Source organism: Ranitomeya imitator, chromosome 1 (assembly GCF_032444005.1).
Source record: "Ranitomeya imitator isolate aRanImi1 chromosome 1, aRanImi1.pri, whole genome shotgun sequence".
NCBI lineage: Eukaryota > Metazoa > Chordata > Amphibia > Anura > Dendrobatidae > Ranitomeya > Ranitomeya imitator.
In genome coordinates this window covers 803,781,647-803,925,825 of record NC_091282.1, presented here as the reverse complement: position 1 = coordinate 803,925,825, position 144,179 = coordinate 803,781,647, and the positions used below count along the sequence as shown (strand labels likewise).

At 46.3% G+C, this 144,179-nt stretch overlaps 2 protein-coding genes across 4 annotated transcripts; one reads left to right on the top strand and one right to left on the bottom strand.

The window, feature by feature from the left end:
• Positions 1–55,878: 55,878 nt before the first annotated feature.
• On the bottom strand, positions 55,879–130,332 carry TXNDC16 (thioredoxin domain containing 16). Of its 3 annotated transcripts, XR_011315193.1 has the most exons (21): positions 129,755–130,097; positions 123,819–124,003; positions 123,517–123,599; positions 123,149–123,210; positions 111,499–111,573; positions 110,909–111,030; positions 104,413–104,503; positions 103,708–103,864; positions 103,392–103,558; positions 103,192–103,252; positions 102,786–102,888; positions 101,338–101,478; positions 100,686–100,745; positions 78,145–78,313; positions 75,450–75,586; positions 74,961–75,045; positions 72,064–72,202; positions 59,172–59,277; positions 58,483–58,643; positions 57,350–57,540; positions 55,879–56,609 (listed from the first exon to the last, which is right to left on the bottom strand). XR_011315193.1 is itself a non-coding variant. In XM_069738758.1 (20 exons), the coding sequence occupies exons 2-20, from the start codon at positions 123,973–123,975 to the stop codon at positions 56,362–56,364; spliced, it is 2,409 nt and encodes an 802-aa protein (XP_069594859.1). In that variant the 5' UTR covers positions 123,976–124,003; positions 129,755–130,332; the 3' UTR covers positions 55,879–56,361. The 3 variants fall into 3 exon arrangements, 2 of the variants coding, with proteins under 2 accessions (XP_069594859.1, XP_069594868.1); XM_069738758.1 differs by lacking the exon at positions 59,172–59,277 and having other exon boundaries at positions 129,755–130,332; XM_069738767.1 differs by lacking the exons at positions 59,172–59,277; positions 111,499–111,573 and having other exon boundaries at positions 129,755–130,058.
• A 76-nt stretch (positions 130,333–130,408) lies between these two features.
• On the top strand, positions 130,409–140,236 carry GPR137C (G protein-coupled receptor 137C). The gene is made up of 7 exons (XM_069738781.1): positions 130,409–130,726; positions 132,533–132,576; positions 133,172–133,394; positions 135,556–135,705; positions 136,284–136,409; positions 136,788–136,912; positions 136,993–140,236. The coding sequence occupies exons 1-7, from the start codon at positions 130,409–130,411 to the stop codon at positions 137,129–137,131; spliced, it is 1,125 nt and encodes a 374-aa protein (XP_069594882.1). The 3' UTR covers positions 137,132–140,236.
• The last annotated feature ends 3,943 nt before the right edge of the window (positions 140,237–144,179 follow it).

Here is a 144,179-nt window from a genome sequence, read left to right as displayed (position 1 = left end):
TGTTTGTTTTTTTTACGTTTACGCTGGTAACCAGGGTAAACATCGGGTTACTAAGCGCGGCCCTGCGCTTAGTAACCCGATGTTTACCCTGGTGACCAGTGAAGACATCGCTGAATCGGCGTCACACACGCCGATTCAGCGATGTCAGCGGGAGATCCAGCGACGAAATAAAGTTTCACACGATCTGCTACGACGTCCGATTCTCAGCGGGGTCCCTGATCGCTGCTGCGTGTCAGACACAGCGAGATCGTAACGATATCGCTGGAATGTCACGGATCGTGCCGTCCTAGCGATCAAAGTGCCACTGTGTGACGGTACCCTAAGGAAATCCTGAAAACATGACTGGAGTCATGAGGACTGGAGTTGAGAAACACTGCTCTAAATCATTCAGCTGCCGCGATGAAAACTAAATCTCCGAGCACTTACAAATACTCGGAGACCACCCGAGTGTGCACGGGAAAACCTGAGCCACGAGTACACTCGCTCATCACTACTCCACTGTCTGGTATTGCAGGTCATTTCAGTTTACTTGAATAGAGGTAAGCTGTCATGCCAGACCTGGCTTGTAAGCAAGAGCGACGCTGTAACAGCACTTAAAGGGTTTGTCCCACAAATAAAGTACATTTAAATTTTTAGCTCTTGGAATAATAATAAGTTCCATAATTATATGTATTAAAAAAAAGTTCCTGTGCTGAGATAATCTTATAAATGTGCCCCTGCTGTGAGTTGTGTAATGGCTGTGTCCTGCCATGCAGAGCTGCTCTAGTTTATGCTCAGTACATACCACAGCTCCTGGCCAGGGAAGGAAGCATAAACAGCAGGGTCTTGTGGCTGCTGCTTTCTGAGGTAACACATTTCCCTGTCAGTTTTATCACAGGAGCGAGTGTTTCTGCTGTGTGTCACCATTCCTGTGACCTCATCATAAATCAAGTCAGTGACGTAGAAGTTCAAGCCCCCGCTGAGCTTGTATTTCACTGACTTGACTTATGAGCAGCTCAGAGGGATGGAAACATGGCAGAAACACTTGCTCCTGTGATAAAACAGGCAGGGAAATGTTTTGCCTCACAGAGCAGCCTCTGTTTTGTCTGTATACTCACTTATAATAAGTGAGTTATGCTTCCTTCCCTGCCCAGGAGATGTGGTATGATCAGACCGTGTCCCAGTACGGTCACACACAGCCATTACACAGTACACAGCAGGGACACATTGATAAGATTATCTCATCACAGGAACATTTTTTTTTAACACATCCAATTGTGGAAGTTATTATTATTCCAAGATCTATTCACAAAAATTTACTTTGATAACCCCTTTAAGCCGCATTGCACTTTGTAGCTTTTGGTGTCAGCAGGATTATTATTGCCCAATAATGTATGGAACCCCTTTATGGGCTATATAGTATTTTATACCGTAGGGCTCTTATACTTTGTCAAGGTTTGGTATGTTTATTTGTATCCTGTGTTACAACACATCTAATCAGGGGAGACCCACTGGACATTCTGGTCACTGAGATAAGGCAACGCAGGGCTGACCCAGGAGGGCTCCATGCTAGTCGGTGACTAATGGCAGTGCTTCATGCTTTCCAAAATATTATGGCTACAACATCCTGCATCCAGTTCCAAAACTAACTCCTGATTGCACAGAAGAGATGACACGTAATCTTTCCTTGGGATTCTAGTCTTTTTTGGACACCGATGTAAAGAACAATGCATCCATACATATTGAAACCTGAGCATTGATGCTCAACATTCTCAGTCTTACGGCACATGCACCATCATTCTCCTCGTACTGGGCACAATGACAGTCATCATAGAAAATTTTGGTTCAAGGAAAACATTTGCCAAGTGAATCCACCGTGGGATCTGGAAGTAGACGTCTATGTCTTGTGCTGTGGGGGGGGTTGCAGTTGCTTTTCCATATTTCGGAAGAAGATATTCTTCATCCCATACATGCTGGAGGGGATGCATGCTCCCACGGGAGTCTTAGGATTCCCACACTTCTCAAAAAAATCTTAGTTTCTTGGAAAGTATGATATAAACAGTAAATATTTATATTCTTTGCAAAGTAAAGTTGCCCAGCAGAGGCCCCTGCATAAGACCAAACGCAAAAGAGCGATGTCTATCCAGGCATGCCATGAATTACAGCGCTATGGTCAGGAGATGCTAGGAGCTTTGCACACAAGGTTCATCATCACCACAAGGCTTTCATATTTTTTTTAGTGCAATTTTTTGCAGGCTTTGCTTTGATTTAGTTTACTTAATGACGTTTTCAGGATACTGCATTGTGAGATTATTTGAGCACTGTATAGTGGTATTATTTCAGCACTGTATAATGGTATTTGAGCACTGTATAGTGGTATTATGTGAGGACTGCATAGTGTTATTATGTCAGCACTGTTTAGTGGTATTATTTGAACACTGTATATTGGTATTATGTCAGCATTGTATAGTGGTATTATGTCAGCACTGCATTGTGGTATTACTTGAGCACTGTATAGTGGTATTATTTGAGCACTGTATAATGGTATTATTTGAGCACTTTATAGTGGTATTTGAGCACTGCATAGTGGTATTATTTCAGCACTGTATAGTGGTATGATTTTAACACGGCCTAGTGATATTTTTGGCCACTTGATAGTGGTATTATTTGAGCATTCTATAGTGGTATTATTTGTGCACTATATAATAGTATTATTTGGAGCACTTTATAGTGGTATTTCAGCACTGTAAGTGGTATTATTTGAGCACTGTATAATGGTATTATTTGAGCATTATGTGGTGGTATTATTTGAGCACTGTATAGCTGTATTATTTGTGCACTGTATAATAACATTATTTGAGCACTTTATAGTGGTATTTGGGAACTGCATAGTGGTATTATTTGAGCACTGTATAATGGTATTATTTGAGCACTGTATTATGGTATTATTTGAGCACCTTATAGAGGTATTATTTGAGCACTGTATAATGGTATTATTTGAACACTGTATAGTGGTATTATGTCAGCATTGTATAGTGGTATTATGTCAGCACTGCATTGTGGTATTACTTGAGCACTGTATAGTGGTATTATATCGGCATTGTATAGTGGTATTATGTCAGCACTATATAGTGGTATTATTTGAGCACTGTATAGTGGTATTATTTGAGCACTGTATAATGGTATTATTTGAGCACTTCATAGTGGTATTTGAGCACTGCATAGTGGTATTATTTCAGCACTGTATAGTGGTATGATTTTAACACGGCCTAGTGATATTTTTGGCCACTTGATAGTGGTATTATTTGAGCATTCTATAGTGGTATTATTTGTGCACTATATAATAGTATTATTTGGAGCACTTTATAGTGGTATTTCAGCACTGTAAGTGGTATTATTTGAGCACTGTATAATGGTATTATTTGAGCATTATGTGGTGGTATTATTTGAGCACTGTATAGTGGTATTATTTGTGCACTGTATAATAACATTATTTGAGCACTTTATAGTGGTATTTGGGCACTGCATAGTGGTATTATTTGAGCACTGTATAATGGTATTATTTGAGCACTGTATTATGGTATTATTTGAGCACCTTATAGAGGTATTATTTGAGCACTGTATAATGGTATTATTTGAGCACTGTATAGTGGTATTATTTGAGCACTGTATAGTGATATTATTCGTGCACTGTATAGTGGTATAATTTGAGCACTGTATAGTGGTATTATTTCAGCACTGTATAGTGGTATTATTTGAGCACTCTATAATGATATTATTTAGCATTGCATAATGGTATTTCAGCACTGCATAGTGGTATTATTTCAGCACTGTATAGTGACATTATTTGAGCACTGTATAGTGGTATTATGTAAGCACTCCTTAGTGATATATTGAGCATTTGATAGTGGTATTATTTGAGCACAGTATAATGGTATTATTTTAGCATTATATAATGGTATTATTTGAGCACTGTATAGTGATATTGTTTGAGCACTCACTATATAGTGGTATTATTTGTGCACTGTATAATAATATTATTTGAGCACTTTATAATGGTATTTGGGAACTGCATAGTGGTTTTACATGAGCACTGCATAGTGGTATTATTTGAGCACTGTATTATGGTATTATTTGAGCACTTTATAGTGGTATTATTTGAGCACATTATAGATGTATTATTTGAGCACTGTATAATCGTGTTATTTGAGCACTATATAGTGATATTGGAGCACTGTATAATTGTATTATTTGAGCACTGTATAGTGGTGTTACTTAAGCACTGCATAGTGGAATAATTTGAGCACTTTATAGTGATATTATTTGAACATTGTAGTGGTATTTGAGCACTGTATAATGGTATTATTTGAGCACTGTACATGAGTATTATTTGAGCACTGTATAGTGGTATTATTTCAGCACTGTATTGTCACGATATTGTATGAAATATCATATAAGTTTAGTTTCTCTTGTTAGCCCAGGCTGTGGGCTAAACCCTCCCTTCCCTTTCACTCAGGCAAGAGCTTGCCTTGTCAATGCATGTGGGGGAGTTTTATTGAAGGTATTTACGACTGGCATAGCTGCAGTGGAAAGTTGTGCTAACTAAAACCAGTCTGATTCCCTTCTGTAAATGCAAGAAGTCCTTTGTTCCATTATTGTAAGATATTGGGCCAACGATTTAGGCTAGAAAAAGGAAAAATACATATTGTTATCATTCGTCGGCGGTTCTGTCAGCCACTCTAAACATGAGCTTCTAACTCCATCAGGTAAAAAGTAGGGATTTCTCTGTAATTATACATCACAAATAGGACATATTTGATCTCATTAGAATGCCAATGTTAATATCGAGATGAATGCTGGGTTTGTTATGACTATGACATGTTCTGTAGCGGAGTTACAGGCATTAGGCAAATTTAGGTTACATTTAGTTTAACTAAATGTAACCTAAATTTGCCTAATGCCTGTAACTCTGCTACAGAAAACCAGCCTGGGAAAACCAGCCCTTTTTGTGATGTCATCAGGATGAGCTATAAGTCTGCCAGGCACCCCAGCCTGCAGTCTGTCTGCTGGAGCCTATGTGAGTCTGACTTGAAGAGCTGTTCCTAACCAGAGTCCTAATGCATTGGTACATATGGAACTAGCCTGGTTGCCTGCAATGCTCTGAACACATGTAAGTGTTATTTCTCATTTAACCCCTGCTATTTTTATAATTACCTTGTACATATTTTCAACTGTCTCATATTGCAACATCTTCATATAACTGTTTATAAACACTGCCTGAAACCTTTGATGGGGTATATTATTTAATACTAGATTCGTTCTTCCTGTTCTAAAACGTACCCTAAGTCTTCTGAAGGGAATTACGCTACTGTTTTGGGTTAGCTTCGGAACCGTTTAATCAAAGCTGGTGGCAGCATACGTTTGTACTGGGCAGTTGGGTGTCGTTGTAGCGACTGCGGCGTTGATTATTGTTCCTGCCTGAGTGGGAGTAGTTTATTGCGTCGCTGCAGCATGCCCAATAGCCAGTACATAGTAGGCAGCCTTTCTGGCGACTAATTACCCCAGGTGCAGTACCTAATCTGACCTGAGAGTAAGGGGGGCGTCAGAGAGCTGCAAGTTTCAAGTGGAACTGTAAGTGGGATATACATAAATCCCTGCAGTTTGTGGTATATTGAAGAGCAGTGGGATACCTAAAATAAGCCCCTGCTGTAAACTAAGAGGTCAATAGCCTTGTGTGTGTTTTTTCATCACATTGTGGAGTGGAGGGATAACTAAGATAAGCCCCCCTGCACATGTGATAGCCGTCTGTTGGCCTAAAGTCACCCCTATCTGTGACATGGGGGTGACGGTCACGGTGTGAATTGTGACAAATTGGTGGCAAGGCGGTGGGATATCTTAGAGCATTAGTGATTTGGTTTGAGCAATCATTCCTCTCACTAAAAACTTGCAAAGTTCTTGCAAGAACTCTGCGCAAATAAGTTTGGAGAACGAACTCAGTGTTTATTAGTCCTGAGACAATTGTTTGTACTGGTAATTATCCCTTCCCTTTCTCTTCGTTTTTCTATCCTATCTTTTATTTGGCAACCATGGCTGCGAAAGGAGAAGCCTGGTACACCCAGCAGAAGAAGGACACTCTTGCTGGGATATGCACGTACCATGGCCTGAACCCCCAGGGTAAGACCAAGGCTCAAATGGTTGCTGAACTGGTGCAATTTGAAGCCGACCAAGCCAGGCCACAGAGCCCAGAGGCCGCAGAAGCCAGCACGAGCAGAGGTGGTGCTGCAGCAGAGGTTAAACCACTGAATGCCGGCCCTACTTGCAACCAGGGAAGCGCAGACCTCCGCCTGCAGCTGGCTCTGCAACAATGCTCCGCAGATGACCTAGAGAGATGTCTGCAGCTGGTCCTGCAATTCAAAGAGGCTGAGAGAGCCGAGCGGGAGGCTGAGAGAGCCTTCTTCATCCAGAGGTTGAGAAGATCTTGACAGAGCGTCAGCTTTGATGTTTTTATTTCCAGGTCGGAAATGTAGCTCGAAGTCGAAACGTCCGAAGAAAAAGGACCATCTAGCTTGTCAAGGGTTCAGCCTTTGGGCGGACTGGACATAGGCTAGATTCTTGTGGTCCGTAAAAATAGTGAAAGGATGTACAGCCCCTTCAAGGAGGTACCGCAACTCCTCCAAGGCCAATTTAATGGCCAGTAATTCCTTGTCACCAATGGAATAATTATGCTCAGGAGGAGAAAATGCTTTAGAGAAAAACTCACAGGAGACTAATCGACCCAAGTTAGACCTCTGTAAAAGTACTGCTCCTGCTCCAATACAGGACTCATCTACTTCAAGAAGAAATGGTCTATTGTTATCCGGTCGATGGAGCACTGGTGCTAAAGTGAATTCTTGCTTCAGGGTTTGGAAGGCAGCCTCGGCCTCCAGAGGCCAAAGGTTAGGGTCGACTCCCTTGCGGACCAGAGCAGAAATTAGTTTAGTTTAGTCAAGGAGGAGAAATGAGGGATAAATTGTCTATAGTAATTCGCAAAGCCCAGAAATCGCTGAATAGCTTTTACTCCGTGGCCAATTTAGAACGGCAGCCACCTTCTTAGGATCCATCTTCAGGCCATCCTTAGAGACAATATAACCCAGGAAGTGTACTGAAGACTGTTCAAAGACACATTTCTCAATCTTCGCAAAGAGTTGATTCTCCCTTAAACGTAGTAAGACTTGGCGAACATCTCTACGATGAGTAGATAAATCTGGAGAGAAGACGAGGATGTCATCCAAGTAAACCACGACACTGGTGTAGAGGCAATCTCGAAAGATATCATTGATGGACTCTTGGAATATGGCGGGAGCATTACAAAGACCAAATGGCATCACCAAATACTCATAGTGACCATCCCGAGTGTTGAATGCGGTCTTCCACTCATCTCCCGCATGGATACGGACCAAGTTGTAGGCTCCCCGAAGATCAAGTTTGGTAAAAATTCGTGCTCCCCTCAGGCGGTCGAAGAGTTCTGAAATAAGAGGCAATGGATATCTATTCTTCACAGTAATGTTGTTTAACCCTCTGTAGTCAATACAGGGACGAAGAGTACCATCCTTTTTCACAAAAAAGAAGCCTGCCCCAGCTGGAGACGAAGATTTTTGATTGAAGCCTCTGGCGAGGTTTTCCTGAACATAGTCCGACATAGCTTGAGTCTCTGCAGGAGAGAGAGGATAGATTCTTCCTCTAGGAGGCGTGGTACCAGGAACGAGGTCTATAGGACAGTCGTAGGGTCGATGTGGCAGAAGAGTCTCCGCCTCTTTTTTGTCAAAAATATCCACGAAGGAAGAATAAACAGAGGGCAACCCGGAAGGAATGGGAGAGGGACAGGGGACATCCACAGGACGCACCGGCAGAAGACAACGAGTCCGACAGGAATCTCCCCAACGAAGAATGTTGCCCCTATGCCAATCTAAGAAGGGTTCGTGGACCCGCATCCACGGAAGACCAAGAAGAATAGTATGAGAGATGTTGGCTAAAACAAAAAACAAAATTTTCTCCCTATGGAGAGCCCCAACCTGAAGCTCTACCAACTGCGTAACGTGAGTTATAGTCTCTTGCAGAGGCTTGCCGTCTACAGAAGCGAGAAAAAGAGCATTCTCTAAAGACCTAACAGGGACTGAAAATTGAATTACCTCCTCCAACCTAATAAAATTTCCCGCTGCACCCTAGTTTACATAAGCCTCAAGGGAAAAACGTTTATCATGAATATGCAAGAAAACAGGCAGAGTGAGGGATTGAGAGGTTTCACATGCTCCTAGGGAGGCTTCTTTTACCTGACCTAAGTGGAGGAGTTTTCCGGCCGATCTGGGCAGGCTCGGAAAAGATAAGAGGAGCTTCCACAGTAAAAGCAGAGGCCCTGGGCGCGTCACTCCTTGCGACGTTGTTCGGAGAGTTTTAGACGATCCACTTGCATCGGCTCAGGAGCATAAACCAAAGCTGAGACTCTGGGACGTGGGCTGGGAGGTCTACGAGAAGACATAGAAGAACGAGGAAACTTTTTCTCCCGAGCTCGCTCCTGAAAGCAAAGGTCTATACGGGTAGCCAAGGCAATTAAATCCTCCAAATTAGTTGGAGTATCGCGGCCAGCTAGTTCATCCTTGATACGGCTAGATAGCCCCCGCCAGAAAGCCCCTACTAATGCTTCATTATTCCAACCCAAGTCGGAAGATAAGGTCCGAAACTGGATAACGTATTGCCCAACAGTTGAAGACTCCTGCTGCAAACTAAACAAAGCCTCAGTGGTTGAGGCTAGGCAACCCGGTTCATCGAATACTCGACGAAACGTCTCCAAAAATGGAGTCAACTGAAGGACCACAGGATCATCCCACTCCCAAAGAGGATTAACCCATGCTAGAGCATCACCCTCCAAATGCGAGATAATAAAGGCCACCTTGGCCCGATCCGTAGGGTATTGCAGAGGAAGGAGCTCGAAATGGAGACGGCACTGATTAAGCAATCCCCGACATAGTTTGGGATCTCCATTAAAAAGAGGTTTGGCCAATTGGGGAGATGGATGAGGAGCTAACGCTGGTGTAGGAACAGATGCGGCCGACTGTAAAGAAAGAAGTCGACTATCGACAGATGTCATATAACCCAGGATATGGGACTGGGCATCACGCTGCTGTGCCAGTTCTTGTTGCAAACTGGCCAGCTGGGAGGCATTCCCCGTATCAGATGACTGGAGGGCAGAGAGACGGGAGTAAATAGATTTCATAAAGGACATCATCCGGGTCTGATTCTCCCACAGGAAAACAAGTTCTTTCTGAGCAGCCGCAGCTCCAGCGGGATCCATGGCATTTGCATACTATAAGAACTTGAGTAGTGGACCCTCTGGGTTGCGGCTTCAGAGCCCCTGAGGACAAGCGGACCAGATAGTGCCACCCCCTGTACAGGGAGTGTTTGGGACAGGCCCAAGGAGGGTGAAGCTGCAACTGCCGGAGCCAAAGGGGCGACTGTGGGCTGGACCAGAGAAGAACAGAAGACGGAAGAAAGAGGGGACCACAGAGGTGACCAGAACAGCGGAGACACAAGACGGGCAGGGCTGAAAAGGCAAAGTACTGACCGATATGGTGAAGACACATGATTGGCGGGGAATGATAGGAACACAGGAGTGGCAGAGACGACAGGAACACAGGACTGGCAGGGACGGCAGGAACACAGGACTGGCAGGGATGGCAGGAACACAGGACTGGCAGGGACGGCAGGAACACAGGACTGGCAGGGACGGCAGGAACACAGGACTGGCAGGGACGGCAGGAACACAGGACTGGCAGAGACGGCAGGAATACAGGACTGGCAGGGACGGCAGGAACAGGACTGGCAGGGACGGCAGGAACAAAGGACTGGCAGAGACGGCAGGAACACAGGACTGGCAGGGACGGCAGGAACACAGGACTGGCAGGGACAGCAGGAACACAGGACTAGCAGGGTCGGTAGGAACACAGAACTGGCAGAGTCGGCAAACAGCAGAGAGTCAAGTCAGAGTCAAAGCGTAAAGAGCAGAGACTGGAGCCAAAGAATCTAAAGAAATGCCAGCAAGAAGCCAGCGAACACAATAGACGCAAAGGCGTTTTACCTGGACAGATGCAGGGAAGAAGTATCCGACGGGCGCCGCCATAGTGGAGGCGGAGCTACCGGGTCACGACTTCCCAGAAGCCATAGCAGTGAAAGGAGCGCGTCTGCACATGCGCGGACCAGAGAAAGGACGAGCGCCCGAGAACCCAGAGGCAGGAGAGCGAGAAGGAGGATTGGGAGCGCGCCGGCCAGACAGGTAAGTATGAGGCGGCGTAACAGTATGTTTATGTGTAAGTATAATACTGTATGACTGCTTAACATATAGTGTGGTGGCAAGCAAAAGGTAGCATACAGGGCGTCACCCAATATAAAGCCGCCCTGAAAGTTGTTGTCTTTCTACATCTCAGGATCGCCGTCTTAGACACTGATGACTTACAGGTCTTCTCCACATATGGAGCAATTTACAAAGTCTCTTGTAAAAGTGTCAGTGGCACTTATGTCTGACGTTCACTGAAGCTTTTAACTGGGCTTTATTTACACCACAAGCTAATATGAGGACACAAAACCGCCACCTACGGGAACAGAAACACTTCTTCCACCGTTATATAAACCAAGACGCATTAATCCAACTATTTGGTCACTGATGGCTATTCCACGTCTCTAAAGGAAGAATGGACGCCGGGCGTTTGTGCCTCTACTTCAATAAGGACGCATTGTATCACAATGACCCCCCTGCGCTGATGAGGACAAACAAGGCGGAAAGGCAAAATGAAAAAATAAAAAGTAATTTGTGTAGACATAAAATCCCAGAACATTTGTCAGTACCTGGAAAACGTCATCACCTTCACACATTTCCAGTTACCGCAGGTTATTGACCTTCCCAGAGTAAAGTATGTCTGGTGTCAATACTTCTACAATGCCCGAAAGGGCAATGGCCGAGCTGCATAGTATATACTAGGGGGGACAAAACCTATCAGACGGCTCCTCGCATTTCATACTTCACCTCTGGAACCTGAGCTCGGGCATGTCGTTCTATCCATCTCTAACCGAACCGTGACCCTTTATCATTTCTCTCCAGGCTTTAACTTCATTTAGAGTCAAGCGTATTATACGGTTTACTGGGGGCAGAAAAGGGCCAAAGCCCCTTTTATGTAAGCAGAGTGCCCCTATAACTGTTACATAGGCTCACAAAGACACAGAACCACCCAGTGCACCCTTCTGGAGCAGATCCTCCTTCTCTATGGAAGACGACATGCATCTATTTCCTAAATATAACCGCAGTTACATTGTAGCATTTGGCTTTTCTTTGGAGATGAGAAGAACCAACGATTCCGTCATTAGAACGTTATCACACAGATATAAATGCAGGGGCTTAAGGCTCACTAACATGTCTGTGAACGTCATCCTCTACTGCCAGCGGCCGCCGCCACCAGGCTTTCTCACGCTCTACGGTTTATCTTCACTGCATTTCATTTTTAAACATTAACATTTATCTTAGATGATATTTTAGTTTAAGCCGAACACCAATAAAGGTCCAATCCCAACGTCACTCTTAAAGGCAACCATCAGCACATCAGTCCCCCTATATAGGCTGGAGGTCACAATATATAGAGTCTGTATAAAATGCTTGATGCGACTGATGTCTGCAGGACCCCAGCACAGAGATGTCACTGACTATTTTTCAAGACGGTTTAAATGGGCAGTGGCACTCGGATAACTGGGCTCCTATATGTCCATCCCTAGAGGACTCCTCTTTATCAGGGGCACTGCAAGTGTCATTTACATTGCCAGTAAAAAGGTATTTAAGAACACTGCTGTACGGACCAGTATAAAACTGGAGTTCATGTCATGGAAGAAAAGTGCTAATCAATCCCCAGTATTGTCCCAGCTGCTGCCACATAACTGAAAGCACAATAGTACCAGCCCCATAACTGAAAGTCACAACAGTGCCAGGCCCTTAAGTGACAGCCGCAACAGTGCCAGCCCCATAACTGAAAGCCACAACAGTGCCAGCCCCATAACTGAAAGCCAAAACAGTGCCAGCCCCATAAGTGATAGCAGCAACAGTGCCAGCCCCATAACTGAAAGCACAACAGTACCAGCTCCATAACTGAAAGCCACAACAGTGCCAGTCCCATAAAAGTGACAGCCACAACAGTGCCAGCCCCAAAAGTGACAGCCACATCAGTTTCAGCCCCATAACTGACAACGACAATAGTGCCAGCTCCATAACTGACAGCTGCAACAGTGCCAGCCCCATAAATGAAAGCACAAAAGTAACAGCCCAATAACTGAAAGCTACACCAGTGCCAGCCCAATAAATGACAGCCGCAATAGTGCCAGCCCCATAAGTGACAGCAACTACAGTGCCAGCCCCAAAACTGAAAACCACAACAGTGCCAGCCCCATAAGTGAGACGAAAAAAGTGCCAGCCCCATAAGTGACAGAAACTACAGTGCCAGCCCCAGAACTGAAAGCCGCAAAAGTGCCAGCCCCATAACTGAAAGCACAACAGTAGCAGCCCCATAAATGAAAGCCACAACAGTGGCAGCCCCATAAGTGACAGCCACAGCAGTGCCAGCCCCATAACTGACTAAAACTACAGTGTCAGGCCCATGACTGAAAGCCACAACAGTGTCAGCCCCATAACTGACAGGCACAACAGTGCCAGCCCCATAAGTGACAACCACAACAGTGCCAGCCCCATAACTGACAGGCACAACAGTGCCAGCCCCATAACTGACAGCCGCAACAGTGCCAGCCCCATAAATGAAAGCACAGCAGCACCAGCCCCATAAATGACAACCACAACAGTGCCAGTCACATAACTGAAAGCCATAGCAGTGCCAGCCCCATAAGTGACAACTGGGATGCCCCAGGGTCCTGGTTGCCACAGTGGCATTGCTTTCCTCACGGGGAGAGTGATGTCATGCTTGGAAGCAATGAAGGATTCCTTTTATCAGGTAATCACCATGCACACAACATGTTCACACTCCAGGCCAGAAGGGGGAGCTCTGAACCTGGATTAAGGTTGAACTTCCCCTATATAGATTCTGGCTTACAGGGAAAGCGAGTTAGTGCCAGGAAGCAGACTGGAGCAGTCTAAGGCAAAGAGACGTGCATGGAGCCATGAAGACAGAGTCGCTGCAGCTCCAAGATTGAGATATACTGAAGGAAAGAACACTGTTAGTGGACGTGTAGGAGCGTAAAGCACAGGAGAGTGACACCAGGGAAGCAGAGCAGTGATTTGGCTACCTCCCCGGTAGCTGGAAGACCGAGGCTGTGTCAGACTCTAAGGGACATAGCGGAAAGCGGCAGGACAGCTGGACTTTAAGTAACCTGTCTGCCTTAATACCCAAGAGGCATAGTGGCATATAGAGCCTGGGTCGTGATAGAGACCATATAAAAAGCCTCGAGCCACCTGTCATACGGGTTTGTGTCCTAACCTATATGGAGGACAGAGAGGAACTGTGAGGACCTTATCAGAAGCCATAGGCAGTAGGGGACTAGAACATCATCACGCTTTTGAGGAAGTGTTTCATCTCCACCTGGTAAAGGGGACTCTGGATTCGCTTCCAAGCTGGCCGGACCCTGCCTGTACCTGTGATCTGGTGCCCTGGACTGTGGTTGCCTGAAGCTACAGTAAACCAGGTAAAGAGACTGCAAACCTGTGCCCTCCGTTTCCTACCGCACCACTCACCATCTTCTCCTATACACCGGGAGCCCTGGGGACCTACTTCACCTGTGGGAAGTTATACCATCTAGCTGCAATAACATCACCCCAGAGGACCCCTTCAAGCAGCGTTGGTCCCTACTGACTGAACACCACAGGTGGCGTAACGAACACAAACTTTATTCACTTGTCCCCTTAAAGACCTTCCCCTTTAATTGGGCACCCAGGGCCATGGACCGGGTCGCAGCCACTGTGACATCCCCTTTAAGTGCGACCAGACCCGGTACAGAGTACCCCACGGCCCTGGCGGGCGACTCATTTTTGGCATCTCGAATAGGATGTACCGACCCCGAGAATTGGGTCATGAGTGCCCAAGAGACTGTGCCTAACTGTGATTTGTTGTGGGACTGTGGACTGTAAATTGCTGCCAAAACCGCTGCCATTATAGCACCATGTGGCGTGCAGGAGGAGTGGGGTGTGTTGTCGTGGGTGGAGCTTGGAAAAATGGCACGAAAGTAATGGCCGCCCCCCATAGCTATTATTATGTCCAAGAAATCTATCCATCCCCAAGAGAAGTCCGCCTCCTGATCTGGGATAAATAGGAAAAATACACCGCACTCACGGATGGAATATTTTGCAAGTGGATCAAACAATTTAATGGTGTACATACACATTGAATACACAAATGCCAGTATATAAGCGCAGTAGAAAAGCGTGCATACAGATGACGTTTCGAACCCCAACCGGGTTCTTAATCATAAAACGCTGTGGAAAAATTGGAAAATGCAAAATACAAATTATAACAAACATGTACAATCAACCTGAATCCATATAGAGAAAAAAGAGATGGACACCTAAGGCACAGAGCCCAAAGAAATAACCCCAAGAACAAGATGGAGTTCGGACATAGGCCAGTCCTGATGAAAGAGGGATGTAAGAACACCCACTGTGCTATAAGAACTAAGGATATATACAGAAAGTAACACCGGAGTAGGACAAGGGAACAAGGATTTACCTATAGATGGTATGTAGCCAAGAGTACTAGGAATATCCCAGCCGAGATGGACTAATATACTGTACAGTAATGCTGTGGGGAATGGTGTGATAATAAGAGTGAAAATTAGGAGAGCAATGTATAGTGGATATATGCCAAATAGGTATATGGAGTAACAAACATTACCTAGAGTAGATGTAGGTTTAAAATTGTGAGCTAGCAGCCGCTAGATAGAACCTGCAGGCATAATAATGATGACTTGACATGAGACCCCATAGTGTCGGTAAGACATAAGGAAGGCTACATAGCGCTGTATTACCTGAGGGTATGGCAATGTAAAGCGGCGCTCCCGCGCCCTGCTGCGGTGTGTCTATCTCAGGTGGTAGTGGCGTATATGTAGGGAAGGGAGCGTGCAGAGCCGCCAACCGGAAGTGGCCCCGGAGGACCGGAAATGATGTCGCGCAGTGAAACAAAGTTACAGCGCCTGCGCAGGGGTAACCAGGGACGCCTGGTGTTGTAAGGAAAATACAACACAGGCGCCTAGAGAGGGGAAAGGCTGCGTGACAGAAACAGAGTCACGGCGCCAGCGCAGGCAGAGGCGCTGGTAATCGCAGTAATAGGGACGCCTACTGCTATGTTAAAAAGGACACTATTACAGGGGTGACTGATGCTATGCCAAGATACTAATGCAGGGATATATGAGGCTAAAGCTAGCGTGACAAACATAGTGGCACCAATACAGGGGTAACCACTGACCTAATAGAAGAGCTATATAAAAACCAGGATTTGACAGCAGGAATGTAGCATAATTGTATAGAAAATTGAAGAAGTGGTGGCTGCAAAGGTAGTGAGACATCTGTGCGTTATATAGTAGTCCCTAGGGCCCATAGATCTACCGGGATTAAGTGTGGAATAAAGAGGGAAGGTAATGGCTAATAAGAAGCAAAAGAAAAATGAAATAAGATGAAGAAAATGAAAAAAATGAAAAAATGAAAATCAATAGAAATGGTAATAATGCAGATAACGAAAAAAATTAAAAAGATGAAAAAAATGAATAGAATAAATGAAAAAAATGAAAAAAAAATGAAAAAAATAAATAAAAATAAAAAAACGAAAAATTAGAAGTAAATGTGAAAATAAAAATAAAAATATGAGAATAATGAAATATACGTAAAAACAAAAAAATAAAATAAATAAAATGGTAAATGAATTCTAGCCTGGACCCCATGGTAATGGTAGAAGTATAGAAGTATTGTGGAAAAATTATATAAAAAAGAAGGGAGAAGGGGGGGGGGGGGGGGAAACCAAAGTAAAATAAAACTTAGATAAAATGATGACCATTAAAGATGAAATGAAAAAATGTAAAAATAAAATAAAAAATAAAAAATAAAAAATTGGAAAACGGCAATCATCAGAGTCGAGTGGAAAACTCACCCATGGGGTATCCAGGTCAACGAGTCTAGGAAAAAGAAAACAGAACTGATTAATAAAAGGTAGACATATTTTAAGGATGCCATTCTATCTCCCTATTAAGACCCCTGGGTTCCAGGGTGTCTAGCGTATAAATCCAGTACGATTCCCTTTGCTTCAAAAGTTTGATTTGATCTCCCCCTCTTCTCGGGCGACGGACCTGTTCAATGATCTGGAAGCGTAATTGTGCCACAGTATGTCTAAGTTTCGTGAAATGGTCGGGTAATGGGAGCCAATTCTTACCGCATCTAATCGTGGACTTATGGGCCGCTATACGGTCTCGAATACGCTGCGTGGTCTCTCCTACATACAGGAGACCACAGGGGCATTTCACAACATAGAATGCCAATGTCAGTCCTAACGACTGTGTCCCTAATGTTAGTAGGTCTACGGGTACAGATAAGTGCAGGTGAACTAAATGACTCGATCTTGGGGTACGCTTTAGATAGAAGAGGCCAGTGTCTCTTGATGATTGGATACACTTTGGGCATACACGGATGGTATACCATGTCGTTAGGGCTGACATTGGCAGCTCACGTCCAGAATCTACCCAAAGGTTCCTAAGTACACCACGCCGAGGTACATTTCCCTGCTTATGCTGCGCATCTTGCTCTAATGTCACTAAGGCAGAAAACATCACTCACCCCAGAACGGGCAAAAGCTACCCCATCCAGGGTTACTTCACATGCAACTCAAATTTCGTAGTCTATGTTGTGAAATGCCCCTGTGGTCTCCTGTATGTAGGAGAGACCACGCAGCGTATTCGAGACCGTATAGCGGCCCATAAGTCCACGATTAGATGCGGTAAGAATTGGCTCCCATTACCCGACCATTTCTCGAAACTTAGACATACTGTGGCACAATTACGCTTCCAGATCATTGAACAGGTCCGTCGCCCGAGAAGAGGGGGAGATCAAATCAAACTTTTGAAGCAAAGGGAATCGTACTGGATTTATACGCTAGACACCCTGGAACCCAGGGGTCTTAATAGGGAGATAGAATGGCATCCTTAAAATAGGTCTACCTTTTATTAATCAGTTCTGTTTTCTTTTTCCTAGACTCGTTGACCTGGATACCCCATAGGTGAGTTTTCCACTCGACTCTGATGATTGCCGTTTTCCAATTTTTTATTTTTTATTTTTTATTTTATTTTTACATTTTTTCATTTCATCTTTAATGGTCATCATTTTATCTAAGTTTTATTTTACTTTGGTTTCCCCCCCCCCCCCCCCTTTTCTCCCTTCTTTTTTATATAATTTTTCCACAATACTTCTGTACTTCTACCATTACCATGGGGTCCAGGCTAGAATTCATTTACCATTTTATTTATTTTATTTTTTTGTTTTTACGTATATTTCATTATTCTCATATTTTTATTTTTATTTTCACATTTACTTCTAATTTTTCGTTTTTTTATTTTTATTTATTTATTTCATTTTTTTTTTTCATTTTTTTCATTTTTTTCATTTATTCTATTCATTTTTTTCATCTTTTTAATTTTTTTCGTTATCTGCATTATTACCATTTCTATTGATTTTCATTTTTTCATTTTTTTCATTTTATTTCATTTTTCTTTTGCTTCTTATTAGCCATTACCTTCCCTCTTTATTCCACACTTAATCCCAGTAGATCTATGGGCCCTAGGGACTACTATATAACGCACAGATGTCTCACTACCTTTGCAGCCACCACTTCTTCAATTTTCTATACAATTATGCTACATTCCTGCTGTCAAATCCTGGTTTTTATATAGCTCTTCTATTAGGTCAGTGGTTACCCCTGTATTGGTGCCACTACGTTTGTCACGCTAGCTTTAGCCTCATATATCCCTGCATTAGTATCTTGGCATAGCATCAGTCACCCCTGTAATAGTGTCCTTTTTAACATAGCAGTAGGCGTCCCTATTACTGCGATTACCAGCGCCTCTGCCTGCGCTGGCGCCGTGACTCTGTTTCTGTCACGCAGCCTTTCCCCTCTCTAGGCGCCTGTGTTGTATTTTCCTTACAACACCAGGCGTCCCTGGTTACCCCTGCGCAGGCGCTGTAACTTTGTTTCACTGCGCGACATCATTTCCGGTCCTCCGGGGCCACTTCCGGTTGGCGGCTCTGCACGCTCCCTTCCCTACATATACGCCACTACCACCTGAGATAGACACACCGCAGCAGGGCGCGGGAGCGCCGCTTTACATTGCCATACCCTCAGGTAATACAGCGCTATGTAGCCTTCCTTATGTCTTACCGACACTATGGGGTCTCATGTCAAGTCATCATTATTATGCCTGCAGGTTCTATCTAGCGGCTGCTAGCTCACAATTTTAAACCTACATCTACTCTAGGTAATGTTTGTTACTCCATATACCTATTTGGCATATATCCACTATACATTGCTCTCCTAATTTTCACTCTTATTATCACACCATTCCCCACAGCATTACTGTACAGTATATTAGTCCATCTCGGCTGGGATATTCCTAGTACTCTTGGCTACATACCATCTATAGGTAAATCCTTGTTCCCTTGTCCTACTCCAGTGTTACTTTCTGTATATATCCTTAGTTCTTATAGCACAGTGGGTGTTCTTATATCCCTCTTTCATCAGGACTGGCCTATGTCCGAACTCCATCTTGTTCTTGGGGTTATTTCTTTGGGCTCTGTGCCTTAGGTGTCCATCTCTTTTTTCTCTATATGGATTCAGGTTGATTGTACATGTTTGTTATAATTTGTATTTTGCATTTTCCAATTTTTCCACAGCGTTTTATGATTAAGAACCCGGTTGGGGTTCGAAACGTCATCTGTATGCACGCTTTTCTACTGCGCTTATATACTGGCATTTGTGTATTCAATGTGTATGTACACCATTAAATTGTTTGATCCACTTGCAAAATATTCCATCCGTGAGTGCGGTGTATTTTTCCTATTTATATTTAGGACTTAGTTGTCCATTACACCAGCACCCTCTTTGATATAGCAAGAGTGCAGACTAAATTCTCTTCTCTTATCCTGATCTGGGATGGCAAGATGAAGAGAGAAGAAACCGCCCACAGAAGGAGGCTGAGAGAGAACAGCAGGAAGACGCCGCCGAGAACCTGGTTGGCAATATGGAGAGCGGAGGTCACCCGGAGGAGGGGAAAGAAGAAAGCAGCGGCCCCAGCCAATGGGAGGAAGAAAAGGCCCCGCCGTCACCGATGAACCCGGAGGTTCTCAGCGCAGAAGTGGAGGAGCTGTGCTGTCAGCTCCGGCAGACCTGGTTCCGCGCAGCCGCAAGAGCGTGGGAGCAGCAGCGGAGTCAGCTTCTGGAATCCCAGCCTGCAATGGAGGAGCCCGACACCGGAGACGCCTCAGCGGCAGGTAAGAAAACCGACCCTGCCACGGTAGCTGAGAACACCCTGATAGAGCCCGTAGATGCCTCGCCACCCCTACCACCCAGCCGGGTGTGCAGACTGATCGAATGGAAACGGCCCTGGGAGACAGTACATACCTCTGAAGCCCCGTTACAGCCGACGAGGGAAGCCGGGGAAGTGCACGGAGAATAGGTGACCTTCCGGTGGGAGCACCCCAGTACCAACCTGATAGGGTTTCCAGGGGAGGCCCAGGCTAAGGGAGAGCATGTAGAAGTAATCAGCCAGAAAAAAATACTGTCGGCAGCAGGCACTCAAGTAGGAACAGGAGAACAGAGAGCAGGACCTCCGGTGCAGAGCCATAGTGGGTACTGACCAACTGTATGTTGTACCTGGCATACGCCTGAACTCTTATCAAGGAGACTGTAATGTGCAGGTGCTACCCTGGAAAAAGAAAAATTGAGTCTGCAAAATTTGAATATGACTGCTGAAAGTTAAATTAACACTGTTGGATTATACCTTTGTTATTCAAGTTGGAATGTTTCATTAACCCCTTAGTGACGGAGCCAAATTTTTTAAATCTGACCAATGTTACTTTATGTGTTAATAACTCTGCAACACTTCAACAAATCCCAGTGATTTTGAGATTGTTTTTTCGTGACACATTATACTTTATGATAATGGTAAACTTAGTTCAATATGTTTTGCGTTTATTTATAAAAAATATCAAAAATTTGAGAAAAATGTTAAAAAATTAGCAATTTTCAAAATCTGAATGATTATCCCTTTAATCCAGATGGTCATACCACAGCAAACCATTAATAAATAACATTTCCCACATGTCGGCTTTACATCAACCCCATTTGTAACACATTATTGTATTTTGTTAGCATTTTAGGAGGTTTAAAAATGTAACAGCAATTTTAAATTTTTTTTAAGGAAATTTACAACATTTATTTTTTTAGGGGACTATCCAGGATTGAAGTGACTTTAGGGGTCTCATATATTGGGAAACCCCCAAACTTGATACCATTTTAAAAACAGCACCCCCTGACATATTGAAAACTGCTGTCAGGTAGCTTATTAACCCTTCAGTTGCTTTTCAGGAAATAATGCAAAGTGGCATGACAGAAATGAAAAAGTGTATGTTTACCACATAAATGCCGCTAACTTCTGAACAGGTTACAACAGCCATCAGACTCTAAGGCCACTATTTGGTCGTGAATTGCCATCGTAAACATCAGGACCACACAATCATGATCTGAGGGCGCCAATTGGGATAAAGAGGAAGCCCCCACACTCTGTTAACCATTTATAATGATGTAGTCACTATTGACAGCAGCATCTAAGGGGTTAAACAGATATGGACGGTGCAAACACTGATCGTGGCTAATGCAGCAAGTTGTCAGCTATAGTGTACAGCCGACAACTGCTGGATTGTCACCTGTATGTGGAGGTTATTCTCTTATATCTCAGGTCAGTTAAAAGACGTATTGGCTGTCATTAAGGGGTTAAACCTGGCAAGGTTTCGTTTAATGGGATGATTTATTTAAAAGGACATCTGGATCATGGACAGTGAATGATTCACAAACTTTATTCTATATAGATGGCATTTCTTAAGGTGCTTTCTACTGGTTTTACATCAAACTCTTAAAAGGGATTGTGTAATGACGTTTGCCATAAAGTTCATATTTACTGAGACTTGAAGAAAAACCTGTTTGGCGCGGCAGAACCTCAGGTCAGGGCTCCCTGCGCTCTCCCACCGGAACAACGCGAAGCGATCGCGTGGTTTCGGTGTCCTAGAAGGAGTCCCCGGATCCAAGATGGCCGCGGGGCTCCTTCTGGGTCCTGAAGTGAGGTGGCCAGCTGGCGCCTGCTCTGAGCAGGCGCCGGAAAGCCTCCTGCACTGCCTGTCAGATCGCTGATCTGACATAGTGCTATGCAAAGTGTCAGATCAGCGATCTGATCTAATATAGTGATGTCCCACCCTGGGACAATGTTAGAAAGTTAAAAAAAATGTATAAAAAATAAATAAATCCCCAAATAAGGAAAAAAAATAAAATTTCCCAATAAATCCATTTATTTATGTAAATAAAAAACAAAACAGTAAAAGTACACATATTTGGTATCACCGCGTCCGTAACGACCCAATCTATAAAACTATCCTACTAGTTAACCCCTTCAGTGAACACCACGAAAAAAAAAAAACGAGGCAAAAAACAACGCTTTATTATCATACCGGCGAACAAAAAGTGGAATAACATGCGATCAAAAAGACGGATATAAACATGGTCCCACTGAAAATGTCATCTTGTCCTGCAAAAAAAAAGTTGCCATACAGCATCATCAGCAGAAAAATAAAAAAGTTATAGCTCTCAGAATAAAGCAATGCAAAAACAATTATTTTTTATATATAAAAGAAATTCAGGAATTGCTGTTTTTTGTTCATTCTGCCTCCCAAAAATCGGAGTAAAAAGTGATCAAAAAATGTCATGTGCCCGAAAATGGTACCAATAAAAATGTCAACTCGTTCCACAAAAAACAAGACCTCACATGACTCTGTGGGCCAAAATATGGATAAATTATAGCTCTCAAAATGTGGTGATGCGAAAACTATTTTTTGCAATAAAAAGCGTCTTTTAGCCAATCATAAAAATAAGCCAAAAAAAGCTATGAAAGTAAATCAAACCCCCCTTCATCAACCCCTTAGTTAGGGAAAAATAATAAAATTTAAAAAAATATATTTATTTCCATTTTCCCATTAGGTTTAGGGCTAGGGTTAGGGCTAGGGTTAGGGCTAGGGCTAGGGTTAGGGCTAGGGTTGGGGCGAGGGTTAGGGTTAGGGCTAGGGTTAGGGCTTGGGTTAGCGCTAGGGTTAGGGCTAGGGTTGGGGCTAGGGTTGGGGCTTGGGTTAGGGCTAGGGTTAGGGCTAGGGTTAGAATTGGGGGTTTCCACTGTTTAGGCACATCAGGGGCTCTCCAAAAGCAACATGGCGTCCGATCTCAATTCCAGCCAATTCTGCGTTGAAAAACTAAAACAGTGCTCCTTCCCTTCCGAGCGCTCCCGTGCACCCAAACAGGGGTTTAACCCCAACATATGGAGTATCAGCGTACTCAGGACAAATTGGACAACAAATTTTTGGGGTCCAATTTTTCCTGTTACCCTTGGGAAAATACAAAACCGGGGGCTAAAAAATAATTTTTGTGGAAAAATTTTTTTTATATTTTCACGGCTCTGCGTTATAAACTGTAGTGAAACACTTGGGCGTTCAAAGTTCTAAAAACACATCTAGATAAGTTCCTTGGGGGTCTAGTTTCCAATATGGGGTCACTTGTGGGGGGTTTCTACTGTTCAGGTACATCAGGATCTCTGCAAATGCAACGTGACGCCTGAAGACCAATCCATCTAAGTCTGAATTCCAAACGGCGCTTCTTCCCTTCCGAGCTCTGCCGTGCGTCCAAACAGTGGTTCCCCCACATAACTTTTGGGGTCCAATTTGTCCTATTACTGTCAAAACCAGCTACCTGACGGGCAATCACCGGCAACAGCGCAGGAGGCTAGCCTGGACGTCTGGTGCCAGGGACAGCCTGTGGCGCCGAGGAGCGGTGAACGAGAGCGGTAGCAGCAGTGCTGCAGAGGCTAGCCGTTCTCCAGAGCAGGCAGAAAGGACCTGCGATCATGTGACCACGTGTCAGAGGGGGTGGGCGGAGTTTAGGGCCGCTGTATGAGCCTGCAGCGTGAGGCTGCAGTGGCTCTGAGAGAAAGTGTAAGAAGGAGGAGAGAAAATCCCCAAGGATGTAAAAAGGGATGACAGGAAAAAACTTAGTCACACAAGCCAAGGTCATACACAGAGAGGTCGGCGCAGTACACAGGGGCAGTCAGAAGAATTGTCAGGACGTAACAAGAGATCAGAAAACCAGAACGGGCAATAGACAGTACAGAAACAGCAGGCAGGAATCACAACAGGGACAGGACCAGATCAGAAACCAAACAGACAGACTTTAGTACATGCACAAAGCAAAGGCACACCAGGGTCAGACACACTCAGCCAAGGATTGACCTCACAGTGAGGCTATAAAAAGCCTCCCAGGTCCCAGAAAGAGGCTATCCGAGGTAACCCTGCAACTACCTGACCCGAGAGCACAGTAAACCTTGACAGTACCCCCTACTTAATGGGGGACCTCTGGACCCCCAGGTTTCTCAGGATTCCGAGCTTGGAATGCCCGAACCAGACGATCAGTGTGTACTGATCTGGCTGGCACCCAAGACCGGTCCTCCGGCCCCTACCCCCTCCAATGCACCAGGTACTGTAAAGACCCCCGAACCCGCCGGGAATCTACAATATATTGTACCTCAAATTCCATATGCCCATCGACCAAGACTGGGGAGGGAACAGCACCTGGATCTTCCACCACGGATCCCAAGGGTTTAAGCAAGGATCTATGGAATACGTTATGAAGTTTCAATGAGGGAGGGAGGCGAAGGGGATACGCCACCAGGTTTACTACCTCAATGATCTCGTAGGGACCGATGAACTTAGGTCCCATTTTGGCGGTGGGCAAACGGAGACTTATATTCCGCGTAGAGCCATAGTGGGTACTGACCAACTGTATGTTGTACCTGGCATACGCCTGAACTCTCATCAAGGAGACTGTAATGTGCAGGTGCTACCCTGGAAAAAGAAGAATTGAGTCTGCAAAATTTGAATATGACTGCTGAAAGTTAAATTAACACTGTTGGATTATACCTTTGTTGTTCAAGTTGGAATGTTTCATTAAACCTGACAAGGTTTTGTTTAATGGGATGATTTATTTAAAAGGACATCTGGATCATGTACAGTGAATGATTCACAAACTTTATTCTATATAGATGGCACTTCTTAAGGTGCTTTCTACTGGTTTTACATCAAACTCTTAAAGGGATTGTGTAATGACGTTTGCCGTAAAGTTCATATTTACTGAGACCTGAAGAAAAACCTGTTTGGCGTGGCAGAACCTCAGGTCTGGATACATGCCTTGTAGCCCACCCAAGCCCACGTTGGGGGTTCATGATGTGTCCCCCGCATCGTTGCTGCTGTTTAAATGATTGACTTGAATATTGATTGCACTTTGTTTAACCCATTCCTGACATGCGCCCTTCCTGACATCCGCAGCAATGCCCACGATCGGCGCTAGCGCCGATAGTGGGCATTTAACCCTTCTGATGCCGCTGTCAGTAGTGACAGTGACATAGAGGGGCATCACACAGGGACGGGGGCTCCCTGCGCTCTCCCACCGGAACAACGCGAAACGATCGTGTGGCTTCGGTTTCCTGGAAGGAGTCCCCGGATCCAAGATGGCCGCGGGGCTCCTTCTGGGTCCTGAAGTGAGGTGGCCAGCTGGCGCCTGCTCTGAGCAGGCGCCGGAAAGCCTCCTGCACTGCCTGTCAGATCGCTGATCTGACATAGTGCTATGCAAAGTGTCAGATCAGCGATCTGATCTAATATAGTGATGTCCCACCCTGGGACAATGTTAGAAAGTAAAAAAAAAAATGTATAAAAAATAAATAAATCCACAAATAAGGAAAAAAAATAAAATTTCCCAATAAATCCATTTATTTATGTAAATAAAAAACAAAATAGTAAAAGTACACATGTTTGGTATCGCCGCGTCCGTAACGACCCAATCTATAAAACTATCCTACTGGTTAACCCCTTCAGTGAACACCGCAAAAAAAAAAAAAAAAAAAAAACGAGGCAAAAAACAACGCTTTATTATCATACCGGCGAACAAAAAGTGGAATAACATGCGATCAAAAAGACGGATATAAATAAACATGGTCCCACTGAAAATGTCATCTTGTCCTGCAAAAAAAAAAGTTGCCATACAGCATCATCAGCAGAAAAATAAAAAAGTTATAGCTCTCAGAATAAAGCAATGCAAAAACAATTATTTTTTATATAAACTTGTTTTTATTGTATAAGAGAGCCAAAACATAAAAAATGATATAAATGAGGTATCGCTGTAATCGTACTGACCTGAAGAATAAAGATGCTTTATCAATTTTACCACACGTGGAACAGTATAAACGCCCCCCCTAAAAGAATTTCAGGAATTGCTGTTTTTAGTTAATTCTGCCTCCCAAAAATCGGAGTAAAAAGCGATCAAAACATGTCATGTGCCCGAAAATGGTACCAATAAAAATGTCAACTCGTTTCACAAAAAACAAGACCTCATATGACTCTGTGGGCCAAAATATGGATAAATTATAGCTCTCAAAATGTGGTGATTCAAAAACTATTTTTTGCAATAAAAAGCGTCTTTTAGCCAATCAAAAAAATCCGCCAAAAAAAACGCTATGAATGTAAATCAAACCCCCTTCATCACCCCCTTAGTTAGGGAAAAATAATAAAATTTTAAAAAATATATTTATTTCCATTTTCCCATTAGGTTTAGGGCTAGGGTTAGGGTTAAGGTTAGGGCTAGGGTTAGGGCTAGGGTTATGGTTGGGGCTAGGTTTGGGGCTAGGGTTAGGGATAGAGCTAGGGATTGAGTTAGGGCTAGGGTTAGGGCTAGGGTTGGGGCTAGGGTTGGGGCTAGGGTTAGGGCTAGGGTTAGGGCTTGGGTTAGGGCTTGGGTTAGGGCTAGGGTTGGGGCTAGGGTTTGGGCTTGGGTTAGGGCTAGGGTTAGGGCCAGGGTTAGAATTGGGGGTTTCCACTGTTTAGGCACATCAGGGGCTCTCCAAAAGCGACATGGCGTCTGATCTCAATTCCAGCCAATTCTGCGTTGAAAAACTAAAACAGTGCTCCTTCCCTTCCCAACATATGGAGTATCAGCGTACTCAGGACAAATTGGACAACACATTTTTGGGGTCCAATTTCTCCTGTTACCCTTGGGAAAATACAAAACCGGGGGCTAAAAAATAATTTTTGTGGAAAGAAAAAGATTTTTTATTTTCACGGCTCTGCGTTATAAACTGTAGTGAAACACTTGGGCGTTCAAAGTTCTAAAAACACATCTAGATAAGTTCCTTGGGGGTCTAGTTTCCAATATGGGGTCACTTGTGGGGGGTTTCTACTGTTCAGGTACATCAGGATCTCTGCAAATGCAACGTGACGCCTGAAGACCAATCCATCTAAGTCGGAATTCCAAACGGCGCTTCTTCCCTTCTGAGCTCTGCCGTGTGCCCAAACAGTGGTTCCCCCACATATGGGGTATCAGCATACTCAGGACAAATTGGACAACAACTTTTGGGGTCCAATTTGTCCTATTACTGTCAAAACCAGCTACCTGACGGGCAATCACCGGCAACAGCGCAGGAGGCTAGCCTGGACGTCTGGTGCCAGGGACAGCCTGTGGCACCGAGGAGCGGTGAACGAGAGCGGTAGCAGCGGTGCTGCAGAGGCTAGCCATTCTCCAGAGCAGGCAGAAAGGACCTGCGATCATGTGACCACATGTCAGAGGGGTGGGCGGAGCTTAGCGCCAGTGTATGAGCCTGCAGCGGCTCTGGGAGAAAGCGTAAGAAGGAGAGGAAATCCCCAAGGATGTAAAAAGGGATGACAGGAAAAAAACTTAGCCACACAAGCCAAGGTCATACACAGAGATGTCGGCACAGTACACAGGGGCAGTCAGAAGAGTCAGAAGAATTGTCAGGACGTAGCAAGAGATCAGAAAACCAGAACGGGCAATAGACAGTACAGAAACAGCAGGCAGGAATCACAACAGGGACAGGACCAGATCAGAAACCAAACAGACAGACTTTAGTACATGCACAAAGCAAAGGCACAAAGTACTGCAGTGCGCAGGCGCCGGAAAGGTCAGAGAGGCCCAGCGCCTGCGCACTGCAGTACTTTGCTGTGCCCTCAACAGGGCAGACAAAGTACGCCTGCGCCGGAGCCGTGGCTGAAGATCAGAAGAGGACGTCTTGGAATGAAGATGGGAGGCGCCGCAGCGGACCAGCAGCGGGACCGCCCCTGGGTGAGAATAATCTAGCGTCTTTTTCTCCTCTTTCAGGTAACATCGGGGGCTTATCTACAGCATTACAGAATGCTGTAGATAAGCCCCTGATGCCGGTGGGCTTACCTCACCCACGATTTTCGGGGTGACAGGTTCCATTTTAATAAAGAGAAATCTAGATAGTATACCTGTAAGGGTAGTTGCCATTTTATAGTAAAGTTCTCTATTTTTGAAAGTTATTTATATAATTGTAAATATGTTATCGTAACGTTAAAACATGAATTCCTCTCATAAAGGGAAGCCACTTTTATAGCATTTAAAAATGTGTACGTCTTTTAATAACCTGTTCTTGCTGTTTTCTTTTTCCAGTCCAGGAGTGCTGAATTTAACGGGGAAGGGGGGGGGGTGTCAGTGTGATTCCCCAGGGTCCTGGTTGTCCCAGTGGCATTGCTTTCCTCACGGGGAAAGTGATGTCACGCTTGGAAGCGATGAAGGATTCCTTTTATCTGGTAATCACCATGCACACAACATGTTCACACTCCAGGCCAGAAGGGGGAGATCTGAACCCGGATTAAGGGTGAGCTTCCCCAATATAGATTCTGGTTTGGAGGGAAAGCAAGACAGTTAGTGCCAGGAGAGACGTGCATGAGGCCGTGCAGCCTGAGTCGCTGCAGCTCCAAGATTGAGATATACTGAAGGAAAGAACACTGTTAGTTGACGTGTAGGAGCGTAAAGCACAGGAGAGTGACACCAGGGGAGCAGAGCAGCCCAACAGTGCCAGCCCCATAACTGACAGGCACAACAGTTTCAGCCCCATAACTGTCTGCCACAACAGTACTAGCCCCATAACTGACATCAAATACAGTGTCAGCCCCATATCTGAAAGCCACAATGACGCCAGCCCCATAAGTGACAACCACAACAGCGCCAGCCCCATAACTGACAGCCACAACAGTTTCAGCCCCATAACTGTCTGCCACAACAGTACCAGCCCCATAACTGACAACCACAACAGTGCCAGCTCCATAAGTGACAGCCGCAACAATGCCAGCCACTTAAGTGACAGCTGCAACAGTTCCAGCCCCATATCTGACAACCACAGCAGTGCCAGCCCCATAACTGCAAGCCACAACAATGCCAGCCCCATAACTGACAGCCACAACAGTGCCAGCCCCATTAATTACTGCCACAACAGTCCAGCACCACAAGTGAAAGCCACAACAGTGCCAGCCCCACAAGTGACAGCCACAACAGTGCCAGCCCCACAAGTGACAGCCACAACAATGCCAGCCTCATATCTGACAACCACAACAGTGCCAGACCCATAACTGACAGCGGCAACAGTCCAGCCCCACAAGTGAAAGCCGCAACAGTGCCAGCCCCATAACAGACAACCACAACAGTGCCAGCCCCATTAATTACAGCCACAACAGTGCCACCCCCATTAATGACAGCCACAATAGTGCCAGCCCCACAAGTGACAGCGGCAACAGTGCCAGCCCCACAAGTGACAGCCGCAACACTGCCAGCCCTATAAGTGACAACCACAACAGTGCCAGCTCCATTAATGACAGCCGCGCCCATGCCAGCCCCATAAGTGACAACCACAACAGTCCCAGCCCCATAAGTGACAGCCTAGTTAGTGACAGCTGCACCCGTGTCAGCCTTATCAGTGACAGCCTCCTCAGATCACAGACAATAATGAGATCTCCCCTATGGTATCGATCACCAGATCAGATGCCTGACGGCATTTCCTCATTTTTGCCTAATAACATTAACCCAATATTCTGGCTTTTTGTTATTCAGTCCTTTTACGTGACCAGTGGCTGCAGTACCACATGTCCCAGCAAATCCATGACAGGAGTATATTTATATAATGTAAGAATAGGAAATACCAGGGATATTTCCATCTTCAAATAAATCTCACAGATTTACTTTTATGCATAATACAGGGAAAAAAGCAATTCTTCCTTCACGGACGTCAGATCTGATAATTGTAGGATGTAAAAGATAAATCTGCATTAGAAAAATCACAGAATTTTCCGTTATGTGCTATAAATTTAAGGAATGCTTTAATGATTTTTGATTTCAGCTCTGAAGTTTGGTCCGTTTGGTTGTGTGACGTTCATTCTGGGTGCAGCATCCAGTCTTGGGCACAAGCTGATGGGAGTTGTTCCCACAGTGTTTACTCGCTGGGAGTGGTAGTGCTACACAAAGGTGATATGAAGAGGAAAGAACTTTGTATCCTGACGTGGATCGTAAAAAGTGAATATTGTCAGATGACTGCGGCAAGATCTTACAGCAAAGACAGGGATCGGCTTCACAAGGGCCATGTCCAGGCAGAGTCGGACTGGAGCACCTTGGACCCACCAAAGAAAATCATTCTTGGGGCCCACTATGTAGCTACATAGAAATAAATACAAGACCACCAATTGTGTGGTAAAACACACTAATATGAGGGTATAATATAAGGTAGTACACATCTTAATTATGTAGCAGGGGTTGGGGTAGCCCCCTCATAGAATATAATGTAGCTCCCATATAGAATATAAAGTAGCCTCCCTCATAGAATACAGTATAATGCAGCCCCCCTCACGGAATATAATGTAGCCCCCTCACAGAATACAGTATAATGCAGCCTCTCATAGAATATACTGCAGCCCCCCTCATAGGGTATAATGCAGCACCCCACAAAATATAATGCAACCCCTCATAAGGTATAATGCCTCCCCCCCATAGAATATAATGTAGCACCCTCATAGGGTATAATGCAGCCCCTCCACGCAGAATATAATGTAGGCCCCTGAGAGGATAATGCAACCCCCTCATAAGGTATAATGCAGCCCCCCATAGAATATACTGTAGCACCCTCATAGGGCATAATGCAGCCCCCCTCATATAGTATGATGTAGCCCTCCAGAATACAATGTAGCCTCCTGAGAGAATAATGCTGCCCCCACACAGAATATAATGTAGCCCCCTCAAAGTATAACGCAGCTCCCCTCATAGGGTATAATGCAGCCCACCTCCACCTCCATCATTGTCCTCATCACCATCTACATCATTGCCTCCTCCACCACCACCATTGTCTTTTCCACCACTACCATCATTTTCCTTTCCACCACTTCCATCATTGCTTTCTTCACCACCACACCATCATTGCCCATTCCAAAACCTCCATCACTGCCTCCCCCACCACCACCACCATCATTGCCTTCTCCCCCACCACCCCATCATTGCCCATTTTACCACCTCCACTATTACTTCCTCCCCCCACCATCCCATCATCCTTTCCACGACCAACATAGCATTCTCCCCCACTATTCCCATCGCTGCTCTCTCCATCAACCACATCATTGCCAATCTCCAATACACACACAGCACCACACACACACACACCACCGCACCACATACATTCACGCAGGCAGACAGAGCCACAGCAACACTCACCTATCCGCACGTTCCCCGCAGTCGCAACCCATCGAGGAAGCAGCATCTTCGGCGCCGGCAGCTTTCTCTCTGAAACATCAGCGCTGAATGATGACGTCATCCAGCCTTGCTGTGTCAGACAGGAAGCGCCGAGCAGCAGACAGGAAGCAGGATGGCATCAGATCCCTGCAGCTCCGCTTCGCTGCCAAGCTGTAGGGATTAGCCACCCTGCAGGGGCCCACTTCCGCAGCCCCAATGCAGCCGGATTTACATTCGGGCAGTGTTAGCCTCAGCCTGTGGCTAACACTGCACGCTATGTGAAATGATTACTCACTCCTCTCGGCATGGGGATGTGGGAAAGCGTGAATATTCATCTCTTTAGCAGCAGGGACAGGCTCCTGTCTCCAGCTGCTGCTCAGCTGACATCGGGTGGGCCCCCCTGACTCAGAGGCCCTATAGCTGCTGGGTGTGCTGCTATTAGCGACACACCACTGGCTAGGGGCCCCTGGAGCAGTGGGGGGCCCTAGACAGCTGCTGGCCAGTATGCCAGCAGGTGTCAGTGCCTGGGACCACCGGAGAATCCTCCACTTCTCCGGTGAGCCAGTCCGACCCTGTGTCCAGGCTTAGAACTTGTGTAATGTCTTCAGTGTTGTCTTCCACATTATATTGGCGTTACAATGATTGCAATTTGGGTTCACGGTGTCTACCTGTTGCATCCACCTAACTTTACACTGCAGTTGTGCTTCTTCTGATTGACTTCTATGTACAGAGACACCAAGAAGTCAGTGCATGCAGAGCACATTTACATTAGAAGAGAACTATTATAAGTAGCAAGTAACAATGATGAGCGTCGGATATTGTGGTGTAAAGAGGCCACCACTGGACTCTGGAGGAGACGTGTTCTGTGCAGTGATGGATCACACTTCTCTATCTGTGTCTGATGGAGGAGTCTGGGTTTGGTGATTCCAGGAGGACGTTACTGCCCGACTACATTGTGCCCGCTGTACAGATGATGGAGAAGGATAATGCTATGGGCTGTTGTCAAGGGTTGGCCACGGACCCTCAGCTCCAGTGATTGGAAATCTTCATCTTCAGCACAAGACATTGTGAACAATTGTAGCTTCAGCTTTTTGGGAACAGTTTGGGGTTCGCCCTTCTGTTTCCCATGGCTGTGCCCAGTGCACAAGCTCCATACAGACATGGAGGGGAACACGAGCGGCCGCACAGAGCCTGGACCTCAGCGCCATCCAACACTGCAAGACTGGAGATTGTGAGCCCGGACATCAACATCAGGATCTGATCCCACAAATGCTCTTCTGGATGACCGAGCAAAAATTCTCACAGACGCCTTGAAAATTTTGTAGAGATCTCGCCCAGAAGAGCGGGAGCTGTTATTATTAAAGAGTTGCCCCTCTGCAGATATGAGTATGGATGTAGGATGGGATGTCAGAAAAGTCTAGATAAGTGGAGAGGTCCCAAAACGCTCATATAGTGAAGCTAAAAGTGTACACAATGAGAGCTTTATACTGTACACTTATATGTAGTGAGCTCCCACTATTGGTGCATATATCTGTATGTAATGCGCTCCCTCTAGTGGAGGCTGTATAAATCTGTATGTAGTGAGCTCCCCCTAGTGATGACTGTATATATCCATATGTAAAAACAGGAGTCCAATAAGCAGTTTTTACATGGGCCAAATAAGGAAAAAACCCTCTCCCAATGTAGATTCAACAGAGCATGTAGTGAAAAGTGGAATACTCCAAACAAGTATATACACAGGGAAGAACGAAGTACAGATACATCACCAATAAAAAAACCCTCATGTCCAGAGTCGCAGGGCCGCCGCGTGCGTGTTACCACGCATAGTGGAGACGGGATTTCATGAAATCCCCTCCACTATACTGTAACATCTGGACGCTGCAGATTGAACGCTGCGTCTCTATGCAGCGTCAAACACGCAGTGTTTCCTGAACGTGGAAACATACCCTTAGGGACCAGCAGGGAGACACATGGATACCACCATTCCATATGGTTAAGTGGGGTTAACCCTTTGTGATCTATATACCCAGTGGTACATGTAACATATGCCTAATTGATTGGCCATTATATATATTTTTTTATACCAGTATATACCATCTCTGGATGTTTGATATGCACTCCCACGTACCCTTGGTTATTTAGGTGTTCAATGTCTCCCTGCTATATTAGCATGTCTGCTTCCTTTCTTGCCCTTCTGTTTGTGTCATTTGTCATGATATATTTCAATATTGCTATTTAAGATATTTAAATAAAAATATTTTTTTTTATTGGTGGTGTTTCTGTACTCTGTTCTTCTCTGTATATACATCCATATGTAGTGAGCTCCCCCTAGTGGTGACTGAATAAATCTGCATGTAGTGAGCTCCATCTAGTGGTGGCTGTGTAAATCTCTATGTAGTGAGCTCCCCCTAGTGACTGTATATAAATCTGCATGTAATGTGTTCCCCCTTGTGGTGTCTGTATATGCATGTACTGAGCTCCCCCTAGTTATGGTGGTATAAATCTGTATGTAGTGAGCTCCCTCTAATCCTGGCTGTACAAATCTGCATGTAATGAGCTCCCTCTATTGGTGGCTGTATAAATCTGCATGCAGTGAGCTCCACCTAGTGGTGACAGTATAAATCTGCATGTAGTGAGCTCCCCTTAGGTCTGGCGTTATAAATCTGTATGTAGTGTGCTCCCTCTATTGGTGGCTGTATAAATCTGCATGCAGTGAGCTCCCCCTAGTGGTGACAGCATAAATCTGTATGTAGTGAGCTCCACCTAGTGGTGGCTGTATAAATCTGCATGCAGTGAGCTCCCCCTAGTGGTGACAGCATAAATCTGTATGTAGTGAGCTCCCCCTAGTGATCACTGTATAAATCTGCATGTGTGAGCTCCACCTAGTGGTGGCTGTATAAATCTGTATGTAGTGAGCTCCCCTTAACAAGATATGTCAGCAGTGAAAACCAATTAGTTCTGAGATCCCTCTCAGGTTTCTTTGGACTTAAGGGGGAGTCACACATAACGATATCGTTAATGATATCGTTGCAACGTCACGCTTTTGGTGACATAGCAAGGATCCCGCTAACGATCTCGTTATGTGTGACAGCGACCAACTATTAGGCCCCTGCTGGGAGATCGTTGGTCGTTGGGGAACGATCAGGACCATTTTTTGGTCGCTGATCACCCACTGTCATCGCTGGATCGGCGTGTGTGACGCCGATCCAGCGATGTGTTCACTTGTAACCAGGGTAAATATCAGGTTACTAAGCGCTTAGTAACCTGATATTTACCCTGGTTACCATTGTAAAAGTTAATAAAACAAACAGTACATACTCACATACCGGTGTCTTTCAGGCCCCCCGGTGTTCACTGGATTAAAATTGCTTTCGGCAGTGTCAGCGCCGGCAGTAACAGTGGTGACGTCACCGCTGTGCTCTGCTTTACGGCCGGCGCTGACACAGTCAGTGCAGGGAAGCGCTCGGCCGGAGCGCGTGCATTAGCAGCGCTCTTGCCGAAAGCAGTTTTAACCCTGTAGACGCCGGGGGACGTGACAGACATCTTAATGTGAGTATGTAGTGTTTTTTTTTTTTTACTTTAACCAGGGTAAATATCGGGTTACTAAGCGCGGCCCTGCACTTAGTAACCCGATGTTTACCCTGGTTACCCAGGTGCTGCAGGGGGACTTCGGCATCGTTGAAGACAGTTTCAACGATGCCGAAGTCGTTCCCCTGATCGTTGGTCGCTGGAGAGAGCGGTCTGTGTGACAGCTCCCCAGAGACCACACTACGACTTACCAACGATCACGGCCAGGTCATATCGCTGGTCGTGATCGTTGGGAAGTCGTTTAGTGTGACTAAAGCTTTAGACCTAACATAAATAGAAATCACACCAAGGACAAGTTAGCTACACAATGCATGAGGCAAATTACAGGTTAAAAACTAGTTATTAAATGGTGACTATATACAATATTCACAGTTGTTACATTATTGCAGCCAATCTTCCCTATTACAGCGGTCCGTGATTATTATTCACTCTTGCAGTAATAACGTATCCAAGAGGAGCATTAGCACATTGCATTTTTTACATTAGCAGGAAGCTGAACCATTAGCGGCCATATTACCGGTCAGCAATCAGCTTTATTCTTTTGTGGCTGCAGATTTGGCTGCGGGGGAGGGGAAGGCATCCAATCATCACACTTGTCTACGATCTGAAGGCCATAATATGCAGTGACAAGTGTTATGTAGATCCACTGCATCAATAATGGTAATAATGGTACATACACAGAATCATAGGGCTCAATAGTAAAAATCTAAACTACCCCATTCAGAAAACTCGAGCTCAGTCAAAAACAACGACTTCTTTATGGGATGTGGAACTTTTTTTTTATTTTTACTTAAATGCCTGTATTTTGGGCATAACATATTTTTTTGCAATTGGGTTTAATTAAAAATGTTGCACTATTTGCCTTGTATATCCTCTGGATTGCATGTTCTATCAATGGCTGCAGAATGAGTTAACTGAGAATTTGTCAGTGAGCTCATGCAGAGTTTGTAGCTGTTATCTGTATATTTCTGAGCTTCCCTCAGCTGATTTATGACCACCCTGATGTACATTTCAACTTTCATGTGGTCTTTGGTCATAAATTAACAAAGAACAACTTAGCTAAAAAAAAAAACAGTGTTACAAATTCCTGGTCAGATCTCACTGATGGATCCTTAGTTAACTCATTCTGCAGCCAGTATAGAACAGGGGGGAAAACAGTCTGAAATGGAGGAACTGGAAAACAGAACTCATCACCCCCCAGTATAAGCCCCTAATTGTGCGGGGGCAGAAATCTCCTGGATTAGCACAGATGGTCCCATCCAGTGTTTACCTTCTGAGGTAACGCCATATAAACAGTGCGTCGCCCCCGCACCAAGACCCAAATCTACACACGATCATCCATACGCCTCAATGACCAGGGAATTTTTCATTTTTGTGCTCTCGTTTTTTTCTCCACTTTTCCCCAAGAGCCAGAACTTTTTATTATTTTTTCCTCCCTTGTAGCCAGGGGGAGGGATGGATTTTTTTGCAGGACGGACTGTACTGTTCAATGACACCATTCACTTTATCATAAAATGTACAGAAAAATAGCGAAAAAATCCAAGTGCGGCAAAATAGCAAAAAGATGCAATTCCGCAATTTTATTATATATATTTTTTTATTTTGCAGCATTCATTGTGCAGTAAAGTGCCCTGGCGGCAGGACTCTCCGGGTCATTACCATTACGACGATACCAAATTTCTCCAGTTTTTTTTAATTATTTTATTGGAGAAAAAAAATTCTGCCATTTGTGTAAAAGAAAAACGATGGTCGCCATTTTCTGGGAGCCATAATATTTTTATTCTTCCATCATCAGACCTATTGGGGGCTTGGTTTTTTATTTTGTCTTTATTGACACCTTTCTATGTACCGTACGTATCACATATTCATTGCTTTATACTGATTTTTTTTTTGTTGGGGGGGGGGGGCAGCAACAGAAAAATGGCAATTCTGGTGGTTCTGATTTTTTTCCCCACATTTAAGCATATATCATGTTTTTAAATAGTTTTTGATAAATTGGGCATGGGGATGCAAAATATTTTTATGATAAAATTTTTTTTTTTTTTAACTTTGTTAGACCCTTTAGGGAATCTTCACAGGAGAGCGAACATGGCTGCCATGATTGACACTGAGAGCAGGGCCCCTGAACAGGAGCATTATATGGGCCCTCTGCAGTCCAATAGCTCCTTCACCTGCGATGTGGCCCCCTTATCTCTTGGGCCCCCAATTGTCCATGACTGGGGAGCAAGGCAGTCACTTCTTCCCCTCGTCCTTTTCTGTAGATCACATACAAGTAAACTTGGAATAAAGCACATTTTTTAATCCGTTCCCAGATCCTTATACATAACTTGAGAGCATTTCCTCTGCAGGGGCCCTGGAAACCCCAATCTCCCTATCCAACTTCTTATTTTACATGTATTTGAGCAATAAAAAGTGGTTAAGGGGTGCAAGGGGTTAAAACACAATTCTCTTGGCATCCGTGCAGACAAACGTGGCGGCTCCTTACATAGCCGCTGGCTTTCACATATGCACAGATGTGGTGGACGCCTCGGGTCACCGGGGTCATGCATTTTCCTATTGCTTGTTTAGCCCCAAACCAATTTTACTTTTATTTAAACAAAGATTAAGTGTATCCCAGCGGCGGTTCTTGGCGGCGGCGGATCTTGGCTGCCGACTCCTGGTCCGTACTGTGCGGGTGCAGGCACGTCTGAATAGGATTCCTGCCCTGCATGATGCATGTATGGACATCACCAGGATCAGAGCAGACCTCCCTACAACAGTCCCCGGGGTGGCCAATGTTCCCCTCTGGGTATATAGCCATTCTGCCTGGATACACTGCTCTAACTGTAAAGAATCCTTTCTGCAATGAAAAGGGCTGCGGTTCCAGCTGTGGCCAGGAGGGAGCGCCGTGGACTATTTTCCTGCAATCAGTGTATGAGATCCTTATTTATGACTTTTATTGATGGGTTACAGAAAATAACGACACAAAACATTATTTTTCTGTTTTTATTTGTTGTTTTTCTGCACCATTAACATATAAAAAAAAACATACAAGATTGGTATCTGCGTAATCGTACTGACCTGAAGAATTGTGTTTCCAGGTCATTTTTTGCAGTGCATTAAACGCCATAAAAAAAGAACAAAATACAGTGATCAGATTGAGGGTTGGTTTTTATTCCAATTATTTTTAACACAATTTCAAGTGGAATTTTTTTTTCTCGTTTTTCAGTACATCATACAGTAAAATGAAAACTACAACTTGTACCGCCAAAAATCAAGCAAAACCTGAGACCTGTGGCCGATCCATGCACAGATGTGTGAATCCGGCCCTAGTTTGGAGCTACACAACCTCCGTGTGCTGCCGTAAAGGCTCCATTGTCAGGTATACAGGTCCTTCTCAAAAAATTAGCATATAGTGTTAAATTTCATTATTTCCCATAATGTAATGATTACAATTAAACTTTCATATATTATAGATTCATTATCCACCAACTGAAATTTGTCAGGTCTTTTATTGTTTTAATACTGATGATTTTGGCATACAACTCCTGATAACCCCAAAAACCTGTCTCAATAAATTAGCATATCAAGAAAAGGTTCTCTAAACGACCTATTACCCTAATCTTCTGAATCAACTAATTAACTCTAAACACATGCAAAAGATACCTGAGGCTTTTATAAACTCCCTGCCTGGTTCATTACTCAAAACCCCCATCATGGGTAAAGGTACCGTCACACTAGACGATATCGCTAGCGATCCGTGACGTTGCAGCGTCCTCGCTAGCGATATCGTCCAGTGTGACAGGCAGCAGCGATCAGGCCCCTGCTGTGCTGTCGCTGGTCGGGGAAGAAAGTCCAGAACTTTATTTCGTCGCTGGACTCCCCGCAGACATCGCTGAATCGGTGTGTGTGACACCGATTCAGCGATGTCTTCACTGGTAACCAGGGTAAACATCGGGTAACTAAGCGCAGGGCCGCGCTTAGTAACCCGATGTTTACCCTGGTTACCATCGTAAAAAAACAAACAGTACATACTTACATTCAGCTGTCTGTCCCTTGCCGTCTATTTCCTGCACTGACTGCTGGCCGCAAAGTGAAAGTGAAAGCACAGCACAGCGGTGAGTCACACAGCGGTGACTCACCGCTGTGGCTGTGCTCTGCTTTCACTTTGCGGCCAGCAGTCAGTGCAGCAAACAGACGGCAAGGGACAGACAGCTGAATGTAAGTATGTACTGTTTGTTTTTTTACGATGGTAACCAGGGTAAACATCGGGTTACTAAGCGCGGCCCTGCGCTTAGTTACCCGATGTTTACCCTGGTTACCGGGGACCTCGGGATCGTTGGTCGCTGGAGAGCTGTCTGTGTGACAGCTCTCCAGCGACCAAACAGCGACGCTGCAGCGATCCGGATCGTTGTCGGTATCGCTGCAGCGTCGCTAAGTGTGACGGTACCTTAAGACTAGCGACCTGACAGATGTCAAGAAGGCCATCATTGACACCCTCAAGCAAGAGGGTAAGACCCAGAAAGAAATTTCTCAACAAATAGGCTGTTCCCAGAGTGCTGTATCAAGGCATCTCAATGGTAAGTCTGTTGGAAGGAAACAATGTGGCAGAAAACGCTGTACAACGAGAAGAGGAGACCGGACCCTGAGGAAGATTGTGGAGAAGGACCGATTCCAGACCTTGGGGAACCTGAGGAAGCAGTGGACTGAGTCTGGTGTGGAAACATCCAGAGCCACCGTGCACAGGCGTGTGCAGGAAATGGGCTACAGGTGCCGCATTCCCCAGGTAAAGCCACTTTTGAACCATAAGCAGCGGCAGAGGCGCCTGACCTGGGCTACAGAGAAGCAGCACTGGACTGTTGCTAAGTGGTCCCAAGTACTTTTTTCTGATGAAAGCAAATTTTGCATGTCATTCGGAAATCAAGGTGCCAGAGTCTGGAGGAAGACTGGGGAGAAGGAAATGCCAAAATGCCTGAAGTCCAGTGTCAAGTACCCACAGTCAGTGATGGTGTGGGGTGCCATGTCAGCTGCTGGTGTTGGTCCACTGTGTTTCATCAAGGGCAGGGTCAATGCAGCTAGCTATCAGGAGATTTTGGAGCACTTCATGCTTCCATCGGCTGAAATGCTTTATGGAGATGAAGATTTCATTTTTCAGCACGACCTGGCACCTGCTCACAGTGCCAAAACCACTGGTAAATGGTTTACTGACCATGGTATTACTGTGCTCAATTGGCCTGCCAACTCTCCTGACCTGAACCCCATAGAGAATCTGTGGGATATTGTGAAGAGAAAGTTGAGAGACGCAAGACCCAACACTCTGGATGAGCTTAAGGCCGCTATTGAAGCATCCTGGGCCTCCATAACATCTCAGCAGTGTCACAGGCTGATTGCCTCCATGCCACGCCGCATTGAAGCAGTCATTTCTGCCAAAGGATTCCCGACCAAGTATTGAGTGCATAACTGAACATTATTATTTTTTTTGTTTCAATAAGTTTTTATTATTTGAAAAATAACACAAAGTTCTCCCAACATGGGAGTTCTGGTTTTACAGTAAATACAAAAATATCAACAGCACCTTAATATTATGTGAGGGAGTTATAAATGTTGATACGTTTAAGACAAGACAAAGACAAGACAGAAACAAGGGGGATTAGGTACAGAATCATGAGTGATATAAAACTGTTCCACAATTTTACAAAATTGAAAATGAGAAAAGAGTATTTTTTTTTTTTTTCCCTGTGACAACAAATGTTGGTCCAGCCCCAGCACCGGCCCCCCTGGTGCCCCCATACCGCCACAAAGTTCGAAAAGAGGCAACTCGTCATGGAGATAAGGTGAGAGCCCTCCTCACTTGATCATCCGGGTATAGTTCCAGCCATGGTGACCAAATTTGGAAAAAGGAGTTCCAGTTATCTGTCCTTGTCGCTTGAATGCGCTCGTAAATCATGATGGTGTTCATCCTATCTTTAACCTGAGAGATCGAGAGCAAAGGAGACTTCCACTTTGACGCAATGTGTATTTTGGTCGCCATTCCCAGCATGACCACCAGTTCATATAGGTTTTTGGGCAGTCCCTTTGGTTTTAAGCCCAGCAGGAAAGTCATTGGGCTCATTGATATCTCTTTTCCATGCATCCTTTCTACCAGAAGCTTTACCTCTCCCCACAGATCGGTCGCCGCTGGGCAGGACCACCATATATGACCCATATCACCTGGTGCATCACAGCCTCTAAAACATTTATCAGAAACCTGAGGATATATGGTATGCAGTCTCGTAGGGACCAAGTATGTTCTATGTAAGACCTTGAGGGAAGTCTCAACCAGGCATACCTGGTGGGACCCTCTCGATAAAGCACCACAACAGTTTTGCCATTCTTCCAGTGAGATATTAAACCCCAGGTCCTCCTCCCATTGTTGCATAAATCTATGTTTCTTTTCCTCCTTTGTATTGGTGAAGGATGAGTATAAATAAGAAATGACCCCTCCTCCCAGTGGGTCGGTTAAGCACTTCTGCTCGAACCCAGTTACTCGGAAAGACCTCCCATTCGTTGCACTCTTTCTTGCTAAATCAAAGACTTGATTAATACGAAATGCCTCTCGGACTGGCGGTTCGTATTTTTGAATAAACTCCTGTTTAGAAAGGATTATGTTAAACGGGGAGCAGAGATGTTTTATAGTGGTTATTCCTCTCAGGATCCACCATGAGAAGGATTGAGAATTGAGACCCGGGGAAAATATTGGGTTACCAAATAGCGAGTTTAATGGCGTATTTCTAGTCTGCAGCTCAATCTTAAACCTCTCTTTCCTCCAGAGGAGCAGTGACTGGGCCGCGAAAGGTGAGATGTCAGCGACGTGTTTAGGGAGTTTAGCCTCTGTCCACAGCAGACCTATCAGGGAATAGGGTTTTAACAAAAATGACTCCAGTTGGACCCATCTAGGTTTGTCTACAGTTGTGCATATTCTAGTTAGTTGGGCAATTTGGGCCGCTTTATAATAGTTTATAAAATTAGGTAAGGAGAATCCTCCTTTTTTCCGGTGGATAAACATAGTCTGTTGTTTTATTCTAGCTTTTTTCCCTAGCCATATAAATTTGGAGACCATTGTGTGTATTTCTCGTATTACTCTCAGGGGGACCGGAATGGGAAGGGAGCGGAAAAGGTATAAAAACCTAGGGAGAGAGACCATTTTTATGGCGTTTATTCTACGTAGCCATGAAAGAGTCAGCGACGACCATTTAGTCAGATCCCGTTGGAAATTTTTTATAAGGGGGATGTAGTTCCATTTATATAGATTAGATCGGTTAGACGTAAGGTTAATCCCTAGATAAGTTAGGTAGTGCTCTTTTTTTTCAAAACCAAAATGCGACACTAGATGTGCTTGATCTCTTTCAGACGTATTCAAGAAGAGGGCCTCCGACTTGTCTATATTTATTTTAAGTCCTGATACTAACTCAAAGTCATGTAATAGCGAGAATAAATTTGGAAGAGTGGTATGTGGGTTAGAGAGGGTCAGGAGCAGGTCGTCAGCAAACAGACTTACTTTATATTGCTCCCCTAGATCGGGGGGTCCCAAGATGTCAGGGTTTGTCCTTATGGCTTCGGCTAGCGGCTCCATTGCCAAGGCAAACAGCGCTGGCGAAAGTGGGCATCCCTGTCTAGTACCTCTCTTTATGTTTATCGGGGTAGGTTGCAATGTTGGGAGTTTGAGGTATGCTGTTGGGTTATCATATAATAGTGTTAAGCAGTTGATTAATTTGTGGGGTAGTCCAAACAAGGATAGTACTTTGAAGAGATATGGCCATGACACTGAGTCGAATGCCTTCTCAATGTCTAAGGCTAAGAGCATAGTAGGTCTTTGTGAATTGTTTGCTGAGTTTATTATATCTAGATTGCGTCTTATATTGTCCGGTCCTTGTCTCCGCGGTATAAATCCCACTTGATCCCTATGTACCAGAGAGGGGAGCACTCTGTTGATTCTTTCTGTAATAATGGTTGTGAATATTTTTAAGTCTACATTAAGCAGTGAGATAGGCCGGTAATTTTTCGTTAACTGATGATCTTTTTTGGGTTTGGGAATCACTGCAACGTGGGCAATATAAAATTCGGGGGGCATTTGGTTGCCGTTTAGAAGTGCATTGCAGATTTTTGTAATGTGTGGCGTGAGAATTTCTTTAAACTTTTTATAATATGGCGCTGAAAGACCATCGGGTCCGGGGGCTTTATCAGTTTTCAGTTTTTGGATTGTTAATTGTACATCTTCGTTTGTTATTTCAGCCTGCATTATTTGGGAGGATGATTCATTAAGTTTAGGGAGCGATAGATGTTGTAAAAAGTTTTGAAGTGAATGCGAGGGGGGGGCCTTAGGTGGAGAATATAGATTTTGGTAAAAGCTATGGAATTCTTTGTAAATTTCTTCAGGGTGGGCTGTGACATGGCCGTTACTTTTTTTAATTGAGTGGATGGTGTTCAATAACTCTTTTTGGCGCAGTTGCCGTGCTAATAGTTTGCTAGGCTTGTTTGCCAGCCTGTAAAAGGAGGCCTTTGTCCATGTTAGGGCACGTTCTGTTTTATGTGTGAGGACAGTATTCAATTGGTGTTTAACGTCTCGTATCTGTTTGATTAGGTACCGTGAGGAAGATTGTTGGTTGGCTTGTTCTAAGTTAAATAGTTTATTTTCTAGTTTGGTTTGTAATTCCGATCTGTTTTTTTTCCTGGTTGATGCCAGTTTAATGATGGTTCCTGTGATAAATTTCTTATGTGCCATCCATATGTTACCCGGGGATGACTCTTCACTAACGTTCGTTTGAAAGTATAGTTTAAGGTCATTGTTAATAGTTGCCGCTATTTCTGGGTCTGTCAATAGAGAGCTATTTAACCGCCACCTGAACAGTTTAGATGCGCTTACATTAAACGTAAACTCTGAGAGTACCGCGTCGTGATCCGACCAGGAGGATGGGACATGGCGAGAGAACAGAACCCCAGGCAAGGTGTTTGCTGTTGTTATGTGCAAGTCTATCCTTGAGTAGGTTTTGTGTACCGTGGATAAAAAGGTATATCCTTTTATGGGACCATTAGTCTCTCTCCATACATCGACTAGTCCATAATCGCCCATTAACTTAATTATTTTTCGTCTGTCCCTCTTAGATATATCTGATCTCTTTGCTGCAGTGCAGTCAAGAGCGGGGTTCAAAGTAAAATTAAAGTCGCCGCACCAAATCAAATGCTGATAGGAGAGCGCCGATACTTTAGATAGTATTGATTTAAACACGAACGTCTGGGTTGCAGTGGGCATGTAGCTGTTTATTATGCAGATATTCTGTCCTTGTAAATTACCATGTATGATGATAAATCTGCCCTCCGGGTCCTCAATAGTGTTCTCTACCTGGAATGGCAAACTATTTTTGAATAGTATGGCTACGCCCCTAGTCTTGCGCTCCCATGCCGCCAAATAGAAGCGGGAATAATTGGAGTCAAAGTATTTAGGGCTAGAATTTTTAGAGAAGTGGGTTTCCTGTAAGCATATGACATCTGGTTTGTGTTTGTGATAGTCTAGAAATGCCTTTTTACGCTTCAGGGGCGAGTTAAACCCATGAACATTATGTGACAATACTTTACACATAAATGCGATATTTGTTACCGCTGACGATCCACCAATGACTACTGTCCGTTCTCATTGACCCACCAAGGAGTTGCATCATTGTGAGATATAACAGTGGAATTTGTTCACTTCTGTAGAGAAACAAAAGGGAGAAGACAACACAAGGGGAGACAAAGACATTAGACAAATAATGAATTAACGTTTGGGTAAAATACCCATTTGAGGCCTTATTCCGGGGACCCATAGCAAAGGTGTTCCCAGAAGTCAACCTAGTCAGGCAGCATGTACTTTGGCCCAACAGCCTAACCCTTGCAAATTAAAATGAAAAAAGGGATGAGTTATATTTTAAACATGAGTTACAACTTATTGAGGCAACCAACAGTAGTTTTAACTTTCAGCCACAACAGCTCAGCTCAGTTATCAACTGCCCAAGGGGGCCTATTATGGAGCTAAGGCACCGGAGCTATATCACAATTGCTCCGTTCATGTCAGAGTTCACCATGTGGTCTCAGGAGAAAATCAAGTGACCCTAGCATTCTGGCTCCTGGTTCTGGGGGTCTGTGTCCATTCTCTTTGTGGTCTCGATTTTCGTCTTGCTTGAGGAGGCAAGGCTTCCAAAATTGGTATTCCCGCTCTTTCAAGTGCTTTTATGCCTTCCTCCAAGGACCGACTAATAAACGATTCTCCTCCATGAGCAAATATTAGCGCAAACGGAAACCCCCATCGGTACTTGATATTTACTGCCTGGAGGGCTGCTGTAACTGGTTTCAGTGACCTTCTCCTCGCAAGTGTGGAGGGTGATATATCAGCAAAAAGACGCACTGGGTTTGGCAGCCCAGGTAGGGACGGCATGTCTCTTGCTGCTGACAGAATTAGGTCTCTCGACTCCTCATAGTGCATTTTAAGCACAACATCCCTAGGGAGATCTGATGTTCTCGGTCTGCCCAAGGCTCTGTGGATTCTAGTAATGTGCAGCAATGAGGGATCTACTTCTGGGAGTAGTGCTTTAAACAGCGCTGCAGCCGTATCTTTAAGAGCTATCACTGACTCTGGGAGGCCTCTGATACGTATATTTCCTCTACGGGATCTGTTCTCAAAGTCCTCACATTTTAGCTCCATTTCCAGAATACGCTCTGTGTGGACCTTGATAATCTCCTGATCCTCCTCCAGAGCCCCCACTGCCGCCTCCATCTTATCCTCCAGGTTGGAGGTGCGCTGCATGATCTCTTGGATCTGTGAGGTAACATTACTCATAGCTGATTTCAGCTCTGAGCGGAATGTCTCTTGCAGTGTTTTAATTAGTGCTGCTGTGGGAACCACTGTCTCCCCTGCTGTGCTGGGCTCCTCTCTGTCAGCGTCGCTGCTTACCGCTGTGAGGGAGGCTGGAGAAGGAGCTGCTGCGGCGGCCATCTTGCCCACGCTGCTGCTCATGAGGAGCTCTTCTATTGTGCGGCTTGCCGACTGACCTGCGCTCCCTTTCTTCGGCATAGTCGCTCCAGCGGCGCCCGGTGGTGAGTCCTCGCTGCGGCTGTAATTTTCGCCGCGGTCCCGGTGCTTAAAGGGGTTAGCTTGGCTTGTTGGGTTGCGGAGCTCAGCCGGTCATGTCCGACCCGGCCAAATCCCGCGCATGCGCCCTCGAACATTATTATTTGATGGTTTTTTTGTTTGTTATTAAAAAACACTTTTATTTGATTGGATGGGTGAAATATGCTAATTTATTGAGACAGGTTTTTGGGGTTATCAGGAGTTGTATGCCAAAATCATCAGTATTAAAACAATAAAAGACCTGACAAATTTCAGTTGGTGGATAATGAATCTATAATATATGAAAGTTTAATTGTAATCATTACATTATGGTAAATAATGAAATTTAACACTATATGCTAATTTTTTGAGAAGGACCTGTAGTCCTGTGTATTTCCTCGCAGGCCCGGTAGAGCATTGGACCATATTTTGTTGGATTCATATGATGAAAATTGGAAGCATAAAGTGATACAGGGAGAGCAATTCTATGGCATAGATGTTTTATTACGCCATGTGCACACAGGTTTTGGGGTTTTTTTTGGAGCAGATCCGAAAAAAAAATGCTTAAAAACTCTGCCTATTCGTCTCTATTGTAAATCCACTTGCTGTTCTTATGTTGGGTTTTTGGATACGTTTTTCTCACTTCAGGTCTAGAAAAAAAAAATGCCCGGTTGGAAATTAGAAAGCACATATATCACTTCTGTGAAGCGGCTCCTGATGGAGATCGCCCCAAACCAGCCTCCATCCAATCAAAAAGCCGTGAGAAAAAAACAGCTCCCATTAAAACAAACAACGTATCGTTTTTTACATTAAAAAATGTACCAATAGGTTATGCTCACAGTGCTCATTGGCATTTTTTCCCCATAAGAAAAGTGCGAGCAAGATAAAAACCGGTGTATATTACGCACTTTTTATGCAATTTTCAGGCACTTTTTTAATGTATTCATTTGAATGGGTAAAAATCGCAGGAAAGCGCCCATAGAATTGACATGCTGCAGTTCTAGAAATTCATCAGATTAACCCCTTAAGCCCCGAGGGTGGTTTGCACGTTAATGACCGGGCCAATTTTTACAATTCTGACCACTGTCCCTTTATGAGGTTATAACTCTGGAACGCTTCAACGGATCTTGGCGATTCTGACATTGTTTTCTCGTGACATATTGTACTTCATTTTAGTAGTAACATTTATTCGATATAACTTGCGTTTATTTGTGAAAAAAACAAAAATTTGGCGAAAATTTTGAAAATTTCGCAATTTTCCAACTTTAAATTTTTATGCCCTTAAATCACAGAGATATGTCACGCAAAATACTTAATAAGTAACATTTCCCACATGTCTCCTTTACATCAGCACAATTTTGGAACCAAAATTTTTTTTTGTTAGGGAGTTATAAGGGTTCAAAGTTGACCAGCAATTTCTCATTTTTACAACACCATTTTTTTTTAGGGACCACATCTCATTTGATGTCATTTTGAGGGGTCTATATGATAGAAAATACCCAAGTGTGACACCATTCTAAAAACTGCACCCCTCAAGGTGCTCAAAACCACATTCAAGAAGTTTATTAACCCTTCAGGGGTTTCACAGGAATTTTTGGAATGTTTAAATAAAAATGAATATTTAACTTTTTTTCACACAAAATTTATTTCAGCTCCAATTTGTTTTATTTTACCAAGGGTAACAGGATAAAATGGATGCCAAACATTGTTGTACAATCTGTACTGAGTACGCTGATACCCCATATGTGGGGGTAAACCACTGTTTGGGCGCATGGCAGAGCTCGGAAGGGAAGGAGCGCCATTTGACTTTTAAATGCAAAATTGACAGGAATTGAGATGGGACACCATGTTGCGTTTGGAGAGCCACTGATGTGCCTAAACATTGAAACCCCCCACATGTGACACCATTTTGGAAAGTAGACACCCTAAGGAACTTATCTAGATGTGTGGTGACCACTTTGACCCACCAATTGCTTCACAGAAGTTTATAATGCAGAGCCGTAAAAATAAAAAATCATATTTTTTCACAAAAATGATCTTTTCGCCCCCAATTTTTTATTTTCCCAAGAGTAAGAGAAGAAATTGAACCTCAAAAATTGTTGGCCAATTTGTCCTGAGTACGCTGATACCCCGTATATGGGTGTAAACCATTGTTTGGGCGTATTGCAGAGCTCGGAAGGGAAGGAGCGCCATTTTACTTTTCAATGCAAAATTGACTGGAATTGAGATGGGATGCCATGTTGCGTTTGGAGAGCCCCTGATGTGCCTAAACATTGAAATCCCCACAAGTGACACCATTTTGGAAAGTAGACCCCTTAAGGAACTTATCTAGAGGTGTGGTGAGCACTTTGACCCAACAAGTGCTTCACAGAAGTTTATAATGCAGAGCCGTAAAAATAAAAAATCATATTTTTTCACAAAAATAATCTTTTCGCCACCAATTTTTTATTTTCCCAAGGGTAAGAGAAGAAATTAGACCACAAAAGTTGTTGTGCAATTTGTCCTGAGTGCGACGATACCCCATATGTGGGGGTAAACCACTGTTTGGGCGCATGGCAGAGCTCGGAAGGAAAGGAGCGCCATTTGACTTTTCAATGCAAAATTGACTGGAATTGAGATGGGACGCCATGTTGCGTTTGGAGAGCCCCTGATGTGCCTAAACATTGGAACCCCTCACAAGTGACACCATTTTGAAAAGTAGACCCCTTAAGGAACTTATCTAGATGTGTGGTGAGCACTTTGACCCAACAAGTGCTTCACAGAAGTTTATAATGCAGAGCCGTAAAAATAAAAAATCTTATTTTTTCACAAAAATGATCTTTTCGCCACCAATTTTTTATTTTCCCAAGGGTAAGAGAAGAAATTAGACCACAAAAGTTGTTGTGCAATTTGTCCTGAGTGCGACGATACCCCATATGTGGGGGTAAACCACTTTTTGGGTGCATAGCAGAGCTCGGAAGGGAAGGAGCGCCATTTGACTTTTCAATGCAAAATTGACTGGAATTAAGATGGGACGCCATGTTGGTTTGGAGAGCCCCTGATGTGCCTAAACATTAAAAACCCCCACAAGTGACACCATTTTGGAAACTAGACCCTCTAAGGAACTTATCTAGATGTGTTTTGAGAGCTTTGAACCCCCAAGTGTTTCACTACAGTTTATAACGCAGAGCCGTTAAAATAAATTTATTTTTTTTTCGCAAAAATTTTTTAGCCCCCAGTTTTGTATTTTCACAAGGGTAACATAATAAATTGGACCCCAAAAGTTGTTGTCCAATTTGTCCTGAGTACGCTGATACCCCATATGTGGGGGGGAACCACTGTTTGGGCGCATGGCAGAGCTCGGAAGGGAAGGAGCGCCATTTGGAATGCAGACTTAGATGGATTGGTCTGCAGGAGTCACGTTGCATTTGCAGAGCCCCTGATGTACCCAAACAGTACAAACCCCCCACAAGTGACCCCATATTAGAAACTAGACCTCCCATGGAACTTATCTAGATGTGTTGTGAGAACTTTGAACCCCTAAGTGTTTCACTACAGTTTATAACGCAGACCCGTGAAAATAAAAATTCTTTTTTTTTTCACAAAAATGATTTTTTAGCCCCCAGCTTTGTATTTTTACAAGGGTAACAGAATAAATTGGACCCCAAAAGTTGTTGTTCAATTTGTCCTGAGTACGCTGATACCCCATATGTGGGGGGGAACCACTGTTTGGGCTCATGGCAGAGCTCGGAAGGGAAGGAGCGCCATTTGGAATGCAGACTTAGATGGATTGGTCTGCAGGCGTCACGTTGCATTTGCAGAGCCCCTGATGTACCCAAACAGTAGAAACCACCCACAAGTGACCCCATATTGGAAACTAGACCTCCCATGGAACTTATCTAGATGTGTTGTGAAAACTTTGAACCCCCAAGTGTTTCACTACAGTTTACAACGCAGAGCCGTGAAAATAAAAATCCTTTTTTTTCCCACAAAAATGATTTTTAGCCCCCCAAATTTTTATTTTCCCAAGGATAACAAGAGAACTTGGACCCAAAAAGTTGTTGTCCAATTTGTCTCGAGTACGCTGATACCCCATATGTTGGGGTAAACCCCTGTTTGGGCGCACGGGAGAGCTCGGAAGTGAAGGAGCACTGTTTTACTTTTTCAATGCAGAATTGGCTGGAATTGAGATCGGACGCCATGTCGCGTTTGGAGAGCCCCTGATGTGTCTAAACAGTGGAAACCCCCCAATTATAAATGAAACCCTAATCCAAACGCACCACTAACCCTAATCCCAACTGTAACCCTAACCACACACCTAACCCAGACACACCCCTAATTCTAATCCCAACCCTAATCCCAACCGTAAATGTAATCCAAACCCTAACCCTAGCCCCAACCCTAGCCCTAACCCTAACCCTAACCCTAACCGGAAAATGGAAATAAATACATTTTTTTTAATTTTATTATTTTTCCCTAAGGCTAGGTTCACATTGCGTTAGGGAAATCCGTTTAGCACTAGCGGATTGCGCTAACACAATGTCTTTTTAGGTGTCGTGTTTAGTGGTCGCGTTAACGTCCCCGCTCTGGAAGATCGGGGATCGGACCTCGGGCGCGCCGCGGACGCTGCAAGCAGCGTCTGAGGCGCGCCACAAAAGAATGGCACCTTGCTAGCGCGAGCCGAAAATGGCACGCTCTAGCGATGCGCTACACCTGAAAATCACATTGCTGTCAATGGTTGTGCTAACGGACCCGTTGCACGGCGTTAATTGTGACATTTTCGCCGTGCAACGCTGTCCGTTAGCGTTAACCCATTAACGCAATGTGAACCTAGCCTAACTAAGGGGGTGATGAAGGGGGGTTTGATTTACTTTTATAGCGAGTTTTTTAGCGGATTTTTATGATTGGCAGCCGTCACACACTAAAAGACGCTTTTTATAGCAAAAAAGTTTTTGCGTCTCCACATTTTGAGACCTATAATTTTTCCATATTTTGGTCCACAGAGTCATGTGAGGTCTTGTTTTTTGCGGGACGAGTTGACGTTTTTATTGGTAATATTTTCGGGCACGTGACAATTTTTGATCGCTTTTTATTCCGATTTTTTGTGAGGCAGAATGACCAAAAACCAGCTATTCATGAATTTCTTTTGGGGGAGGCGTTTATACCGTTCCGCGTTTGGTAAAATTGATGAAGCAGTTTTATTCTTCGGGTCAGTACGATTACAGCGACACCTCATTTATATCATTTTTTTTATGTTTTGGCGCTTTTATACGATAAAAGCTATTTTATAGAAAAAATAATTATTTTGGCATCGCTTTATTCAGAGGACTATAACTTTTTTATTTTTTTGGTTATGATGCTTTATGGCGGCTCGTTTTTTGCGGGACAAGATGACGTTTTCAGAGGTAACATGGTTATTTATATCCGTCTTTTTGATCGCGTGTTATTCCACTCTTTGTTCAGCGTTATGATAATAAAGCGTTGTTTTTTGGCTCGTTTTTTTTTTTTTTTTCTTACGGTGTTCACTGAAGGGGTTAACTAGTGGGCCAGTTTTATAGGTCGGGTCGTTACGGACGCGGCGATACTAAATATGTGTACTTTTATTGTTTTTTTGTTTTTTTTTTATGTAAAGAAATGTATTTATGGGAATAATATTTTTTTTTTTTCTGCTTTATTTAGGAATTTTTTTTTTATTTTTTTTTTTACAAGTGTGGAAATTTTTTTTTTTACTTTTTCACTTTGTCCCAGGGGGGGACATCACAGATCACCGATCTGACAGTGTGCACAGCACTCTGTTAGATCGGTGATCTAACATACAGCCGGGCAGGATTAGAGCTGCAGCTGCAGCCTGATCCTGACCCGGAAGTGCTCCCTGCAGGACCCGGATGCAGCCCGGCGGCCATTTTGGATCCGGGGACTGCAGGGAGAAGACGCTCGGTACACGGTGAGCACATCACCGTGTACCGATCGTCTCAGGGAAGCCCGCAGGGAGCCCCCTCCCTGCGCGATGCTTCCCTGCACCGCCGGCACACCGCGATCATCTTTGATCGCGGTGTGCCGGGGGTTAATGTGTCGGGAGCGGTCCGTGACCGCTCCTGGCACATAGTGCCGGATGTCAGCTGCGATAGGCAGCTGACACCCGGCCGCGATCGGCCGCGCTCCCCCCGTGAGCGCGGCCGATCGCATATGACGTACTATCCCGTCCATGGGAATTAAGTCCCAGGTCACCTGGACGGGATAGTACGTCATATGGGATTAAGGGGTTAATAAATGCAAGAAAAAACTGCACCAAATCAAAGACATTTTAGAAATCGCATTCATTTTTCTGTTACCGTAAAAGGCTGCACAAAAAAACATGAAAAAAAAAACTGCTGTTCACACAGTAAAATTCAACACTTTTTTTTCTAGCAGAAACCGTTTAGGAGACGATATTGGATACATGGTAGAGGTTCTTGTGTGTAGTTTGCATAAAATAGCAAATATATGATGGAAACCTAGCAGGGCCGTTACCAGGGCTGCCACTAGGCATTTCAGGGCTCCATACTGGCAAAATTTTTGGGGCCCCATTGAGACTCTGCCCAGGTTCCACCCCTTGAACTGTCCACAGTCCCACCGCTCTCACTTGGAAAAAACTCCACTTCTCACCAATCACACATTAACAGTTCCCATCACCAGATCACACATATAGCCAGCAGCTTTTGCTTTGGCCAAAAGATTTTTTAAGCCGTCACCTCGACAAGACTCATTTGGCCAGGTCCTACTCTACACTAATCTATTAATCATTTGTTACAATATCCAATAAAATTTAGGTATATTTTGATTTATATTTCAATTTTTAAAATGACCAATAATATCACATACAGGGGACAAATACCACCACACCATGACCAGACACCATATTACCACTACATAGTGACCTGTAATACCACATACAAGGAACAAATACCACAACACCATCTCCAGACCACATTTTACCACCACAGTTACCGAATAATATCACATATAAGGGACGAATACCACCGCACCATGTCCAGAACACATATTACCACAACATGGTGACCAATAATACCACAGACAAGGAACAAATACCACCACTCCATGACCAGACCACATATTACCACCACATAGTGACCAAATAATAGTACATACAAGGAAGAAATACCACCACACCATGGCCAGACAACATATTACACCACATAGTGACCTATGTATAATACCACATACAAGGAACAAATACCGCCACACCATGTCCAGACCACATATTACCACCACAGTGGCTGCATAATATCACATACAAGGGACAAATACCACCGCACCATGACCAGACACCATATTATGACCACATAGTGACTTATAATACCACATACAAGGAACAAATACTGGTACACCATGTCCAGACCACATATTGCCACTAGTGACCGAATAATATCACATACAAGGGACAAATACCACCGCACCATGTCCAGACCACATATTACTACCACATGGTGACTAAATACTACAATACTGACCAGTAATAAAAAAAACACAATACTAATATCACAAGTGCCATTATACACAGGAGCTCTGTATATAGTGTCAGTGTACAGGTAATACAGTGATCACTGGTGACATTGTACCCAGGACCGCTGTATATAGTATACAGTGTATAGGTAACACACTGACTCACCAGTGACATCTCTAGGTGAAGTCCTTCATCTTTGCGTTTCATTTTCATCCAGCACAGACAGCCGTTACTTCTTCCAGCCAGGGCTCGTCTCTGCAGGAAATAACACAGTTATCTAGAACACTGCTTGCAGAACACATTACTAGTGATGAGCGAATATACTCGTTACTCAAGATTTCTCGAGCATGCTCAGGGGTCCTCCGAGTATTTTTTAGTACTCAGGGATTTAGTTTTTCTTGCCGCAGCTGAATAATTTACATTTGTTAGCCAGCATAAGTACATGTGGGGATTCCCTAGCAACCAGGCAACCCCCACATGTACTTATGCTGGCTAACAGATGTAAATCATTCAGCGGCGGCAAGAAAAACTAAATCTCCGAGCACTAAAAACATACTTAGAGGACCCCCGAGTGTGCTCGAGAAATCTTGAGTAACGAGTATATTCGTTCATCACTACACATTACTTATTTTTTTCCCATATTCTAAACTACACCAGATGAAGAAAAAAAGCGACAGTGTTGCTGAGCACGGTAAAAGGACCGTCTCCCCCAATTAAAATCGTATCCTCAAAAAAATAAAATAAATACATCACTGCAGTAATAATATCCCTTAATAAGCCCCTATGGTAATAATATCCCCCATCCTGGCCCTCGTGTGTCTCATTCCTGCCTCCAGCTATATGTTCTCCCATCCTGGCCCCATATGTACTCCATCCTGCCCCATGATCCTGCCCCATCTGTCTCCATCCTGCCTCATGTCTCCATCCTGCCCCATGTCTCCATCCTGCCCCCGTATTTTCATTCTGCCTCCTGTCTCCATTCTGCCCCGTGTCTCCATTCTGCCCCTTGTCTCCATTCTGCCCCGTCTCCCATCCTGCCTCAGTGTCTCCATTCTGCCCCGTGTCTCCCATCCTGCCGTGTCTCCAGCCTGCCTTGTCTCCCAGCCTGCCCCTTGTCTCTCATCCTGCCCGTGTCTCCATTCTTCCCCATCTGTCTCCATCCTGCACCATGTCTCCATCCTGCCCCTTGTGTCCATTCTGCCCCTTGTCTCCAATCCTGCCCCGTCTCCATTCTGCCTCCGTGTCTCCAGCCTGCCCCCGTGTCTCCAATCCTGCCCTGTCTCCATCCTGCCCCATATTCCTGGCCCATCTGTCTCCATCCTGCACCGTGTCTCCATCCTGCACCATGTCTCCATCCTGCACCATGTCTCCATCCTGCACCATGTCTCCATCCTGCTTCCGTGTCTCCATTCTGCCCCATCTGCATCTTCTGAAGTGTGTCTCAGTGAGTGCCGCTCCGGCTCTCTTCATCTGTGTCTTCTGCCGACTGTCTCAGTGAGCGCCACTCTGACTTCCTTCATCTGCGTCTTCTGCCGAGTGTCTCGTGAGCGCCACTCCGGTTCCCTTCATCTGTGTCTTCTGTCGAGTGTCTTGGTGAGCGCCGCTTCGGCTCCCTGCATCTGTTTTCTGCCACCTGTCTCAGTAAGCCACGCTCCGGCTCCCTTCATCTCTGTCTTTTTCAGTGTGTCTCAGTGAGCCCCGCTCTGGCTCCATCATCTCTGTATTCTACTGATCGTCTTAGTGAGCGCCGCTCCTTCATTTGTGTCTTCTGCCAAGTGTCTCGGTGAGCGCTGCTCCTGCTCCCTTCATCTGTGTCTTCTGCAGTATTTCTCAGTGAGCGCCGCTCCGACTTCCATCCTGCTCACTGTGTCTCCATTCTGCCCCGTGTCTCCATTCTACCCCGTGTCTCCATCCAGCCCAGTGTCTACATTCTGCCCCGTCTCAGTGAGCGCCGCTACGACTTCCTTCATCTGCGTCTTCTGCATTGTGTCTCAGTGAGCGTCGCTCCGACTTCCTTCATCTGCGTCTTCTGCCGAGTGTCTCATGAGCGCCGCTCCGGCTCCCTTCATCTGTGTCTTCTGCAGTGGGTCTCAGTGAGCGCCGCTCTAGCTCCTTCATCTGTGTCTTCTGCAGTGTGTATCAGTGAGCGCCGCTCTAGCTCCTTAATCTGTGTTTTCTGCAGTGTGTCTCAGTGAGCGCCGCTCTGGCTCCTTCATCTCTGTCTTCTGCAGTGTGTCTCAGTGAGCACCGCTCTGGCTCCTTCATCTGTGTCCTCTGCAGTGTGTCTCAGTGAGCACTGCTCTAGCTCCTTCATCTCTCTCTTCTGCAGTGCGTCTCAGCGAGTGTCGCTCCGGCTTCCTTCATCTGTATCTTCTGCAGAGTGTCTCAGCGAGCGCCACTCCGGCTCCATCATCTCTCTCTTCTGCAGTGTGCCTCAGCGAGTGTCGCTCCGGCTCCCTTCATCTGTGTCTTCTGCAGGGTGTCTCATTGAGCGCCGTTCTGGCTCCTTCATCTCTCTCTTCTGCAGAGTGTCTCAGCGAGTGCCACTCCGGCTCCCTTCATCTGTGTCTTCTGCAGAGTGTCTCAGCGAGCGCCACTCCGGCTCCTTCATCTCTCTCTTCTGCAGAGTGTCTCAGCGAGTGCCACTCCGGCTCCTTCATCTGTGTCTTCTGCTAAGTGTCTCAGCACAATATTCCAGGGACTGAGGTTACATATGATCTGATCGATCTGCCCTCACGCTGTAATAGAAGACGGGCAACTGGCAATTTGTAGGAAAATCCATTAAAAACCAAAAACTCGACAGCTCCAATGTAGTAAAACACATTTATTAGAGAGGAAAAGGAACAGTCCATATGGGAGGAAGTAAGATCTAACATAAAACCACGGGGCCCAGTAAAAAAATCAAAGGGTACATCATCTAATCAGCATGGATATCAGTCTGAAAAAGCAGTGCTGCAGTACAAAGCATGGCACATAGATAGAGCAGCCTATTCACAGAATAGGGGATAAGTTGCTAGTAGATGGGGTCCTGCTGCTGGGACGCCCACCAAACAGGTTTCTGGAGCCCCCATTAGAATGAGCGGTGGTTGAGCATGCGTAGTGTGTAGGGAAATGACAGACATCGCCAAAGACAGTCCTGACAGACAATGATTGTAAAATCTGTGCCCATTCTTGGGATTGATGGGGGTCCCGGCGGCCGGACTGCCAGCAAAGTGCGACTTATGTCCAGTCCTGTTGATAAGGATCAGACACTCAGACCCTGGGAAATCTGGCAAGTTGCCCCCGGTTCACAGCTCCTGGTGCGGCGCGGACTCTTCTTCATCTATGAACTGTGGGAAGGTCCCGCGGAGACTCGAGGCTTTTCTTTGCCGCTTCTCCTTCTCATCTTCGGCGGACACTGCGGCTTTTTTACTTCTGCCGGATTTCATATGTATCCGAATTTTCTGAGCAGCCAAGTTGGGATCAGCTTCATCCATCATGGCGAGGAAATTGTAGTGTGGAAGCGGAGCCCCCCAATCGTCTTTAGCTAAAGAGTCTGGAAGGGTAAAAATGAGAACATTACAGCACGCCTGCGATGCGCAGTACCGCAGCTCCGCTACATTCACTTTGTGAGAACATTTTTAAAAAACACTTTCTTCAAAAATTAGCGCCCCCACATTGTCTACAGGCTGTGTGCAGTATCACATCTTAGTATTTTTTATTTGAAAGCAGCCGAGCTGCAATACCAAACACAACCTATGGACAGGTGTGGCGCTGTTTATAGAAGAGAGCGGACATGTTTTGTCGGGGGGACTGGACGTGATGCCGGGGAGGATGGGACATGATGCCAGACCTGAATTGATGCTGGGGGGAGGGACCAGAAGTTATGCCGGGGGGTACCGGACGTGATGCCGGGAAGGTGGGAGACCGGACGTGATGCTGGCGAGGGACGGGACATGATCCCGGGGGAGGGAGACCATACGTGATGCCAGGGGTGGAAGACCAGGAGGGAGGGGACCGAACATGATGCCAGAGGTTTGTGCAGGTATATAACATTAGGTAAGTTTCCCATAAACAAAATATTCCTTAAAGTCTCTAATCGCCGAATGTCTGACTGTGGAGACCCTTGATTGTCCCAAACATATGGCTCTTAAGAAATTATCTGTTTGGAGCGGAGGCCGAGCAGTCCTATAGAAAATGATTGGACTGGAGCCGAGCAGTCCTATAGAAAATGATTGGAGTGGAGGGGGCAGAAGCTGGATCTCCGCAGGAGAATCTTATCTGATGGCCACTTACAGACGGGAACTTCCTCGCCAGCTTTTATCATTTCCAGCCAATATAAGATGCCGACTTCACTAATCTGCCGATCTACGGGAAGAGCGAAGACTTGTCCCAGAGAATCAGGAGTGACGAGCACGAGCTGAGGCAAGGGTGGGATCACGCTGAAATACGCCTTCAGTACCAGGAGCCCGGCCGGAGTGTTCCTTCTGCAAGAAAGTGTATAGGTGAAGAGATGCGGCAGAAACGGGTCATATTCACATGGGAGGACACACAGTGGATTTTCTGCAGCAAAATCTGAACCGTATTGTGGAGACTGGCTGCAGATTTGCATCGGAAAAGGTTAAAATCTGCAGTGGAAATTGATGTCAATATTCCCAGCATTTTTGTGAGATTTCCTAAACTTTCAGATCTCATCGATGACACTGAAAAAGGCAGCAGATAATCTGCCTGGAAAATCTGTTTGTACATTTTTGGACCAGTAAGAACTTTGTTGCGCCACTTTGCCAACAATATCCCCAGCACCCTTTAGCGCTGTGAATTTCTACTGTCCGTAATGAAAATGTTTCTTTGTAAAGTTTCCCTAAAATTAGCACAATTCAATTTCTGCTGCAGATTTTTTTCATTAGTATGAGATAAGTGCTTATTCACGATGCAGCTATTGAAAAACCCCAAAATCTGCGCCGCAAAATCAACAGTGTTTTCGGCTACTCTTAAAATCCCTATCTGTGCCATCATAGCGTGTTATTAGCAGATGCTCCCAGCTCTCCCACCTGGTCTATGTATAACAACAGGATTTGAAGCTTTATGATATACTTTGGTCACGATTTTTTATTTTTTTGACGGTTTTTACATCTAGTTTTTCAAAATTGGTTAGTGAATTTTATGCAAAATCAAAAATGCTCTTTATTTTTGTCTTTAACCTTTCCTCTCTTTTTGCAACTTTTTAGTGCAAAATGACAAGTTCAGCTTAAAATGTGACAAAACTTACGGCAAAGATTTTCGGATGTACATATAATCGCTCCGTTAAAGGGATTGGAGGACATCGGTAGAAAGTCATTGGGATTGATTATCTCCCATCCCAGTCAGGTTCCATCTCCAGAACCCATGAATACGCCTAAAATACCTGCAAGAAGCGGATTATTACTCACATATTCAGCCAGGAAGTCGTCGTCTGCTCCAGATACCTTCCTCTCACCAGACTTAAAATGTGCTTCTCAATGCGAGGGTCAATGACGCCATCAGAGAACAGGATGAGCAGAGGCTTCTGGAGTTTCATGAGGGCAGGGAGTGACTCCACGGTGACCTCCGGCTGTGGAAAGACGAGGAAGAGCAGTCTGGATAATTAAAGGGACGTGGCTACAAGCTGTTCCGATTGGCAATAAGCGTGTCTAGCTCTGAACGTTATAGATGCAGCCCATTGATTTCAATGAGAGTGGTGTAATTGCTTCATTTCCCCAGTGGAAGCGCTGTAGGGAATCTTAACACTTTCTGCCTGATGTAGCCAGACAGTACAACAGATCACTGAAGGAAAAGTGGAATATAGACAACCCCTTTAAGGATCAGGATTGTTAGTCGATCACAGATCTGTGACATTTTTCTTATTGCCTGTTCTGCTCTAATATGTCGTATGATAAGAAGGACAGAGATTCATGCAGCGGGTGTAAGGAGGGAGTGAGTGTAAGGTGCGGCTCATGGCAGGTGTCGTCTGTGTTATACAGCCAGCACCTGTCTCTGACAGAAGTAAGAGGCACAATCCCAGGAGGGCAACCATTCAGAAGCCCCACCACGATGTGATCATGGGGTACCAATGGACTGTCATGGCAGCCGTGGTTCTCACCGCCCCCTTGGTCGTTCTGTGAAGTGTCGCTGCAGGTGACTGGCCGGGCTTCATTGGAGACAGGGATTGTTTTTACTATATACTGAAGACCGGATCCTATGGGTAACTAGAAACAAAAGAGAAGTCAAAATATTAAAAGGAAAAATGATTTTCAAAATAGAAAAAATAAAAAATAACAAGTTTTCCCTAATTCAAAAATATAGAAATTAAAAAAGAAAATGAATAACGAACATTGTAAAAATAAAACCTCCAAAAAAATCAGAGTTGCCTTTTTGTTTTCACCATTTCACTGAACTTGGATTTTTTTCCCCCTTTTCCAGCACATTGTGGTTAAGTGAATGGTGTCCGGCAGAGAACAAGCCCTTGCACGGCCGTGAGGGGGAAAAATAAAAACGCAATAACGAAAACTGGTGGCGTCCTTAAGAGGGTAAAAAGCCATAACTGATGGTCGTCTCACAGACGGGATGTAAGTGACTGCAGACGCCCCCGTGGTCATCACAGCGCCAGATACTTCCCCTAATGAAGCCTTTGGCAAAGAAGCGCATGTGAACTGTGCCAAGGAAATAAGAACAGGCCGAAAGCAGCACAGAACATTTCAAGAGAGTGGACAATACGGCAGTGTGGTTATTTTTGCAATGATTCGGCTGTGTGTGACGAGACAAGTAGAGGGGGACACATACAGAAGCGGAAGGAACAGGGTCCCCGCAGAGTGATTCAGGAGATTTCTCAGGATAATTTTTTTTTTTTTTATTTAGGAACAACACAAAAACCCAGTAAATATGTAGATAAAGCCAAAAGTCAGACATATTTTCCAAAACATCTGTAACAAGAATCCACATTGCGACCTCGTTTCACCCAATCTTCATATTAACATAGGAAGGAGAAGCGTAGATGGGAGGAGAAATGAGAGTGTGAAGTAGGGAGGCGGGAGAGTGCCCCCCAGTCCAGGCACCCATGCCAACAAAGACCCAAATGACATGGAAGTGTGAGGGTCTACTGCAGGAGACGGTCATACTCACTGCAGAGCTGGAATCCCATCCAGTAGAGACATGATTTATAGAAGACTGCTGTAGAGAGAAGCTGCAAAGTCCTCCTTGTAATTAAATCATTGACCTTAGAAATCAATCGGGACGGGTTAGGGGGGACGGGCTAGGTGGGACGGGCTAGGGGGATGGGCTAGGGGGATTAGCTTTCTTCCATAACAGTGGAATACAAGGTCTGGCAGCCATCACCAAAAATCTTAGTAGAGATGGATTGTAGGAGGAAACGGAAGTCTCAGAGTTGTAGAAGGAATAGTTCAGGATCCATCACACAAAATGTCAACAAAAGCCCTGATAATGCTTTTCACTTCAGTCCAGAACGGTTGTAAAACCGGACAGAATCAAAAGATATGAAGGAAATGAACCTCAACTGAGCCACATCTCCAACGCTTAGGGTGAATGGAGGGAACATTTTGTTTAACTTAACGGGGACCCTGAACCACTGTGAAAGAAGTCTGAGATTTGCTTCCCGAAGCCGAGAATTGATGAACGATTTGTGCGCCAAGGACAACACCCTTTCCCTTTGTTCCATGATGCCCAAGACCTCTTTCTATTGTGTTAATAATCTGGAGGGCGGCAGATCCATTGGGTTAGTTAGCATTGAGTGTTCAGAGGAAAGTGCAAGGTGTCAATAATAGCTGGAAGTGCCTCTAATGAAGGCCAGTCATCATCTACACCTGTCTGGGAGGCCCTAAATTTCCCGAGACCCAAAGTCTGAACACAGGGTCTGACAGACCAGGGGAGAATCCCAGAGAGCCCATAACAGGCAATAATGGAGATGGAATGGGAAGACGTTTGTGTATCTCTGGTCTGGAGCAGCAATCGAGTTTAGCACATTGTAGGATGAGATTTCAACGAAGTTTGGGAACTGGAAGGGAACCAGGGGAGCCACTATAGTGGCCTCTGAAAAGCTTTGTTCTATTTGCACCCATGGCTTCACCGACACGTGCCTCACCAATCTTTGCCATATACCATCTAGACAGGTGAGCAGAGAGATAATACGCTTTAATATCTGGAAGGCCCAATACATCTAGACTTTTTGGTCTACATAGGAGGCATAGCTGGGGTTTAACTGCTTTATTAGCCCATAGGAAACCAATTTGCAAGGACACTATAGAAGTGAAGAAGGAGCTATGGACTTTAATGGGGAGAGTTTGAAAAAGATATAATATGCGAGGAAGAACATTCATTTTAGGAATTTCACATCTGCCAACCAAGTAAAGTTTACACCATTTTGAACAATCAACTTTAATGTTCTGGAGCAATGGTAAAAAATGAAGTTTGAAGATGGAATTAATATCAGCGGGGAGGAGAATGCCTAGATACTTCAGAGACCGAGGTGACCAATGACATTGACATGAATTCTGTAATGAGGGAACTAATTTCAATGGGAGATTTATATTCAGAGCCTTCGACTTAGTCACGTTAATTTTAGAATTAGACAAACTGCATATTTGTTACATTCCAATATCAAGCTACGGAGAGATACAATCGGGTAGTGATGAAGAATAAATAAGTCATCCGCATGCATAGGCTGCAACTTTGTAAGATATTTTGAATCTTTAGACCCGTAATATCTGGCTGGATCGGATACACTGAAGGAATAGCTCAAGAGTGAGGATAAAGATCAGGGGAGAGAGGGGGCAGCCCTGCCGAGTCACATTTGCATTGGAAATTTCTCGGAGAAAACACCATTCACCCGCACACAGGCGGAGGGAGTACAACACAGAGAACTGATCCACTTTTGTATGGAGCTCTGCAACCCAGTAGATTTCATCACCTCTTCCACCAAGTTGACCCGATCGAACGCGTCTGTAGATAAGAGTATCAAGAGTGTCATCTAGTTTGTCTTATGTATGAGAGTCAAGGCCTTAGTGGTGTTGTCCCTCGCTTCTCTGCCGGACATAAATTCCACCTGGTCATGGTGAATTAGATCTCTGGGCAAGAGTACTAGTCTGGTTGCTAGTATTTTGGTAAGAAGTGTCAAGTCTACATTAAGTAAAGATATTGGGTGATAGCCAGAGCCCCGGGCAGGATCTTTACCTACATTATGTATAATTGTAACGTTGGCATCTCTGGGAAGTGGAGATACCAAGCAAGCAGACATGTCATTGATGGCAGGCAAGAAGGGACAGAACAAGTAGGAGCAGAGCTTTTTATAATAGATCAGGGGGAGACCACCTGGAGCTGGGGCTTTACCTGAAGGACAGTTCTTCACTGCAATGTTAAGCTCCAGCTCAGAGATCGGACTCTCTAGGGTAGCGATATTTTCACTGTTCAATGAAGGGAGGCCAGAGTCAGAGGAGGATTTATCTATGGAGCATAAAGAAGTGTAGAAATCCTTACAGCAAGCAATGTCTTCTGGCAGAGTTGCTTTACCGCCTGAAGGGGTCTGAAGCAATGGGATACAACTAGTGATGAGTGAATATACTAGTTACTCGAGATTAACCGAGCACGCTCGGGTGTCCTCTAAGTATTTGTTAGTGCTCGGAGATTTAGTTTTCTTCGCCTCAGCTGAATGATTTACAGCTATTAGCCAGGATATGTACATGTGGGGGTTGCCTGGTTGCTAGGGAATCCCCACATGTACTTATGCTGGCTAACAGATGTAAATTATTCAGCTGCGGCGAATACACCGGATTACGTACCGGTAATGCTCTTTTATAGAGCCACGACAGCACCCACTTGAGAGAGGGGATCCGCCCCTAGGAACAGGAAACCCTATGGAGAGAATAAAAGGGGCGGTCCCCCTCGCTCCCACAGTTGGGTTTACAGAGATTGCGAGGAACCGCCCACCAGACTTTAGTAGGTCATTCAATATCATCGTTTATAACTAGTTAACTTAAGCATGGCTAACTACAAGAACCAAACACCCTTAACCGTGCTCCTAATAAAAAACCTATAAGGGTGGGAAGTGAAGGGGTGCTGTCGTGGCTCTATAAAAGAGCATTACCGGTACGTAATCCGGTGTTTTCTCTTCGCCACGACAGCACCCACTTGAGAGACTTTCAGAGATAGTCATTTGGGAGGGATCACCGTGTTAAGAACTGATCTACCGAAGGACAAGTCAGATGAGGCAGATAGATCTAATCTATAGTGATTATAGAAGGTAGTAGGCGAAGACCAGGTTGCGGCCTTACATATCTGTTCTATCGGAACCTCCGCTCGTTCAGCCCAGGATGATGCAATCGCCCGGGTGGAATGTGCTCTTACGGTCTCAGGCGGATTCTCCCCTTTGGATGAATAGACCAGACATATTGCATCTCGAATCCACCGAGATAAAGTACCCTTCGTGATTCCAGCTCCTTTCCTATGACCCTGGAAAGAAACAAAGAGAGCCCTGCTCTTCCTCCAAGCACTAGTCCTATCCAAATAGGCTAATATGGCTCTCCTCACATCTAATGTGTGGTATCTTTGTTCTTCCTGACTTGTAGGGTTATCATAGAAGGAGGGAAGGAAAATTTCTTGCGATCTGTGAAATTTGGTGCATACTTTGGGTAAGTATGAAGGGTCTGTCTTAAGGACAACTATCTGGGAATATAGACATAAAGGGAGGATCTATCGATAGTGCCTGTATGTCACTTACTCTTCTCGCTGATACTAAGGCGACAAGAAGAGCTGTCATGAGGGAGACATGTTTTATGTGAGCTGAATGTAGAGGCTCAAAAGGGTGATCTGTAAGAGCTTCGAGAACTAAATTAACATCCCAAGGTGGTACATGGGGAATTCGAACTGTCTCTGACCTCTGGCATGCTGCATCAAATCTGGCTACCCACTTATTACCTGCGATATCAAGACCATATAAAGCCCCCAGCGCAGAAATGTGTACTTTTAAGGTACTGACCGCCAGACCTAGGTCGCTCCCTTTTTGAAGAAATTCTAGAATTATAGGAATATGAATTTCGTTTGACAGGGCCGTTGGGTAGAGGTTTAGAAATTTTTTCCACACTCTTGCATAGATGGAGGTAGTGGACTTTTTCCTACTTAGCAGCAGAGTGTCAATCACTTTGTTTGAGAACCCTCTCATCTTTAGCAGCTGCCTCTCAAGTTCCAGGCTGTTAACCGTAGACGCTTCACCTGAGGGTGGTTGAAGGGGCCCTGGAAGAGAAGATCCCGATCCTCCGGGAGGATCCATGGGTCTGAGATTGGCATGGCTCTCAGCCAAGAAAACCATGGCCTTTTGGGCCAGAACGGAGCTATTAAGATCACGTTTGCTCTGTCCTCCCTTATCTTCCTGATTACTGTCGGAAGTAGTATCATCGGGGGAAAGGCATATGCCTTTTTGAATACCCATGGTACTTGTAGGGCGTCGAAGATATCTGGATTATCAGATCGGAACAATGATGCGAATTTTTTGACTTGCCTGTTTTGTCTTGTCGCAAAGAGATCTATCTCGGGAGTGCCCCACTTTTTTATTATCATACAAAAGATACAACGATTTAGAACCCATTCTCCTTGGTGGGGAGTGTGGCGACTGAGGAAATCTGCTCTCGATTTGTCGATTCCTCTCACATGTAGTGCTGATAGGGACAGGAGGTGTTCCTCTGCCATGGCTAGAATATCGTTGGCTATAGACATGAGTCCTTCCGATCTTGTTCCTCCTTGGTGGTTTATATATGCTACCGCTGTCATGTTGTCTGAGAAGACTCTTGTATGTGTTCCGTGTAGCTGCGGAAGAAATTCAGATAAGGCATGATAAACAGCCTTCAGCTCTTTTTTATTAGAAGAATCATCTGATTCTCTAGGAGACCACAGACCTTGCACTATTTGGTCTTCTAAATGTGCTCCCCAACCACTAGGACTGGCGTCAGTGAAAACAGTTTTTGATGGTTTAACCACCCAGGGGACCCCACTGGAAAAATGATTCGGATTTAACCACCAAGTGAGAGATTGTATCACATCTGTCGTTAAAGAAATACGAGTATCTAATCGGCCATGTAACCTTTCTTCCTCACGAAGTATTGTATACTGCAATTTCCTGCTATGGAATTGGGCCCACGGAACAGCTGGAATACAAGAAGTGAAGGAACCAAGAAGGGACATACCTTCTCTTAGGGAAATTAGGGGGTGGTTAATCACCGATTGTACTTTGTTTATGATTGCTATTTGTTTTGACTCGGGAAGAAAGCACATTTGATTTGTAGAGTCTAGAATAATTCCTAAAAATTTTTGATTAGTTGTGGGGGACAATCTAGATTTTTCCCAATTTACTAACCACCCTAACCCCTGTAGGGATGAAATTGAATCAGATAAGCGTTGATGACATTGAGAAAGAGAGTTCCCGACTATCAATAGGTCATCTAAATAGGGTATTATGAGGGTATCTTTTAACCTCAAATATGACATTACCTCTGACATCAGTTTTGTGAAAACTCTAGGGGCTATTGATAGTCCAAAGGGCATTGATGTGTATTGATAATGCCGTATCTGACCTTTGACCATAACTGCCACCCGTAGATATTGCTGATGCTCTCTGAAGATTGGAAGATGATAGTATGCATCTTTAAGGTCAAGAACTGCCATGAAGCAATGGGGAAACAGAAGCTTAATAGTTGACCGAATGGATTCCATTTTAAAAGTTTGGTTCTCTAAGAAGACGTTTAGTCTCTTAAGGTTAATTATTGTTCTATATGATCCGTCGGGTTTCGAAATCAAAAATAAAGGGGAATAAAATCCCCTTCCTTTTTGATGAAAAGGGACTTCCGCTAATACTCCTTTGGACAGGAGAGTTATTATTTCCTGTTCCAAGGCCTCTTGTTGTGATGGTGAACCTAAGGAAGTCAAACAAAACGAGTCCGGGGGAACTTGAGAAAATCTTAATTTTAGGCCTGTAGTTATAAGGCTAGTTGCCCATGAATTAGAGGTTATTGCCAGCCATTGTGTGGAGAAGAAGGACAACCTACCACCAACGGGTAGATCTGTCCTAACGGGGTTTATCCTCAGGTTTGAAAGGGCGTTTTCCGAAGAAGGCTCCCTTCTGCTTAAAGTCCTTATTAGCCCAACGGTCCTGGTTTTTATAGTCCCGTCTTCTGTTGAATATGGGCTTTCGGAACGCTCTCCTATAAGATGGAAGATAAGTGTTATTGGGGAACCCTTTCTTCCTCTCACCCGCTTTGGTAATGATCTCATCTAACTGAGTACCAAATAGGTACTCACCCTGGCAGGGCAGACCACATAACTTGGATTTTGTTTGTGGATCTCCTTTCCACCCCTTTAGCCACAAGGCGCGGCGAGCCGCGTTGGTTAGACCTGCTGATTTGGCTGCTAATCGGATAGAATCAGCTGAAGAATCTGCCAAAAAGGCAGTAGCTCCTCTAATTAACGGAATAGATGACATGAGTTTATTGCGGGAAAGGCCACCTTTTAAGCCTTCTTCCAGATCATTCAACCAAACCATCATGGATCTAGCGGTACATGTGGCCGAAATAGCTGGTCTAAAAGCTCCTGTACAGGATTCCCAAGCTCTTTTTAAAAGGGAGTCTGCTTTCCGATCGAGCGGGTCTTGCAAGGATCCTGAATCTTCAACAGGCAATAAAGATTTCTTAGAAGTGGATGCCACTGCCGCATCTACTTTTGGGGCTTTTGCCCATTTGGAGAAATCCTTGTCATTAGGCCGGGGACACACACAACGTATTAAAAAACGGTCCGTTTTTGACGGACGAGAATCGCACAAATGTTACCAAAACAGTTATCCGTGTGCAGTGCGAGGATGCGATTTTCTCGCATCAAATGATCCGTGTGACATCCGTGTGACATCTGTATGGCATCCGTATGGCGAGATTTTCTCACACACTTGCAAAATGAGCAAATAATGGCTGAGCCTTTCCTGTCACCTGCCCAATGCCTGAGAATTTCTCGCAAGTCACACTGATGGTCCGTGTTCTGTGCTATTTTTTCTCACCCCCATAGACTTTCATTGGCGAGTCTCGGCCGAGATACGCTGACAATCGCAGCATGCTGCGATTTCACTCGGATCCTGAATACGGCCGAGAAAATATCGGATGATGGGAGCTGCCCCATAGATTAACATTGGGACGAGTGCTATGCGATTTTTTATCGCATTGCACTCGTCCGTATTACGGTCTAGTGTGACCCCGGCCTCAAAGGGATAGCGACGTTTTGAGGAAGACGGCAACCCTCTTTGCCCCTGGCTTTCCCACTCCTTTTTGACTAACTCCTTTATTGCTGGAATAATAGGAAAAGAAGGTCTCTTTTTCTCGGACAGGCCAGCAAACATCACGTCCTGTGGTGTTTTAAGGGTCTTAGTATCTTCCATACCCATGGTGTTACGTACTGATCTGACTAAATTGTCAATGCTGTCTGTAGGGAAACATGTATCCTGTTCACCCTCCGAGGATATAACCTCTTGGGAACTGTCCGACTCCTTATCCTCAACCTCAGATGACTGTTCAGATATAGGAGAGCTGTATTTCTTCCTACTTCCAGGAATTTTATCCGAGTTTCGAAAGGCTCGTAACTCCTCTCTTATCATGCTACGTATATCATCCGACCTTACTGAAGACTCCTCTCGTAAGGTGGATTCGATGCAAGACTGGCATAACTTTTTTAAATAGGTATCCGGGAGCGGCTGAGAGCATAAGGCACATTGCTTATGTTTGGATTTCCCTGTTCTTTTAACCTAGGGAATTAGATGAAAGAGGGAGTATAATCAGCTTAAAATAGGGTAGACACACACTCACCCCTGAAGCTGTCATAATACCGGCTGGAGAGGAGGAGACGGAGGCACAGATGGAGGAACCGACCGGTCCGATCTCTTTTCCCTGGCGCTCTTAGAGGATGATCTGCGGCTGCTAGTCCGGCTTCCTGGCGTAACAGCGTTAACTTCTGGAGAAGGCAACGTTGTCTCTTGAGGAGATGCCATGATGGACGCCGGGAATCAGCACCGGCGTCCTTTTGTTATGGGGGCCGCCATCTTCTTCCTGCCGCACCCGGAAGTGAGTACAACATCCAGGTTGCGGCTCTGCTGTGCGCGCCTGCGCTCCTATCCAGCGATCGCGCAGGCGCCGTCCTCCTCCTCCATCACCCCGGAAGTTGTAGTAATACTTCCGGGGGAGAAATTACTGGGCCACACGCTGCCTGTGCGCCACCCGAGGCTGGCGTCACAGGATCTTACCCCAGCGGTCCGGCCTGCAGGTCTGCTGGATGCTTCTCCGTGAGCCAGGCGCCTCCCCGATCCTGGCCTCACGGTACCTGCCAGCAGAGGGGGGAAGCTGAGACAGGACCCCCGACGCTGCTTCCAGCTCTGGAGCCCTTGCCTTCCCTATCCAGGTAAACCGCGCAAGCGGCATCCAGGCTGGGAATCCTCTTCTCTCCAGGTCTCCCGTAGGAACAGGAAACCAACTGTGGGAGTGAGGGGGACCGCCCCTTTTATTCTCTCCATAGGGTTTCCTGTTCCTAGGGGCGGATCCCCTCTCTCAAGTGGGTGCTGTCGTGGCGAAGAGAAAAAAACAATCTCCGAGCACTAAAAAAATACTCGGATGACCCCCGAGCATGCTCGGGAAATCTCGCGTAACGAGTATATTCACTCATCACTAGATACAACCCTTCAAATCGCTGGATCTTCAGAGCTCTAGCCAGTGTTCTGCTACATTTATTCCCAAATTCATAAAAATGTCTTCTACCTTTAGCTGGGGAACACTGAGCCTCGTGACACAAAAGGGATCTCAATTATTATTTATTTATACAGCACCATTAATTCCATGGTGCTGTACACAACATGGAGTTACATCAAAATACAAATATCACTTACAGTAAACAAAGCCAACAATGACAGACTGATACAGAGGGAAGAGGACCCTGCCCTTGCGGGCTTACATTCTACAGGATGGTGGGGAAGGAGACAGGAGGTCGAGGGTTGCAGTAGCTCCGATGGTGTTGAGGTGGCAATGTGGTCATTACAGGCTGTAAGCTTCTTTGAAGAGGTGGGTTTTCAGGTTTCTTTTGAAGGATCCACATGTGGTGGATAACCGGATGTGTTGGGGCACAGAATTCCAGAGGATGGGGGATATTCGGGAGAAGCCTTGGAGGCGATTGGGTGAGGAGCGAATAAGCGTGGAGGAGAGAAGGAGGTCTTGGGAGGACCGGAGATTACGTGAGGGAAGACATTGAGAGATTAGTGTGGAAATATACGGAGGAGAAAGGTTATGGATGGCTTTGTAGGTCAGTGTTAGTAGTTTAAACTCGATACGTTGCGAAATTGTGAGCCAGTGAAGGGATTAGCAAAGAGCGGAAGCAGGAGTGTAGCAAGGAGAGAGATTAATTAGTCGGACAGCAGAGTTAAGGATGGACTGGAGGGGTGCGAGAGTGTTAGAAGGTAGGCCACAGAGGAGGATGTTGCAGTAGTCAAGGTTGGAGATGATTAGGGCATGCACAAGCATTTTGGCAGAGTGAGGGTTGAGGAAAGGATGGATTCTGGAAATATTTTTGAGCTGGATGCGACAGGAGGTGGTGAGAGCTTGGATGTGCGGTATAAAGGACAGAGCAGAGTCAAGGGTTACTTCGCGTCAGTGGATTACCGGGACGGGGGAAAGTGTGAATTCATTTATTGTGATTGATAGATAGACCAAGTAGGGAAGGTGTGCGAGATGGAGGAAAGATAATTAGTTCGGTTTTGTCCACATTGAGTTTGAGGAAGCGAGAGAAGAAGAAGGAGGATATGGCTGATAGACACTCCGGGATTCTGGACAGCAGAGAGGTGACATCTGGGCCAGAGAGGTAGATCTGAGTGTCATCGGCATATAGATGGTAATGGAAGCCATAGGACTTTTATGAGTTGTCGCAGGACAAGGGTATAGATTGAGAAGAGAAGGGGTCCTAGCACACAGCCTTGAGGGACACCAACAGAGAGGGGGCGAGGTGAAGAGGTAGTATGGGAGTAGGAAACGCTGAATGTGCGGTTGGTAAGGTATGAGGAGATCCAGGATAGGGCAACGTCTTTGACACCAAAGGAAGAGAGGATCTGTAGCAGGAGGCAGTGGTCAACTGTGTCGAAGGCAGAGGACAGGTCTAGGAGGAGGAGTATAGAGAATTGTTTGTTAGCTTTGGCTGTAAGTCGTTCGTAAGTTTGGTCAGGGCAGTCTCAATGGAATGGTGGGGACGGAAGCCAGATTGTAGGCTGTCGAAGAGAGAGTTAGATGCAAGGAGTTTGGAAGCAAATGGGAGCAAAGATATGGGGCGATAGCTGGACATAGTGCTCAGATCAAAGGAAGGTTTTTGAGGATAGGTGTGATTGTGGCATGTTTGAAGGCAGAAGGGAAGGTACCAGAAGTCAGTGATAGATTAAAGAGATGGGTTAGGGATGGGATTAGTGTGGTGGTGAGGTTGGGGAGGAGGTGGGATGGGGTCAAGTGCACAAATGGTGAAGTGTGATTTAGAGAGAAGATGAGCAAGCTGTCCTTCAGGGATTTTGGGGAGGGAAGTTATGGGCTAAGGGCATTGGTCAGGCATACAAATGGGTTGTAGTGGTCGGACAACAAAGACTTGCCTTGTTTGGTCTATCTTATTTTTGAAGTGCGTGGCAAAGTCCTCAGCCGAGATTAAGGAAGTCGGAGGGGCAGTGGTGGGCGGAGGAGGGAGTTAAGTGTTGAACAACTGTTTGGGGTTGTGGGATAAAGAAGATACGAGGGATGTGAAATAGGCCTGTTTAGCAGAGGTGAGAGCTGATTTCAATGCGAGTGTTGCTTGTTTGAGTGCAGTGACATCAGTGTTATGATCAAGAAGGTTCTTATGTTGAGTTTCAAGTGTACGAATAGTGGCCAGCAAATCAATGATAGCTGAAGCGCACTCTGTTTTTATACGTGACCTGTGTTTGATAAAGATCCGCCGGACCACACATTTATACGCCTCCCAGATTATGTTGGGGGACATGCCCTCACTAGAGTTTATGGCAAAGTAATCCAATAAGGTATTCTGGATTTCTTGAATAGTAAGCTGATTATCTAATAGTGACATATTTAATAGTCACTGCCCATGTCTGGGAATAAAACTGGATAGTGAGAGTGAGAATAACCCGTGTGTGATCAGAGAAACATATACTGTCAATAGAGACTTGTATAAGAGAGTGTAGACCACTCTGTTTGATGAAGAAGTAATGTACACGCAGGTATATATCATGTACTGATGAGTAGTGCGTAGACTCTCATTCACATGGATGTAGAAGACGCCAGGTATCAATCAGCTGCTGTTCATGAAACCCCTGTCTGATACGTCTCACGAGGACGGAGCTGCAGGCGATGGGGTCGTGTCATGATCTGTTAGATGGAGACAAGTGGAGGATAAGACTGGGAGTTACCTAGCAGAAGAATTTAGGGTCACACTGCAGCACAGAGTGTTTCAGGACACAACGGAAAGGCACATTGATGAGGACAGCGCTGCATTTTGTCATATAAGAAAGAAAATGGAGACAACAGTCTCTTTGGGAAAAGCACAGCAGAACAGAGTATTTCAGAAGAAGACAAAGTGGAAGATGCTGTGCGCCACAGCAGCACAGATGATGTAAGACAAAATGACCCACTGCATGTGCAAAACACACAGTGGTGCCATGATTAAATGGACTAGACAGGTGGACGGTCACAGTCCCGAGAGCATCATGGAAGCTGCACACTGACACCCCACATAATAAAATGCGGCCTTTCATCTTACTGACCATTTCCAGCAGTCACTAACCAGACATGTGTCCCCCTTTCCTAACATATCCCTGGGGGGCGAGTCTGGCCGCTGTACTCAATGCTGAATATGGTGCAGGGGAGGGGAGAGCATTTTACACCCATGGTTTCCTGTGTCCCCCAATGAAGCAATAGAGAAATGTTATTTATTAAATGTACAAAACTCACAAACTCTCCGAGAAGTTCCCGTCGTAGAAGTGGAAGGATGTCATCTGCGGCAGTGCTGTGGATCGAGACGGCATTGACTTTCTGCAAGGAGTGCTGGGAAAACAGCACGGCGGGGGGCAGAACGCCGTAATGCTGAGCCCTGCGGGACAGTGCAACCAGACATCAGACAAGAGGAGGAGACAGAAAAATATCAAAAGTCACCACCGACATTCACAACGTCATGTGGAAAGATAGAAAAGTAAGGGATTACCAGGGGTGGGGAACTAACACGACTACTGGGGAAATGTGAGCCTGGGGAGAGGGGTCATGCTGTGTATATTGGGGAAGAGGTGGCAGCAGTGACTAATGGGGACGTGGTGGAGTTGCCTGCTGTGATTACTGAAAATTAACAGGCGGTCCTGCGAATTCCTAAGACATAAAGGGGTGCTGCGGCTGCTGAGGTCAGTAGGGGGTGCAGTGACTACTGGGGAAATGAGCAGGTGCTGTGACTACTGAGGAAATGAGCAGGTGCTGTGACTACTGAGGAAATGAGCAGGTGCTGTGACTACTGAGGAAATGAGAGGGTGCTGCGACTACTGAGGAAATGAGGGAGTGCTGTGACTACTGAGGAAATGAGAGGGTGCTGTGACTACTGGGGAAATGAGGGAGTGCTGAGAGTACTGGGGAAATGAGGGGGTGCAGTGACTACTGGGGAAATGAGGGAGTGCTGTGACTACTGGGGAAATGAGGGGGTGCAGTGACTACTGGGGAAATGAGGGGGTGCTGCTACTCCTGGGGAAATAAGGGAGTGCAGTGACTACTGGGGAAATGAGGGGGTGCAGTAACTACTGGGGAAATGAGGGGGTGCAGTAACTACTGGGGAAATGAGGGGGTGCTGCTACTCCTGGGGAAATGAGGGAGTGCAGTGACTACTGGGGAAATGAGGGAGTGCTGTGACTACTGGGGAAATGAGAGGGTGCTGTGACTGCTGGGGAAATGAGAGGGTGATGTGACTGCTGGGGAAATGAGAGGGTGCTGTGACTGCTGGGGAAATGAGAGGGTGCTGGCGTGCTGCTACTACTGGGGAAATGAGAGGGTATTGTGATTACTAGGGAAATGAGAGGGTGCTTTGACTACACGGGAAATGAGAGGGGGCTGCGACTGCTGGGGAAATGAGAGGGTGCTGTGACTGCTGGGGAAATGTGAGGGTGCTGTGACTGCTGGGGAAATGTGAGGGTGCAACGACTACTGGGAAAAGAGAGCGTGCAGTGACTACTGGGGATAGGGGCAGCACGGTGGCGCAGTGGTTAGCACTGCAGCCTTGCAGCGCTGGGGTCCTGGGTTCTAATCCCACCCAGGACAACATCTGCAAAGAGTTTGTATGTTCTCTCCGTGTTTGCGTGGGTTTCCTCCGGGTACTCCGGTTTCCTCCCACATTCCAAAGACATACTGATAGGGATTCTAGATTGTGAGCCCCATCAGGGACAGTGATTATAATGTGTGCAAAACTGTAAAGCGCTGCGGAATATGTTAGCGCTATATAAAAATAAAAAAATAAAAGATTATATGAGGAGCAGGGAGTTCTGTGACTACTGGAGATTGATGGAGGCTGTAGCTGTCATGGGGGGGGGGGGTGCCCGCTCTGTGACTAGTGGATGAGTATAAGGCACCTGCTGTGACTACTGGGGGCTTTAGCAAGACCTGGATCAGATCACTACTGAAGTCCTCTCCTGATGAAGCACCTTGCACTGCGTAATATAAGGCTGCACATGGCGCACAGAGAGGCCGGCACGTCACGTCCTGGCTGCCATCCGTATTCCCAGATCTTCCCATATATTTTCTGTCCTATCTATGTCATCCGGGGAATTCAGTCCCGGGAATCTGTGTCATTTCCAGGAACCAGACTCCTACATTACCCTGCGATCTGGGGTCAAGAGGATGCAGGAAAGCCATATGGTGGGACCGCATGTCGTGCTACCACTGTTTACTCGACCCCTCGTTCACATTCATCAATGCTCAACTTTTGGCAAGAGGAAAAAAAAAAATCCACGAAATGAAAGAATTTTCATAAATTAAAATTTTTCCTGTTTTCTTAAAGGAACCCTAAATTGTATCCAGACCACAGTGTGAATCACAGAGCAGCCCCTCACTGCCGCGGTTGTCAGCCCCCCATTATGCTCTAGTTTAACTGGTCGTGCACCATTTACGCTGGACTCTCAACATCCGACTCCTATTGCCAGATGTTATTGGGAGTGAAACGGAAGGGGATAACTCCCATCATTTTCTCCTTTTTCCGTTTCCTCCTATAATGGATTTTTTATTGTGAGGACATGAAATTTAAAGGGGAGTTACTGAAATAATAAGTTATCTCCTATCCTTAGGATGAGGATAACCTAGTGATTAATGATGGTCCGACCGGAGGGACCCTCAGTGATCTCACTAATGGGGGTTTCTGGAACCTTAAAGGGATTGGAGGTGCACATTCATGACTTCCACACTATGACGGTACTATATGGTGGGGACGTTTGGACACTGCCTAGTTATCAGTAGGTTATGTATAGCAGATGGAGAGCAGGTAAGCAGTCCAAGGCTGCCGAGCAGGAGTCATGTGTATCAACTCCTAGCTGCCGAAATCTCCAGCGCCTCTTCTGATTGGTATGCCCGATGTGACATCGAAATATGGTGCCTTTTTGAAAAAAAATCAGGACCACCTCTCTGCAGAGGATGAGTCTGGTACTGCAGCTCAGGTCAAATAAAAAGCTGCAATACCAGATCCATCCTGTGGATAAGTATGGTGCTGTTATTGGAAAAGGAGCCGTGTTTTTGTACTCCTGGAAAACTCCTTTAAGTGAGACGATGGGTCCTGATGTAAAGACCACGCTGTGGGAAGGAGAAATAATTGTCCATCATTTACTCACAGGACAGAGGAGGCTTCTCCGTTGTAAATTCCCACAACGGCAAAACCTCGGAGGTTTCCAACTGCGCTGACAAAGTCTTCAGCTGCTGCAGAGAGAAAGAAAGAAGAGCAACAATTACATCACAGCAGTACAGGACTTTGTGCTTATGCCTGCTTGCTGTCAGTGAACGACTGAATGAAAACTGATCCCATCGACAGCACAAATCACTCTCCTGTGCTGACAGTTTGCTACAATGTATCAGCCTGGAGTCCGAGCTAGCAGAGGATCATCCAGTATGATAACAATTGTTATAGTAGCTAACTGAAAGCAAAGATCTTGGAATTGGAAACAAATTAAAATACAAAGAATATCAGTAAGTTCAAGAAGCTTTCATTACACATCAAATAAGCAAATTTACATAAACCAGAAGTTTCGCAAGTGCATTAATAGACATATCCCGAACCCCAGCCCTACAACATCGGCCAGACCGTCGTGCTCCGCGTCCAGTACCTTCTCTCATACCGGGAGTAAATAATCCCAGAGCCGAGATGTTGTAGAAAGGAGATAATGATCTGTGCATCGCTCCACTTATATAATCTCCTGCCTCCTCCACTGTCTGTAACTGCTGGGGACACTCCAGTGTAAACCTGTGCGATAAAAGGACATGTTACTAATAGTCTGACAGCAACAAGAAAGTGATAAAGACAAAGCAGGAAACACAGAAATACTGTGCATCCTGTATTATACCCCAGAGCTGCACTCACTATTCTGCTGGTGCAGTCACTGTGTGCATACATTACATTACTAATCCTGAGTTACATGCTGTATTACACTCCAGAGCTGCACTCACTATTCTGCTGGTGCAGTCACTGTGTGCATACATAACATTACTGATCCTGAGTTACATCCTGTATTATACCCCAGAGCTGTACTCACTATTCTGCTGGTGCAGTCACTGTGTGCATACATAACATTACTAATCCTGAGTTACATCCTGTATTACACTCCAGAGCTGCACTCACTATTCTGCTGGTGCAGTCACTGTGTGCATACATAACATTACCGATCCTGAGTTACATCCTGTATTATACCCCAGAGCTGTACTCACTATTCTGCTGGTGCAGACACTGTGTACATACATTACATTACTGATCCTGAGTTACATCCTGTATTATACTCCAGAGCTGCACTCACTATTCTGCTGATGGAGTCACTGTGTACATACATTACATTACTGATCCTGAGTTACATCCTGTGTTATACTCCAGAGCTGCACTCATTATTCTGCTGGTGCAGTCATTGTGTATATATATTACATTACTGATCCTGAGTTACATCCTGTGTTATACCCCAGAGCTGCACTCACTATTCTGCTGGAGCAGTCACTGTGTACACACATTGCATTACTGATCCTGAGTTACATCCTGTGTTATTCTCCAGAACTGCACTCACTATTCTGCTGGTGCAGTCAATGTGTACATACATTACTGATCCGGAGTTACATCCTGTATTATACTCCAGAGCTGCACTCACTATTCTGCTGGTGCAGTCACTGTGTACATACATTACTGATCCTGAGTTACATCCTGTATTATACCCCAGAGCTGCACTCACTATTCTGCTGGTGCAGTCACTGTGTACATACATTACTGATCCTGAGTTACATCCTGTATTATACTCCAGAGTTGCACTCACTATTCTGCTGGGGCAGTCACTGTATACATACATTACATTACTGATCCTGTACTGATCCTGAGTTACATCCTGTATAATACTCCAGAGCTGCACTCACTATTCTGCTGGTGCAGTCACTGTGTAAATACATTACATTACTGATCCTGAGTTACATCCTGCATTATACCCCAGAGCTGCACTCACTATTCTGTTGGTGCAGTCACTGTGTACATACATTACATCACTGATCCTGAGTTACATCCTGTATTATACTCCAGAGCTGCACTCAATATTCTGCTGGTGAAGTCACTGTGTACATACATTACATTACTGATCCTGAGTTACATCCTGTATTATACTCCAGAGCTGCACTCACTATTCTGCAGTTAGATATTGCAGTCCATGGACAGGTGGGGCACAGTATTACTTTGGGGGCAGCGGGCCGTGCACTACGACTCGGCAGTGACTGAATTCTCACATATGTAATTAGTGGTAATTCTGAAGTCTGTAAATGATGTTCCTCTTTAATTTGAGACAAATTAGGGGACGTTGGCAGCAGATGACACATAATATGATCAGGAAGAGCATGTGGAGGAGCGGACCCCCGGTATTACATTGGCTCAGATACAATTACAGATCATTGCATTAGGAGAATGGTGAACTTCTGAATCTTTCTCATCCCTGCGCTACCAGAATAGAAGCAGCGGCTTATAGGTCTCCTAGTTATATCAGCTGCAGGGAAAGCTGGTGGACCAGTATGGCCGTCATCACTGACATCGCCTGACAGAGTATGTGCCTTGAAGCAGGAGGATCAGGATGTATAATACAGGCCGATATCATATTCAGGGGCTCTAGAAAGCTGGCAGACAACCTCTACAGCACCACCACCGCAGGAATCTTCCCAACCCTAACATCCTCTCTTTTCAAGGGATTCCTTTTCATTTGTATTCTGCCAGCACGATAAGTGCAAGAACTTCCCTTTCCTAAATTCCCATCATGCATTGTTCCAGCCAATGTCCAGCCCACCTCTATGTTATGCTTTTATGCAGCTTGACAAACATGAGCAGGAGCAAAGAGATAATGACCCGCCCCACTCCATGCAGACGCAAAGCCCTGCCCCCACTTTCTGTAGAGCTACAAAGCTCCGCTCCCACTTCCTGTAGATACAAAGCTCCGCCCCCACTTCCTGTAGAGATTCAAAGCTCCGCCCCACTTCCTGTAGATACAAAGCCACGCCCCCACTTCCTGTACATATACAAAGCCACGCCCCCACTTCCTGTAGATACAAAGCCTTGCTTCCACTTCCTGTAGATGCAAAGCCCCGCCCCCACTCCCTGTAGACATACAAAGCCCCGCTCCCACTTCCTGCAGATACAAAGCCCCACCCCACTTCCTGTAGAGATACAAAGCCCCGCCCGCACTTTGATGTGATTTTTGGGGGTAAAACCACAATTTATGAACCACTTTCCATTTTGTCCATTTCTCACATTATACATCAGAGGAAACGAGTGGTGGATGTGCGCGTACTCACAGCAGGAAAAATCGGGCCAGCTCATCAGTTCCCATCATGCCCCTGTACAGAAGTGGCCGCTGACCTGCCTGGTAGATCTTCACCGAAGGGAAACTGGTGATTTCCTCCTTAGTGCAGACATCCGTCCAGTCCGCGCAGTTCACAGTGGCCATAGACATGTCCAGCTTCTCTACAGGAAGACATGAAACAGATCAGTCGCAGTGTCGCACAATCTGTGATCTCTGGGGCATTCGTCATGTGAAGAGGTTCAGTCAGCGTGCCAGTCAGCGTGTCCTCCTGCAGGAATCAGTCAGCATGTCCTCCTGCAGGGATCAGTCAGCATGCCCTCCAGCAGGAATCAGTCATCGTGTCCTCCTGTAGGAATCAGTTAAGTAAATAAGGCAGCACACTGCAGCGCTAAAACATGCAAACTTGAAAACACGAAATTTGAACTGCATTACTGCACTAGAAATATGAAAAATGAGAGCTTTTAGCGCATAAAAATGGCCAATTTTATGTGTACCTGGTAGCCTCTTTACGGCATCTCTCTTATACCAGGTCCTACGCTTGCCCTACCTCGCTGAGAATAAACGTCTCCATCTGAATGGGTACATGTGAAACCTCTTCTTAGACTAAAATTCTCTCTCTCTGTGGAGGGGTATTGGACCTGCTGTAATTAAAACACCTGAAGCTAGGAGGCGGAGTGCACGATCAGAAGGCTAGAGAATACATTTCAAGGTTCAGCACCTGTTCACACTGAGTCTATGTTTGGATGTGCAGGTCAGGTTTTTGAAATGTATTCTCTAGCCTTCTGATCGTGCACTCCCGCCTCCTAGCTTCAGGTGTTTTAATTACAGCAGGTCCAATACCCCTCCACAGAGAGAGAGAATTTTAGTCTAAGAAGAGGTTTCACATGTACCCATTCAGATGGAGACGTTTATTCTCAGCGAGGTAGGGCAAGCGTAGGACCTGGTATAAGACAGATGCCGTAAAGAGGCTACCAGGTACACATAAAATTGGCCATTTTTATGCGCTAAAAGCTCTCATTTTTCATATTTCTAGTGCAGTAATGCAGTTCAAATTTCGTGTTTTCAAGTTTGCATGTTTTAGCGCTGCAGTGTGCTGCCTTATTTACTTAACTATATACGAGTTGGCGACTCTAGGTTCAGCACCTGTTCACACTGAGTCTATGTTTGGATGTGCAGGTCAGGTTTTTGAAATGTCTCCTGTAGGAATCAGTCAGCGTGTCCTCCTGCAGGAATCAGTCAGCGTGCCCTCCTGCAGGGATCAGTCAGCGTGCCCTCCTGCAGGGATCAGTCAGCGTGTCCTCCTGCAGGAATCAGTCATCATGTCCTCCTGCAGGAATCAATCAGCGTGCCCTCCTGCAGGAATCAGTCAGCGTGCCCTCCTGCAGGAATCAGTCAGCGTGCCCTCCTGCAGGGATCAGTCAGCGTGTCCTCCTGCAGGAATCAGTCAGCGTGCCCTCCTGCAGGGATCAGTCAGCGTGCCCTCCTGCAAGGATCAGTCAGCGTGTCCTCCTGCAGGGATCAGTCAGCATGTTCTAAAATGAGCATGCAAAATGCACAGATATCATCATTACCTTCCTTTTGTCTCCACTATGGGGAGCTCAATGCATATGGGGGGGAGCCCACTACATACTGATTTATACAGTCACCACTAGGGGAAGCTCACTACATAGAGATTTATACAGTCACCACTAGAGGGAGCTCACAATAGATTTATACAGTCAGCTCTAGAGGGAGCTCACTACATACAGATTTACACAGCCACCACTAGGAGCTTGTAGTCTGTGGAGGAAGGTGCTGTTTTGTGTGCTCCAGGAGAGTCACCAGTTTTTCACCCAGGAATTCACCCCCTCTCTGACCCAGGAAAGAGAGGGGTATAGTGGATGGACTGTGGGGCTGAGTCCCCGTCTCCCACCCCTCGGTCTAGGCCGGCGAGGGGTGGGAGCTCATTGCTACCGGCAAAGAGGGTCACCAGATCCGGCAAGGCCCAGAACATGGTGGAGCCCAGGAAGACCCAGGAGGGCTGCAAAGCCCCTAAGGCTGAGGCGAGGGCCACTGCGGTGTCTCCTCCCGGAGGTGAGCGGAGTACTCGCAGAGGTACAGCGGCGGCGGTGCCGAAGGATTGGGGCACTAGGGCCGCACGGGAGCCGGTTGACAGCTATGGCTCCCGCGTCCATACGTACCTCAGCGAATATGAGGAGGCCGGGAAGACCCTCAGGAGACTCCGGGAGGAGATGAAGGAGGTGAGGCAAGCTGCAAGCAGAGCCTCCCGCACAGAGAAGTCTGCCCTAACAGCCAGGATATCCAGCCTGGGGATCTGCATTGAGGGCATGGAAGCCTGGAGAGCGGTGATATTGGACAACAGCGGGCCCTTCCGGGAAAAGCTGGAAAACGAGGACCGATTCCACAACATGGCTGCTGCAAAGGAGCCAGAGGGGTCTCGGCGTCCGACCCAGGTGGAGGAGGTGGACCATGAGGAGATGGAGGAGGCACCGTACCCACCTGGGGGCTTGGTAAGTGATCTCCAGGCCACACACAGCGGGATAGATCCAGTGCAGGTCCCACTCCCATCAGACAATAGTATTTCAGAGGATAATGGGGGTGATGCGGATGATAGCAGCAGCGATAACAGCAGTAGTGGGGGTTGCCTCGTCTTTCAGCAGATCCGTCAGCTAGAGTCCCCAGTAAATTATGCTTACCTGAAGTTTGGGGATGAGGTCTGCGGGGACGAGGCAACCGGGAGGGGGAAAAAGAAAAGGAAAAAAAGGAAGAAAACATCGGAGGAGAGGTTGGTGTTTGTCCCCCTTCCTGGGACCCCCCGGTCCCGCTGTGTGGAGCCCGCTACCCACCCCAGCCCGGGACCTGCAGTGGGTCCAGTGCGAGGGAGCAGGGAGAGTACAAGTCGTATGGCGCAGGTCGCCGTCTCTGCTGGCGGTAGCAGAGGGGGCGAGAGTGGGCATGCGGCTGCAGAGCCGGACAGTGTGCATGGTCTGGAGTGTGGCCCTGTGGCGGGCAGTAATAAAACCTGTGGAGGTGTCCAGGCCCGATCCTCTGTGGAAACGGGGGACGGCCTGGTGCCTGCTGCACCCGCTGACACTCGGGGGGTAGGGGCTGTGGGTACCTTGCCGGTGGTCACCGCACCCCAAAGTGTTGGCGGTGCACTGTCAGCCGGGGCCGCATCATCGGCGGCGTGTGCTGTGGTGTCGGGGTCCCCCACATGCAGATCCGATGCTGGGTCAAAGTCTGGGACCCCGGCACCGGTTATCATCTCAAGTGCAGCTGTAGTGGCTGCGGTAATACCGGCCCGGACCGCATTCTCGCCGGAGAAAGTCGCACCGCCGGGGTCCTCTGCATGTGTGTCACCTGTATCTGTGGGGGACCCGGCGGTGAAGTGCACACAGGAGCGTGGAGATGGTCTGCAGGAGAGGCTGAAGCAACAGTCTGCAGCTGCCAGCACATGCTCTGCTGAAAAGCAGGGTGTGGTAATCAAACCCTGCAGTATTGATCTTAAAAGGGCAGCTGCACTGCAAATAGCAACAACCCCAGCAGAAAGCAGAAAAAAAAATGTAAAAAAAAATGTAAATAAGAATGGAAGTGGTGCAAGTGGTTGAATAGTGTGTGTGATAATGGTGAAAGGTCAGGTGTTGGAAGGGCAGTTTCTGCTGGAGGTATGGTTGGTGTGAATGGTGCCAGCGTGGGGACTTCTAATGAAACTGGTGAGGCTGAGGTAAGTGAGGTGGAGATGGTTGACTGTGAGGTTGAGGGTTCAGGGAATATAGGGGCTGGTCCATCGTCCCCTTCACCTGCAGCTGCCATTAGTTATGCGGCTGCTGCCGCTGGGGTTCCACAGGGGTCTTCCTCATCTCCGGACCCAGGGAATGAAGCTTTTCGCCGCCGTTTCCTGGAGGCCCTCAAAAAAGGGGAGCGGACGATCAATGTAGAGGGAAAAGAGGTGGCGTTGTCCTACTGGCTAGATAAGTTTGGTCTAGCTGCCTTCCAAGAGAAAAGGGTGGGGGAGACCGTGTGGTCCCTCCCGACAGCCGGGCAGGGGGTCTCCAGGAGAAATGTGGTTCGTCTTCGCTGGAGGGGCGATGAAGCGTGTCCATCCAGGACAAATGTGGTGAAGCTCCTCATGAAGATAGACTTCAGGGCTATTGACATCTTTGCTCTGATACATCCTTTTGGGACCTCCACCTTTGATATCAGCTTTGTTCGGCCGGAGGGCTTGGAGCTCTTTTGGTCGAATTATGAGCTGGTAAAAGAGGAGCCCGGCTGGCGAGGTTTCGCCGTGGAAGCAATTTCTCGCCAAAGTGGGCCGAAGAAAGTGACCGTTTTAACATGTAATGAGTCTCTTTCTGGCGTTGACATAATGACCTGGTTGAGTCGGTACGGCGAGGTCGTGGAGGTCCCGAAGAAGAACCGAGACGATTTTGGTATCTGGTCAGGGGGCTGGACCTTCATGGTAAAGTTGAAGCGTTCAGGGGGCACTGTCACCCACATCCCTTCCTCGGCTTTTCTGGGAAGGGATCGGATTCTGGTCTTCTACCAGGGGCAGCCGAAGGTATGCCACAGGTGCGGTGATCCTCGCCACTTCAGCGCAGGCTGCAGAAATGTGCCTTGTGTGGCGAGGTAGGTCACCTCGCCGCATCCTGTGGTGTCATTCGATGTCACCTGTGTGGTGATCTAGGTCACCCGTTCAGCCGCTGCCCTCGTTCCTTCTCTAATGCCATGGCCAGCCGGGCGGAGAGGAGCCGTGAGGAAGTTCCTGGCGGTGCAACTTCTGCAGAGGTTGGAGGTGGTAGCGGGGGAGGAGCTGAGGGGCCGATGAGGAATGGCAGGGCTAGGGGCCCCTCTTACCAGCGGAGGCAGGCAAGGCGTCAGGAGGGCAGGGGGCAGAAGGAGCCTCGGGAAACTGGGGTAATGGCTGCCCCCTCCTCCGAGGCGACGGCCCATGTCACTGAGGCCCCGGGGGAGGAAGCGGTAAATGAGGAGATCAGACGGATGGAGAATGAGGAAGTGGCTGATCTCTCAGATGCCTCTCAATATGAAAGTTTTGATGAGGATGGAGGGGAACAGCCAAAAGAAATGGGTGACAAGGGTACCAAGAGTGCCAAAAGTAAAAAAAAGAAGAAAAAAGGTGGAAAATCTTCTTCCCTGACCAAGGTGCCTAAGGAAGGTCCCACCGACTCCCCTCTGATCCCCCTCTCCAACCGGTTCCAAGCCCTTGACGATCCTGCTGAGACGGGAGTCGGGGGTGAAGTTCCGGAGGTAACATCGGGAGGGCCTTTGGGAGGCGGGGGAGTCCCTTCTCCCGGGGGTGTGTCTTCCTCAGGAGATGGGGACGACCCAGGATCCGGAGTTGAGAAAGAAGTAGGAGGGATGGATACCTCTGTCTCTCTGAAAAGAAGAGGGGGGGCTTCATCGTCCGGAGATGAGCGAGCTAAAAAAACGGGTGGGGTGAAGAAAAAGGCCATCTAACTCGATCACTCATGATGGTGGCACCCACCCTGTTGACTCTAGCGACCATTAATGTCGCTAGTATAAAGTCTGATGCGGCTAGATTTGCGGCCGTTGATTTTCTCACCCGATTTGAGGCTGAAATTTTGTTTTTGCAGGAGACCAGACTTACGGATATGGGGGCCATACGCAAGGTGAAGAGAGAGTGGAGGTGCGGGTCTTCGTACTGGTCTCTTGCGGCCGAGCCGTGTAGCGGGGTGGCAGTCCTTTTTAAGACTGCATCGGTTGAATGCCGGAGAGTTATCGAGGTAGAAATGGGGAGGTGCCTGGTCTTAGACGTCTTCATGAGGGGACAGGAGCTTCGGCTCATTAACATCTATTGTCCGCAGTCAAAGTGGGACCGTAAATGTCTCTTCCTGAAGATTAAGCCCTATCTTTTTACAAGTCGGCAGGTGGTCTTTGGAGGTGACTTTAAAGGTACTGTCACACTAGACGATATCGCTAGCGATCCGTGACGTTGCAGCGTCCTCGCTAGCGATATCGTCCAGTGTGACAGGCAGCAGCGATCAGGCCCCTGCTGGGAGATCGCTGGTCGGGGAAGAAAGTCCAGAACTTTATTTCGTCGCTGGACTCCCCGTAGACATCGCTGAATCGGCGTGTGTGACACCGATTCAGCGATGTCTTTGCTGGTAACCAGGGTAAACATCGGGTAACTAAGCGCAGGGCCGCGCTTAGTAACCCGATGTTTACCCTGGTTACCATCCTAAAAGTAAAAAAACAAACACTACATACTTACCTACAGCCGTCTGTCCTCCAGCGTTGTGCTCTGCACTCCTCCTGCTCTGGCTGTGAGCGTCGGTCAGCCGGAAAGCAGAGCGGTGACGTCATCGCTCTGCTTTCTGGCTGCCCGGCGCTCACAGCCAGACCAGAGAAGCAGAGCGCCGAGGACAGACAGCGGTAGGTAAGTATGTAACGTTTGTTTTTTTACTTTTTAGGATGGTAACCAGGGTAAACATCGGGTTACTAAGCGCAGCCCTGCGCTTAGTTACCCGATGTTTACCCTGGTTACCGGGGACCTCGGGATCGTTGGTCGCTGGAGAGCTGTCTGTGTGACAGCTCTCCAGCGACCAAACAGCGACGCTGCAGCGATCCGGATCGTTGTCGGTATCGCTGCAGCGTCGCTATGTGTGACGGTACCTTAACACTGTCACAAGGCTTCGTGATAGGGGAGGCTCCATTGACCGGCTGGCTTATGATAGTAATACTCTTAATAGCATAGCTAGTGACGCTCGCCTGGTGGATGTCCACATCCGGCACACCCCAGGTCACTGTGGTTTCACCTTTCATAGAGGTAATTGTAGGTCTAGGATAGACAGGTTTTTTTTAAAGGAGGAAGCCATCTCTTCAGCAGTGTCCGTTGTTGAGGTGGAGTTCTCCGATCACTGTCTGATTTCTTTTTCTCTGAATATTTCAGAAACCCCTCGGATGGGAAGGGGACTATGGAAGCTAAATTCGTCCCTCTTGGAAGAAGCAGAGATAAGACAATCCTTTGAGGACTTTCTTCAGAGTCAGGTACCGCTTTTGGATCTCTGTAGCGATAAGTCAGAGTGGTGGGAGATGTTCAAAGATCGGGTTGCGAGTTTCTTCCGCCAGCTCTCGAGCCTCAGGAGCCTGAGCAGGTACCGCCTGTGTCAGGAACTGAGGAGGAAACTCGAACATCTCGTCTCGGCTGGAGGTGACCGTGAGGAGATCTCCAGAGTGAAGTCTTTACTCAAGAGGTGTCAGTACGATAGGCCAATACGATCTTTGGTTTTTGAGAGGGATTTTGGGAGGTACCGCTCTCCTGACCCCTACAGAAACTATAAGATGTCAGTGAGTTGTAAGGTGGTGACAGGTTTGGTCGACGATACGGGTTCCCTGAAAAGATCCAAATCAGGGATCCTGGAGGTGATCAGATCTTTCTACTCACACCTCTTGGGGAAGAGGGATCTGGATCGGAACGTGATGTCGGCTTTCCTGGCCGAGGCCATCCCTGAGCCAGGGGATGACCCCTCGCTTCACGTTTTGACAGAACCAATCAGGGAAGAGGAAGTGCGACTGGCCATTGATGGGCTTCGGCCTAAGAAATCGCCACGTCCGGATGGCTTAACATCCGAGTTTTATAAGACCTTTAGGGACTCCTTGGTCCCTCTCTTGACTGAGGTGTTTAACGAGTGTCTCTCCTCGGGCGCTCTTTCCCAGTCGATGAGGCAGTCTGCCCTGATTATCCTGTCAAAGGGTAAGGACCCGTCCCGTATTGAGAATTGGCGTCCCATAGCGCTTCTCAATATGGACCGGAAGGTTCTGGCAAAGGTGCTGTTCAAACGGCTGGTGAAGTTTGCACCCCGGCTCCTTTCGGGGGCTCACCACTGTTCTGTTCCAGGCCGCAGTACGTTTAGTGCTGTGCTCGGTGTCCGAGAGGCAGTGGAGCAGGGCAGGGCAGGTCACTGGAAGGCAGGGCCGCCATCAGGGCATTACCGCCGTGACTGGCGTATGGGGCCCGGTGAGCAGAGGGGGCCCGCATCGGGCCCCATCTCATCTGCTCACCGGGCCCCCCCCTGCAGGCGCTGCGGCAGCGGCACACTATTGACGTGCGGGCCCGCGCCCGCACGTCAATAGTTAACAGCCGCCAGCCAGTCTGAGGCTGGCGGCTGAATAGGGCCGCAGAGCGCACTCGCCGGCGTCTGACGTCATTGTGGGGCAGAATGGACTCAGTGGGGCAGAAATGCTGGACACAGTGGGGCAGAAATGCTGGACACAGTGGGGCAGAAATGCTGGACTCAGTGGACAGTGGGGCAGAAATGCTGGACACAGTGGGGCAGAAATGCTGGACACAGTGGGGCAGAAATGCTGGACACAGTGGGGCAGAAATGCTGGACACAGTGGGGCAGAAATGCTGGACACAGTGGGGCAGAAATGCTGGACACAGTGGGGCAGAAATGCTGGACACAGTGGGGCAGAAATGCTGGACACAGTGGGGCAGAAATGCTGGACTCAGTGGGGCAGAAATGCTGGACTCAGTGGGGCAGAAATGCTGGACTCAGTGGGGCAGAAATGCTGGACTCAGTGGGGCAGAAATGCTGGACTCAGTGGGGCAGAAATGCTGGACTCAGTGGGGCAGAAATGCTGGACTCAGTGGGGCAGAAATGCTGGACTCAGTGGGGCAGAAATGCTGGACTCAGTGGGGCAGAAATGCTGGACTCAGTGGGGCAGAAATGCTGGACTCAGTGGGGCAGAAATGCTGGACTCAGTGGGGCAGAAATGCTGGACTCAGTGGGGCAGAAATGCTGGACTCAGTGGGGCAGAAATGCTGGACTCAGTGGGGCAGAAATGCTGGACTCAGTGGGGCAGAAATGCTGGACTCAGTGGGGCAGAAATGCTGGACTCAGTGGGGCAGAAATGCTGGACTCAGTGGGGCAGAAATGCTGGACTCAGTGGGGCAGAAATGCTGGACTCAGTGGGGCAGAAATGCTGGACTCAGTGGGGCAGAAATGCTGGACTCAGTGGGGCAGAAATGCTGGACTCAGTGGGGCAGAAATGCTGGACTCAGTGGGGCAGAAATGCTGGACTCAGTGGGGCAGAAATGCTGGACTCAGTGGGGCAGAAATGCTGGACTCAGTGGGGCAGAAATGCTGGACTCAGTGGGGCAGAAATGCTGGACTCAGTGGGGCAGAAATGCTGGACTCAGTGGGGCAGAAATGCTGGACTCAGTGGGGCAGAAATGCTGGACTCAGTGGGGCAGAAATGCTGGACTCAGTGGGGCAGAAATGCTGGACTCAGTGGGGCAGAAATGCTGGACTCAGTGGGGCAGAAATGCTGGACTCAGTGGGGCAGAAATGCTGGACTCAGTGGGGCAGAAATGCTGGACTCAGTGGGGCAGAAATGCTGGACACAGTGGGGCAGAAATGCTGGACACAGTGGGGCAGAAATGCTGGACACAGTGGGGCAGAAATGCTGGACACAGTGGGGCAGAAATGCTGGACACAGTGGGGCAGAAATGCTGGACTCAGTGGGGCAGAAATGCTGGACTCAGTGGGGCAGAAATGCTGGACACAGTGGGGCAGAAATGCTGGACTCAGTGGACAGTGGGGCAGAAATGCTGGACACAGTGGGGCAGAAATGCTGGACACAGTGGGGCAGAAATGCTGGACACAGTGGGGCAGAAATGCTGGACACAGTGGGGCAGAAATGCTGGACACAGTGGGGCAGAAATGCTGGACACAGTGGGGCAGAAATGCTGGACACAGTGGGGCAGAAATGCTGGACACAGTGGGGCAGAAATGCTGGACACAGTGGGGCAGAAATGCTGGACACAGTGGGGCAGAAATGCTGGACACAGTGGGGCAGAAATGCTGGACACAGTGGGGCAGAAATGCTGGACACAGTGGGGCAGAAATGCTGGACACAGTGGGGCAGAAATGCTGGACACAGTGGGGCAGAAATGCTGGACACAGTGGGGCAGAAATGCTGGACACAGTGGGGCAGAAATGCTGGACACAGTGGGGCAGAAATGCTGGACACAGTGGGGCAGAAATGCTGGACACAGTGGGGCAGAAATGCTGGACACAGTGGGGCAGAAATGCTGGACACAGTGGGGCAGAAATGCTGGACACAGTGGGGCAGAAATGCTGGACACAGTGGGGCAGAAATGCTGGACTCAGTGGGGCAGAAATGCTGGACACAGTGGGGCAGAAATGCTGGACTCAGTGGGGCAGAAATGCTGGACACAGTGGGGCAGAAATGCTGGACACAGTGGGGCAGAAATGCTGGACACAGTGGGGCAGAAATGCTGGACACACTGGGGCAGAAATGCTGGACACACTGGGGCAGAAATGCTGGACACACTGGGGCAGAAATGCTGGACACACTGGGGGCAGAATGCTATGGACACAGTGGGGCAGAATGCTATGGACACAGTGGGGCAGAAATGCTGGACACAGTGGGGCAGAAATGCTGGACTCAGTGGGGCAGAAATGCTGGACTCAGTGGGGCAGAAATGCTGGACTCAGTGGGGCAGAAATGCTGGACTCAGTGGGGCAGAAATGCTGGACACAGTGGGGCAGAAATGCTGGACACAGTGGGGCAGAAATGCTGGACACAGTGGGGCAGAAATGCTGGACACAGTGGGGCAGAAATGCTGGACACAGTGGGGCAGAAATGCTGGACACAGTGGGGCAGAAATGCTGGACACAGTGGGGCAGAAATGCTGGACACAGTGGGGCAGAAATGCTGGACACAGTGGGGCAGAAATGCTGGACACAGTGGGGCAGAAATGCTGGACACAGTGGGGCAGAAATGCTGGACACAGTGGGGCAGAAATGCTGGACTCAGTGGGGCAGAAATGCTGGACACAGTGGGGCAGAAATGCTGGACTCAGTGGGGCAGAAATGCTGGACACAGTGGGGCAGAAATGCTGGACACAGTGGGGCAGAAATGCTGGACACAGTGGGGCAGAAATGCTGGACACAGTGGGGCAGAAATGCTGGACACACTGGGGCAGAAATGCTGGACACACTGGGGCAGAAATGCTGGACACACTGGGGCAGAAATGCTGGACACACTGGGGGCAGAATGCTATGGACACAGTGGGGCAGAATGCTATGGACACAGTGGGGCAGAAATGCTGGACACAGTGGGGCAGAAATGCTGGACACAGTGGGGCAGAAATGCTGGACACAGTGGGGCAGAAATGCTGGACACAGTGGGGCAGAAATGCTGGACACAGTGGGGCAGAAATGCTGGACTCAGTGGGGCAGAAATGCTGGACACAGTGGGGCAGAAATGCTGGACTCAGTGGGGCAGAAATGCTGGACACAGTGGGGCAGAAATGCTGGACACAGTGGGGCAGAAATGCTGGACACAGTGGGGCAGAAATGCTGGACACAGTGGGGCAGAAATGCTGGACACAGTGGGGCAGAAATGCTGGACACAGTGGGGCAGAAATGCTGGACACACTGGGGCAGAAATGCTGGACACAGTGGGGCAGAAATGCTGGAAACAGTGGGGCAGAAATGCTGGACACAGTGGGGCAGAAATGCTGGACACAGTGGGGCAGAATGCTGGACACACTGGGGCAGAATGCTGGACACAGTGACAGGGGCAGAATGCTGGACACAGTGACAGGGGCAGAATGCTGGACACAGTGACAGGGGCAGAATGCTGGACACAGTGACAGGGGCAGAATGCTGGACACAGGGGCAGACTGTGAGACCCGGGGGCAGAATGCTGGACATTGGGGCAGAATGCTGGAAATTGGGGCAGAATGCGAGACACAGGGCAGAATGGAGATACAGGGCATGATTGGAGACACGGGGCAGGATGAAAGACATGGGGGCATGACTGGAGACAGATGGGGGAGGATTGGAGACAGATGGGGCAGAATGGAGACACAGGGGGCATGATTGGAGACAAGTGGCTGGATTTCAGACATGGGGGCATGGTTGGAGACATAGGGGGCAGAATGGAGACATGGGGCATGATTGGAGACAGATCGTGCAGGATCATGGGGCAGGATGGATATGATGGAGAAAGATGGGGCAGGATGGAGAGATCACATGGGGCGATCATATGGGGCAGGATGGGGAGATCATATGGGGCAGAATGGATACTCATGAGGGCAGGATGGGAGAACATGTGGTTGACGCCAGGAATGAGACACACGGTGGCCAGGCTGGGGGATATTATTACCATAGGGGCTAATTTAGGGATATTATTACTGCAGTGATGTATTTATTTTATTTTTTGAGGACACTGTTTTAAATGGGGGGGCGGTCCTGTTACTGTGTAGAGTGACACTATGTCGCCTCTTTATCTTCATGTGGTGTAATGTAGAAGGTGGGAAAAATTAAGTAATGTATTCTACAAGCGGAGCTCGAGATAACTGTGTTATTTCCTGCAGAGAGAAGTCCTGGCTGGATTAAATGATGGCGGTCTGTGCTGGATGAAAGATGAAGGACTTCACCTAGAGACGTCACTGGTGAGTCAGTGTGTTACCTATACACTGACACTATACACTGTATACTGTATACAGAGCTCCTGTGTATAATTTCACTAGTGATCACTGTATTATCTGTACACAGACACTGCATACTAAGTACAGATCTCCTGTGTATAATGGCACTTATGGTGATAGTATGGTGCTTTTTTTTAATTACTGATCAGAATTGTAGTATTCAGTCACTATGTGGTGGTAATATGTGGTCTGGACATGGTGTTGCGGTATTTGTTCCTTGTATGTGATATTATTCGATCACTGTGGTGGTAATATGACATCTGGTCATGGTGTAGCGGTATTTGTTCCTTGTATGTGATATTATTCGATCACTGTGGTGGTAATATGTCATCTGGTCATGGGGTTGCGGTATTTGTGCCTTGTATGTGATATTATCCGATCACTGTGGTGGTAATATGTCATCTGGTCATGGTGTAGCGGTATTTGTTCCTTGTATGTGATATTATTGGTCATTTTAAAAATTGGAAAATAAATAAAAATATACCTAAATTGTATTGCATATTTTAACAAATATTTAATAGGTTACAGTAGAGTAGGGCCCGGCCAAAAGTGTCTACCATGTTATGGTGGCGGCTTAAAAAATCTTTTGGCCAAAACAAAAGCTGCTGGCTATATTTATGATCTGGTGATGGGAACTGTTGATGTGTGATAGGTGAGAAGTGGAGTTTTTCCAAGAGAGAGCGGTGGGTCTGTGGACAGTTCGAGGGGTGGAGCGTGGAGGCGGGGCTGGGGTGGAGCCTGGGCGGAGTCTCAAGGGGGCCCCGAAAATTTTGCCAGTACGGGGCCCCGAAATTTCTAGTGGCAGCCCTGCTGGAAGGGGTACTTGCTGTCCTTAGACCAGGCGAAGGCTTTTGATCGGGTTAACCATGAGTACCTCTGGTCCGTCCTTCTGAGGTACGGTCTGCCTGGGGGGTTTGTAAATTGGCTAAAGATCTTGTACGCAGGGGCAGAGACTTTCCCGCTCGTGAATGGTTGGTCTGGCCGCCCTTTTGAGGTTGGGTCTGGGGTCCGCCAGGGCTGTCCATTGAGCCCGCTGTTATACGTGTTCGCGATAGATCCCCTTTTAAGGAGGATTGAGCGTGGGCCGTTGGCGGGAGTCAGGATGGACCAGGTGGCCCCGGAAGCCACTCTGAGGGTGGTAGCGTATGCCGATGACGTCTCCCTTTTCGTGTCCTCGGGTGAGGAGGCAGAGTGGGTCATGTCTGAGGTTGATCGCTACTCGGAGGCTTCTGGGTCCAGAATTAATCAGGAAAAGTGTGGGAGACTTTGGCTGGGAGGGGGAGACCCTAGTTTTGGTCTCCCGGACACTCTTCCAGAGCCCCAGGCATCGGCAAAAATCCTAGGCATCGAATTTGGCCCTGGGGACTACCCCCAGCAAAATTGGGAGGGCAGACTTAAGATCGCCGCCCAGAAGGTGGACCAATGGAAGGGTTGATCTTTGACCCTGAGGGAAAGGGTTAGCCTGGTTAAGGGTTTTTTGCTACCCACGTTAATATACCTGGGCAGCGTCTGCATGTTGCCAGAGCCGCTCTGGACACGGGTTTACAGCCTGTTTTTCCAGATGTTATGGGGAAATAGGCTGAACCTAGTCAAGCGGGAGGTCACATATCGCACAAGGAGACTAGGAGGGTTGGGTATGGTCAACCCAGTGGTGTTTCTAATAAACACTTTTGTCAAGACTAACATCGCCAACCTCTGGTCAGAGAGGGCTCCTCCGTGGGTATTCTCCTGCAGGGGATGGCTTCGGCCCTTCTTCCAGGAATGGGAGACAGGAGGGCAAGTGAAGGACCTGCGCACACCGCACGGGCATCTCCCGGCTTACGCTACCCTGGTTCTGAAGGTGATCCGCCGGTGGGGTCTGGGAATGTGGGAGATCAGGACCATGTCGAGGAAATTCCTTGACAGGAGGGTTCTGTTGACCCATTTCCAGAAGCCTCTGGTGCTCAAAGATTGCCCAAGTCGGGATCTGGAGGATGGGCTGAGGTTATTGAATTCTACACGGGTCCCCTTGAAGTTTTGGGACTTGGCTTGGCGCTGCTTCCATGGGAAACTGTACGTAAGGGACAACCTGAAGTGTAGGAACTCCGATGATCGGGGTTGTCCCCGTGAGGGGTGTTGCGACACGCTGGAAAGCATGGAGCACTTCCTCCTTCAGTGTCCTTTTAATACAGGGGTCTACAACAGGGTGGGTGCTTCCATCGGCTGGCCTCGGCTGGCACACCTTTCCTATGCGGAGTGGGCGTATGGGGCATTCGGATCCCTGGGTGGCCGAGATCGGGGCACTTTATTTCTAGTCAGTTTAGTCGTCAGGTTTTACACGTGGAACGCACGGTGCTTAGTGTCAACTCAGCAGAAAATCCTCCCCCCGGGACGAGGTTGTTAGGAACATTCTGGGTGGCCTGGTGAAAGTGCGCTCTTTGGAGTATGACAGGCTAGGTGCAGCGAGGGCCTCTCTTCTCTTGAGAGGGTTCTCATTTAATGTACCTAGGGCTTAGATAAGCAGGTAAATGATAGGGACAGGTAGATAGCCTCAGTAGGGACAGGTAGATAGTTAGGGACAGGACAGGGACAGCCCAGGGACAGTTAGGTAGGCACGCGGTGAGTTAGGTAGGGTAGTAGGGTCAGGCAGGGAGAGACAGGAAAGGTAGGTAGAAAAAATAGGGGCAGATGTCTAGACAGGTAGGGACAGCTGGTAGAGTAAGGATCGCTAGGGTAGAAGCCTGTCATCTCCGGTTTCCCGGTGGCGGGCTGGGGCTTTTCACTATAAGATTTTTGTTTTGCAGATGTGAATTACTGATATAGGGCTTACAGGCACCAATCCTGGCTCTGGGTAAGTGTTGTAATATAGAGTAATGTAGCAGTGTATTGTATGGGTTAATGCACCTGTCTTGTAAGCAAGAGGTTATGAGTTCCTTGGTGAGCTTATTTTTGTATTGTGTGGGTTTTTTTTTTTGTGGTGGGAGGGAGGGGTTTGGTGGTAGGTTGTTTATGGTTGTATTTGCTGTGTAAAAAGGGGGGAAAAAAAAAAGGAAAAAATATATAAAAATGAATAAATGAAATAAAAAAATTATAAAACAATAAAAAAAAAAAAATTGTGTGTTTTAGATAGATGTGTTTAACCCCTTCATGACCCAGCCTATTTTGACCTTAAAGACCTTGCCGTTTTTTGCAATTCTGACCAGTGTCCCTTTATGAGGTAATAACTCAGGAACGCTTCAACGGATCCTAGCGGTTCTGAGATTGTTTTTTCGTGACATATTGGGCTTCATGTTAGTGGTAAATTTAGGTCAATAAATTCTGCATTTATTTGTGATAAACACGGAAATTTGGCGAAAATTTTGAAAATTTCGCAATTTTCACATTTTGAATTTTTATTCTGTTAAACCAGAGAGATATGTGACACAAAATAGTTAATAAATAACATTTCCCACACGTTTACTTTACATCAGCACAATTTTGGAAACAAAATTTTTTTTTGTTAGGAAGTTATAAGGGTTAAAATTTGACCAGCGATTTGTCATTTTTACAACGAAATTTACAAAACCATTTTTTTTAGGGACCACCTCACATTTGAAGTCAGTTTGAGGGGTCTATATGGCTGAAAATACCCAAAAGTGACACCATTCTAAAAACTGCACCCCTCAAGGTACTCAAAACCACATTCAAGAAGTTTATTAACCCTTCAGGTGCTTCACAGCAGCAGAAGCAACATGGAAGGAAAAAATGAACATTTAACTTTTTAGTCACAAAAATTATCTTTTAGCAACAATTTTTTTATTTTCCCAATGGTAAAAGGAGAAACTGAACCACGAAAGTTGTTGTCCAATTTGTCCTGAGTACGCTGATCCCTCATATGTGGGGGTAAACCACTGTTTGGGCGCACGGCAGGGCTTGGAAGGGAAGGAGCGCCATTTGACTTTTTGAATCAAAAATTGGCTCCACTCTTTAGCGGACACCATGTCACGTTTGGAGAGCCCCCGTGTGCCTAAAAATTGGAGCTTCCCCACAAATGACCCCATTTTGGAAACTAGACGCCCCAAGGAACTTATCTAGATGCATAGTGAGCACTTTGAACCCCCAGGTGCTTCACAAATTGATCCGTAAAAATGAAAAAGTACTTTTTTTTCACAAAAAAATTCTTTTAGCCTCAATTTTTTCATTTTCACATGGGCAACAGGATAAAATGGATCCTAAAATGTGTTGGGCAATTTCTCCTGAGTACACCAATACCTCACATGTGGGGGTAAACCACTGTTTGGGCACATGGTAAGGCTCGGAAGGGAAGGAGCGCCATTTGACTTTTTGAATGAAAAATTATTTCCATCGTTAGCGGACACCATGTCGCGTTTGGATAGCTCCTGTGTGCCTAAACATTGGCGCTCCCCCACAAGTGACCCCATTTTGGAAACTAGACCCCCCAAGGAACTTATTTAGATGCCTAGTGAGCACTTTAAACCCTCAGGTGCTTCACAAATTGATCTGTAAAAATGAAAAAGTACTTTTTTTTCACAAAAAAATTATTTTCGCCTCAATTTTTTCATTTTCACATGGGCAGTAGGATAAAATGGATCATAAAATTTGTTGGGCAATTTCTCCCGAGTACGCCGATACCTCATATGTGGGGGTAAACCACTGTTTGGGCACACGGCAGGGCTCGGAAGGGAAGGCGCGCCATTTGACTTTTTGAATGGAAAATTAGCTCCAATTGTTAGCGGACACCATGTCGCGTTTGGAGAGCCCCCTGTGTGCCTAAACATTGGAGCTCCCCCACAAGTGACCCCATTTTGGAAACTAGACCCCCCAAGGAACTTATCTAGATGCATATTGAGCACTTTAAACCCCCAGGTGCTTCACAGAAGTTTATAACGCAGAGCCATGAAAATAAAAAATAATTTTTCTTTCCTCAAAAATTATTTTTTAGCCTGGAATTTCCTATTTTGCCAAGGATAATGGGAGAAATTGGACCCCAAATATTGTTGTCCAGTTTGTCCTGAGTACGCTGATACCCCATATGTGGGGGTAAACCACTGTTTGGGCGCACGGCAGGGCTCGGAAGGGATGGCACGCCATTTGGCTTTTTAAATGGAAAATTAGCTCCAATCATTAGCGGACACCATGTCACGTTTGGAGAGCCCCTGTGTGCTTAAACATTGGAGATCCCCCAGAAGTGACACCATTTTGGAAACTAGACCCCCAAAGGAACTAATCTAGATGTGTGGTGAGGACTTTGAACCCCCAAGTGCTTCACAGAAGTTTATAACGCAGAGCCATGAAAATAAAAAAAAAAATTATTTTCTCAAAAATGATCTTTTAGCCTGCAATTTTTTATTTTCCCAAGGGTAACAGGAGAAATTTGACCCCAAAAGTTGTTGTCCAGTTTCTCCTGAGTACGCTGATACCCCATATGTGGGGGTAAATCACTGTTTGGGCACATGCCGGGGCTCGGAAGTGAAGTAGTGACGTTTTGAAATGCAGACTTTGATGGAATGCTCTGTGGGCGTCACGTTGCGTTTGCAGAGCCCCTGATGTGGCTTAACAGTAGAAACCCCCCACAAGTGACCCCATTTTGGAAACTAGACCCCCAAAGGAACTTATCTAGATGTGTGGTGAGCACTTTGAACCCCCAAGTGCTTCATAGAAGTTTATAATGCAGAGCCGTGAAAATAATAAATACGTTTTCTTTCCTCAAAAATAATTATTTAGCCCAGAATTTTTTAATTTTCCCAAGGGTAACAGGAGAAATTTGACCCCAAAAGTTGTTGTCCAGTTTCTCCTGAGTACGGTGATACCCCATATGTGGGGGTAAACTACTGTTTGGGCACATGCCGGGGCTTGGAATTGAAGTAGTGACGTTTTGAAATGCAGACTTTGATGGAATGCTCTGCGGGCGTCACGTTGCGTTTGCAGAGCCCCTGATGTGCCTAAACAGTAGAAACCCCCCACAAGTGACCCCATTTTGGAAACTAGACCCTGAAAGGAACTTATCTAGATGTGTGGTGAGCACTTTGAACCCCCAAGTGCTTCATAGAAGTTTATAATGCAGAGCCGTGAAAATAATAAATACGTTTTCTTTCCTCAAAAATAATTATTTAGCCCAGAATTTTTTATTTTCCCAAGGGTTACAGGAGAAATTGGACCCCAAAAGTTGTTGTCCAGTTTCTCCTGAGTACGCTGATACCCCATATGTGGGGGTAAACCACTGTTTGGGCACACGTCGGGGCTCAGAAGGGAAGTAGTGACTTTTGAAATGCAGACTTTGATGGAATGGTCTGCGGGTGTCACGTTGCGTTTGCAGAGCCCCTGGTGTGCCTAAACAGTAGAGACCCCCCACAAGTGACCCCATTTTAGAAACTAGACCCCCCAAGGAACTTATCTAGATATGTGGTGAGCACTTTGAACCCCCAAGTGCTTCACAGACGTTTACAACGCAGAGCCGTGAAAATAAAAAATCATTTTTCTTTCCTCAAAAATTATGTTTTAGCAAGCATTTTTTTAGATTCACAAGGGTAACAGGAGAAATTGGACCCCAGTAATTGTTGCACAGTTTGTCCTGAGTATGCTGGTACCCCATATGTGGGGGTAAACCACTGTTTGGGCACACGTCAGGGCTCGGAAGTGAGGGAGCACCATTTGACTTTTTGAATACGAGATTGGCTGGAATCAATGGTGGCGCCATGTTGCGTTTGGAGACCCCTGATGTGCCTAAACAGTGGAAACCCCTCAATTCTAACTCCAACACTAACCCCAACACACCCCTAACCCTAATCCCAACTGTAGCCATAATCCTAATCACAACCCTAACCCCAACACACCCCTAACCCCAACACACCCCTAACCCTAACCACAACCCTAATTCCAACCCTAACCCTAAGGCTATGTGCCCACGTTGCGGATTCGTGTGAGATATTTCCGCACCATTTTTGAAAAATCTGCGGGTAAAAGGCACTGTGTTTTATCTGCGGATTTTCCGCGGATTTCCAGTGTTTTTTGTGCGGATTTCACCTGCGGATTCCTATTGAGGAACAGGTGTAAAACGCTGCGGAATCCGCACAAAGAATTGACATGCTGCGGAAAATACAACGCAGCGTTCCCGCGCGGTATTTTCCGCACCATGGGCACAGCGGATTTGGTTTTTCATATGTTTACATGGTACTGTAAACCTGATGGAACACTGCTGCGGATCCGCAGCCAAATCCGCACCGTGTGCACATAGCCTAATTCTAAAGGTATGTGCACACGCTGCGGATCCGCAGCAGTTTCCCATGAGTGTACAGTTCAATGTAAACCTATGGGAAACAAAAATCGCTGTACACATGCTGCGGAAAAACTGCACGGAAACGCAGCGGTTTACATTCCGCAGCATGTCACTTCTTTGTGCGGATTCCGCAGCGGTTTTACAACTGCTCCAATAGAAAATCGCAATTGTAAAACCGCAGTGAAATGCGCAGAAAAAAACGCGGTAAATCCGCCATAAATCCGCAGCGGTTTAGCACTGCGGATTTATCAAATCCGCAGCGGAAAAATCCGCAGAGGACCAGAATACGTGTGCACATTCCTAACCCTAACCCTACCCCTAACCCTAACCCTACCCCTAACCCTACCCCTAACCCTAACCCTACCCCTAACCCTACCCCTAACCCTAACCCTAGCCCTACCCCTAACCCTACCCCTACCCCTAACCCTAACCCTACCCCTAACCCTACCCCTAACCCTACCCCTAACCCTAACCCTACCCCTAACCCTAACCCTATTCTAACATTAGTGGAAAAAAAAAAATTTCTTTATTTTTTTATTGTCCCTACCTATGGGGGTGACAAAGGGGGGGGGTCATTTATTATTTTTTTTATTTTGATCACTGAGATAGATTATATCTCAGTGATCAAAATGCACTTTGGAACGAATCTGCCGGCCGGCAGATTCGGCGGGCGCACTGCGCATGCGCCCGCCATTTTGGAAGATGGCGGCGCCCGGGAGAAAATGGACGGGACCACGGCTGGATCGGTAAGTATGATAGGGTGGGGGGGGACCACGGGGGGGGGGGATCGGAGCACGGGGGGGGGAATCGGAGCGCGGGAGGGGTGGAACGGAGCGCGGGGGGCGTGGAACGGAGCACGGGGGGGCTGGAACGGAGCACGGGGGGGTGGAACGGAGCACGGGGGGGTGGATCGGAGTGCAGGGGGGGTGATTGGAGCACGGGGGGGTGATTGGAGCACGGGGGGAGCGGACACGAGCACGGGGGGGGAGCGGAGCACTGGACGGAGGGGAGCGGGAGCAGTGTACCGGCCAGATCGGGGGGGTGGGGGGGCGATCGGAGGGGTGGGGTGGGGGCACACTAGTATTTCCAGCCATGGCCGATGATATTTCAGCATCGGCCATGGCTGGATTGTAATATTTCACCCGTTATAATGGGTGAAATATTACAAATCGCTCTGATTGGCAGTTTCACTTTCAACAGCCAATCAGAGCGATCGTAGCCACGAGGGGGTGAAGCCACCCCCCCTGGGCTAAACTACCACTCCCCCTGTCCCTGCAGATCGGGTGAAATGGGAGTTAACCCTTTCACCCGATCTGCAGGGACGCGATCTTTCCATGACGCCGCATAGGCGTCATGGGTCGGAATGGCACCGACTTTCATGACGCCTACGTGGCGTCAAAGGTCGGGAAGGGGTTAAGCCAGGTGGCTATAGTGTTTCTTTTTGGGCGATGGACCAGAGTTTTCTTTGTCAGGTTTGGTATGAAGTGTGTATGTGCGAGTCTATTAATAAAATGTTTCTTCTCTCCTTGGGTGAGGTAACCTGGGGAGGAGGAGATCTGGAGAATCAAAAGACAAGTAAAGGACAGAAAACAACATAAGAAAGAAAGATGGAGGAAGCTTCTCTGAGAAAGAAGAAGGCAGTTTGTTTTCTTTTGCGGGGTTGCTTTGACTGGGGGCTGTTATGCTGGACTCGGACTTTGCTTTGGACTGGGGGGGTAATGTTGGACTCGGACAGTTGCTTTTGCTGGGGTTTTGATTTTTGCTATTTATTGATTGTAAGTTTTGTATTTTTATAATAAAAGAGTTCACTACATACTGATTTATAGTCACCACTAGAGGGAGCTCACTACATATGGATATATACAGTCCCCACTAGAGGGAGCTCACTACATACAGATTTATAGTCACCACTGAGAGGAGCTGAATAGGACATACAGCGCTTCGCCATCTCTGCCAGTGCCATAGACTATAAATTAAGCAGCCGTGATCATGGGGGTCAACACGCCCACCACTTATCTTGTGGTCTTATTACACCCCCCTTGTATACGCACTCCTAGTGGTGGCTACAGGTAACCAGAATTAGATCAGAGAGAAAAGGATACAAAACAAGGCACATTTCTTATGCACAACGAATACACTTTGAAAAATTTCCTTCTTCTCAGTGATAATTTTCAGTCTGGTGGTCCGTACGGCACATGACCACCATCGTTCCTGTGAACGAGGCCGCTGAACAATGTACCTGGAGATGGCGCTATTGTGCAGACCCTGAGGGGCTCAGGTTTCCCGGTTGTCTATATAGGAACTAAATATTTACTTCTCGGTGAAAAGCCCTTTGTAAGGTGAGAGGACGGAGCCCAGCAACGTCGGGGAGGGTTAATTACCACACTTCACCCTATTATTGTTTCAGCTGAAAAGGAAAATCAGCACTGAAGCCATGTCCAGGAAGAAAATCCCTTTAATTACTTCAAAGTGATAAGAAATGCAGCTGATTTATTACTCGGATCTCTCGTGATCCCTGGATTTACCAGGTATGAGGCAGGAATAAAAAAACTATGATGGAAAAAGAAAATGTATAAAAAAAAGCTCTTCTGCAGCCTGCAGTGTAAAGAATGGTGGATTCCTTGCTTAGTTATCATTTTCTCTTCTCATCTAAAATACCGGAATTACATTGCTCCAATAAACATTATATTAGGTGTAAAAGTAAAAGGTGACGTCCAATCCTTACTGACACCCTAACCTGCGCGATAGTCGTCATTAGACAGAAGCCACGCACCTTTATATTTCTTGGCCACCTCTTGAAAAGACTTCAGAAAAGTTAAGGACACGTGTTCCCCTGTAGAAGAAGAACATGATGAATCCATACCATAACGTTCCTGCTCATATGTCTTCACCTTTATCCCAAAGCTTAAAGGGATGTTCAGTATTCTGTAGGCGCTACGTGATCTCATCAGTGAAAGAATTAAAGGGATATTCACAAAACTGCAAGGTATTCCCTAATCTTAGAATAGGGGATAATTCCTGCTATCTGGGGGTCCGAGAGAGGAGACCCGCAGCGATCCCAAGAATGAGAGTCAGGAACCCTGAGAACACGGTGGTACAGAGCAATATCAGATCTATGCTTCCCCTCTGCTCCATTCACTACCTATAGGACTGCTGGAAACAGAGCCTGCACTCAGCAGCCCCATGGATAATGAATGGAGCGGAGGTTTAGAAAACCCACCCTACATGGGGCTGCAGAGCCCTCGTTGTAGGACCCTCATGAGCTCCTAGGAAATGATGTGCACGTGTTCAAACTCCTCCATTACGGACCCTCCAGTGGATGGGACTTATGTGCAGGATTACTGGAAGCTAAACATGATGACAAATGTCTGCAGTCACATCACGTCGGCTTCTACCTCCAGGAAAGAGCGCAGCTGGGAACTCACAGATCATGAAGAAGAGGACGGCGGTGGGGCGAGCGCCGGAGGACACCATCCGGAAAGTGTCATCTGTCAGTGACGGCACCAGCGGCAGCCGGGGTCTTCTGCTCCCGAATACGTCCCTCGCTACCTCGTCATCCTGGACCTCTGCAGGAAGGAAAGTATTCACAGCGCAAATATTTACATGGGGAGGCACGGCCCGAAAAGAGAATGAGGTACAGGCAGACGGGGCAGGAACCACCATGTGTGCACCTAAGCTGCAAATTATCTAGGCAGTATCTAAGCAGCACAGTACGTAAGCATTACCGCATCTGAGCTGCTTTATTCCCAAGGAGTTCAGGTTCTTTCCAGCCAGGCACCTAAGAAGCATGGTCCCTAATACGCACGGTACCCGAGCAGCATGCTTTCTAATACACATGGTACCCGAGCAGCATGGTTTCTAATACACACGGTACCCGAGCAGCATGCTTTCTAATACACACGGTACCCGAGCAGCATGCTTTCTAATACGCACGGTACCCGAGCAGCATGCTTTCTAATACACATGGTACCCGAGCAGCATGGTTTCTAATACACACGGTACCCGAGCAGCATGCTTTCTAATACACACGGTACCCGAGCAGCATGCTTTCTAATACACATGGTACCCGAGCAGCATGGTTTCTAATACACACGGTACCCGAGCAGCATGCTTTCTAATACACACGGTACCCAAGCAGCGTGGTTTCTAATACGCACGGTACCCCAGCAGCATGGTCTCTAATACGCACGCTACCCGAGCAGCATGGCTTCTAATACACACTGTACCCGAGCAGCATGGTTTCTAATACGCACGGTACCCCAGCAGCATGGTTTCTAATAAACACTGTACCCGAGCAGCATGGTTTCTAATACGCACGGTACCCGAGCAGCACGGTCTCTAATATGCACGGTACCCGAGCAGCATGGTCTCTAATACGCACGCTACCCGAGCAGCATGGTTTCTAATACGCACGGTACCCAAGCAGCATGGTTTCTAATACGCACGGTACCCGAGCAGCACGGTCTCTAATATGCACGGTACCCGAGCAGCATGGTCTCTAATACGCACGCTACCCGAGCAGCATGGTTTCTAATACGCACGGTACCCAAGCAGCATGGTTTCTAATACGCACGGTACCCAAGCAGCATGGTTTCTAATACGCACGGTACCCGAGCAGCACGGTCTCTAATATGCACGGTACCCGAGCAGCATGGTCTTGCCCACCGCAGGAGTGCACTGTGCCAGTCCTGCGATGGCGGTCTGTGTATAGAGTGACCAGGGAGGCCGCTGCAGCGAGGGCCATCAGCTTCATGCTTCACTCTGTGCACGCGGCAATCACAGCGAGGACTGAAATAGGTAGATGCCTGCGAGCCGCCATATAAAGGATCCCACCTGCCAGGACCTCACGCCCTGCCGGCAAGGATGCAATTACCTGGGTCGGCGAGTGCGTCTTCAGGCTGCTCCTCTTTAGGGACATGTATGAGGTCGAGGATCTGCTGTGTCGTCTCCAACGTCAGATACTTTACTGCTGAGCTCTGTAGACAGGAAGGTTGTTAAAGGGGACTCCATCGTATCGTTAGGATATGGGGGGACCTTCCTGAGAAACAAGGGTCTGCAGAGCTGGTGCAGAAATGGAGGCCTTTCATTTTCCCCTTCCGGCTGCAGTTCCCCCGCACGGTGCTGATGTGTAGATGCCGGCTCGGAGGCGACTTCACTCCCAGCAGACAGAACACACCATCACTCTCTAAGATGGGAATAGCCCTTTACATAGAGCGCACAGTCATGGTGGAGCGTCCTTGTGCTGGGGGCGTTGTACAGATGTGTTGGGTCGCACTTACCTCGTCCGGTCTCTTCACGGCCACGTTGTAGGCGGCAGGGACCTTTACCTGAGACCTCTCCCTGGAAATAACAGAAAAACTACAACTGAAGAAAGCGCTGCCCCCTACCCAGAAATGCACACGATCGGGGGTACGCAATCATCTTGGCGCCACTTGGTAAAACCTCAGCCCCCCAGATCTACGTTGCCCCTGACTTGCACCTGGATAACACGGCCACGCCGGCTTTCCCCAGCAGCTGCCACGCCACGTCCTCTGCGGTCTCCATATCCGCTTCATAGGTGTCCTGCTGGCTCAGAATGAAGATCTCGGGTAATCCGAGCTGGAGGTGAACGCTGGAAAACTCCTCCGGATCCTCCAAAGACTGAACCTGGAGAAGCAGAGATGGAAATGACAGCAGTGGACATTCTCCACGTGGAGCTACATTGCGAGAAAAATCTATGTCCAGAAGAGTCAGACGAGATATCTGCTTTAAAAAAAAAAAAAAAAAAAAGAAACGCTTGCAGTGCACATACGTACCACCAGAGGGAGCCCCATGAGTTTCAGAAAGCGATGGACGCTGATTGTAGTCAGCGGCTGATCTGACAGCGTTCGCCGACACTTCTGACTGACGCCCGTCACTGATTTACAATGGATGAATGCGAGTCTGGCTGGGACTATGCTGGGGTCTTCAGCACTACAAACAAATAACCAATAAAATTAAAAATAAAACACAAGCACATCATAAACTATCCCCGTCCTACTAACGTGTGTTGTGATTTCTTTCTACATCGGCCATTTCTGATGCCAGGAGCAGTTTTTAATCGTTATGGAGCAATGATTCAGTGACCCAGACAAAATGCAACATGTGCAGCTGCTGAAAAAGCTTTATTCTATAGGTATAAAATCCTAAATATTTCCTGGCTTATTTCATTCTCCAGATCATTGGCCTGCAAGAAGTGGCTATGCGGCTGTAAGGAAACTAAAAGTCCCAGCATGCCATGGCAGCAGACAACTGCTACAGCCATGGGAAAATAACCAGAAAATGGTGCAACTGCGCCCTCTGCTGGCACAAAGAGGAAAGTGCAAGAAAAGCAAACAAAGGACTCGTCTATTGCGGCAAAACAGCCATAACGATTCCCCTCCTTTTACCACAATTTTATATTGTTTTTATGATTTTAACACACAAAAAATGATAAGAAATATTGTAAGTACATGGAGATAAATTCATAATGATGTCTTTACCTAATATTCTTCAGCACATTCGTCTCTGTGGTCACAACAAACTGGTGCGTCGACCCATGGACAAAAGCGGCCTCCATGACATAGCGGTGCTCTGAGGGGGGAAGCATGACTGCATGTTTGAATGTTTTTTGTTTCCTATTTAAATGACACCAATCATTTTATCATACAAGGGTAACTATTTTTTTTTTACTTTTTAAGTTCTTGGAGGGGATTTGAACCCACAATCGTCTCAGGAGCAGTGTAAAAATAGGAGAAGTGATGATCTCCTCAGGAAATACAGAGAAGGTCTTCAGACCCGTCTGCACTGGAACTATGGGCACAGGGCCGGTGTCAGCACCGGGGGAAGTGCCAAATGGGTCGTCAGGGACACCGGCGCGCTATGGGGACCTGGTGCTTGTGCCTGCACCCAAGAGTGACTCCCCCACATGCTCAGGGTACCGGCACTTGCGATACTTACTTCTCCCCACTCCACCGCGCCGACGTCTTCCTCGTCTCCTGACTGTGACCATCAGGTCAGAGGGCGCAATGACGTCACTAGTATGTGCCCCCCTGCCTGAGCAGTCACAGAGCTGAGACACGGCGAGACACTGAGTCCGGAGCAGAGCAGCGGCCGCGAGGAGAGGGGAGGATTTCATTATTGCTTTTTTTCATATTTGGAGCAATATTTGGTGGCTCAGTGGATAGCACAGCAGCGCTGGAGTCCTGCGTTCAAATCCCATCAAGGACAACATCTACAAGGAGTTTGTATGTTCTTCCCGTGTTTGTGTGGGTTTCCTCCGGGTTCTCCGGTTGCCTCCCACATTCCAAAGATAGGGAATTTAGATTGTGAGCCCCATAGGGGACAGTGATGATAATGTGTGTAAAGCGCTGTGGAATTAATGACACTATATAAAAAAGTAAAATAAATAATTAAATATATGGGGCCCATTATATATGGAGCATTATAAGAGGCACATTCTGTTTGGAGGTTTATATGAGGCTCATTATATACTAGAGCATAATATATGGGGCCCATTATATACCGGAGCATAATACACTGTGTTTCAAATTATTATGCAAATTACATTTTTCTGTGATTTTCCTATATGGTCGGTGCAAATAACAGTCAGTCTAATAAAAGTCATCACCCGTTAGAGTATACATCGAATTTTATTGAAGAAACCTCCCAATGATAACAGTATAATCTCCAAAATGAATAAAAACTCAAAATGCACTGTTCCAAATTATTAGGCACAGTAAAATTTCTAAACATTTGATATGTTTTAAAGAACTGAAAATGCTCATTTGTGGAATTTGCAGTATTAGGAGGTCACATTCACTGAACAAAAAATCTATTTAACTCCAAAACATCCTAACAGGCCAAGATACATGTTAACATAGGACCCCTTCTTTGATATCACCTTCACAATTCTTGCATCCATTGAACTTGTGAGTTTTTGGAGAGTTTCTGCTTGTATTTCTTTGCATGAAGTCAGAATAGCCTCCCAGAGCTGCTGTTTTGATGTGAACTGCCTCCCACCCTCATAGATCTTTGGCTTGATGATACTACAAAGGTTTTCTATAGGGTTGAAGTCAGGGGAAGATGGTGGCCACACCATGAGTTTATCTCCGTTTATGCCCAAAGCAGCCAATGACTCAGAGGTATTCTTTGCAGCATGAGATGGTGCATTGTCATGCATGAAGATGATTTTGCTCCTGAAGGCATGTTTCTGCTTTTTAGACCATTGAAGAAAGTTGTCAGTCAGAAACTCTATTTACTTTGCAGAGGTCATTTTCACACCTTCAGGAACCTTAATGTGCCCTACCAGCTGTTTCCTCATGATTCCGGCCCAAAACATGACTCCTCCACCTCCTTGCTGGGACATGGTGGCCATCCACTAACCATCCACTACTCCATTCATCTGGACCACCCAGGGTTGCTCGACACTCATCAGTAAACAAGACTGTTTGAAAATTAGTCTTCATGTATGTCTGGGCCCACTGCAACCATTTCTGCTCATGAACACTGTTTAGGGGTGGCCGAATAGTAACATAGTAACATAGTAACATAGTTAGTAAGGCCGAAAAAAGACATTTGTCCATCCAGTTCAGCCTATATTCCATCATAATAAATACCCAGATCTACGTCCTTCCACAGAACCTAATAATTGTATGATACAATATTGTTCTGCTCCAGGAAGACATCCAGGCCTCTCTTGAACCCCTCGACTGAGTTCGCCATCACCACCTCCTCAGGCAAGCAATTCCAGATTCTCTCTGCCCTAACAGTAAAGAATCCTCTTCTATGTTGGTGGAAAAACCTTCTCTCCTCCAGACGCAAAGAATGCCCCCTTGTGCCCGTCACCTTCCTTGGTATAAACAGATCCTCAGCGAGATATTTGTATTGTCCCCTTATATACTTATACATGGTTATTAGATCGCCCCTAGTAGATTTATGCACCACAGCAAGCCTTTGAAGGATCCTACACCTTGAGGTTCGAGTGACTCCAGAGGCACCAGCAGCTTCAAATATCTGTTTGCTGCTTTGTAATGGTATTTTGGCAGCTGCTTTCTTAATCCAATGAATTTGTCTGGCAGAAACCTTCCTCATTATGCTTTTATCTGCATGAACTCTGTCTGTGCTCTGTTTCAGTCACAAATCTCTTCACAGTATGATGATCACTCTTAAGTTTTCGTGAAATATCTAATGTTTCATTGCACTATTTAATGTTTTTCAGCAGCAGAGAGATCCTTTTTATTTCCCATATTGTTTGAAACCTGTGGCCTGCTTAATAATGTGGAACATCATTTTTAAGTAGTTTTCCTTTAATTAGAATCACCTGAAAAACTAATTATCACATATGTTTAAGATTGATTTCAGTGATCCATTGAGCCCTGAGACACAATACCATCCACAAGTTTATTTGAAAAACAAAACAATTAAATCTTTATGACACTTAAATCCAATTTGCATAATTTGGAACACAGTGTATTTGAGGCCCATTATTTATGGAGCATTATAAGAGGCATATTCTGTATGGAGCATTATATGGGGCCCATTATATATGGAGCATCATATGGGGCCCATTATATATGGAGCATTTTAAGAGGCACATTCTGTATGGAGCATTATATGGGGCCCATTATATATGGAGCATCATATGGAGCCCATTATATATGAAGCATTAAAAGAGGCACATTCTGTATGGAGCATTATATGGGGCCCATTATCTATGGAGCATCATATGGGGCCCATTATCTATGGAGCATTATAAGAGGCACATTCTGTATGGAGCATTATATGGGGCCCATTAGGTATGGAGCATCATATGGGGCCCATTATATATGGAGCATTATAACAGGCACATTCTGTATGAAGAAGATACATTCTGTATGGAGGTTTATATGGGGCCCATTATATACCGGAGCATAACATATGGGGCCCATGATATATGGAGCATTATATGGGACCCATTATACTGTATAGAGCATTATATGGGGCTCATTATACTGTATGGAGTTTAACATGGAACCCATTATACTGTAAGGAGGGTTATATGGGACTCATTATACTATATGAATCATTATATGTGGCTCATTATACTGTATGGCGGACTATGTCGTGCCCATAATAATCAATGGAGCATTACATGGGGCTCATTATTCTGTATGGAGCACTATGTGGTACCCATAATACTGTATGGAGCAATATATGGGGCCCATTATATATTACATGGAGCAATATATGGGGCTCATTATTCTGTATGGAGCAATATATGGAGGTCATTATTCTGTATGGAGAACTTTGTGGTGCCCATAATACTGTATGGTGCAATATATGGAGCTCATTATATACTGTATGGAGCAATATATTGGGCCCATTATATACTGTGTGGAGCAATATATGGGGCTCATTATTCTGCATGGAGCAATATTTGGGGCCCATTATATACTGTATGGAGCAATATATTGGGCCCATTATATACTGTATGGAACATTATCTGGGGCCCATTATATACTGTATGGAACAATATATGGGGCCCATTATATACTGTATGAAGCAATATATGAGGCCTATTATATAATGTATGGAGCAATATGTGGGGCTCATTATCCTGTATGGAGCAATATCTGGGGCTCATTTTATACTTTGTGGAGGAATATATGGTGTCCATTATATACTGTATGGAGCAATATATGGGGCTCATAATTCTGTATGGAGGACTACGTGGTGCCCATATTACTGTATAGAGCGATATATGGGGCTCATTATACTATATGGAGCAATATATAGGGCTCATAATTCTGTAAGGAGCACTATGTGGTGCCCATAATACTGGATAGAGCAATATATGGGGCCTATTATATAATGTACGGAGCAATAAGTGGGGCTCATTATTCTGCATGGAGCAAAATATGGGGCTCATTATACTGTATGGAGCAATATATGGGGCTCATAATACTGTATGGAGCAATATCTGGGGCTCATTTTATACTTTGTGGAGGAATATATGGTGCCCATTATATACTGTATGGAGCAATATATGGGGTTCATAATTCTATATGGAGCACTATGTGGTGCCCATAATACTGTATTTAGCAGTATATGTGGCTAATTATACTGTATGGAGCAATATATGGGGCTCATAATTCTGTATGGAGCACTATGTGGTGCCCATAATACTGTATAGAGCAATATATGGGGCTCATTATACTGTATGGAGCAATATATGGGGCTCATAATTCTGTATGGAGCACTATGTGGTGCCCATAATACTGCCCATAATACTGTATGGAGCAAAATATGGAGAACTATGTGGTGCCCATAATACTGTATGGAGCAATGTATGGGGCTCATTATATATTATATGGAGCAATATATGGGGGTCTATTATATACTGTATGGGGCTCATTCTGTATGGAACATTAAATGAGGCCCATTATACTGCATGGATCAATATATGGGACTCATAATATAGTGTATGAAGCAGTACATTGGGCCCATTATATACTGTATGGAGCAATATATGGGGCCCATTATATACTGTATGGGGCAATATAAGGGGCCTATTATATAATGTATGGAGCAATATATGGGGCTCATCATACTGTATGGAGGACTATGTGGTGCCCAAAATACTGTATGGAGCAATATATGGGGCTCATGATATACTGTATGGAATAATATATGGCGCCCATTATATACTGTATGGAGCAATACATGGGGCTCATTATTCTGTATGGAACATTATATGGGGCCCATTATATTGCATGGAGCAATATATGTGACTCATTATATACCGTATGGAGAAATATGTGGGGCTCATTCTGTATGGAAGAACATATCCATGTGAAGTGTCACTGGATGCGCTGCTGATAATTATATTTAACGAATAATTTCCTTAGAAACGTTATTTTAACAGGTTTACAAAGTCAACGCATTTCGAGGTCAACCTAGGTTTTTGTCCTGATGAAGAGGTTATGTGTTGACTTCGAAACGCGTTAACTTTGTAAACCTGTTAAAATAAAGTTTTCAAGGAAAATATTTGTTGAATATAATTATCAGCAGCGCATCCAGTGACTCCTCACCTGGATATTTTCTTTCTTTAAGTCCTTTGGACTCCTGTCCTGCAGCAGATGATATAAGCGTTTGATGCATGTTTCTTTTTGCAACACCACCAGGTGAGCAGATCAATGTTGGTTTCTGTGTTGTTTTAACATTTAAAACCCTATAGCACGCTCTTCCTTTCCCCAGTTTTCCCTACTACAATATTCTGTACGGAGCAATATATGGGATTCATTATAATGCATGGAGCAATATATGAGGCTCATTATACTGTATGGAGGACGAGGTGGTGCCTGTAATACTGTATGGAGGACGAGGTGGTGCCCATAATACTGTATGGAGGACTATACTGTCCTGTCTAAAATGAGAAGTCTGCAGTCATTCCGTGTGTCACTCTGTGTGACTGCAGACTTTTGACCCCCCCCCCCCCCCCCCCAAGACCACACTGTGCGCTATGAGGATTCGCCGCTTTCTGAGCTATTGATATCACTCGTGTAATGTAAGAAGTGAAATCTTGTACTACACCTATATTTCTCTGTTGTATCTGTGCATCATGTATTGTTGTATGTGGGGCCCACTGAGACTCTTCCACCCGGGGCCCATAAAAACATGGAGCTGGTCCTGCATGGGCAGCCCACTACTGCGTCGTAGGGGGAAGAATGATGAGGACATGAGAGTCATGTGATCAACCCACTTAAATGTCGCTGCCAGAGACTGACAGCAGCATTTGTACAGCAGCAATCCACGCTGGCGATCACTGTTGCTAGAGCACAACCGGCACCCGCAATGGATGCAGCAGGCTCGGCTCCAAACCCTGTGTGACAAACATGTCAGGAAGGGGTTAAATACATTTTGTATGTTATTTTGAATAGCTGATAACAGGGAACAATACCACGCCAGACAATCATTGCATCATTCCCTATAAAACAGCCCCCGTTATTTCTACCGTACCTGGCGTCCCGATCGCATGGACATATGCGAAGACGATGTTCTTCTTCCCTTTGGCGGCGTCTTCTAACTTTCGCAGTTCCGGGGTGGAGGTGATGTATCGGACCTCGTTGTATAGTAAGACGCTGAAATATATGGACAGAGGCACGATGAGCAGGACGACACATTAACCCCTTACTGACCAGAGTCTCAGCCATAAATGTTCAGATGCTGTACAGAGATTTTGCACATTCGCCATTTTTGCAGCAGAGTGAATCTGAGCCGGCTAAGACCCAGCAGTTCTGCCATGGCGGATGGTGGCCAGTGGTCGCTGGGTCTAACAGAAGCAGCGGTATTGGACTTGGCTAAGCGAGGAGGCTGCAGAGAATATAACGGCATCGGCGCACAGGTTAGATGGTGCCCCAGAGGAGGAGGCGCTCTTTATGGGGGCACAGCTAGAAGCCGTACTAGGGCACAGAGCTGATGAATACCTGGACAGAGCAAATCAGGAACATGATCGGTGTCACACAACATTACCAGCTGCGGAGAGAACCAAATATGGATGAATGAAGGATGAGACGGACGAGGAATCAACACCAACGGATGCTACTCACAATAAGACATTGGCCACGATGGCGTTCACATCAAATAGCGTATCTGTGGGGAAGGACCGCAGTAATCTGGAGCCCCTGAAGAAGGAGAAGAAACCGCGCAGCAATGAGAGAAGACCCTGCACCTTATATTGAGAGAGAACTCACAGTAATGGAGGAAGGAAGGATGGAAAAGAAGAATGGAAAGGAAGGGAGGAAGAATAGAAAGGATGGAAATGAAGGAAGGAAGGATGGAAAGAAGGAAAGGAAAGATGGAACGATGAAAAGGAAGGAACGATGGAAAGGAAGGAAAGGAAGGATGGAAAGGAAAGGAGGATGGAAAGGAAGGAAGGAATGATGGAACAGATGAAAAGGAAGGAAAAATGGAAAGGAAGGAATGAATGAAGGATGGAAAGGAAGGAAAGAAGGATGGAAAGGAAGGATGGAAAGGAAGGAAGGATAGGAAGGATGGAAAGGAAGGAAGGAAAGAAAGAATGGAAAGGAAGGAAAGGATGAAAAGGAAGGAAAAATGGAAAGGAAGGAATGAATGAAGGATGGAAAGGAAGGAAAGAAGGATGGAAAGGAACGATGGAAAAGAAGGAAGGATAGGAAGGATGGAAAGGAAGGAAGGATGGAGAGGAAGGAAGGGTGGAAAAGAAAGAAGGATAGAAAGGAAGAAAGGAAAGCAAGGAAGGATGTAAAGGAAGGAAAGGATGGATGGAAGGCAAGGAAGGAAGAATGGAAAGAAAGAAAGGAAGGAAGAATGGAAAAGAAGGAATGAAGGATGGAAAAGAAGGATGGATGGAAAAGAAGGGAGGAAGGATGGAAAAGAAGGGAGGAAGGATGGAAAAGAAGGAAGGATGGAACGGAAGGAAGGGGAGGAAGGATGGAAAGAAAGGAAAGATGGAAAAGAAGGAAGGATGGAAAGGAAGGAAGAATGGAATGGAAGGAAGGATGGAATGGAAGGAAGAATGGAACGGAAGGAAGGGGAGGAAGGATGGAAAGGAAGGAAGAATGGAATGGAAGGAAGGATGGAATGGAAGGAAGGATGGAATGGAAGGAAGGGAGGAAGGATGGAAAGGAAGGAAAGATGGGATGGAAAGGAAGGAAGGATGAAAAGGAAGGAAGGATGGAAAGGAAGGAAGTATGGAAAGGAAGGAAGAAAGAATGGAAAGGAAGGAAAGATGGGATGGAAAGGAAGGATGGAAAGGAAGGAAGGATGGAAAGGAAGAAAGGATGGAAAGGGAGGGAGGAAAGGGAGGAAGGATGGAAAGGGAGGAAGGATGGAAAGGAAGGAAGGATGGAAAGGGAGGAAAGAAAGGGAGGAAGGATGGAAAGGGAGGAAGGAAGAATGGATAGGAAGGAAGGAAGGATGGATGGATGGAAAAGAAGGAAGGAAGGATGGAAAAGATGGAAGGATGGATAGGAAGGAAGGATGGATGGAAAAGAAGGAAGGAAGGAATGGAAGGAAGGATGGAAGGAATAATGAAAAGGAAGGAAGGATGGAAAAGAAGGAATGAAGGATGTGAAGGAAAGGAAGGACAGAAAGGAAGGAACAATGAAAGGAAGGAAGGAAAGGAATGATGAAGAAGAAGGAAGGATGGAAAGGAAGAATGAAAGGAAGGATGGAAAAGAAGGAAGGAAAGGAAGGAAAGATGGAAAGGAAGGAAGGATGGAAAGGAAGAAAGAATGAAAGGAAGAAAGGATGGAAAGGAAGGAAGGATGTAAAGGAAGGATGGAAAGGAAGGAAGGATGGATGGAAAGGAAGAAAGGAAAGGTGGAAAGGAAGGAAGGGTGGCAAAAAAGGGGATGAAGGAAGGAAGAAGGATGGAAAAGAAGGGAGGAAGGATGGAAATGATGGAAAGGAAGGATGGAAAGAAAGGAAGGAAAGAAGGAAGGAAGGATGGAAAAAGGAAGGAAGGATGGAAAGGAAGAATGGAAAGGAAGGAAAGATGGGATGGAAGGATGGAAAGGAAGGAAGGATGGAAAGGAAGGAAGAATGGATAGGAAGGAAGGATGGATGGGAAAAAAAGGAAGGAAGGATGGAAAAGAAGGAAGAATGGATATAAAGGATGGAAGGATGGATGGAAAAGAAGGAAGGAAGGAATGGAAGGAAGGATGGAAGGAATAATGAAAAGGAAGGAAGGATGGAAAAGAAGGAATGAAGGATGTGAAGGAAAGGAAGGACGGAAAGGAAGGAACAATGAAAGGAAGGAAGGAAAGGAATGATGAAGAAGAAGGAAGGATGGAAAGGAAGAATGAAAGGAAGGATGGAAAAGAAGGAAGGAAAGGAAGGAAAGATGGAAAGGAAGGAAGGATGGAAAGGAAGAAAGAATGAAAGGAAGAAAGGATGGAAAGGAAGGAAGGATGTAAAGGAAGGATGGAAAGGAAGGAAGGATGGATGGAAAGGAAGAAATGAAAGGTGGAAAGGAAGGAAGGGTGGCAAGGAAGGGGATGAAGGAAGGAAGAAGGATGGAAAAGAAGGGAGGAAGGATGGAAATGATGGAAAGGAAGGATGGAAAGAAAGGAAGGAAAGAAGGAAGGAAGGATGGAAAAAGGAAGGAAGGATGGAAAGGAAGAATGGAAAGGAAGGAAAGATGGGATGGAAGGATGGAAAGGAAGGAAGGATGGAAAGGAAGGAAGGAAGAATGGATAGGAAAAAGGGATTCAATACGTGTATCAAATAATTGAGCGAGGTGAATTGAAATCATTTTCCCAATTACAGGCGGAATTTGGTCTTGGGACTGTGGGTGAATTTCAGTATTTGCGGATGAGGCATGCTTTTGGAGCTCAGAGTAGAAACGGAGGTATTGGAATTCAGAGGGATATAGTACTGGAGTATGTGTGTAATGAAGGGACTACTGGGGGAGTCATATCTACTTTGTATAAAGATCTGTTGCACACTTTCCTATTGGGGTTTCCAATAATGGCGAGAGCTAAGTGGGAGAGGGATCTGGGTCCAATGAAGAATGAGACTTGGGAGTCGGTGCTAGAATGGGTCCCACGATTGTCACTGAGCGAACCGTATAGACTGTCACAGCTCTATGTGATACACAGGGTTTATAAGTCACCGATGGTGCTATATAAGGCTGGTTTGCGTGATGATTCTGAATGCCCGAGGTGTAAAACTGCAGATGCTGATATACTCCATATGATGTGGACGTGTCCGAGACTGGCTGCTTTTTGGGTGGTAGTTTTGAGTCGTATGGAAGGTGCGTATGGCTGTAAGGTGCCAAGGGATCCTATAGTGTGCTTGTTGGGATGTGTGGATGAGATTGGAGTGGATAACAACCTAAAGATAGCTATTGTCAGATTGTTATACATGGCTAGGAAGGTGATAGCTCGAAATTGGATTAGGGAAGAACCGCCGTCAAGAGGAGAGTTCCTCCAGTATGTGAAGCAGGGCCTGACACTAGAAAAGGGGTTTTATAAAAAAAGAGGGAAAATCGAAATGTTCAATAAAATGTGGTCTCCGTGGATTGCTATGGGATAGGGGTATTATAGAGGGAGAGTTAATTAAGGTTCCTAATTAATGGTAATGTTAAATGTGGCTTATATTATTGGCCGAGGGATTAGATAGTATATTGGTCTAATGATGGAAGTGCTAAGCAAGGTGAGCTGCTTTGTTGGGTGGGGTTGGGGGGTGGTGGGATTGAAGGGGAATGTTTGAAGGGGGAGAAAAAAGCTTTGTATTGAAAATGAGAATGTAACATGTCATTTATCTTGTTATTCTTAATAAAAAATTTATTTGAATAAAAAAAAGAATGGATAGGAAGGAAGGAAGGGGAGGAAGGATGGAAAGGAAGGAAATATGGGATGGAAAGGAAGGAAGAATGGATAGGAAGGAAGGATGGATGGAAAAAAAGGAAGGAAGGATGGAAAAGAAGGAAGAATGGATATAAAGGAAGGAAGGATGGATGGAAAAGAAGGAAGGAAGGAAGGATGGAAAGGAAGGAAGGATGGAAGGAATAATGAAAAGGAAGGAAGGATGGAAAAGAAGGAATGAAGGATGGAAAGGAAGGAAGGAAAGGAAGGATGGAAAAGAAGGAAGGATGGAAAGGAAGGAAGGATGGAAAGGAAGGAAGGATGGATGGAAATGAAAGAAGGAAGAATGGAAAGGAAGGAAGGAAGGATGGAAAAGAAGGAATGCAAAATGGAAAGGAAAGGAAGGATGAAAAGGAAGAAAGGAAAGGTGGAAAGGAAGGAAGGGTGGAAAGGAAGGGGATGAAGGAAGGAAGAAGGATGGAAAAGAACGGAGGAAGAATGGAAAGGATGGAAAGGAAGGATGAAAATGATGTAAAGGAAGGATGGAAAGGAAGGGAGGAAGGATGGATGGAAAGGAAGGGAGGAAGGATGGAAAGAAAGGAAGGAAAGAAGGAAGGAAGGACGGAAAGGAAGAAAGGATGGAAAAGAAAAGGATGGAAAAGAAAAAAGGATGGAAAAGAAAAAAGGATGGAAAGGAAAAAAGGATGGAAAGGAAAAAAGGATGGAAAGGAAAAAAGGTTGGCAAGGAAAAAAGGATGGAAAGGAAAAAAGGATGGAAAGGAAAAAAGGATGGAAAGGAAAGGAAGGATGGAAAGGAAGGAAGGATTGAAAGGAAGGATTGAACGGAAGGAAGGATGGAAAGGAAGAAAGGAAAGGTGGAAAGGAAGGAAGGGTGGCAAGGAAGGGGATGAAGGAAGGAAGAAGGATGGAAAAGAAGGGAGGAAGGATGGAAATGATGGAAAGGAAGGATGAAAATGATGGGAAGGAAGGATGGAAAGAAAGGAAGAAAAGAAGGAAGGAAGGATGGAAAAAGGAAGGAAGGATGGAAAGGAAGAATGGAAAGGAAGGAAAGATGGGATGGAAGGATGGAAAGGAAGGAAGGATGGAAAGGAAGGAAGGAAGAATGGATAGGAAGGAAGGGGAGGAAGGATGGAAAGGAAGGAAAGATGGGATGGAAAGGAAGGAAGAATGGATAGGAAGGGAGGATGGATGGAAAAAAAGGAAGGAAGGATGGAAAAGAAGGAAGGATGGATATAAAGGAAGGAAGGATGGAAGGATGGATGGAAAAGAAGGAAGGATGGATGGAAAGGAAGGAAGGATGGAAGGAATAATGAAAAGGAAGGAAGGATGGAAAAGAAGGAATGAAGGATGGAAAGGAAAAGAAGGATGGAAAGGAAGGAAGGAAAGGAAGGATGGAAAAGAAGGAAGGATGGAAAGGAAGGAAGGATGGAAAAGAAGGAAGGATGGAAAGGAAGGAAGGATGGATGGAAATGAAAGAAGGAAGAATGGAAAGGAAGGAAGGAAGGATGGAAAAGAAGGAAGGATTGAAAAGAAGGAATGCAGGATGGAAAGGAAAGGAAGGATGAAAAGGAAGAAAGGAAAGGTGGAAAGGAAGGAAGGGTGGAAAGGAAGGGGATGAAGGAAGTAAGAAGGATGGAAAAGAACGGAGGAAGAATGGAAAGGATGGAAAGGAAGGATGAAAATGATGTAAAGGAAGGAAGGATGGAAAGGAAGGGAGGAATAATGGAAAGGAAGGGAGGAAGGATGGAAAGAAAGGAAGGAAAGAAGGAAGGAAGGACGGAAAGGAAGAAAGGATGGAAAAGAAAAGGATGGAAAAGAAAAAAGGATGGGAAAAAAAAAAAGGATGGAAAGGAAAAAAGGATGGAAAGGAAAAAAGGTTGGCAAGGAAAAAGAGATGGAAAGGAAAAAGGATGGAAAAGAAAAAAGATGGAAAGGAAAAAAGGATGGAAAGGAAAAAAGGATGGAAAGGAAAGGAAGGATGGAAAGGAAGGAAGGATGGAAAGGAAGGAAGGATGGAAAGGAAGGAAGGAAAAGAAGGAAGGATGTAAAGGAAGGAAGGATGGAAAGGAAGGATGGAAAAGAGAGTAAGGAAAGGAAGGAAGGATGGGAAGGAAGGCAGGAAAGGAAGGAAAAAAGTAAACGGATGGAAAGGAAAAAAGGATGGAAAGGAAGGAAGGGTGGAAGGGAAGGGGATGAAGGAAGGAAGGTTGGAAAGGAAGGACAGAAAGGAAGGAAGGAAGGAAGGAAGGAAGGAAGGAAGGAAGGAAGGAAGGAAAGAAAGAAAGAAAGAAAGAAAGAAAGAAAGAAAGAAAGAAAGAAAGAAAGAAAGAAGAAAGAGAGAGAGAGAGAGAAAGAAAGAAAGAAAGAAAGAAAGAAAGAAAGAAAGAAAGAAAGAAAGAAAGAAAGAAAGAAAGAAAGAAAGAAAGAAGGAAGGATGGAAAAAAAGGAAGGATGGAAAGAAAGGAAGGATGGAAAGAAAGGAAGGATGGAAAGAAAGGAAAAAAGGAAGAAAGGGATGGATGGAAAGGAAGAAAGTGGTGGAAGGAAGGAAGGGAACGGAAACAAAAAAAGGTAAGGAATAACTAAAAAAAGGTAATATAGGATAGGATAGAGATAGATAGATAGATAGATAGATAGATAGATAGATAGATAGATAGATAGATAGATAGATAGTGTGAGGCAGTGAGGGGATCATATGTGAGGGTCGATATGTGTCCCCCAGGATGCAGACGGAGTCCCATTAAACCCGCTGGAGCACCTTGGGTTCACAGCAGGACACCTGTGAGTTACAAAGAAAGAGTGAATTGGGTCCAAGTAGTGACTGAGTCAGATTTTTAGGAAAACCTATTAAGGGCTTTTATTATTAGAGGAATTTGCAGGTTGGGTAGTTGGGCAAATCCCTCTCTCCACTCCAGGTTTTGGAAGTGGCTGTATGGCCACAATTTCATTTAAATCTGTCAGATTTTGCCTTGGGTGGGTCAGTATTTGAGTTTGCAAGCTACAGAGCAGGAGGCTCAGTGCACCCAGGCCTGTGTGGAGCTAATACAAAGCCAGGGACTTCCTGGCAGCTAACGCACCCAAAAGGCACGGCGATTGCTATTGTCAACGGCAACGGGTTCTGAGTTCTGGACTGTGTTTGTGGAAACCCGGATGCAATCTGGAGGTTATCACTCCTATCTGTGAGTTCTGAAAAATAAAGATTCCATTTATGTTGAACTTTCTGTGGTCCCTGCCTGTGGCATTGTACCAACCCCGCTGCACTACATATGGTTAGAGAATGCGGGCAGTGTGAACTGAGGCACACTCAAAGCCCTCTGCATGTCGTTTATTATGTCTGCCGAGCTGCAGCCCAAACCTGCCGACAAAATGGAGGAGCTATTGAAGCAGTTGGTCCTCACTCAGCGACAACAGCAGGAGCAGCAGCAACTGCAACAACAGCACAATCATCATCATCAGCTGTTGTATCAGCAGCAGCAGAAGACTAATGATCTCATTCAACAGCAGATTGCAGCTTTGCGAGATCCGCCCTCACCAGCGACCCTGATCCGTTCTGAGGCCCAGTACAAAGTCTGGTCAGCCCCGAGGAAGATGAGTCCCAAGAACGATATGGACGGCTTCCTCACCATGTTCTAGCAAAGGGAGAGAGCTTGCCGCTTTCCCAGGTCGCTGAAGTGGTGGCCCCCTTCTTGACAGGAGATGACCAGAAGGACAACTTTGACCTCAGTTGGGACGATGCCCTGGACTATGGGAAACAGAAAGGTGAGATCTTTGCCCGACTTGGGGATAATTTGTATGTATGGGCCCAACAGGTGTTCCAGTGGTCCTTTGCGGAGTATCACCCTGCCAGGTCTCAGGCATATGACATGCTGCAGCTGGTAAAAAAAATGGCTTCAGCCTGAGACCTTAACCCATTTCCAGATGGTAGAGAGGGTGGTGGTTGATCAGCTAGTAAGAACTCTGCCAGCCGCTATTCAGCGTTTGGTGGGCCAAGGGATCCCGGCACACTAGACCATGTGGTAAGTCTAATTGAGTGGTATACGGCCACTCAGGACTTTATACAGGACTCTGCTCCATTGCGGTTATAACGTCGGGCCCTGCAATCCCAGGAGCCTGGGAAAGGTCCATGACCGTATGCTGGGGCCAATCCGGACCGAGCCCGTACTGAGGGGATACCCCGAAGTGAGAGTGACAAGAGACCCGTTTCCCCTAAACTGGTCCCAGGGTCAAGTCATTTTGCAGCTGTTAGGTGTTGGCGGTGCCAAGAGCCAGGACATGTGGCTGCCAACTGCCCCCTGAAAGCTGAACTCATGGACTGCGGATTTACTCGGCGTGTGTCGATGTATGCCCAGGCTGTCTTCACCTCGGATCCTTTCGTCCCTGCAGGTCTACCACATCTGTGCCAGGTGCGTGTCAACGGACACCAGGCCGAGGCCCTCCTGGACTCAGGGAGCCTAGTGACACTTGTGCATGGGTCATTAATCACGGGCTTAGGACCCACTGGAAAGAAAGTGGGTGTTGTGTGCATTCATAGTGAACTCCGCGAGTACTTGAAAGTAGAGGTTTCATTTCTTACGCCATGTGGGGAGATTACACATGTGGTGGGGGTAGTTAAGACCCTTTTTTACAGGGCTGTCCTTGGAAGAGATTTGCCCCTCTTCTAGTCTCTGCGGAAAACTAAAATTAACCGTCCCCAGACAAATATTGTTCTAGGTGCAGAGCCCGAAGATCCCAACACAGGGATTCCTGCTGTAAGGGTCACACCGATAGGGAAAGAGTGTGAACCCGATAGGTTTCCCCTAGAGGTGATGGCAGGAGAGGTCGAGGAGATCCCGACAATCCCCGAGCTAAAAATGCCCCAGGGAACTTTTGGGACAGCCCAGCTACAGGATCCCGCACTGACCCAGGCATGGGAAAAGATAATCGAGGTAAATGGGGTGGCTCAGCCACCGGGTGCAGAGTCGGTGTTCCCATGCATGGCAATCAACCAAGAGTTACTATACAGGGTTGATAAAATCCAGGACAAGATGGTAGAACAACTGCCCCAATCCTACTGTGCGGTGCTCAAAATCGCTCATACCCACATGCTGGGAGGGCACTTGGGGAGCCAAAAAGACATAGGAGCGGTCCTTTCGCAGGAGGTGAACGGAGAAGAACATCATGTCACGTGAGTAGGAAACTCACCCCAGCCAAGAAGAATTAAAGCGTAGTGGAGGAGTACCTGGACATTAAAGGGAATCTGTCACCCCAAAAATGGCCTATAAACTAAGGTCACCGGCATCAGGGGCTTATCTACAGCAATCTGGAATGCTATAGATAAGCCCCCAATGTAACCTGAATGATAAGAAAAACAGGTTATATTATACTCACCCAAGGGCGGTCCCGCTGCGGTCCGGTTCGATGGGCCTTGCGGTCCAGGTCCGGCGCCTCCCATCTTCTTACGATGACGTCCTCTTCTTGTATTCACGCTGCAGCTCCGGCGCAGGCGTACTTTGTCTGTCCTGTTGAGGGCAGAGCAAAGTACTGCAGTGCGCAGGCGCCGGGGAATGTCAGAGAGGACCAGAACCTGTGCACTGCAGTACTTTGCTCTGCCCTCAACAGGGCAGACAAAGTACGCCTGCGCCAGAGCCGCAGCGTGAAGACAAGAAGAGGACGTCATCTGATGAAGATAGGAGGCGCCGGACCGGACCGCGAGCGAGGCCCATCAGACCCGGACCGCAGCGGGACCGCCCCTGGGTGAATATAATCTAACCTCTTTTTCTCATCTTTCAGGTGACATCAGGGGCTTATCTACAGCATTACAGAATGCTGTAGATAAGTCCCTGATGCCGGTGGCCTTAGTTTATAGGCCATTTTCGGGGTGACAGATTCCCTTTAAGTGGGCCATGAAGTCCCGACGCTATTATTTGTTTGGTCGACCATTTCGCTTGGTGACAGATCATTCCCCCTTGGTCTGGATGAGAAATGCCAAGGAGAGGAATGCTCAGGTCACCCGATGGTTCCTGTCTCTGCAATATTTAAATTTCACCGAGGAACATCGTGCAGGGAAAGCGCACGGAATGTGGATGCCCTGTCACGGGCCCCCTGTATGGTGACAAGGGTTCAACCCCATAAGTCTGAACAGAGGGGGGATATGTGAGGGTCGATATGTGTCCCCCAAGATGCGGACAGAGTCCTATTAAACCCACTGGAGCGCCTTGTATTCACAGCAGGATGCCTGTGAGTCACAAAGCAAAATAAAAGAAAGAGTAGATTGGGTACAAGTAGTGACTCAGTCAGATTATTAGGAAAACCCGTTATGGGCTTTTATTTTTAGAAGGATTTGCAGGTTTGGTAGTGGGGCGTATCCCTCTCTCCACTCCGGGTTTTGGAAGTGGCTCTATGGCCACGATTCCATTTAAATCTGTGAGTTTTGCCTTGGGTGGGTCAGTGTTGGAGTTTGCAAGCTGCAGAGCAGGAGGCTCAGTGCACCCAGGCCTGTGTGGAGCTAACACAGAGCCTGGAACGTGAAGGCGGCCGACGCACCCAAAAGGCACAGCAGTGCCATTGTCCACGGCAACGGGTTTTGAGTTCTTGACTGTGTTTGTGGAAACCCGTCTACGATCCTGAGGACATCACCTCTATGTGTGAGTTCTGAAAATAAAGACACCGTTTATGTTGAACTTTCTGTGGTCTCTGCCTATCTGTCACACTGCACCAACCTCGCTGCACTACAATAGATGATAGATAGATAGATAGATAGATAGATAGATAGATAGATAGATAGATAGATAGATAGATAGATAGATAGATAGATAGATAGATAGATAGATAGATACATTTAGCACATTAACAAATGCAAGGAGGGTACAAATGCCTTCCTTATCAGAGTATATAAAAATGAAAAAAGGTAGGCAGCACTCCTATAGATACCAAAGCAAAAGGACTTTATTTATCCCATGTGGCGTGGCGACGTTTCGGGTAAAATGAAACCTTCTCAAACATTTTTTTTTTTAGATAGACAGATAGGAAAAAGGAAGAAATGAAATAAGAGAGCAATAGAGGAACAAAGGAATGAAAGAAGTAAAGAATAACGAAGCGAGAGAGAAAGAAAGGACAGGTGGTGGGAAAGAATGTAGAGTAGTAAAGAAAAGGGAGGGAAGAAAAAGCGAAAATAAACAAAGAAGGAATGAGACGACATATTGAAGGAATGGACAAAGAGAAGGAGCATAGGTGGAAAGAAGGGAGAAATAAGTGAGAAAGGAGAGGTGGTAAAGTAAGAGGAAGAAACAAAAAATAGGCTCACCAGCCAGATCCACTGCCGGGCTCCGTATAGGAGACTGATGTCTGGTTTTCTATGACGTTTCTGGGCTTCAGCGCTCCATGTGACTGCAGATTGCTGAATGCAGACAGTGGGTTGTGTGCACACAGTCAGGAGTGCGCTGTCTCCTGCTCCAGTAGTCACATGCGCTTTATACACTAGCTGTCAGTACCGAGAAGCAACTGCTCCTGGTTCCCTCAATGTTCTGAAGCTTCTCAGTGTGTGACCACAATATTTACATGTGACAGCATGCTAGAGGAGAAAGAGCGCAGACCTGTGTGCACACGGCCCAGTGTCAGGATTTGCGGCAATATCCAATCACACGCAGCGCAGAGGCCCAGAAAAGTCATATCAGAACAGGTAAGGTTTCCTATACCGACCGCTGCTTGGCCCTCTCCCACCACAGCGCTGACCCCCAGAAAACCCCTCGAATTACTGTATAGTGAAAAGTTCCACAACGTTATACAAAACTTTTTGCTAAACTCCTGAATGTGAACATCATTGTCTACATCCAGAAATGTCTCCGTCCTGAGTGTTTGCTGCACTGTGTGACCCCGATCTCATGTAACGAGACCCCAGTTCTGTTCTCACCTGAATAAATAGGCGTTATCCTCCGCGCAGAACTGCAGCGCCGCTTCCTCGCCACAGATGACCTAGAACACAACACATCAATGCTGGAGTCTCTCAGAGATCATCTTCATGCACCCAACACCAATCCCAATGCCTCAGTCTTACCACTTTAAAGGGACAGTAAGTGTGAAATCCATCTATTGTACTCAGTTATCAGCCACTTTAGTCAGACATAAAAGTCAGAGTCTCTAGGAAACCCCAACAAAAATTCCCTCCACCCAATGACTACTACCAGACCTTCCATCCACTGCATAGTCAGGTGATGCTGAGAGTTGTAGTTCTTCACCGGATATTGACGGCATTATCTGCTGTAATAGAGATTTCTATACCTTGGCTACGGAGATCCCGTAATCCTGTAAGATGGGGGACGACTTCTGTAACTCCTCCAGGAATATGACATTACCGGAAAGACCTGCAGCAAAACGGATCATAAAAACACTGACATAAAGCCCCAGGGCCGACGCGGCTATTAGAAGTGAACCAAACAATGCATGTTCATTATCTAATAAGAGACAATGAAAAACCTGTACAGACAGAAGGCTTGTCACAGCTGAGAGTCTGCTACAATTGTATCCAGTCTAAACAACCCTTTGTGAGCTTAGGGTTCTAATACTACAAAGAATTTACGGACCTGCGCTGCTGAAGTACAGGAGAGACGTCGTCCCCGGTTGCAGGAAGTCAGAATAGTCATCTGTGGTCAGTACGGGGAGAACGTGGACAGCTCCAACCACCAAGCATCTGCTCATATAGAGGAGCAGCAAACGGAATCCACGGGACACATTCATCATCTAATATGTCAGACTGCATGGAGGAAAGCTGAAAGAGAAGAGATGAGATGTCAAATACCAGAGCTGCGCTCACTATTCTGCTGGTGTAGTCACTGTGTACATACATTACATTACTGATCCTGAGTTACATCCTGTATTATACCCCAGAGCTGCACTCACTATTCTGCTGGTACAGTCACTGTGTACATACATTACATTACTGATCCTGAGTTACATCCTGTATTATACCCCAGAGCTGCACTCACTATTCTGCTGGTGCAGTCACTGTGTACATACATTACATTACTGATCCTGAGTTACATCCTGTATTATACCCCAGAGCTGCACTCACTATTCTGCTGGTACAGTCACTATGTACATATATTACATCACTGATCCTGAGTTACATCCTGTATTATACCCCAGAGCTGCACTCACTATTCTGCTGACTCACTGTGTACATACATTTACATTACTGATCCTGAGTTACATCCTGTATTATACCCCAGAGCTGCACTAACTATTCTGATGGTACAGTCACTGTGTACATATATTACATCACTGATCCTGAGTTACATCCTGTATTATACCCCAGAGCTGCACTCACTATTCTGCTGATACAGTCACTGTGTACATACATTTACATTACTGATCCTGAGTTACATCCTGTATTATACTCCAGAGCTGCACTCACTATTCTGCTGGTGCAGTCACTGTGTACATATATTACATCACTGATCCTGAGTTACATCCTGTATTATACCCCAGAGCTGCACTCACTATTCTGCTGATACAGTCACTGTGTACATATATTTACATTACTGATCCTGAGTTACATCCTGTATTATACCCCAGAGCTGCACTCACTATTCTGCTGGTGCAGTCACTGTGTACATACATTACATTTACTAATCCTGAGTTACATCCTGTATTATACCCCAGAGCTGCACTCCCTATTCTGCTGGTGCAGTCACTGTGTACATACATTACTGATCCTGAGTTACCTCCTGTATTATACTCCAGAGCTGCACTCACTATTCTGCTGGTGCAGTCACTGTGTACATACATTACATTACTGATCCTGAGTTACATCCTGCATTATACTCCAGAGCTGCGCTCACTATTCTGCTGGTGCAGTCACTGTGTACATATATTACATCACTGATCCTGAGTTACATCCTGTATTATACCCCAGAGCTGCACTCACTATTCTGCTGATATAGTCACTGTGTACATACATTTACATTACTGATCCTGAGTTACATCCTGTATTATACCCCAGAGCTGCACTCACTATTCTGCTGGTGCAGTCACTGTGTACATACATTACATTACTAATCCTGAGTTACATCCTGTATTATACCCCAGAGCTGCACTCCCTATTCTGCTGGTGCAGTCACTGTGTACATACATTACATTACTGATCCCGAGTTACCTCCTGTATTATACTCCAGAGCTGCACTCACTATTCTGCTCGTGCAGTCACTGTGTACATACATTACATCACTGATCCTGAGTTACATCCTGTATTATACCCCAGAGCTGCACTCACTATTCTGCTTGTGCAGTCACTGTGTACATACATTACATTACTGATCCTGAGTTACATCCTGCATTATATTCCAGAGCTGCGCTCACTAATCTGCTGGTGCAGTCACTGTGCACATACATTACATTACTGATCCTGAGTTATATCCTGTATTACACTCCAGAGATGCACTCACTATTCTGCTGGTGCAGTCACTGTGTACATACATTACATTACTGATCCTGAGTTACCTCCTGTATTATACTCCAGAGCTGCACTCACTATTCTGCTGGTGCAGTCACTGTATACATACATTAACTGATCCTGAGTTACATCCTGTATTATACTCCAGAGCTGCACTCACTATTCTGCTGGTGCAGTCACTGTGTACATACATTACTGATCCTGAGTTACATCCTGTATTATACTCCAGAGCTGCACTCACTATTCTGCTGGTGCAGTCACTGCGTACATACATTCCATTTCTGATCCTGTACTGATCCTGAGTTATATCCTTTATTATACTCCAGAGCTGCGCTCACTATTCTGCTATTGCAATCACTGTGTACATACATTACTATACATTAATTACATTATTATATGTCCCCTTGTCTATATGTCCCCACAGCCCCTCTTCTAATGGCCCCACGTCTATATGTCCCCACAGCCCCTCTTTTATATGTCCCCACGTCTATATGTCCACAGCTCCTCTTCTATATGTCCCCACATCTATATGTCCAATTGTCTATGTCCCACAGCCCCTATTCTATATGTCCCCATGTCTATATGTCCCATTGTCTATATGTCCCCACATCACCTCTTCTTTATGTCCCCACGTCTATATGTCCCCACGTCTATGTGCCCCATAGCCCCTCTTTTATATGTCCCCACGTCTAGATGTCCCATTGTCTATATGTCCCCCAGAGCCCCTCTTCTATATGGCCCCATGTCTATATGTCCCATGCCTATGTATCCCCCCACAGCCCCTCTTCTATGTCCCCACATCTATATGTCCCTTTGTCTATGTTCCCACAGCCCCTCGTCTATGTCCCCACGCCTATATGTCCCCTACAGTCCCTCGTCTATATTTCCTCATGTCTATATGTCCCCTCATCTATGTCACATCTATATTCCCCCCACAGCCCCTCTTCTATATGTCCCCACGTCTATATGTCCCCCACAGCCCCTCGTCTATATGTCAAAATCATATATAAACCCTACATGTAAAATCACTTTTTATTGTTAAAACCAGAAACACTAAACCACTGTCCCGGTGAATGATCTGTCTGGTTTTTTGGGGCCCACTCTGGGGTTACTTGGCCATATCGGATTTTCGAGGTATTCCTTTTTCTGGGGAGTAACATGGATCACCATGGAAAATTTAAAGTATAATCTTCCTTTTTTTATCATTTAGTTCATCTCCCTTGGTCTATTCACCGCCTCCTATGCACTTTATAATTATAGATAGCCGTGGTAGAAATTTGAAGATGTATACCTAGAACCATATCCCGTGACTGAGCGGGGATTGTGACGTATATGTTTCATATATAATCTGAATCTGTACATCAGAGTATGATTTATGATTAACTTATGTAGGGTATATTATGGCTTTTCTACCTTGTCTTATAGCTATGATTCTCCCTTTACCACATATTGCATATGCTCCCCAATTGCAACAACGGAGTTGGTACTATTTTGTGTCCCCAGAGATATATATTAACCTACAGCGAGCTCGCCTTATTTGCATACATGCTGTGAGCATATGTACAGTAGGTGGCTTTAACGGTATTGGCTGTGGGGCTGCGTCTGGGGTTGCTTAGCAACCTGAGCGTGTGCGCTGTGGTGACATGCGCGCAGTATCTAGGCATATGTTAGGTGCTGTTGGAAAAAAACGGAATGGGTCAGAGTGATGTGCGCCCGGTATCTTGGATGTACCAGTATAGATAGGCTAACCACGCCGGGATGTCGAAAGCACTTTGATGTACGGCGGTGTGGGCATACGCTATCCTGCGCTCCAGCCCGGGCATGCGCAGTAATCTGGAAAGGAAGCCACAGGAAATGAAGGGGAGGGACGCTGGCGTGGTGGGCTTGGCGGTGATTATAAGAAAAAGGTGAATGTTACTTGGCATGGAGCTATCCAATATTTGATGTGACACATGTTATCAAGATATCAGGCCTCCTGATGAGCCTAGGCAGGCGAAACGCGTCGAGGCGTTAATTACAAATGGCGATTGGTGTACTATAGCTGATGCATCAACAGATGAGTATCGATGGTTTCTATACAATATATCAATATATGTCAGCACCTTGGCTGACTTGAATTGACATTGGGATTGTAGTCTGTTGCAGTGGATGTCTATTGTTGGCCCATAAACCTGATTGAAGGAAAGAGGGATCCCTGCATTTATTAGTGTGGAAAGCAGAGATGGATCAGATCATACCATGGTGCTGAAGTGTGGGCTACTCATGGTATATGCATCATAACACATCTGTTGGAACAGTATTGTCCATCGTGAAAATAGTTATCACCTATTATATATCTCATTTCGCCAAATGTGTTCATATTAATGGTTTTAAATCTTGGGGATCTAGTTCTTCCTTAGCATAGATTTATATTGTCTAGTGATAGGGGTTCCTCTAGCTCATGGGTAGAGTCTCTCACTAGTGGCTGCAGGGTGTATCAGGGCCTGTAGGGCAAGCCATCGTGGAGCGGGGGCGCCTCAACGTTCCCCCCTAGGGCGTCTACCTCCGCAGCCAGGTAGGGGCAGCTGTAGGTGCCTCAGCTAGGGTTGTCTAGTTACCCCATTAGGTTTTGGGTAATCTTTTGAGCACTTGTTTTTTTTTTGTTTGGTTTTGTTTTTTTGTCACCAAAGTGGTTTAGTGTGTCTGGTTTTAACAATAAAAAGTGATTTTACATGTAGGGTTTATATATGATTTTGATTTATGTGCCCCTAGTTACTATTATCTTTTGGAGTTTATGCCCTCTTCTATATGTCCTCACGTCTATATGTCCCATTGTCTATATGTCCCCCACAGCCCAGCGCCTATATATCCCCACAGCCCCTCTTCTATATGTTCCCATGTCTATGTTCCCCATCTATGTCCCCTTGCTTATGCCCCCACAGCCCCTCGTCTATATATCCCCACAGCCCCTCTTCTATATGTTCCCATGTCAATATGTTCCCCTGTCTATGCCCCCACAGCCCCTCATTTATATATCCCCACAGCCCCTCTTCAATATGTTCCCATGTCTATATGTTCCCCGTCTATGCCCCCTTCTCTATGCCCCCACAGCCCCTCGTCTATATGTCCACCGTCTATTTGTCCCATTGTCTATATGTCCCCACATCTGTCTCCCACAGCCCCTCTTTTATGTCCCCACATCTATATGTCCCTACATCTATATGTCCCCCAGAGCCCCTCTTCTATATGCCCCCACGTCTATATGCTCCCTCGCCTATATGTCCTCAAAGCCCCTCTTCTATATGTCCCCACATCTATATGTCCCCACACCTATGTGTCCCCCACAGCCCCTCATCTATGTCCCCCACAGCCCCTTGTCTATATGTCCCCTCATCTATGCCACATTTATATGTCCCCACATCTATATGTCCTCACTGCCCCACTTGTAATGTCCTCATGTCTATATGTTCCCACATCCCCTCGTCTATATGTCCCCTCGTCTATATGTCCAGACAGCCCCTCTTCTATATGTCCCCACGTCTATGTTCCCTCGTCTATATGTCCCCACAGCCCCTCTTATATATGTCCCCTCGTCTATGTCCCCACAGCCCCTCGTCTAAACGTCCCCACGTCTATATGTCCCCTACAGTCCCTCGTCTATGTGTCCCCTCATCTATGTCACATCTATATGTCCCCCACAGCCCCTCTTCTATATGTCCCCATGTCTATATGTCCCCCACAGCCCCTCTTCTATATGTCCCCACAACTCCTTTTCTATATGTCTGCACGTCTATATGTCCCATTGTCTATATGTCTCCCACAGCCCATCGCCTATATATCCCCACGGCCCCTCTTCTATATGTTCCCATGTCTATATGTTCCCCGTCTATGTCCCTTTGTCTATGCCCCCACAGCCCCTCGTCTATATATCCCCACAGCCCCTCTTCTATATGTTCCATGCCTATATGTTCCCCCGTCTATGTCCTCTTATCTATGCCCCCACAGTCCCTCGTCTATATGTCCCATTGTCTATATGTCCCATTGTCTATATGTCCCCACGTCTATTCGTCCTCCCGTGCTGACACGCACCTAGTACGGGCAGCAGCAGCAGCCAGGCCCGGTCGGAGCGCTCACATCCCAGGCTGAACCTCTCCTGCAGCCGCAGCACGATGCTGTTTCCTGGTCTCAGGTCTGCTCTGGATGATGAGCCCACGCCCCTTTCAATGACGTCATCCCGTCACAGGTCTTTTCGCCTGCTTGGAACTAGTCACCACCGTCTTGCAGTCCGCCGGGGCATGCTGGGAGTTGTGGTCCCTCTGTGACCGGATGCCGGGTACCACTCAGTCACCACCTCAGTGACAGCAGCACAGCCTCAAAGTCCCGCCCTTCCATCGCCATAGCGATTACCCAGGACCAATCACCATACGGCAGTGGGCGGGATCTACAGCTCAGACAAAAGGAGTAACAGACGTCCTAATCAACTAATGAGATCTCCGTTCTTCCTGCTGGGCGGAGTTGACGCCGTCCAATCGTGTAAGATCATAGTCCATGCTCTTGAGAGGCGGGTCCGTTCCGGGATAATTGACGGCCGTAGCGACCTATAAGAGAGCAGAAGCCGCAGTGGGCGAGGTTCCGTGTGGCCAATCTGCTGCGCGCAGAGTAGATGAAATGCTCGGGCTCAGCTGATGTCTTCCAGTGGAGTTGTTGTGGAGCTTGGGGTGCAGTGACATGCTGTGACTGACCATGAGCGCGGCCATCCCGTGGGCAGTGCAGCTGGGGCTGACGGTGCTGTGCACGGCGCTGTGCTCGCTGCTCTTCCTGGCGGTGTACGTGCAGCTCTGGCTGCTGCTGCACTACAAGCTGAAGCGGCTGAGTTACCAGAGCCTGCTGCTGTTCCTGGGGCTGCTGTGGGCCGGCTTCCGGACAGTGCTGTTCTCCTGCTACCTGAGCAGCTGTGCCCGGGCCAGTGTGCTGCAGCCCTTCCCGCACTGGCTGCTGTACTGCGCCCCCATCTGCCTGCAGTTCTGCTCCCTGTGTGTGCTCACCCTCTACTTCTCCCAGGTGAGTGAGTGCAGGGGGCGGCTCTGCCACTATTGTCGGGGGCTGCTATTGTCAGCAGCTGCAGTCCCCCGTGTGGCCGGCAGGGGGCGCGCTGCTGGCCGCTTGTTTTCTCCAGTGCCGGAGGGGTGACGTCACCGCTTAACTCTTCATTCCCTGTAGCTGTGTGAGGCCGGCGGCAGGGGGCGCTCGTGTTCTAGGTATATCAGAGCGGACGGGTGTGCTGAGCCCTTAATAGGGGGCTGCTTCTCCCTGTGGCCTGCAGGGGGCGTGCTGTTCGCCTTTAGCATTCATTTCTTTATGCTTTTCATTATTGCCAATGTTTCGCACTGCGGTCCCATTGGTCTCTTGCTTTTGTTTCTTAGCAGTAATGTCACTCCTGAGCTCTTCATCTCCTAACCAGCCCCCGTGACTGCTTTATAGTGGGCGCCTGTGGCCTGAAGGGGGCGTGTGTGTATGTAGCATCAGTTACTGCTGTTCCTGATCTGTCCTCCAGGTGGCTTCTGTATCTCCGGCAGTAGATGACATCACTGCTTAACACTTTACAGCCCGGTGCTCTTCACAGATGCCTGCTCACATTTCCTGCAGGGGGGTGAGCTATGGCAATGACTTTTAGGTAACACTGTTCCTCCTGTGCTCCTAATGGCTTTCCCCCCCAGTATATATTGCATGCTTGCTGTAAAGCTTCAGTGCAGTTCCTTATTTGACCTGTAGGGGGCGTGCTAATGTCATTTGTTGATGTGGTGGTACTCCTTGCACTGAAGTGCTTTGCAGTGAGTTGGCTCTTTGGCCTGCAGAGGGCGCTGTTTGTCTGGGATCTCTGGATGACATCATTGGTTAACCCTCTCCTCCCCGTGCTGCTGCTGTCAGGGGGTGTGTGATGGCTTCCTGTGGATGCTGACCTGATCCTCTTGGGGAGCGTTTCTTCTCACCTGACTGTCCCTGCCTGTGTGGTGGTTGGGCCCTCTCCCCTGCGTAGTGATCAGTTGCACAGGTTTTAGTCTCTATGGAGGTTTCAGGTCTCCGGACTCTCCATTTTGCTCTTTACAGACTAGCTTCAATTATCACCCTAAATCCCCGGGTTAAGACCTCTCTAGCCAGCAACTACTGAGAGCACGGAGGGCTGCAGCCATTGTGGGGGTCTCTACCTCACATTGCCTTTCTTAATCTGAGTGGACTCTGCACCAGACTACAAAATGAGTGCACTGTCATCCTTATAAACTGAAGCCCCAGATGGGAGCCAATCACCACACTGCTTACTGGGCGAGTATGGCCCTGTGGAGGTGACTGGGCTTCCTTCAGAGGTGCTATGGGAGCAGATGCAAGACCTTCACTTATATTGTTATATCTATAGACATGCACTGGCTCTCGGACACTGGCTGTTTCTTCTAAAAGGGTGAAAAGGGAGCGGCCCCCCAATGTTCGTGATGCATCACACACTCGCGCCCCCCCCCCCCCCCCCCCGACTACCAGCATAAATCAGGCGTCCTGGTTCATTGTTGCCTACTTATGTGCTGTCCAACAGAAAGTCCTTCCTGGTAACATTAAGTCCCATGCTTCGTGCCCGCATCCTTCGTGCTCGCAATGTTCACCAGATTATGTAGCCAGAGATGGCGCCTACAATGCCTGTGACTGGAGCTGGCTAAGGGGGCTGCCGTTGTCCTGTCCTTCGCCAAGAATCCTGCGTCCGTCCTACAGTGGTACTGGGCACTTTCCACGTCGTCCGGAGTCAATGTAGCCAGTCTGGCCGATGCCCGTGGTTCAGCATGCCCTCTAACGTCATAATTTTTTTTTTTTTTTTTTTTGTAGGTGATCTTTAAAGCTCGCTGTTCGCCAGAATTCAACAGATACAAGTACGTACCAGACCTGCCAGGGTCCTGTCTGTGGGGCTTTGGCGTCAGTTACAGGGGTTGGTGATCACCAGTGGATGGCCCTGTATTTCTAAATCTCATCCACTGTAACGTTCTACGTTTTGGTGTATTGAAGCGGAGTCTTGAAAATCGCACCCGGCCTCCTCTCCTGACTCGCAGGACTGGGGAGATTACATGTCTACAAGGGGCACTCTATTCTTGATCCCTGAATGCAGAATATGCCCCAGGTGTCTGAGGCCCACCTCTGCACCATGAAGACAGGACCCCTGACTATGCTGGGTCTAGGGAGGCTGCAACACTTGTCGTCCGCTTCTCTCACCACTTTATCGGGAGTTACAAAACTTCCTGTAGACATTGCTCAGCCATTCTTGGGAGTTCGTGGTTGGAGGCGGCTGGCCACATGCTCTGCTGGTGTTAGATGAGGGTCTTGGAGGTGGGAGACCCTCATATACCAGATATATGTGGGACCCGCACCTGCAGTCCAGAACAGACCTCCCTGACTTGGGGCTGGTTGGGGGTGATACTGGAAATGAGCTTTCTCCAACCTCTGGACTAACGTCTCCTTCTCCCCATACAGGATCCCGCTACATCTCGGGTTCTTCCTCACCAGTCTCGCCTTCCTAACTGTGAACTTATCTTGCATTTTGCTGGGTGGTGGGGCTGATGATCAGCGCGGCTGGATCACAATGATCAGGATGATATTTAGTGATTGTCTTTTTGCCATCTGCTCAATCTCCTTGGCCAACAACACCTATAGGATCGCCAACATGTCTCCGGCATATGTCTACCTAGAATCAAAGGTGAGGCTTTCCTATAGAAGACCATTAGTGTTGTCATAGGGACACTAATCGCCCTCATAGCAGGAAAATACTCTATGCTCAGTTATCAGTATTTAAAGTTCTAATATAGGACTTCAGATATGTGCAGCAAATTACATTTTCAGACCTAATAGACTCCCAAATTCCTTCTGTACTTTTCAGTGCCAGAGGCCACTGGATGTAAATGGGAGGCTCTCCGGTGCTGGCGCTCCTCTAGGGTCTGGGGGGGTGATTGCTGGCGCTCCGTCTTTCTCTTGTATCTTAGATCATTTTCTTCACGGTAGGACTAGACAGATTCTGTGCACTGACCTTCTGCTGAGCTTTTGTTTGTACACTGCTTCCATGTGAGCGACTAAAGGTACCGTCACATTAAGCGACGCTGCAGCGATCCAGACAACGATCCAGATCGCTGCAGCGTCGCTGTTTGGTCGCTGGAGAGCTGTCACACACAGCTCTCCAGCGACCAACGATGCCAGTCCCCTGGTAACCAGGGTAAACATCGGGTTACTAAGCGCAGGGCCGCGCTTAGTAACCCGATGTTTACCCTGGTTACCAGCGTAAATGTAAAAAAAACACACTACATACTTACCTTCCGCTGTCTGTCCCCGGCGCTGTGCTTCTCTGCACTGTCAGCGCCGGCCAGCTGGAAAGCACAGCGGTGACGTCACCGCTGTGCTCTGCTTTCCGGCTGGCCGGCGCTCACAGTGCAGAGAAGTACAGCGCCGGGGACAGACAGCGGAAGTTAAGTATGTAGAGTTTTTTTTTTTTTTGTTTTTTTTAACGCTGGTAACCAGGGTAAACATCAGGTTACTAAGCGCGGCCCTGCGCTTAGTAACCCGATGTTTACCCTGGTTACCAGTGAAGACATCGCTGAATCGGCGTCACACACGCCGATTCAGCGATGTCTGCGGGAGATCCAGCGACGAAATAAAGTTCTGGACTTTCTGCTCCGACCAACGATGGCACAGCAGGATCCAGATCGCTGCTGCCTGTCAAACTAAACGATATCGCTAGCCAGGATGCTGCAACGTCACGGATCACTAGCGATATCGTTCAGTGTGACTGTACCTTAAGGCTATGTGCACACGTCTGGAATCTCTGCAGCAATTCCAGAACTCCCTGCCGCGGGTATATTGCATGCAGAATTGGCATGCGTCTTCCCGCTAAACACTAGCGTTTTACAAGCGTAATTGGCCTGCAGAATGCTAGCGTTTTCCAAGCGACCTGTAGCATCGCCTGGAAAACTGATTGACAGGTTGGTCACACTTGTCAAACAGTGTTTGACAAGTGTGACCAACTTTTTACTATTGATGCTGCCTATGCAGCATCAATGGTAAGAGAGAATGTTAAAAATAAAAAATTGTGATATTCTCACCTACCGACGGCCCCTGCACGCTTCCCAGACCTCATGATGGTCCCGGCAACTCTGGCTCCCAATAATGCCTAGCGGCAATGATCTGTGATGACCGCTATGTCATCACAGGTCATTCTCGCAATGCATTGTTGGGAACAGAAGCATCGCGAGGAGCAGGAAGGCTGCCGGGGATGCCAGAAGGTGAGAATATGGTGTGTTTTTTTTTTTTTGTTATAAACTAACAATTATATGGATCCCAGGGCCTGGAGGATAGTCTCCACCCTGGGTACCAACTGCACATGATATGCTTACTTCCCGCGTGGTGGGCACAGCCCCATGCAGGAAGTAAGTGGATCAATGCATTCCTATGTTTGTGGAATCCCTGCGATTAAGCACAAAGAATGAACATGCTGCATTTTTTTTCAGAATGCGATTCCGCCACAGAAAGAAACGCAGCATGTGCACAAAAAATGCGGATTGCATTCTAATAAATAGGATGCTTAATGTATGCTTTTTTTTGTTTTTATAGCCAAAAAAGCAAAAATTCCTGAACGTGTGCACATGGCCTAAAACTGCAGTATAAAGCATGGGTTGAGTTGGTGCAAGAGGCTGTTTCTTTCAATAGTAGGAAGGTGGATTTTAGTTGCTAAGCTGTGTCCTAATGACCACGAAAGTCTTAACCAACATTAAACCTTTTATAAAAAAAAAGTCTTAAAGTGATGTGAACTTAAATGAGACCCCTTTTTAAGTGTCCTTGGCTAATTATGAATTGTGATCTGTTTTATCTAGGGCACCTCCGGAAGCCAAGCTGTTGTAACTGGCTCCATTATCAGCGCACTCTATATTCTGAGGGCCTTGTACAACTTGGTCGTGGTTTCCATCCAGCCAGAAAGCAAACCAAGTCCATTCAGCTATGGGTGGAGCGGAGTCTCTGATCATGTAAGTCATCGGCCATGGTAGGTCTATGGGACTAATGACCAATGGCTGCAGACAGAACCTTATGTATCTCTGTATACAGGGAGCTCCCCCTAGTGGTGGCTGCAGACAGAACCTTATGTATCTCTGTATACAGGGAGCTCCCCCTAGTGGTGGCTGAAGACATGATCTGATCATGTATCTCTGTGTACAGGGAGCTCCCACTAGTGGTGGCGGCAGGCTCATTATACAATAGTGCAGTAGATTTGAAACTTAACGGTCATTCAACCACTGAAGATATTTTGTATAATTACAAGGGTTGTCCTCCAGGATTAGACAATATGGTTGCTTTCTTCCAAATAACGCTGCAGCTCCTGTCTAGTCTCCATATTAAGCTCCATATATGTGAATTGGGCTCTGTTGAATGCACGTCTCATAGCAGATTGGTGTGGTTTCTGGGAGAAAGCACCCATAGTTTTTCTGTTCATGGACGGCCCCTTGAATTTTGCACTCTGTTTATCATCTCCTGCAGTAAGGATGGGGGGGGGGGCTGCATGCAGTGGTCTGAGGGATTAATATGAAGACTCATGTCTCCCCCCTAGGCTGTTACCGAAGACCCGAATAGTCTGGAATATCTCATCTTTGTGCTTATCCTCCTCTTCTGTGAGTTCCTGCCAATGGCCCTGATAACTAACTTCTTTCGTGCTAAGAAGCTGAGCCAAAACCTGGTGAGTTATTGCCCCATGATGTATAAATCTGGCACTTGGAGCCATTCCTGTATCTATAAGTGGTGGGGTATATGCTGACGCTTGGATTGCTGGGGTCTGATCTCTGGGACATGGTGCCGCTCCCTGCACGGATAGGTGGTTGGATGAGCCGCTTGGGGTAACGGTGAAGGGGCCACAGACCCTTCATACTTGGGTTCACAGCTGTCAAAGGTTGGACTCACTATATGCAATTAATGAGAAGGGGAGCCCCCATTATAGAGTCTTTGTGGCAGTCACGTCCAGTGTGCATGACTAACACCAATTACCCATCACTACATTGGAAGCTGGTGGCAGGTGCCCTCCCTTACCCTCTAACCATAAACCTTCCTCACGTCCCAGGAGCCGGCCGGTATGGTGAATAGTCACAGCTTCGGGTCAAGGGCATACTTTTTTGACAATCCTAGAAGATACGACAGTGACGATGACTTGCCCAGACTGGCCGGCGCCAGACCCGAGAGAACAAGGTGGGCCTTAGAGTGAATGCCTCTGGTCTTTCCAGCACGGCATCGCATATCTTGACTTTATTTTTGTTTTTCCCTTCCAGTTTGTCATCCACCCCCAAATCCTCCGGATGGTATGGAGCAATATGTCCAACCAGCAGCTGTGCACTAGCGCCACCATTGGGCGCGCCAGCTGCCGGGACTCCCATCCTGTTTACATGTGGTGGCAATACACTGGCATGACCCCACTGACCGGGGCGCCACCTGCACCTTCTGCCGCCACTTGTCGCTGTGACAGTAAGGCACATCCAGTACCTAATGTTTACGTTAATGCCGCGTCTGCGAATACACATTCCTTTTTTTTTTTTTTTTTTTTTTTTTACCCTCTCTGAATCCTGGTCTTGGATGCGAACATCCTTAATGATTGCTGAGGTTCCTGCAGCATCTTCAGTGGTGAAATCGTGGCCGGCAGCTTCCACTCTTCAAGCATAGACTTGATTCCTGCCCTTCCAGACACAAAAACCAAAGAGGAATAAAAAAGCATCAATTACTGCGTATGGGTTCTTCAAAGGGGTTCACGGAGTCTCTTCTTGTTGCACCCCAACCCCCCTTTCGCCCCCACCAGAGGCGCAAATATATTTCTGGTCCTGGCAAGTCTAATATGGGCGTACTTCCTGTCTGATCCCTGGGGTATCGGCTCCTGCAACAGGGCAGCTTGTACTCTGCAGACAGCTGTGAATTCACGATGGAAGATTAATACCAGTGACTATTTAATGTTTTGATTTCTATGTGGTCACATTCTGTAAGTCGCACTGCCAGTTATCTCCACTAGGGGAGCTAAGAAAATCCTGATGTAATGAGCTCCCCCTAGTGGTGGCTTCTTCCAGCCAGTGTGTCCATGCAGCGTTTCCATTGCGGCTGCCTCCCTGGTGTGCGGATTTCAGCTTTGCACCATTCATTTCAGCAAAACTGAGCAGCGCTTATCACACAACCAGTAGAAGGGGCTTCTGTTTTCCACCAAGCTAGACCTGTTTTTGCTTATACCCAGAACGTCCCTGTAAGGGTATATGAACAGGAGTCTTTCCTATGAGGGCAAAACCGGAGACTGACTTGTGCAGTTTAACTCTTTACATTGCACAGGGTGACGTTTGCTGGGGTGGTTTTGTTTTGTTATTTAAACTTTTTTTTTTAACACTTTAGTAGTATTTTGGCCTTGGGCACTTAATTTATTTGTCTACATCTGTTGTGCCCATTATGAAACGTCAAGTGTAGCATTGTATGCAAATCAGGCTGGAAGTGCATTGAGGGCGTGTCAATGTATTTAAACTGCTTCCAAGCGCTCACGCCTTCAGCGCGTTTCCAGTGTAATTTGCAAATGGCTTATACATGAATTACTGCAGATTAACACATCTGATCTGTACGAAAGTCTGTTAGCCCCCCCCCAAAAAAAAATCGCCTATACAGTAATACCACTGCTTCCCTATGTAAGAGGTCATTCTTAGAGGGATTGTCATGGAACACATGCCCTGGCCTGAAAGTTACCTTGCACTTTGTCTGGTATTGCATCTCTATTAAAAGATGGGCTGTAGTACACCAGGTGACCTGAGAACAAAAGTGGTGCTGTGTTTTTGGAGCAATTTAAAGAAAATCCAGTTAACGGTCTAGTGTCTTAATAAAATTCCCCTTTTAGTGAAATGTGACCATTTTATAAAGATTCAGACCTAAAGGTTTTGCTTCAGTCTCCAAAAAACAAATCTATTCCAAAGCAATGTGACTTATTTCAAAACACTCCCTCTGCTGGCTGAGCTGGGTGCAGCAGTAGAGTCCTAGAAGCTCTAAAGGGGAGGTGAAGTTTCCTGGTAAAAAATTCAATTTGCAAATAAGTGGTAGTTTTCTTCTTGCTTTAAATAATTTCTTAGAAATTCTGTGTTGCAAACAAATGAACAAATCCTGCATTGTGTGGTCTGTACAATGGCTGCCTTCAAGTCAGCTGCTTATATGGGGAGGGTGGAGGACGTTTTAAAATTCTTCTGCACTTTTTGCTCATTGCAGCAGATGCTTGTGTCCTCATGAAGTTGCCATTTTCAATACCCAGATACCATTCCCTTTTCTAGTTCACAATAGAGAAAATATTCAGAACAGCACCACGCCTGTCCATAGGTTGGATCTGGTATTGCAGCTTGTTTTTTTGTGAATGATGCTGTAATTCTGCAGTATTGAGGTTTTTCCTAGTTTCTGACCCTGCCTTATCCCTAGTAAATAACTTGTGTTTACAAAAAACTCATGGTCTGCTTCCTAATATCCAGTACTTTTTTTTTTTTTTTTTTTTCTTGCTAGTTTTGATTTTCAGATCCATATTTTTCTGTTCATGGCATAATTAATCTGTTTAATAGAAACTGTCAACAAGCTGCTGTTAATGGATCCTAAAATGGCTGTAATCTAGTTAAATCTTGTGCTAACATGCTAAAGTATCCTAATGCATTAAGTATTCAGGTTAAAGGGCTGGGTAGGGGACTACAATCTAATGTTGCATGTTGGCCCTGTCCTATGTGGCTTCACCATAGAAGGCAGATTAGTCAACAGCAGCTTGCTGACTGTTTCTTTACAATCAAAAGCTGGGCTTCTCATTAGTTATGTTCCCTATATGGGCACAAAAAAAAATTATATGGTGGAGTGCAAATAACCCCTTTCTGCACAGTCTAATTGTTGCACTAGGATGTGATCATTGCTGTGTGGATGGAATATATGGCAGCGTAAACCTGAACTTGTTTGCAATCGCATTCTGTCCGGACTAGAACACGCACGCCTTTATATAAACTGGTTATGGCCGAAGACTCTAGATTGGCTCCTGACCCGTGTTCTGATGCACTTTAAGAGCTGGATTAGTTTGAGGATGTGTATTTTATACTTGTTCCCTTTATTTCTATGTTGGTCCCCCTCCCCCACCTGTTTAATAAATAATTGTATAATAAATGCTAGATTTTAATGTTCTGGTATTGCAGCAGTTTTTCTTGGACCGTTCTCCATAGACTGGCGGACATCTTGCTTGGTTAATAAAGTGGACCTCTGGCACAAGGGAGAGGAGCCTCACAGCAGCCAATCAGATGGTTAGAGCTGATATCTGATTGGTGGTCACCTCTTGGTCCCCTCATTTTTAGTTTAACCCTATGCCTGCCAGTAACTGCAATGTTATTGACCCCCTCTGCTAGCAGAGGCTATATTTGTTTTTTTTACAAGTGTTTTTCTACTTGCTGGTTTTAACCTGCAGTGGCCAATGAATGTACCGAGTAATTTTACTAAACCTGTAATGAAGCACTACCGTACTGAAATAAACTTATCTGCACTAAAGCTGCCTCCCGTGTCTGTGTGAGCGTCTGCCATGCTGGCTGCTGTGAATGACCACTTGGCTCACGAGCCTGACAGCAAGGTGCAGCCGGCAGCACCATCAATCACCGTCCTGGTAAGAAGGAAATCGACAGTTCTGAGATCAATACTTGTCCTCACTACGAAGTGTTAACTGCATAAAGGGTCATGTAATGGATACATTATATAGTGCCTTGGAAAATGAGCAGCACACCACTGCTCTCTAGGATGGGGGGCAGTCTAACCTTAGGGCTCAGATCCTACCCTGGATTAGCAGCTGCCTCTACAGTGGCAGGGGTGGTCTGCTCCTGGAGAAGTGTGTATTCTGTTTTCTACTTAATTCTTATGCTTTTAAGAAGGGAGAAAAAAAAAATCTGAGGCTGCAGCCTAAGGCTATGTGCACACGATGCAGATTTAGTGCAGACCTGCAGTGTGGTTCTTTTTTTTTTTTTTTTTCCATGCAGAAAAGCTGCAGATCTGCACTGTGATTTACAGTACAATGTGAAATCTGCAGCGTTTGTGTAGATTTTTCTGCACTGCTTTTTTTTTTTGTTTGTTTTTTTTTTTTTAAAGTGCATGTCACTATTGTGCGGATCTGCAGCGTTTCTGCACCCCTCCATTAATAGAAATCTGCAGAGGTAAAAACTGCAGAAAATCCACATCACATCAATTCCGCACTAAAACCGCAGCTGTTGATTCTGCCAGGAGATGCGGATTTTGTGCAGAAAATTCTGCATCTTTTCTTGCGTGTGCACATAGCCTAAGGGCTCATACCCATCACCGTGGAAAAAACAGTCCGCTGCAATCCAGAAATGTGGAACAAGTGTCATCTGCTTTACATGCAAATTATCTTTTTTAACAAGCTTTTACATAGTGCTATTAAGTTTTCCAAGGAAATATTCAAGATGTACATTATAAAACAATAAATGTGAGAATCAGTGCTGTGTAGCTGACTGTACATGACTGTACATGGGGTGGTTTGTTTTTAACTAGTTTCAGGCAAAGTGCTTGTTTTCTCGAACCAAAAAATAAAAATTTATATTAACCAGCAGAGGGAAAGCTGACAATGGGGGGCAGAGACTTATAGCCTGGAAAGGGGGTAATACCCACGGAGCTTCCCAGGCCATTATCAGCTCACAGCTGTATTCTTAGCCTTTACTGGGTATTAAAATGGGGGAGCCTCCTCAAAAATGAGGTCCCCTTATAAACCACCAGCAAATGCTGGACAGCTACAGGCTGATATTAAAAGTCTAGGAAAAGGCCATGAATATTCGTCCCCCTCCCAGATTAAACTTCTGTGTCAATTCTGGTACTTAGCCTAGTTCTTGGTGCAGTAGCAGGCGGGGCGATGGTATTGGGTTGATGACACCTTTCTATTGTCTGGTGACATCAAGCCCAGAGGTTAGTAGTAGAGGCATTGAAGATGGCCCCATTACTAATCTTAGTCATACTGGTTTTTTTTTTTTTTTTTTTTGGGGGGTTGCCTCATTTTAAAAACTAATATAAGCTATGTATACATATTAATATCCTGGGATAGCTAACACTGACATTAACCCCCCACCCCCTTTCCCAGGCTACAAACATTTGTCAGCTTTCCCTCTGCTGGTTATGAAGATGTTGGATTTTTTTTTTTTTTTTTTATTTTGGCTGAGGGGGGGAAAAAAAATTTGCAGATAAGCAGGGACTCAAAGATTAACATTGGTCAGAATGCAATCTGATTAAATTTTTTTTTTTCTTCCTTCCCACATCACCCACCGGCATAAACAATGTGGTGGTTTTTATTTTAGTAAAATAAAGCTTGAAAACCCCCATAGAATGTATGGAAAATTTGAGGGGGTGCACAACTCCTGGGGCAGGATCTCATAATTGAATTGGTCCTTCCTGTCATTAATATGGAATTGCTCTTCTGTACATAGCCCCCTGGCTCCTGAATCTTGGCAGGGAAGCATCTTTATGCTTCTTCAACCAGAAGAGCATATGTGGGGGTCAGGCACTAATATGGGCTGAGGTCCAGGCTTGTGCTCTCCTGTTACAGGCGTTGGATAGGGCTGAGTTCCGGGCTCTGTGTGGCTGATCATGTTCTTGGCATTTAGCCAAGAGCCACAGCCTTGGTGCCCCAATGGCAGATCAGCCATTATCACATTTCAGATGAGATCAGTGTAACAATGAAGGTGATGGCTCCTGCAGACATTTTTGTAAAAGTACCGTCACAACAATATCGTTGCTTTTTGTGATGTAGCAACGATATCGTTAACGAAATCGTTATGTGACAGCAACCAACGATCAGGCCCCTGCTGGGAGATCGTTGGTCACTGGGGAAAGTCCAGGACTTTATTTTGTCACTGGATCTCCCGCTGAATCGGCGTGTGTGATGCCGATTCAGCGATGTCTTCACTGGTAACCAGGGTAAATATCGGGTTACTAAGCGCAGGGCTGTGCTTAGTAACCCGATGTTTACCCTGGTTACCGTTGTAAATGTAAAAAAAAAAACCATACTTACTTTCCCGGTGTCTGGTCATGTCCCTCGCCTTCAGCTTCCCGCACTGACTGGTGAGTGCCAGCCAGCTGTAAAGTACAGCACAGCAGTGACATCAGTGCTGTACTTTACGGCCGGCGCTCAGTCAGTGCAGGAAGCTGAAGGCGAGGGACATGACCAGACACCGGGAATGTAATTTTTTTTTTTTTTTTTTTTACATTTACAACAGCCCTGCGCTTAGTAACTCGATATTTACCCTGGTTACCCAGGGACTTGGGGATCGTTGGGTGCTGGAGAGCTGTCTGTGTGACAACTCTCCAGCGAGCAAACAGCGACGCTGCAGCGATCGACATCGTTGTCGGTATCGCTGCAGCGTCGCTTAGTGTGACTGTACCGTAACAATTCTGCCTGCTCTATTTATCTGCTGACTGTCTGGCAGTGGAGTCAGACTAATAATTAGGGTGGCTTTCAGTTTGAGCTCTAAAGGTACCGTTACATTAAGCAACTTACCAACGAGAACGACAGCGATCTGTGACGTTGCAGTGTCCTAGATGGCGATCTCGTTGTGTTTGACACGCAGCAGCGATCAGGATCCCGCTGTGACATCGCTGGTCGTCGCTGAAAGTCCAGAACTTTATTAGGTCGGTGTGATTCATCCTGTTTGACAACAAAAGCAACGATGCCTGCAAGGTTTTTCCATGGAGCTAACGACCAGCGCGAACGATAAGTACGTCACTGGATCGCTCCTGCATCATTCTGCTGTTGCTGGTGTTTGACATCTCCTAGCGACCTAAACAGTGATGCCCATCGCTGTCTATATCGCTGCAACGTCACTTAATCTGACGGTACCTTTAGGGTATGTGCACACGTCAGGATTTCTTGCAGAAGTTTCCTAAAGAAAACCGGAAATTTTCTGCAAGAAATCCGCATTTTTTTTTTGCATGTTTTTTTCACTTTTTTAGCATTTTGCAAGCGAAATTAGCTTGCAGAATGCTAAAGTTTCCCAAGCGATCTGTAGCATCGCTTGGAAAACTGACAGGTTCGTCACACTTGTTAAAGTGTTTGACAAGTGTGACCAACTTTTTACTATAGATGCTGCCTAAGCAGCACCTATAGTAAAAGATAGAATGTTTAAAAATAATTTTAAAAAAATGGTTATACTTACCTGCAGACAGCTGATCTCCTCAGCGGCGTCCGTTCCTATAGCTGGTGTGTGTGCAGGACCTTCGATGATGTCGCGGTCACGTGACCAATCACAAGACTGCGACATCATCACAGGTCCTTCACACAGAGCATCTACAGGAACAGGAGTGGCAACGTGCACCGATGAGAGGCGGGAAGACTCCGGAGCCATCAGAGGGTGAGTATGACTTTATTTTAATTTTTTTTTTACCAATTATATGGTGCCCAGTCCGTGGAGGAGAGTCTCCTCTCCTCCACCCTGGGTACCAA

Coding starts and splice junctions, on each gene's coding strand:
- TXNDC16 (XM_069738758.1), bottom strand. CDS start 123,975: ATGATGAATGTGTCCCGTGGATTCCGTTTGCTGCTCCTCTATATGAGC. Junction 103,865..104,412: donor AATGTGCTGAAGAATATTAG/GTAAAGACATCA, acceptor ATTTGTTTGTAG/TGCTGAAGACCCCAGCATAG. Junction 103,253..103,391: donor GGCGTGGCCGTGTTATCCAG/GTGCAAGTCAGG, acceptor TGTTATTTCCAG/GGAGAGGTCTCAGGTAAAGG.
- GPR137C (XM_069738781.1), top strand. CDS start 130,409: ATGAGCGCGGCCATCCCGTGGGCAGTGCAGCTGGGGCTGACGGTGCTG. Junction 132,577..133,171: donor CCAGAATTCAACAGATACAA/GTACGTACCAGA, acceptor CTCCCCATACAG/GATCCCGCTACATCTCGGGT. Junction 135,706..136,283: donor GGAGCGGAGTCTCTGATCAT/GTAAGTCATCGG, acceptor TCTCCCCCCTAG/GCTGTTACCGAAGACCCGAA.